This window comes from Necator americanus, chromosome III, assembly GCF_031761385.1.
Source record: "Necator americanus strain Aroian chromosome III, whole genome shotgun sequence".
Lineage (NCBI taxonomy): Eukaryota > Metazoa > Nematoda > Chromadorea > Rhabditida > Ancylostomatidae > Necator > Necator americanus.
The window spans coordinates 638,766-759,589 of record NC_087373.1 but is presented as its reverse complement, the minus strand read 5'-3'; the positions used below and the strand labels follow the sequence as shown (position 1 = coordinate 759,589).

At 40.4% G+C, this 120,824-nt stretch overlaps 16 protein-coding genes across 24 annotated transcripts; 8 read left to right on the top strand and 8 right to left on the bottom strand.

The window, feature by feature from the left end:
* Positions 1–3,089: 3,089 nt before the first annotated feature.
* RB195_008226 (uncharacterized protein) lies at positions 3,090–3,507 on the bottom strand (the record flags this gene model as incomplete). The annotated part of the gene is made up of 2 exons (XM_064194633.1): positions 3,090–3,326; positions 3,376–3,507. The coding sequence occupies 2 exons, from the start codon at positions 3,505–3,507 to the stop codon at positions 3,090–3,092; spliced, it is 369 nt and encodes a 122-aa protein (XP_064045778.1).
* Positions 3,508–6,368: 2,861 nt separating this feature from the next.
* RB195_008225 (uncharacterized protein) lies at positions 6,369–9,439 on the top strand (the record flags this gene model as incomplete). 2 transcript variants are annotated; one of them, XM_064194632.1, is made up of 9 exons in its annotated part: positions 6,369–6,529; positions 6,616–6,757; positions 6,843–6,968; positions 7,035–7,126; positions 7,847–7,919; positions 7,976–8,092; positions 8,159–8,229; positions 8,298–8,410; positions 9,372–9,439. In XM_064194632.1, the coding sequence occupies 9 exons, from the start codon at positions 6,369–6,371 to the stop codon at positions 9,437–9,439; spliced, it is 963 nt and encodes a 320-aa protein (XP_064045776.1). The 2 variants fall into 2 exon arrangements, with proteins under 2 accessions (XP_064045776.1, XP_064045777.1); XM_064194631.1 differs by having other exon boundaries at positions 7,976–8,095.
* A 12,050-nt stretch (positions 9,440–21,489) lies between these two features.
* On the top strand, positions 21,490–26,247 carry RB195_008224 (uncharacterized protein; the record flags this gene model as incomplete). Its single annotated transcript, XM_064194630.1, has 6 exons — positions 21,490–21,519; positions 21,644–21,730; positions 24,962–25,113; positions 25,172–25,241; positions 25,319–25,405; positions 26,167–26,247. The coding sequence occupies 6 exons, from the start codon at positions 21,490–21,492 to the stop codon at positions 26,245–26,247; spliced, it is 507 nt and encodes a 168-aa protein (XP_064045775.1).
* A 3,997-nt stretch (positions 26,248–30,244) lies between these two features.
* RB195_008223 (uncharacterized protein) lies at positions 30,245–33,356 on the top strand (the record flags this gene model as incomplete). Its single annotated transcript, XM_064194629.1, has 8 exons — positions 30,245–30,263; positions 30,332–30,420; positions 31,723–31,821; positions 31,892–31,957; positions 32,044–32,130; positions 32,198–32,286; positions 33,047–33,170; positions 33,240–33,356. 8 exons carry the CDS (start codon positions 30,245–30,247, stop codon positions 33,354–33,356), a joined length of 690 nt encoding a protein of 229 aa, XP_064045774.1.
* A 924-nt stretch (positions 33,357–34,280) lies between these two features.
* RB195_008222 (uncharacterized protein) lies at positions 34,281–37,280 on the bottom strand (the record flags this gene model as incomplete). The annotated part of the gene is made up of 5 exons (XM_013438002.1): positions 34,281–34,362; positions 35,303–35,487; positions 36,340–36,474; positions 36,527–36,751; positions 37,185–37,280. 5 exons carry the CDS (start codon positions 37,278–37,280, stop codon positions 34,281–34,283), a joined length of 723 nt encoding a protein of 240 aa, XP_013293456.1.
* Positions 37,281–37,658: 378 nt separating this feature from the next.
* RB195_008221 (uncharacterized protein) lies at positions 37,659–47,385 on the bottom strand (the record flags this gene model as incomplete). 2 transcript variants are annotated; one of them, XM_064194627.1, is made up of 15 exons in its annotated part: positions 37,659–37,774; positions 38,577–38,643; positions 38,908–39,024; positions 39,079–39,198; positions 39,566–39,676; positions 39,739–39,837; positions 42,135–42,251; positions 42,304–42,378; positions 43,113–43,210; positions 43,313–43,506; positions 43,721–43,821; positions 43,883–44,007; positions 44,179–44,326; positions 46,384–46,440; positions 47,317–47,385. In XM_064194627.1, the coding sequence occupies 15 exons, from the start codon at positions 47,383–47,385 to the stop codon at positions 37,659–37,661; spliced, it is 1,614 nt and encodes a 537-aa protein (XP_064045772.1). The 2 variants fall into 2 exon arrangements, with proteins under 2 accessions (XP_064045772.1, XP_064045773.1); XM_064194628.1 differs by lacking the exon at positions 46,384–46,440.
* Positions 47,386–48,618: 1,233 nt separating this feature from the next.
* Positions 48,619–56,736, bottom strand: RB195_008220 (uncharacterized protein; the record flags this gene model as incomplete). 2 transcript variants are annotated; one of them, XM_064194626.1, is made up of 12 exons in its annotated part: positions 48,619–48,801; positions 48,868–49,006; positions 51,301–51,498; positions 51,617–51,717; positions 53,837–53,953; positions 54,043–54,126; positions 54,795–54,893; positions 55,631–55,754; positions 55,851–55,941; positions 55,999–56,066; positions 56,176–56,287; positions 56,661–56,736. In XM_064194626.1, 12 exons carry the CDS (start codon positions 56,734–56,736, stop codon positions 48,619–48,621), a joined length of 1,392 nt encoding a protein of 463 aa, XP_064045770.1. The 2 variants fall into 2 exon arrangements, with proteins under 2 accessions (XP_064045770.1, XP_064045771.1); XM_064194625.1 differs by lacking the exon at positions 53,837–53,953.
* Positions 56,737–59,886: 3,150 nt separating this feature from the next.
* Positions 59,887–69,866, bottom strand: RB195_008219 (uncharacterized protein; the record flags this gene model as incomplete). The annotated part of the gene is made up of 23 exons (XM_064194624.1): positions 59,887–60,067; positions 61,509–61,621; positions 61,798–61,872; positions 61,932–62,054; positions 62,774–62,886; positions 62,949–63,083; positions 63,262–63,411; positions 63,476–63,566; positions 63,633–63,748; positions 64,072–64,211; positions 64,330–64,426; positions 64,623–64,825; positions 65,106–65,191; positions 65,978–66,082; positions 67,464–67,545; positions 68,053–68,214; positions 68,297–68,390; positions 68,445–68,495; positions 68,545–68,685; positions 68,945–69,044; positions 69,367–69,518; positions 69,610–69,732; positions 69,806–69,866. 23 exons carry the CDS (start codon positions 69,864–69,866, stop codon positions 59,887–59,889), a joined length of 2,694 nt encoding a protein of 897 aa, XP_064045769.1.
* A 33-nt stretch (positions 69,867–69,899) lies between these two features.
* Positions 69,900–71,304, bottom strand: RB195_008218 (uncharacterized protein; the record flags this gene model as incomplete). 2 transcript variants are annotated; one of them, XM_064194623.1, is made up of 4 exons in its annotated part: positions 69,900–69,910; positions 70,831–70,894; positions 70,950–71,042; positions 71,227–71,304. In XM_064194623.1, the coding sequence occupies 4 exons, from the start codon at positions 71,302–71,304 to the stop codon at positions 69,900–69,902; spliced, it is 246 nt and encodes an 81-aa protein (XP_064045768.1). The 2 variants fall into 2 exon arrangements, with proteins under 2 accessions (XP_064045768.1, XP_013293460.1); XM_013438006.1 differs by lacking the exon at positions 69,900–69,910 and having other exon boundaries at positions 70,811–70,894.
* A 610-nt stretch (positions 71,305–71,914) lies between these two features.
* On the top strand, positions 71,915–77,770 carry RB195_008217 (uncharacterized protein; the record flags this gene model as incomplete). 2 transcript variants are annotated; one of them, XM_064194622.1, is made up of 11 exons in its annotated part: positions 71,915–71,940; positions 71,998–72,037; positions 73,382–73,528; positions 74,666–74,807; positions 74,975–75,078; positions 75,706–75,819; positions 75,935–76,036; positions 76,207–76,298; positions 76,356–76,539; positions 77,518–77,604; positions 77,654–77,770. In XM_064194622.1, the coding sequence occupies 11 exons, from the start codon at positions 71,915–71,917 to the stop codon at positions 77,768–77,770; spliced, it is 1,155 nt and encodes a 384-aa protein (XP_064045767.1). The 2 variants fall into 2 exon arrangements, with proteins under 2 accessions (XP_064045767.1, XP_013293462.2); XM_013438008.2 differs by lacking the exons at positions 71,915–71,940; positions 71,998–72,037 and having other exon boundaries at positions 73,385–73,528; positions 76,099–76,298.
* A 543-nt stretch (positions 77,771–78,313) lies between these two features.
* On the bottom strand, positions 78,314–84,700 carry RB195_008216 (uncharacterized protein; the record flags this gene model as incomplete). 2 transcript variants are annotated; one of them, XM_064194621.1, is made up of 10 exons in its annotated part: positions 78,314–78,448; positions 78,834–78,955; positions 79,908–79,977; positions 80,028–80,162; positions 80,673–80,748; positions 81,357–81,498; positions 81,700–81,872; positions 81,951–82,033; positions 82,259–82,371; positions 84,673–84,700. In XM_064194621.1, the coding sequence occupies 10 exons, from the start codon at positions 84,698–84,700 to the stop codon at positions 78,314–78,316; spliced, it is 1,077 nt and encodes a 358-aa protein (XP_064045765.1). The 2 variants fall into 2 exon arrangements, with proteins under 2 accessions (XP_064045765.1, XP_064045766.1); XM_064194620.1 differs by lacking the exon at positions 84,673–84,700 and adding an exon at positions 83,353–83,398.
* A 3,620-nt stretch (positions 84,701–88,320) lies between these two features.
* On the top strand, positions 88,321–88,744 carry RB195_008215 (uncharacterized protein; the record flags this gene model as incomplete). Its single annotated transcript, XM_064194619.1, has 2 exons — positions 88,321–88,370; positions 88,582–88,744. The coding sequence occupies 2 exons, from the start codon at positions 88,321–88,323 to the stop codon at positions 88,742–88,744; spliced, it is 213 nt and encodes a 70-aa protein (XP_064045764.1).
* A 2,140-nt stretch (positions 88,745–90,884) lies between these two features.
* On the top strand, positions 90,885–93,033 carry RB195_008214 (uncharacterized protein; the record flags this gene model as incomplete). 2 transcript variants are annotated; one of them, XM_064194618.1, is made up of 6 exons in its annotated part: positions 90,885–90,950; positions 91,395–91,607; positions 91,709–91,794; positions 92,091–92,202; positions 92,725–92,825; positions 92,886–93,033. In XM_064194618.1, the coding sequence occupies 6 exons, from the start codon at positions 90,885–90,887 to the stop codon at positions 93,031–93,033; spliced, it is 726 nt and encodes a 241-aa protein (XP_064045762.1). The 2 variants fall into 2 exon arrangements, with proteins under 2 accessions (XP_064045762.1, XP_064045763.1); XM_064194617.1 differs by lacking the exon at positions 90,885–90,950.
* Positions 93,034–93,242: 209 nt separating this feature from the next.
* RB195_008213 (uncharacterized protein) lies at positions 93,243–98,791 on the bottom strand (the record flags this gene model as incomplete). Its single annotated transcript, XM_013438011.2, has 11 exons — positions 93,243–93,323; positions 93,600–93,671; positions 93,747–93,872; positions 94,080–94,155; positions 94,215–94,312; positions 96,194–96,277; positions 96,335–96,491; positions 96,553–96,661; positions 97,179–97,357; positions 98,025–98,292; positions 98,374–98,791. 11 exons carry the CDS (start codon positions 98,789–98,791, stop codon positions 93,243–93,245), a joined length of 1,668 nt encoding a protein of 555 aa, XP_013293465.1.
* Positions 98,792–98,835: 44 nt separating this feature from the next.
* Positions 98,836–99,495, top strand: RB195_008212 (uncharacterized protein; the record flags this gene model as incomplete). Its single annotated transcript, XM_064194616.1, has 3 exons — positions 98,836–98,946; positions 99,076–99,103; positions 99,380–99,495. The coding sequence occupies 3 exons, from the start codon at positions 98,836–98,838 to the stop codon at positions 99,493–99,495; spliced, it is 255 nt and encodes an 84-aa protein (XP_064045761.1).
* A 5,860-nt stretch (positions 99,496–105,355) lies between these two features.
* Positions 105,356–118,513, top strand: RB195_008211 (uncharacterized protein; the record flags this gene model as incomplete). 2 transcript variants are annotated; one of them, XM_064194615.1, is made up of 12 exons in its annotated part: positions 105,356–105,367; positions 113,361–113,428; positions 113,908–114,031; positions 114,108–114,238; positions 114,691–114,806; positions 114,888–114,962; positions 115,502–115,601; positions 116,565–116,700; positions 116,759–116,857; positions 116,957–117,064; positions 118,126–118,239; positions 118,385–118,513. In XM_064194615.1, 12 exons carry the CDS (start codon positions 105,356–105,358, stop codon positions 118,511–118,513), a joined length of 1,212 nt encoding a protein of 403 aa, XP_064045759.1. The 2 variants fall into 2 exon arrangements, with proteins under 2 accessions (XP_064045759.1, XP_064045760.1); XM_064194614.1 differs by lacking the exon at positions 105,356–105,367.
* Between the last annotated feature and the right edge of the window lie 2,311 nt (positions 118,514–120,824).

Sequence of the window (120,824 nt, the reverse complement as noted above, 5' to 3'; positions counted from 1 at the left end):
TGAGGCTGATTCTACGTTTTCCTTTTGAGAAATAATACGAGCATTTTTAATGGGGGGATTGTTAAAGCATCTGCAGCCCAACTAGAATGTTTATTTAGAAGGGAATCGCACTCATACGTCTTGCCCTCACCCTTTTAATGAAAGCATATGAGGACAATATTTGAGATCAAAGAGATTGAAGTCTAAAAGAAAACACGGTCTGAAACAAAAAAGTGTAGCCTAGTCCAACACTTAACTAACATGTGTGCTGGAAAAGTCAGTCAAAACAGTTTCAGATAGGATTGCTTACATTGAATTTTTTTTTTGCAAAATACCAAAGACAATCCCACATCACATCTCATATGGCGTGTGAACTGTCCTCTCACACATTGATTTACTATACCTCTTAATTGCATATATAATTAGTGGCCGCGATTCGTAAATATAACTGAGCGATTACCAACTTTCATTCTTTCAAGTGTAGTCCTCCGCGTGTGATTACAAGCGCAGCACTGTGATGTTTCCAGGAAAAGATGGGAAGGACACATCTACAGCGTCCTTCTTCTGCTGGCTGATATCCGGAAATCTAGGGCTGTCTGCGACGTGGCAGTGATCATCACAATTGCTATTGAAGAAACATTCGTAGTAACAGTGATCGATTGTAATTAATCCATCCCTGCAAAGTCTAGTAATCTTCCCCTTAATCAACAAAATATATTTACAAAAAAAAAAACAGCGAATATTGTTCTAGAACGATGAGAATCGAGTGAAGTTTCACTCAAAAATTTTAACGAAATTTACGACAACAAATAAGGTTCACAAAATCTCGAAGTTACGCGAAATTGGTGAAACAGAAAAAAAAAACTAAAAGCAAGACCTATACTTGAGTCTGGTATATAACGAGTAAAAAATGGTATTTGAATGCAGCGATCGAAGAAATTTCGAAGGTTAAGATTACTGGGTGGGGACCGGGCACAGGTCACAAGTGTCAAAGTGAAAACGCACAACGCCTTTAGGGTCTAACTCCGGAATCTAGCTTGAAGTACAGTGAAAGCCTGAAGCAACGTCTGCTCGGTGAAGGTCCTCTCCACGGAAATCCATGACAAGCTCCTCTGAGCTCCTTTCTTCTTGTTTCCAATTCTTTTTCTTTATAAAACAAGTCTATAAATAGCAGTCCTAACAAAGCACTTTCCCATCAATCTTATTGTTTGCTTTGCTGTTAAGGGCCTTCTAAGATTTTAGTTTGTAAGGATCGAATTTCTCCTTCAATTCTTCGTGCAATGCACGACTGGCGCTTTTTTTGTGGCGGTAGATGTAAAAAAATCCTAAGTCCCACTGAAAAGAACGCTAGCCAAGCACACTCACACAAAAAAAAGTGGGGAAGAAATCCACCTCCTAGAAACTATGTATAATGATGTTAGTCGTGCACAGACGCCCGAAAATTGGGACTGGGATTAAGTTCCTACGGAGTGAGGGTTCTAGGAGCAAAAGGAACGGCGAAGCTAATGGAGAAGGGCTCTGCTAAGAATTGATAACTGCATTCACAAACTTTCGTGAGAAAAAAAAACCAAAAAGTACAAAGAAACAAGAAGTAAGTAAGTCCGAGGAGCTTGTTGCGCTTTGTGGAGGGGGCCTTCTGCAAGCTTTTACAAAGAATGTGAGGCGTCACCACGATTCAACGCCATTAAGTTCGACTGTATCTGACTAGTTTTACACTTCTTTTTCCAACGGTCTCAAGGCAACGTTGCAAATAGTTCGACAGAGCTGCAAAAGGCGACATTCCGAATAGGAATCACCACACAGCGGTTAGTCGCTGCTCAATTACATGCACTTTTCAACGCAGTCTTAGTCGTATCGCCACCTGTTACCGCTTTCAGCATTGAACAGAGCGCTTACAGACCAATTCGACAACCATCTATCCCGTGTTCGCTGATCAGTCGGATTCTCTCAGTTGTACAAGCATACGCTTGCGATCACTTCGTTCGTATGTCACACAGTAAATCGAAAGGGATTTAAAGGCAGCATGCCATAAATCTGACGTGTTGTGGATTTCTCATTGGAAGCTTCTATACGGGGACGTAGATTGCGGGATACCACGTGGTTGCGCTCATCTCTCCGTGATCGTCGTAAGAACAGGATGGGGAATCGCTTCAATTCCTACGAGAGGTGCGTTAGAACGCGCCTTCATGTACACGTTCCTTTTCCCCCTCCCCCTTCTCCCCCAGCGGTCTACTCATTAGTTTAGCTTGAAAAAGCTGATGAGGAGACCTTATTAATCCTCGAAAGCTCGCTCGAAGATGCGGCGCGGGCGTGCGTTGAAATGATAGCCGTTGTAGAAGACGGCAACTACCGGTCTTTTTTACACAGACTGTTGAGAGATTCACTTCCAACCTTTGTGGAAAACCACCTAGTGTCCCACAATCTACAGCCCTGTATAGAAGCTTCCCATGGGAAAGCCATGCCACGTCAGATTCGTGGTATGCTACCTTTAAGAGTAATTATGTTTATGCAAGCACAAAAAGCAGAGTATACGATGTAACATTTGGAAAAAAAGCCCCGCATCTGCCTTTATTTCGCCCGTATCTCCCCAATCGCAACCATCCGACTGAACATCTTAAATCGCCGGGCATCTTCTACTTCGTTTTTTTACGAGAATTAGGGAGAGATGAACAGATGACCACCCACACACTCCAAACTACAACCCCGATTTGATTGATTTGACACACCTCTAGATTTTTCTGCGCCTACACACACTGAGCAAGTACCTACAGCATACAAAGTAATACTTTATGATTTTGATTCCAACTACATTGCAATGTTGTAACTTCAACCTTCTTCCCCTTTTCAAGTTTTTCGTGTATTGTGCCTTCTGTCATTCTTTCTTGTCGCAGGTACATAATCATGTGAACCATTGGATGGTCCGGAGGAGAGGCTAACGCGTAAGCTATACAAGGTTTATACATTATATTAATACAAATGTTTACTTTTTATATTTCTATGTTACATCACGTGTGATTCTCATCACCCAAATTCGAAATTTGTATCATTATATTACATTTGCATGTACATTCAAATCACGCTAGTAAATAATAAGAATATACATTCGTGTTCTAAACCTTGTGCATCTCTTTTGCCCAGCTCTGTTCTGTCGTTGGTAATAATTTGGTATGCATCCAATCTACGCATGTCGGACACTGAATCCGACAAATCTGATTGCTTGTACTGCCAGTGATTTGCTGCATCCGAAGGCAAACAGCACACACGTCCCTCTCGTCTTGCGCACGCTCCGGAATGTCCAGCAGTGGCTTTCGCCGCTTAGCCTGCTCTTCCTTGCCTAGATGTGAGCGCTGAGCAAATTTTTTGAAGGGGAGTTCTCACATAAATTTGATTTCAAACCTTGTACAACTTCCGTATCGGAGTCAGAGCTTGAGGACAGCCGAAAGAAGGCACATCTGGATGGCGAGCAAGGCGCACCTTGTTTTCGCCCCCTTCAGCATTTTCTGCCAATGAGTCCGTCGTTTTGCGCATTTCTTTCAAATTATATTAGGATTGTAGTATTTGCTCCATACTCATTTGTGTTTGTCTTCTGTTGGACTTGTCGTCACTTTGGTGACATTTTCGCGTATGGCCAATTCGTGAACAAGTATTATTGGTTTTTAAAGACTGTACAGTAGATTTCAATTATAATTGCCATCTCGATACTCTGGAGAGGCCTTTGTTCCGGTTCTGTATATCCGTTGAACTTCTTGGGATCTTCTCCACATCTACGTCTACGTTCTCTACATACACTTCCGCTGCAACTTCCATCACCTCTTTACTTCCATCGCTACAGCGAGGTCCATCTCGAACACTTTCAGTCTCTCCAATTACTATCGAGGACATTGAATATCGTTGTGAGCGCCTTCCTGGAGACATATGAAAGTTAGGCTAATAAACTGGATAAAAAAGTACGTTAGATTTACAAGCTGCTGCGTACAACAGAGCACCATTGACATCCGCACAGCTAATCCTACTTTTCAAACCCATAGGGCAAGAGCAAACGAAAGCAAATGGACATGCACCACACTCTTCTCTGCGGCGGTGGTTGTTAAACTGGAAATAATTACTCAAGCCTAAACTTTCAAACATTAAAGATTGTTCTCAACACCTTACCTGCTCATCGCATAGACAACAATGTTCATGCACGCAGAATGCATCGTTATTATCCTTCACTTTTCGGGTTCCAGGTCGAACTGTAACGACAAATTGCTACCGCCCACAGCATTTGTTGAGCAGCCATGTGTGCGCCTTATGGTGCTGGTGGGGTGTGTACTTTTCTTCTCTCAGTGCTCTTTCCTTTTAAATGATATAGAGTGCGTCCGAAGAAAGGGAAATGTGATGCTTAACATTCCAACCATGATCTCTCTTTCTTCTTCTATTTCGGTAGTTAGTGTGATGAGCAGGTGCAGAATCCTGTTGGCCCCGTCGTTCGCCTTTCCTTCTAACTTCTCGTGTTTCAACTTTTTATGGAAACATTCACAAAGCATGAAAGTGTTACCATGGGATCCTAGCCGCCAAAACACTTCCCGCCGTTCCCCTCTATCGCTGCTGTAGAAGAAGAAAGAAGACGTTCAATAATCAATTTGTCGGGAAATACAATATAATCACATAGCATGAATGTCCCATGAACGAGGCGAGCACAGTCACTCAATTCACACGGAGCTGGTTCAACATCTATGTGCATTTAGCCACGAACACGTTTCTGTTACAGACGAGGCACATCTCTTTCATCTTCCTGAGGAACGCTTCGAAGAGGTCACGCTGAAGGAATGGTAATTAGGAGCGATTCTCGCTAGGAGCTACCAGAAGACTGGAATGATAATGATATTCAAAATCAGAAAATATTCCATAGCCGTGGGTGCTTGCATGATTTGTGTAAGCTGCACAGTTGCAACATATTCGACGCCTAATCTTAGCAGAACATTCGCAGCGTGGTGGCACTGTACGCTTGTATTATGATGCCTGGCTTTAGACTGATGTGTTTTTATGATTCTACTTTGATCTGAAACATTTTTCCTTTGTGCACAATATCATTTACTAGCAGTTGTAACATCCATCATCACGTAATTCTCGTTGGCACTGTGTAACTCGGGTATATCAACAAAGGACTCTACTTCTTAGGCATTCAAAATGTCTTAAACATTCAAATAAAATGTCTTAAACATTCAAAACTAAACTTCGAATCATAGGGAACCAGGGGGAAATGTAGCTGGGAGAGGGGCGCTCAATGGTGCCCTTATTTCATGACGCTCTAACTTACTTTTTTTTTCTTAGTAGCTTTAGCTTACATGTCATAGGTCCTCTAAGACTAATGCTTAGGCGTTAAAGTACCGATTGGTTAATTATTTGCTTCGAGAAATAAGAGCGCCACTGAATGCCCCTCCCCCTAACTACATTTCACCCGGGAACCGTTGTCTAATAACAAGCACACGTCTGCCATGAAGTCACACAAGCGCATGGATACACTCAACACTGCTCTAATCGAACTGTAGTCGAACTGCACTTAGAACGCAAAGAATCTTCCCCAGAGCACAAAAACCGTTCTTAACCGCCAAATGTAGATTGCGGAGAAACTGTTTCTCAGACCACCTGTTTTTCGGTTCTTTTTCTTCATTGAAGGTGCCCTATGGTATGGATTAGCTATTCAATTTCAGTAGCTTGTTTGTAGAGTTTGGAAAATACAGCATCAATAGTTCCAGCTCTATCTTCTTTTTTCCTGTTAGTAACTTTAGCTTCCATATCACAGATCCTATAAGACTAACGCTTAAGTTTTAGGGACTTGACTGACTCACCTATTCACTTCCATTGATGAACTATCGCTTTCTCAATTGCAAAAGCCATTTGACAGCTATGAGCGATTTCATGCTCTATGCACGATTTTTGCGCTCTAAGTGAAGTTCGAGTACAGTACCGTTAGAGCAATGTTTAGTGCTCCCCAACTAGCATCCTACCTTTTAGCATTCTTTAAACTTCTTGTAACGATTTTTTTGATTTTTCAGCTTGGAGTTTCTTCTTTTCAGTATATTTCTTCCTATTTAGTTGTCTTTGCAATTTACAGTGATGTATATCTTTTTGATTATTAGGCTATTTCGTGCAGTTCATATACACATTTTCTGTTATTTGACTTTTTTTCATGATATCGTCAGTGGTTTATTTGGGAAATAGTGGTTTTGTTCTTGGCCTTGATTTGGTCTTTGTCGCTGCTTTTATCAGCTTACAATTGTCATCTGAAAGCTTCTCTTTAAGATTTGTATGTGTGTTTCCAAACGTCATTACTGAACATCATGATTGAAATGTTTTTAAAATAAGGTTGCTTGGAAAGTCTTTGTTTCCATCAGAACATATTGTAAATGACTCGACATGGGAAGAACTGCACAGCGTCATCAGTGTATTCATATCATGAACGACAAAGAGATGCGAAAGTTAGTGGATACGGTACGCTGCATGCACGTCTTGGAGCTGACTCTATCAAGGGATTCGATTGCTGTTCGTTAACTTTGCAGCCCTGCAAGTAAGCCACTTTCCTTTCAATGCTGTAGCGATTATCATATGCCAGTTGAGCTGTTCAATGTATTATTGTCTACAACCTCATTGCAGGAATCCAGTAATTACACAAAATGGATTTATTTTTGACCGCGAAGCAATTTTGGAATATATATTAGCGCAGAAGAAAGATATTGCTAAACGAACGAAACTATGGGAAAAGCAGAACGAAATCGCAGCGGAGGAGCTGAGAATGGTAACCGCTGTTTTGTTTTTTAAAAATTACAGCACATTTCCTAGAACTAGTTTTTGTTCACGCTGTTCACTTTACTTCTGTTTAGTCGCAGAAATCAGATCAGCAGAAAATTGCCAGAAAATTCGCTGAAGTGGAGGGTACTCCTGCGCATCCAGGATATAAGATCAACTTAGAAGAAGCTCGGCAAGCTAACTCAACGTCTAACCCTTTGGTTAGTATTCCGTCTAATTTTTCAAAGCAGTGCAATTAAATACACATTAGTAAATGCTGTTTCTAGAAACGACCAGGCAGCGCAATAGTTGTTCAGCCGGCTCAGAAAGTCAAAGCCCTTGGGAGTGAAGGGGATATTTCAAATATGAAAGGAGAGAGGCATGTAACTTTTCTTTTCTTTCTGGACCATATGTTTCTTTTTTTCTTGTCTGTGTTTCTTGTCATAGTTTTATTTTATAAACTACTTAAAAAGGTACTATGAGTTCGTCAAAAGTGAACTGTTACCAGCAGTTTACTTTTGGCGAACTCATAGTACCTTTTTTGTTTTTAAAGTGGTAAGAATTCGATGTGGGGATCTCACCTTCAGGCTCACATAATAATGTTGCAGTAATACTCTTTAATGTAGCCAGACTTCCAACTGTTTTGAATTTTGGTGATTTGGTAAGTAGAGGACAAAGGTCTGGGAAAGTACCGGGGCAAAGCGGCAAAGATACGTAGACACTTACACGTATCTTTGCTGTTAGGGTTACGCGTTCGGTGGGAAAGGGGAAGAAGGTAAGGTATACATGTATGTGCCCAGCAGAGAAATTATGCGTTTATTGTGTTGCTACGCGCATCATAATCCCAGGGCAAAGAAAATGACAACTGCATTTTGCACGTTTGTTTCAGAATATATATGCGACAGGAGATCTGTGCTCTTTATGAAATCTTACCATTTCATGCACTTTACGACCTCCGCCATGTCTCCTTCAATAATACATCCATCAGAACTGATAAATCCGTAATCCCTTAGCCAAATATTGTTTTGGTGGCTGATAGCAGATCATAATATATGTAACAGGACAAATCAGACTTGACATTATCAAATTCTTCTCACAGGAGTAAAGAGTTGCCCAGTTTCTGGATCCCCGAACTTAATCCAACAGCAAGTGCCTCCAAAGTAGAGAAGCCTGTAAGCTTTCTTTCCTACTTCACTCTTCAACAATCTACTTACATTTTGTTGTTTAGTCCCAGAAAGTGTTGTGTCCACTGTCCGGAAAGCCACTAAAGCTTAAAGATCTCATGGAAGTCAAATTCACACCAATACCGAAGGATGACGACAAAACCAGTACTATTGCGTCAAAGGCAGTGTGTCTATCAATCATCAAGGTGATCATTTCACACGACGTGAAGAAAAAACCTTTGTTCTAGGTGCGGTATATGTGCGCTGTTACTCATGATGCTTTGACAAATACAACGCGTTGTGCCTACCTGAAGAAGTCGTCAGTTTTTATTTTCTTTCTACCTCTCTTTTCATTTTATTTTGGAGTCTGAGAAGATGATATTTGAGGAAATGTGTTGTTACCTGGGATGTAGTAGAGAAACTGATTAAGAAGGATTGGACGGATCCAGTCAACGGAGAGTCACTGACAGAGGATGACATAATTGAGCTACAGAGAGGAGGTGGGTATATTTAAAATTTTTGATGAAGAAGCTGCTACTACAGGAAGTATCAAGTAGTTACCAGGAGAAATTCTCTTGTTCCTTCCTTACTATTTCAATTCACCTTTCATTTTGCCAAATAAGCCGCATAAATTGAGAACAGAATAATTGGAAAAAGCTGTTTCGTGTTTTGCATTCAGACAGTTTGTAAACTTCATGAATCTTCTTTTCTTGATGACCATCGCGTCCAAAACATATATTTGATTCGAAGAATGGTACTTTCAGTGAAAATTTCTATCCTTGGATTGACCTACCACGATAGGTTTGTAGAGCTTTGAAAAAGATCTATAAACACAAATCAAATCTTTTTCAAAGCTCTAAAAACACAGCGTGGTAGATTAGTCCATAGATAACCAATCTAAAACCTACTGGTTGAGAGATTACAATTTGAAACATTCTCCAAATGTTTCAAGTTGTGTTCTTTCAATCAGTATGTAGGAGCTGAAACATAGTTTTCAAATATCGCATTGAAAAGTTCCATTTCCTCTTCAAAAATTCCGAAATTTGAAATCAGGTACACTTAGAGCAGGATCAACGGAAACACGTCCAACAAAATGACTAACTGCGTCCACAAAATGATGGAAATTTTCATCAGCGCTGCCTTTAAAGAAGTTTCCAACAACAGGTTAACGAAAGATACAGATCGATTGAGATATCGATTGATACAGATTGATGTCTCAGATTCCAGACTTTATCTGAGAAGTTGCCCGTTTTCATCTTGATACTTGTGAACTACGTTCGACCCCTACCTATTGGTGGAGAGATTCCAATCTCGAACACTGTCTTCAACCTAATTCCCCAATTCTTTATCTGCTGATTGAATCTTTACTCAATCACTCTTAAAATGACTAAGATTTCGTCAGGCCCTAAAGATGAGAGATTCAGAATTATTTGTAACTGCTTAGTTATTTCCCTCTTTCAGGTACTGGCTACGCTGCTACAAACGATGTGAAGGCAAAACTTATTCGACCTCAATTGGAGTTGCAATGATCTCCATAATCTCAGTCTCAAATGTATTTATTCAGAAATTGTAATGAACCATGTAATGATCAGAATCCTATGATAAATTAAAAGTTATCGAATGGAGGAAAAAGCCGTGGAAACACTTTTTTGTTCCCATAAGTCGCCTGTTCTTTTTCCTTTTTTTGTTCCATAAGACTCGACTCTAAGTCTCATTTTGCGAGTCTGAGCTTCTTTAAGATCTCAATAAAACTTTTTATTTGTCGTTAATATGAGCTTTGAATTTCGGAGAGAAGATATGGTGAGAAGTTTGTGATTAAAGGCATCACCCTACGAATCTGGGGTGGTACGGGTTTCAGCCGGGTAATGGCTATACGGGGTTGTAGATTGTGGGGAGGAGGCTGAGTAAATTCATCCTTCCCTGGATCAGTGTAAATGTACGACCTCGGAGCGCTGTTTCTTACGACGGGTTCTGTTGTAAGGCGCAACCATTGCGCCCCTCCCCGGCTGCGATTCGTCCGAATGGGTTTTCGACTTTTTCGAATGGTTAATGCACAACAATTCGTATGCCTTTCTTTAGTAATTTGAGATGTTTTCGAAAGAATGCAGTACGGTTCGATGCCGCGTTGTTGTCAACATTACACGGAACTCACATTAGCATATCCGTGTTTTTGATGCGAACCGATATCAAATTAATAAGGTCAGATTGTCACACTGTCAGATTTCTTCATCCATCGAGTTCTAAACTGTAGCTTGCGAAATGACCAAATGAAAACAAGCTTCCACTTCAATTAAAAAATTCTGAGGTTTTATCTATTCACAAGGTAATTTGTATGGGTAGATGAGGTATAGTAGGGTCAGAACGACATGAAGCACGGTGCAATTGCGGATGCGGGTTCTCTCGACGCGGTGCGGTGGAGCGTATTGGATCCCTTGCTGGAACCACCCATCACAGGGGTTTGCAGTGGTCCCACCGCGGTTCCGACTGCTGCCTCCACCGCGCCGTTTCGAGCGCGTACGCAAATGCACCGTGCTTCATGTCGTTTTGACCCGACTATATCAATATTTCAGTGTTTTAATCGTCCCAAAGAAGTTTTCTTTCAATTTATCGACTATGAATGCTGACTGCATACTGATCACAGTCATCAGGGAGAGTCCATTTACGAACGAAGGTTCGGAGGTTCGTGTTGTCCTAGTGCAAACTAAGCTTCTCATCCCTCTGGAGTCGATAAATTGGTACAAGACTTGTCTGGGGGGATAAGACACTGACTTGAATTTGATTAACACCGTGTACTTTATTCTTTATCGAATTTAGGGCGATGGAATGCTTGGCTGGCCTGTAGCGATTTCGAACCATCATCTGTGCGAACCATCATCATGTGGGAACCTCTGCCACTGCGCTTCATCTGGCTTGGGGAAAAATAACGATTCAAATGGAATTAATTTCGAATAAGAATACATTTGCTGATGAATTTGAAACCTTTGAGTAATTGTAAGGATGTGTTGCGCTCACTTTCGATAGGTTTCAATATTTTGGAACTTCTCCAAGCCCTTCAAGACGCAATTCGAAGCGAGTCATGATCACGTTGTCGATTGGCTCGAAATACGTGCACGATGAGTCAAGTGAGCGATGAATCACTGCCACCAGCACAACGCTCTCTTTCCTCCCTCCTGTCTCCCTTTTTACACTTTCCATCCATAGAAGTCATACTTTGAGGGTATTGGAGAAAAAACTGGCGCAAATGTTTTGCCGACGAATTTTTGCCCCGTTACTTTCGTCTCTTTTCCGTTTTCTCCTTCACTTTTCATGACTTCGTTTGATCGGGAATAAATTTGCAATATGTGAACATAATTGTTGTCTTAATGCGGCATCCCACTGTTCCAGCTCGAAAATTCAAGTGCTGTTTCTCACGAAATCGACTATGGCCGCATATCACGTGCATGTAATTTCTTTCTTCCAGCCCCAAAACTCCCATTTGTGTTGAAAACGGCTCGATGCAATTATTATATTTTTTTATACACAGGAGATTCGTATACAAAGAGAATGTTACTAACTATTCTTGATCTTGGCTTTTGTATTCGTTTGCATCGATTTTCGAGGTCAGTATCTCTTCCGGGAAACCGGCTAACATCTCGAAAAGTATCGGTGCTCCCTCCAACATCTTTGAATTCTTCCCTTTTTTTTGCGAAAAAAAAAACTAGCCAGATAACTAGACAGACTATATAATCTCAATAAATTATTGTTATTGAAAAGTTGAGTTTTTCTTTTTCATTTTGGCATGATCTATGCTCGCGATTCCCAATTTACATCTTTTCTTCCTGAACTGTGCCCGTGTATCGCTAATTTTTCCCGATGAATCGATGAATTCCTTTTTTTCTGTCAGTTTCTCCACTTCATCTAGAATTTCGAAAACCACAAGACAGGCGGAAAAAAACCCGATTGACGTGTGGTGCAATAGCGTAGTCTCGAGCATAACCGCTTACACCACATTGCACCACAAGTCATGTCGTTCTAGCTAGACTGTAGGTTCGGTTAGATGATAAGGAATGATGTACAAATAGGATGATGATGAAAAAGTGATGATAAGAAGTCTGTAGCGTATCAATCCGTTTAGGTTACCCCAACTCGTTCTACTGCGCTTCGGAATCGTTGAGGTTTACGAACGTGTAACTGACCTATGCAATGACTTGCGGAGACAATTCGATGCATCAAGTCAGTGTTTTATCCCAGAGACAAGGCTGGCATCCATTTATCGAACCGGAAGAATGAAGAGCTCGATTGGGACTAGGGTGCTTTCGAACTATCGATCGATCGCGCTGTCACAGCCGAACCCCTAAGGCTGCCCGCAGAGTTCAGAGCTGCCCGGGAGCGCGGTTTGGCGGCGCTGCGGTTTTGGTGGTTATTAAGCACTGTTGTGAATAATCAATAACCATCAAAACCACAGAGCCGCCAAACCACGCGCCTGCGCGGCTCTGAACTCTGCGGCCAGCCTTGCCGAACTGCAGTACCTCCACAGTATAATCATTGTAATATATACATTCTTCTGCCATTTCACTGCTGTTATACATGTTAGAAGTAGTACTCAGTGAGTGTTAGTTAATAAAACATGACAGATACTGTGGAAATTTTAGGAACCCTATAAAGATAGGATGAAAAAAGGGATCCATTTCTATTTTATTCTAAAACTATTTTAGTTTAGCAGTTCAATGCTTTGCTGGGTTATCAGACATTACCTCAATGTCTAGAAAGAAAGAAAAGTATATTGCGGAAATGAAAAATACACGGTGGCGAAAATTCACTTGTGCCATGAAAAACGTTCAAACTTTATTTTCTGCCCACAAACATTAAAAAAATATTTTTATTAGACAATGAACCAAAACATTTTAATTACAAGGAATTTTCGAAGTGACCACCATCAGCTTTGATGCAGACGTCGCTTCATTCATTCATCGAATCGATGGAGCGGCGGACCTGTAGTTCGATGAAGGAACAGAATAAAACTAATAAGTAAAATAACCCCCTAAACAGGAAATTGTGGTGGATTAAGATACGGGTTGTTCGTAGGCCCCAAATTCTTCGTCAGAAAAGAGTTTGGAGCGCAATCGTGTTGAAAGATAAAATTGGGATAATTTTGCTTCCATGGCACCGTAGGTTTCTTGAGTATCTATTCTTGATGCACGTTCGCATTAGTTTTGACAAAGTCAACTATCACGGGCACGTAATTTCTCTCTCCACTTTGTAAATGTGAGGGAGAGGGAGTCGGAAAATTAGCAGTATAGGACAGCCATCGTATCCTATTTGTAGTGCTGAGGCTGTGCATAGGTATAGAATCGTCAAAGTGATATAGAAGCTAGGAAAGGTATCATTCCCAGTACAAGTACGATGCCAGCAGTCAGGGCTCATCATTTTGGCAGCGCTTCAGTTGCTAGTTTTGCCATTATGTAAACATCGTTACTGAAGCAGAAGAATTTCATTCGATTTAAAATGTGTAACCATTTATAGTACATCAGAATTTGTTTTCTGAGTAACTGGAAAGAAGAACAACCTTTAAGGCATCACTCCACGAATCTGAGGTGGTTGGGATTTCACGTGGAGTATGTGTATACAGCATAACAGATTATGGGGAGGAGAGTGATTCCGTCATTTCTTCCCAATTGCCGTAAAAAACGACTCGGAAGATACGGCTTCAGGCGTTCTGGCACACTTTTTTCTACAAGGAGTTCGACTGGAGCGCGACAGCCTTGAGCACTCGCGCATCTTTCAGGCCGTTTTTACGGCAATTAGGAAGAAATGGACAGAATCACCCTCCTCTCCGTAATCCACTATCCCTTATAAGAATACTCCACCTGAAATCCGTACCACCTCAGATTCGTGGGGTGATGCCTTTAATTGGAAGGTTGTTGCCAAAAATATCCAGATGATAAAATTTCAAAGAAAGATAGGATATTCTCTGGAATTATGTCTGGAGTTAGACTTTAACCTGACCTATCTGTAATACAATGAGTTGGGAAATAAATTCGCACAGTTCTTGAGAGTACAGTTTTTCCATGATTGATTGGTCTGTCACTAAGCGTCAGTTGCTATTTTTCAGCTTTTATTTATCTTTCTCAACGTCGATTCAAATTCTTATTTTTACGCAGCTGCGTTTTATTAATTTAGGTTAGGTTTAGCATAATTGGCATGCAGCTGATAATGCAAAGTCTAAGAGAGACATCCCCTGGAGTTTTGTGACGTGAGGTGATCTCAAATTTGTAACCGTAACAGAAGCAAGAGAAATCCTTTGCGTAAAATAAGGGAGAAAGGTGCATCTAGCTTCAATCACTTAGATGAAAATTTTTGTCAAAAACGGAACGTTCTAGCTTTGAAAAGTAGCGAGATTGAGGCTTATTGTTATCCTGTAAGTCTCAAGCTTTTTTGCACCTACACCTTTATTCCCGGACCCTACGTATCTCTGACCTCTTGTAAGAAAACAATTAATTTGATAAGATTTCTAGACTTCCTGCGGGTAAAATCGAGACAAAACTCGCTCCCGTTCTCTTGTTACAAAATCATACAAAATGATATGTACTTTTAACTACATTGTTCTTTAATTTATTCTGTGATTTCGACAGCTCAGATCATTCCTCTTTACATATTTCCTTATAATTGTGTAGTTCATTGCGTCTCTGTGTCCAGAAGAGCATCTAAGAAGGTTGTCTTCGTCTCTATGAACGACTGGAGTGTGACTTCGTCGAGGTATGTTCGCGTATTCAACGAGATATCCACTGAACACGAAATATCTCGGAGGCATTCTCGGAGAAGCCGCCGGGACCCTCTTTACCGCCTCCAGAGTATAAAAGCACCAAGTAGAAGCATGTTTGCAAGCAAATACTAACATGATTATACGAATTTCTGAAGGTATTGCAGAAAAATTGGCATATGCGTGCAGTCTGCTGGAGCATCGCGTCAAGACTATTATACGCTTGACCCTGCCCGCAGGTCATTGTACAGCCTCAGACACGCGTTCACGCTGCTCAAACGACTTCGAATTGAAGTTGGACGCGTTGGCGCGTACCAAGCGGGCTGTCACTTTGCATACGCTTACTTTTACTTCTGTCCTATCCTCTTATCCTACAGATAACGCACCCTCAGGTAGATAGAACTTGTCATACGTGACACCTTCTTCCTTGCCTTGATATGAGAGATCGCAAGCACATGCCACAGCACAACCAACTCAGAAGGCCACGAGTGATCCGTTGGGACCTTGCAGGCCTCTCCTTCTGCTCTGTAGTGTTTCAGAGCGGTGAAAGTTTCATTAGTGCTGTGTTTTGATGCTGCACGCGCTCGATGGTATGTGGTCGCTTGTGTGCTTCGTTACATTCGCCGAAGAACTTCCAATAACCGATTCACTGACATACTGCCTCCATCTAGATCAAAATTAAAGCAAGTAATATGAAGGCATGCTATGATGTTGTGTAGCTGGACCTTAAGAACAAATACAATAGTGAAATCTGAACGAAGTGAGATAGAATTCATGCGCGTCTAAGATGTTCTTTCTAAACTACATTGAAATTGATAAAAAAAAAAATTCCACAAAATTAGGTCTATCCTCAATAGGTTTGAAAGAAAGCGAAGAAGACACAGGAAAAAGAGAGCGCTCAAGCAAAGATAGTTTGCAAAATTACCAAAAGTGGGGCATAGCATGATTATTCTTAATTTTCGGTTTCAAGTGAGCCCTTTCAGACTGGACGTAGGCGCTAAGCTGATTTCAACCGTTCGATTAGGTCCCGATATGGAATGTTGATGGTGCTATGCATCTAAATTTGCAACGAATTTCGCTTTTTTGAATTATAATTCGGGCATTAGATTTTAGTTTATCTATTCGTTGGATAATTTATTTCGTGGAATTGGTGAATTTGAAAGAAGCATATCGTGAAATTGACGATGTTGGAATCTCTATGGGACAATATAGAGTACGGCATGTGGGTTACGAGTGTGAGCGTGGACAACCTAAAGTGCCTCTAGTAGTCCCAAAAAACGGCGTGGGAAACTTTTATGAGCCTTATAGCGCGCCATCCTAACGCGCCGCGTCCCAGGGGGGTCTCCCACACCGATTTGCATTGTACTCTACAATCCGAACTCTACACTATCTCAAAGGGAACCCAAAATCGGCAATTTCGTGATATGGTGCCTCTAAAGCAACGTTATCATCTTTCTCAGAAGCTTAAAGGCATCACCCCACGAATCTGAGGTGGTGCGGATTTCAGGTGGAGTATTCGTATACGGGATTGTAGATTATGGAGAGAGGGGTGATTCCGTCCATTTCTTCCTAATTGCCGTAAAAAACGGTCCGGAAGATGCGCGAGTGCTCAAGGCTGGCGCGCTCCAATCGAACTCCTTGTGGAAAATACCGCGCTGGGACGCGCGAAGCCGTATCTTCCGGAACATTTTTTACGGCAGTTAGGAAGAAATGGACGGAATCACCCCTCTCCATAATCTACTATCCCGTACGGATACTCCACCTGAAATCCGTACCACCTCAGATTCGTGGAGTGATGCCTTTAACCACCTTAAGTACCTTAACAGTGTGCTTGTAACTTGTGGAAAGTTTGCACATTTTGTCGCACTATGCTTCATCGTTTCCTTCTGCGAAACCTATTTTCTTGTGCTTTTCTACGCTACGTTGGTCATGGTCTGGAAATACCAAGAAATATAACGTTAGTAGCTATAGAACTTCGGTATCTTTTGCACATTATCTGACGAGTACTGTGGTTCCCGACTAATATGCATTCTAGAAATCGAGAATGTCCAAATTAGTTCAATGAACCGAGTGCGAAGGCATAGTGGGGTCAAAACGACACGAAGCACGGTGCATTTGCGCAAGTGGTTGCGCTCGAAGCGGTTAGGATCGCTGGGGATCCTTGCTGACACTTTCTTGCTGTAGTTCGCGATTGTTTCACATCGATGTGGATTCCAGTGAGCGGCCAGGCCAGTGCAAGCCTTCGCAGCAACGCACTTCGTTACAGCACGTCGACGGTACGTACGCGCGGCAATGTATATCCATAAATGTAAAAATTGAACATTAATGTTGTTTTCTTTGGTTAAATCATCAGTTTAAGAGCGACCAGCCGAAGAAGCAGTGATGATTAAAATATCGAAATTCTCGGGGAACGGCAAAGTGGGTCCTGACGGATTTTTCGCGAATGCCTTCGAGACGTTACGTGTCCAGTGGATATGCCGGAGATACTACGATACCTCGACGAAGCCACACTCCAGTCGTTCGAGATGCACACAACCGTCTTAAATGCTATTCTGTTCATAGAGATGCAGAAAACTATGCAGTTACGAAGAAACATAGGAAGAAAAGTGGTGAGAGTTGTCGAAATTACGGAGTCAATTAAAAGCAATGCACTTAATAGTACATAATATTTTGGGTGTTTATTTTAAAAGGGAGAAGGAGCGAATTTTGCGTCGATATTACCCACAGGAAGTATAGAAATCTCACCAAATAAGGTCTTTTTCTTCCAAGAGGTCGAAGATACGAAAGGCCCCTCTGTCCGGAAATAAATGATGTTGCACAACGGCTTGGAACTTACAGAATAACTCTCATTCCCGTCACCGTTGAAATCTGGAATGTCACGTTTTTAACGAAATAGAAGGAATAGAGTAGAGACATAAATATAGAGTCTGCACCTAGAACTGCCTAACTTGGACACCTAGACCAAGCGTACTGAATTCCCTACTTGTTTGTTTCCTATAAACCTCCTCCATAAATCGCAGAAGTGGCACATCGAAAAAGAATGTGGAGTTAAACTATTGCGACAACATTTGAACGTCAGAATACCTAGACTAGGGTGATTGTGCTCTGCTTGCTGTGTGAGGACCACTTACCTCGAAGCGAGGGCAAGAAGGTCCTGGGCAATCCAATATTCCGCCAATGTGGGCAATTCTGCGATAGTCTATCATGTGCACGCAATCATAAAGGAAATAAGGGCCAGATGATAAGATTAAGAACGAATATATTGTGCAATAATGGTTTATGTTTAGCATTTCTTTGCAGAATAACCACCGGTCCATCATATCTTCAAAAATTTAAGCTACAACTAACTTCTTTGGGTCTTTGACGTAGCCACTGCTCTACTTTTCCTTTCGAGTACATTACGTACGACTACTCATTGTTGTAGCCATCTTATCAGCTGTGTTGGTTGCTATCGCGTTTTCAGACGAAAACTCGGCCACCATGGCTTGCCACACTTGTTTTCGTCGTAGATGTTGCTCGTTTCTACAGGAATTTGATCGCTCGCGACTGAATTTTCCTTCTAATGCAGAGTTCCGCTCCAGCCACCTGGAGCATTGTTTGCTGCGCGAGTGCTGTCTGTGTTTGTGTGTTGCGCGTGTCTGTGTTTGAGTTGTCGTTCAGCACGTCTCCTCCTCCTCCTCCTCCTCTTCCTTTCTCTTTTCTGTTTCCTCTCTTGTACGCTGCTGTTATTTCTCAGTAAATGAATATTGGCTATATTACATGGCTGGTCACAATCTGAGCCTGCCGTGGCAAAAAAAAAGCCCCCGAAAAATCAACAAAGCTAAACGCCCGCGAATTTGACTAGGCTCCATCGTTCTCACGTGACTGCAGCCTGCTCGTGCAATCATGGCACTGATATACTTTCTGTTCGTTTATTTACTATTTAAGATTTACTTTTACTTCAGTATCTACTTTGACTTCACTAGGTACTAACTGCAAAAATTCCGTAAAACACACAAAATTTTTAGCCGAACTAAGCATTTCCAGGTAGAACAACAACAATGAAGTAACATCACTTCAAGATTTCTTTCTGTTCCCATAATATTCTCAAAGATGGAGCGGTAGATTGCTTGAGTAATTCCTACCAAATAGACACAAAACGGCTAAGAAACTTATGTTTTCTCTAAGTGTTCCTGTTGATACCAGTTTTACTTCGCCCTATTCTTCGATAATTTCTACTTATATGTGTACTGTTCTCATTTGAAAATTTCCCCCAGTGATTTTTCCATGGTTGGGATTTCCTCTAACTTTCTTGTTCCACGTCCTCTTGCTGCATTTTCTTGTTAGGCCACAAAAAAGCGATGTATTAATTGCAGAGTTCACTTTCTGTGCCAGATTTGTTCCGCATATCTTGTTATATTTAATACTCCTCCTTCATTCCCTCCCCCACACATATCTCACTATACCAAGGTATTCTACTCATCCTTCTAGTGCTTAAACTTTATTTCCATGTCCTAAAAACTACTTATTCGTTTTTTTGGAGAGAAGGCAGACATATTTCGAGCTGTTCAAACATCGCTTATTGTGGAATCGATGGAAATCTTCTTATCATATCTAGCAGATATATTGGTTCGACTGCCTTTTTCTGTTTGGACGGCATTTTCCTGCTTTCATTCGCCTTGGTAGAGAGTGTACTTTAGCAGTATAGCTAGTCTGCACCAAGCAAAAAAGCTGTTGTCGCTGTTCTAATCCAGTTAAGCTATTTTAATGCTGATTAAAATAAACTATGTGTTTCATTTGACAAATTTTGTGAATTTTTTTCGTGTTTTGTGTTTTTCCGTGAAACCGATACTCCTTTCAAGGACAAAAAATGTTGCGTTTAAATACTTCTTTTAAGTAATAATGCACTTTATTGAACCTCCAATAATAAAACTTTATAATAATAAAGACTATAGTAAATAATAGTAAAAACTACTAGTAACATACCAGGTTTGTCTGCCAACAAAAGATTCTAAGTCTGTCTAGTAACCTTTTTTACTCGTGATCGTCTTCTGTTTGGTTAACATACATGATTAGTTTTTGGATATCAATTTTCCTTTGTTTCTCACCTGTCTTTTTTCGGATGCAAGTGTACATCTTGCGAAGCCTTACTTCAATAACAAAAATTAAGATTTTTTATTGCTGAAAGGATTTGTTTTTAATTCCCGTTTTTGAATTCAACGACGAAATTTTATCAGGAATTGGAGCAGTGCTGTTTTTTATTCTGAATAAAAATGAAGATTTCATTTCAGCGGCTGGTTTCTTTTCACTGCAACCAACAACTACTCACGTAATTGCAACAGTAGAGAAGAGCAAAGCTAACCAAAAAGAGTTTATTGAACTTTATTAACAAAAAATCTTCAATGTTTCTTCTATCTTCAATGTTTTAAAGAAGACAACACAGATATTTATTTGTTCATTTATATACTATACGTAACTCTTTTTCCATACCGGTACTCCTTCCGTACTTCTATAAAAGCGTTCTTTATCTCTCATGTAAACATCAGTTTTCAAAATCACTTCGAATTAATCTTTTTCTGCTGAATTGATTCTCTAAGAATAATTTCGTGCGATTTTCATCGCTAAGTTTTTCTGGTATTGGCTAATTTAAAAGCCTCATACTTCAGTTAATCCGATTTTCGTAGTTCGCTTCATTTTTCTTTCGAATTTTTTCGTCTGTGTTTGGAAATTTGAGCGACAGCCAGGAAAGTGATATCGCGCAGATTTTGCAAGGAAATTCCTTTTTTAGCTGAAGCCAAAAACATGGCCATAATCAACTTCATCAGTATAGACTATTTATATGGACAGAGGGCGTGCACTAAATTTTAGTAGTAGTGGCTTTTCGAATTCGGAACAAGGAACGTCTAAGTTTTCGGAAAGTGAAAAAAAAAACAACGGCAGCACGAATATTGTTAAGTGGGTTAGTTTGTGATATACCGTAATTTACACCAGCTAACTGAAGAACTGTTCTAATTTTAAGGAGAGATCAACAAAAAATCTACCAATTCTCGTAGGAAATCACTGCAACATCAAACAAGTGAAACGGAGAAGGCAAGGAAAACTTAATAGCACTCCGGTATTCGAAAGAGTCCATCTCTACGAATGACTCCATTTCAGCTCTTCTATGTATCTTTTAAATGAATTTAGCTCCGCTTCAATGTTACATAGAGCTTGTATATCTACAAGAAGCGATCACAATCCTTTCATCCTTACTAATATGGAGTTCTTTTTAAAAATAATCGACTTTTTTATTCGTTTCACCACCAAGAACAACTTCTAGATGAGTTTTATATGCATTTACCTGGTAGGATGTACTCATCGATCTTCTAAGGTCTAAAACTAAACTAACATAGAAATGTAATTGACTTGGTTCGAGGAGGAAAATGACTGAGCTATTTGGTAATATTACAATTCGTTCAATCGTTTACCGAAGAAAATATTACATAGAATAGTGGAATAAAATAGAGGTGTGCAAATGGAAGGTGATAGAATCATGAGGAATAAAGATAAGATTGTAAAACGGCTATGCTAGATGTGTTAAAAAGTAGATTATACTGAAAATTTTAATTTTCCGCTTCTGTTTCAATAAAGCACGTATGTGGGACTGCTCAGATTTATCAGTCCCAGAACATTTCGTACGCTCTTAAATGATGAACATTTCTGAATTTTCTCAAAAAATCTCCATCATTATGAGCGTACGAATTTTCGTGGACTTAGAACGTTTCTCACTTCGTTTTGTTTCCCATTGCCGTTATTGCACCGATTGCGTTGTGTTCAGCACGAGCCCTTTGAAATCCTGTAATTTCAGCGGTTCCATACGGGATGTCATATGCAAACCAATATAATTACCAGGTATGCTTTTGGAAAATTTTGGTGCAAGGCTATCGATTTTCTGCGAACCTATCGTCTTCCACGTGCAGGATCAAATATCCAGCACTCCCCTCCTGCCATGAATGACTACCATGCTGGTTTTCAGGTCGCGGTGATTTTTGCCATTCTACTCGGTGGTGTTCTGTTATTAGCGCTTGTAGTAGGCGGAATCTATTTCGTCTGTGTGAATAATGTAAGTTTCTTTGAAATATTTGTACGAATTTTCCGCTGTGAGACAACATGCATGACTAGTTCGTTTATCGTCGAGGAAAAAGGCGTTTTGTTTGCATTCTTCAACTGAACAGGTCTGTTCAAGCTAAGTACGAAAATATTTGCGCGTTCTATTCACATGACCCGATGGTGATTTGTTTTCCGAATATAGTTCTCGATCAATATTTAATGCGAATCACTTGGTAGACAGTTTTTATCGCGATGAAATTGTTTTCCAATGTGAAATGCTTGTGTTTACTTATCGAATTGCTCGCGTTCCAATTGTGGAACGTACGTAATCGATGTCGCAAGCGGTCGTATAGTATTCGCTGGCGGGAAAAGAAGACAGGAGGGGAGCCATATTTGCTTAGCAGCCAAACACGACGACACACCGCTCAGCCAAACGTGAGGCGATGGTGGCTGGACGAGGGCTCAACCCGATGATGTTCCCTGCTGTCAAGCTTTAATCCAATGCATTATTTGCTGCCAGAGAACGAGTTCCTGCGAATCAATCGAATCCCTACACGTGAACTAGGGCAAATCAACGGAATTGGTAATTATTTTACTAGCGATAACATTCACACCAAAATAGCATGACGCAGGAAATTTTCAGAAGAGCCTAGAAACCCCTAGAATCGCTGCAGTCTCCGAAATCTTCCCAGCGGGTCTTGCTCCTATCTCTGTCGTTAACAATGTTTCCCAACGAGGGGTTCTTGCTGCGACATCAGGGATTATCAACTTTATTAAGCCAGCTTGAAAAAAAAAACGCTTAGAAAACGAAGCGGAGTAAAGAAATATGTTGAAACACCGAGTGAAGGAGCATTTTGTAGACTAGTTATTGTAATCCGATAAACAAACCGGTTGTCTCCCAATGTATTACTTAAAAGAAGCCACTTTTAACAACAGAGAGTTGTAAAATAAATAGTTTCATTTGGATTTTCAAACATTTCTGCCTCAACACGTTGCAACACCGCACAAAGACTTAGTAAGGCCGAGTAGTTCATCATTTCTCCCTTAAAGGCATCACCTCACGAATCTGAGGTGGTACGGGTTTCAGCCGGGTAATGCCTATGCGGGGTCGTAGATTGTGGAGAAGAGGGTGGTTCCGTTCACCTCTTTGCATCAAAGTAAACGGACGACCGCGGCACGCTGTTTCTTACGACGGCTTCTGTTCCAATGCGCAACCCCCGCCTGCGATTCGTCCGAATGGGTTTTGGATGTCTTTAATTATATATTTACTCACCTTATCCATTAGAACTATGCTGGTGCATTGTTTGGAGTTGAAGAGTGGATGTGGTAAAATCAATATCAGAAATAATCTAAAATCAATATCAGAATCTGAAATAGATTGGGATTTTACCATGGATTTGCATCCGACTGTAAAATTAAAGAATCCCAGAAGACTCGATTGGCACCACCCAATGATAGTAGATTAGCTGTTGAATGGATTTCAATGGTAGCATGTATGAATTACAGCGTCTTGGTTCCTTAAAAGTTCTCCAAAAATTGCGTCCGAGTAGAAAACAATGAGGGAATGGTATGAAGTGAGAAATTCACATCATCTGGAATCTTCATCATCTTAAATCCCAATTGGCTAGGAGATTGTGAGTATGATCTTTGTCCCGCTATAGTCCTTCATGACGACTATTTCCCGAAAGTTAGTGTAACGCATTCAAAGACAACAATTACGTCTTTAAATTTCGTTGCAGAGAAAACATGTGGTGTTCAAGAACTTTAAGAAATCAAACGCGATAGTTTGTTACATGTTTAATCCTAGCATTAAATATCTTCGCTTTACTTCTTTTCCAATGTTTTCATCTTTTTCAGTATTTTTGCATTTCCTTAGTGATCTTTTCTGAATGTGGTTTATTTTTTAACACTTGCACGTATTTTTGGTTCTTTTCTTGAGGATTACAAAGTTACCAGTGCTTTGGTTTTTCATGTTGATGTGAAAAAAAGTTGTGTAGATTAAAGGCATCACCCCACGAATCTGAGGTGATACGGATTTCAGGTGGAGTATTCGTATACGGGATGGGAGACTACGGAGAGGGGGTGATTCCGTCCATTTCTTCCTAATTGCCGCAAAAACCCGCCTGGAAGATAAAGGCTTCGTTCGTTCTGGCGCACTATTTTCTACAACGAGTTCGATTGGAGCGCGCCAGTCTTGTGCGGCGCCGCCTCTTCCAGGCCATTTTTTATGGCAATTAGAAAGAAATGGACGGAATCACCCCCATCTTCATAGTCTCCCAACCCGTATACGAATACTCCACCTGAAATCTGCACCACCTCAGATTCGTGGGGTGATGCCTTTAAACGTATAACACATTTTTGCTGTTAACGCCTTTGTTCATCGTATTTAATTATTTATATTTGTATTTACGAAAAGAACGACGAGAATCGCTGTTATAAAAAAAATAGGTTTAGTTCCGTTGCATGTTTTTCCTTATTATTATTTATTATTTATTTACTTTTATTAAATTTCTATTGACCACTGAAGACGAGCGAAGCGAAAGCCATAAGAAGTGTGAAAGTCAGGCGTTAGCCGGACTTTGAGACAGGCATGTTGTATATATTGTTAGGGATTTATGCGGATTGTGCTGGACTAAAAACAAGTTTAGCTGAACAATCAGTGTTTGTCACTAATTTCAAACTATCCACGAACTTCTAGCGCGCAAATGGTCTTTTTTTCGAAGGGAGGTAGGAGGAGTCCCTTTGTTTCGTGTACCATCGACTTCAATTCTTCACAATGCAATGTCGCAGATTTTTAATGACTTTTTATCGCTATGTACTGTATACTGCTGACTTCGTTTCTTCACATCAGAATGGAAATGAAACCTTTAATTCCCTGAAAACTTTAGAAATTACTGTATTTTATTGGTCATGGGAAATCTTGTTTTCGTTCGAGTTTAAGTTCGTAGAAAAAGTCTTGATTTTTAAAAACTATTGAGTTCCGATACAAATTTATCTCTCATCCTATTTGCATACTTTTTTTTAAATGGAAGTAAATCTAGGGCAATTGACGCGGGAAATTACGTTACACAGAAAATAATTAATTACATCTCTACCAATGCTATCTTCTGCCAGGATTTCAACACAGTAGCACACTCCAGAGGAAATCGTATACAACTTATTTGAAAGTATGAAATCTACACAATTCCAGAACGCATTTCTTTTAATTTCCAACGATTTTTCAGATGAAGATTTCACTTTTCAGATGCGAGATGACGAAAAGAAGCGTCTACACTCGGGCCGAAATTCCACCACAGCATGGCCGACACAAGCGCCATCCTACAGCAGCGCTCCATACCGAGCAGCGCCGACTACAACAGCTGTACTTACAACACCTACAGCAGTTCAGAGCTATGAGTACGTGTGCCGTAGATGTAATTTCGTAGATGTACGTCACTTAACATTTACCATTCAGTTTTGCACCACGTGGATCAGCAGCTCAATCACCGACGCATATAGCACCAGCCCCTCAGTACTCCTCACAAGTGAGTGAAAAGTTAAAGCTACTGCGAGTCTACCGTAGTAGAAATACACATGACTATTGAGTGGTCACCCACTTTAGGCACCACTTGTGACGCCGACACGAGTTGAAGAGTTCGGGCCCTCCAGCCAATATCGACCACTTCAACCTGACGTCATTTACACACAGGTATCATCGTAACCTATCTGATGTTATTTCGAAAAAAATTCAGTACTTTTCTGGTTTCTCTATTGAATACAGCACATTCAGCAGATACCACTCAATTTTGGTGAGATTCACAAGTATTGAGCAAGTGAGATTTTCCCCGAACAGAGACAGCCACAATTTTCTTCGCTTTCTCGACAAGAAATTGCAAGCAAAGACGTTACAAGAATAGTGCATGCTCCGTGCATGAGGTGCACACACAGATGCTACATCTTGATAAGCAGTTAGGAGAATAATGTCTCGACTGTTGGAAAATTTTGAGCTCTACCGCTACAAATTTATTTCTCATCCTATTCTAACAAATGTAGACCATGTGGCATCATCAAACCTCGGCTTAGGATTCTTTCGATTAAAAACAATGACCAGATGTAGGTTACTTTGGAACCTTGTTCAGAATGGGGGTAATAAAATAACAAACTAATTAACTTAAATCCATTATTTCTTATATAGGTTACAGTTACAAGTTGCGATGATAGCACAGAAATGCAGTTGCACGCAATCGATCAAATGTTGGGTGAATTTTATTACGACGAACATTTAGCTGACCGAGCCGTGTAAAATAAAAAATTAGCACCAACAACGATTAAGGACTAAAATATATTTCAGAGGAAAGTTTAAAAAAGCTCTTGTAGCCCAAAATCCCCTGATCATTCCCATTCAGTTAGTGGGAGGGAAAATCTACGTTTCACAGTGCTTCTCGAAGACTCATTTTTCCACATTTTCAGGGACCAACCGGCTACACTCAAAGCACACCAGTTGAATATACGGTGCAATCATTCCCTACCTATCATCAATCTTCAGTTTGAAACACTCGATTTCAGGAAATTTCCAAGAAATTTCATATTTCTTCTAGTCCACTGCTTGTACATATTGCATATCCGACATATCTTATAATTCACTACATTTCTTTTGCATTTCTTTATATTTGACAGCACCACGGTAATTGCAAGGTGTACTACTTAAGAGCCACTGCTGCAAATTACGCTAATTTCATGATCTTCCGGGAATAAATTTCCCATGAATTCCTATTTGTCCTATGAATTTGCGTCGTCTTCGCAATTGCTGGGGTAACCACCTCTTTCGAATTTTTGAAGTAATCTGAGTACTCATCATTCTGGCAGGATCTAGCAGAAAATTGACGAGGATTTCGTGGACTATCACGGATGTCCATAGAGCTCCTGAACTCAAGGTTCCATCTCATCTCAAGTTATATTTAATGGTGTGTTGACAACTGTAGTGTCGTCAGCTTTGCTGAGGTAACCCATTTCAAAGATAAGAAACTCCGGTTCCGATTCTCACATACACAGCAACGCAGACGATCAGATCTTTTTTTCTTGCTCAAGTTTGGTTCTCTGCTTCTTTTTCTCGAATACTCAATTAGTAGGGGTTCAACTCCATTCTTTTCTATGTTTCGAGAGCATAATTGTTGTACCTTTCATGTTCTAATACCCATCGATCAATGAGTGTATACTGTAACTCCTCAATTTTTCCTCTTCGTCGGCATTTGGACTCGTTGTTCCTTGTGCTCACGACCGTAATATGTGCCATATGTAATGTAACTTAGATGCGATAAAGTATCAACTTTTGGAAAACCACATATTTGTTACGGCGGTGTCAATTTGGTGTAGTTTGGAAAGAAAGGCCACCTAAAGCCACAGAAAGTGACAACAGTAGCAGGAGTAATCTGAGCCCGGTCGTAAATTGGGAATATCAACTTTATATGCTATTGTTGCATGCCCGTTAACCAATCCCAGACGCTTCGGTTGAGAAGCACTTGGCCAAATACAGCGTTCAGACTAATTATTTTTGAGGTTAGAGTCTGATCAGATTCCTTGGTACTCGAGAAAAGTGCTAAAGTAATTTTGCGACTTCCGAACGAACACCCCAAAGGACAAGTTGTTCTAAAAAAAGCATCTACTTCAAAATCAGGAAGTAGTGCAGGGCGTCCGTAAAATCATAGTTCACATTGGAGCGATCACAGGAAAGCAACGAAACAAGATAGAAATGTGAAGTCGTCACCAAATAAATGAAGAGCTTTTCAGGTTTCTCACCTATACAATGGATTTTAGGGCGGTTGTAGCGCAGTTGGTTAGAGGATACGCTGCCTATACGATCGATTGGAGGGTCGAATCTGTCCTAGTGCTCACCAAGCCTTTCATCCCTCTCGATAAATTGGTACCAGATTTGTCTGGGAGGATAAAAACACTGACCGTACACAACGGCTGGCCACAGCAAGTCATTAAATAGGCTAGTTACATGTTCGTGAACCTCAAACGATTCTGAATTGAAGTGAACGTGGTGGCGCATCCCAAGCGGGATTGATTAATGCCAGCGACTTTATATTTACTTGTACAGTGCTTTTCGATTTCGCCTCCATTTGTTGCCCTACACACATCTAAGCGATACTCAAGTTCCTCCCATACACAGGTAAGGGCGGTTCTTGCAACAGAGTGAATAACATCTCTGATTCTCTGTTTCAAATGATTGATACGTTCACCGTACATATTTTGTTCCACACAACCCTACAAGTAAAATTCCAATGGCGTCAGATTCGGGAATCGTGTTGGCCTGTCTATCCACCGATGGGATAATGTTGAATCCAGATACTCGCGAACAATGTTGGCGCTTGTGCTTGGAAACTTAGAGTGATTTCCTTGCATTCGGTTTCACATTTCTATCTTGTTTTGTTCCTTTTCCTGTGACCGGTCAAAAGTGCACCATGATTCACGGACACCCTGTACTTCTTTCTTCATCTTCTATGGTTAGAGGTACCATGCGCAAATGTTTCCTCTTCGTTTTGATATTTTCCTTCCTTTTTTCGTTTAATTAGACTTGAATGCGTTTCGTGTAGCCATAATTAAAATCTTTCTCACTAAAGGCAACATATCACGACTTGGAGCAATTTCTTCCCACCCCCGACTGCGAGGGCAAGCATACGCGCCGCCTATTTTTGCTCAAATCTAAGGCACTGTAAAGGTTGTATGAGGGAAGGTGCGAGAGGACCCTAAATTCGTGAAGGGATTCCAACACCATCCAGTTCGTGGTATGCCGCCATCAATCTCAGCACTACCGCAGCATAGTTTATCGCCCCAGCGATCAACGTAAGCGGGGATTGGTACAAACCCCGCTGAGGATTTCGGACCGAAACAGTTTCGGCGACAGCGAAACCATGTTCTACAGAGGTAGGGGCACGGTGACGTTAATCACGATCCTTCCAAATAAAGTGAGCAATGTAAAACTGTGGCAAAACGTGCTTGTTAAAGGCATCACCCCACGAATCTGAGGTGGTGCAGATTTCAGATGGAGTATTCTTATAAGGGATAGTAGATTATGGAGAGGAGGGTGACTCCGTCCATTTCTTCCTAATTGCCGTAAAAAACGTTCCGGAAGATTCGGTGCCCCACAAGGCTGGCGCCCTCCAGTCGAACTCCTTGTGGAAAATAGTGCGCCAGAACGCCCGCAGCCGTATCTTCCGGGCCGTTTTTTACGACAATTAGGAAGAAATGGACGGAATCACCCTCCTCTCCATGATCTACGATCTCGTATACGAATACTCCACCTGAAATCCATACCACCTCAGATTCGTAGAGTGATGCCTTTAAAGTGAAGAATTGTTTTCTCGGTGAAGAGGCCCACTGTCCCATCCACATAGTGCGACGAGCTGCTCGGAGCTCTCCTTGTTTTTCGATCTCTACCGTATGATAGTTTATGAATAGAATTACGTAGTTTCAGCAAGGTACTTTTCCTTCATTTTTTCCTTTTGTCAGAACTCCTCCAAGGTCTTAGTTTATAGAGATTAATTTCTGTTGATTTTTTTACACAATACTATGCACGATTACCAATTCTCAAAGCAATAGTGTTAAGAAAACTCTCTTTTCGCTAGTTTAGTAGTTTGTCCTGATGCTAGGACATCTTCTTCAAGACTTCAATTCCGCAGTAGAAGCCGCACTGCTGTCTTACTTCTTGTGTAAATGTGATGACTATTTTTAATATAGGATGGATTTAAAGACATTACTATGACTCCGATTCGGAGAAATGGTAATCCTGCACAATTACACGAATAAAGTGTAGATATTCCATCTTTACAAACAACAAACTGAAATCTTAGAGGAACCTCACAAGCTCAACAAACTACGAAACTAATGGATGACATTATAGGACCACTTAATCCAATTCACAAACTTTCATACGAAAAAAAGAAGGAATAACTATGGAAAGCAGGAAGGAAATAGCTCCAAGCAGCTTGTTGCGCTCTGTGGGAAAAGGCCAGTGTGGAATTTCACCAAGGAAGCGATGCATGTTCCCGACACAAGTTTTGCTTCAGCCGTAGGTCTACTAAGATGTAGAACGAGAACAAACAACACACAACCCTTCGATCGCCCCGTATTTTATGATGGGCGACTCATTTATTTATAGTACAGCGATATTTATTTATACGCAAAAATATTCCTAGGTCCAAGCTCGTTTCAAAACATACGAGTACTCTCACCAATTGCTTCTAGCATCCACACTGTTGGAAATTGCCTGTTCTTGATAATTTTATCGTCATATTGTCCTCAATCATTCTTGCAGTCTCAGGTTGGGATTGATTGGTCATTGATTACAGGGCGCAGTATCTCTCCACAACCCAAAGCGCTCGATCGTAGAACAAACTCTCATCTCCGAACTGATCGCAATAACAGTATTATTTGCTTTTGATAGTGGTAGTTGTGTTGCTTTAGTATAAAATCATAACAACAACTCATGATCAAAAGGACACTCATTCTCTCCTAGTACATTTTATCAATCAGTCACCAACACAAAATGAGTGAAGGTGGAAAAGGTTGGTAATGTTAACTGTCTAGAAAGCGTGGCTCAAATACTTTAAAACACTACCTTTGTCCATTTTAGGTTTCAGTTTTCGTCGAAAATTCTTATTCAAAATCCAAGAGAAAGTTGGCAACATCGAAGAAACTCAAATGACGCGAGAATTCAATGCTGTGAGGTTTTGCTGCAAACTGGATTCTTACGTGGAAATTAGAGGGTAATGAAATCTGTGAAAAAAGTACTTAACTATTCGATGGCTCTAAACTGAGCAAAGCTACTGAGCTATTCCAAACGTTGGAGAAGATTTTAAGCTTGGCAAAGGTTAAGAAGAAGAAAATTTACAGTTTAAGACATCTCATTGACCACATTCTAAAGGGATGAAGTGAAGATACATCCAAACCATGGTTTTTATCCTGTGAACTACTACACCATTGAACATTTTGCGGAACTGTCTCCAAAGTGAACAATTCACTTTCGTTTCAATTGGTGGAAGTGCCAATCATGCCAGGATGGTCCTAACGTGGTCATCTACTTCCAAAATCCAATTACACGATATGGCCCTCTTCTGCTATAAAAATTTGTAGTGATGTCAACTCCGGAATTTTAAGTGCTCTCTGATTGAGGGTGTTTAGGTTAATGAATATTAAAGTAGTAGTTACTTGACGAAATGAAGGTAACTGGGTTCCCCTCTTTTTCGCCACTTACGTCGAGACGCTAACGGAACCGCAGGCAGTGTCTTGCAAACTAACGTGAGACTCCCGTGCCGCTCTCATGTAGACTAGTTATTTAGCCAGCGAAAGATCTGTTTAACTGTGTAAACGCTATAGCTTATCGAATGGGAGAGGGAGGAAAGAGAAGCGTATGTAAAGCGAAGAATGAACTTGCGTTGTGGCAGATGACAGAAATACGACGATACGGATGTTACGCTACACAAAATTATTGATCTAAAACCAACATTCCCTCAGACGTGAACGGAAAAAGCGAAACCCATTAGAAAGTCCGATGCCGATAACAAAACACGATAACACTGAGACAACCGCTACAAGTATTTCCCGCATAGTACGACATATTGGTGAGAAAATTTCGAGATCATCGAATGGATGTTGCAGCCGCCGATTGATGATCTGATCGATAGTAGGACAGCGCCGTTCAGCCTCTGAACAAAGGCTGAGAACATTTTTTTCCTCCTAGTTCTCGATAATGTCTCGTCCTTTTTATCGTGTAATTGTGTACGAACAGGATATATACTACGATTATGACTATGTCCTATCCACACGCTGTGCACAATTACACGGAAAAAGAACGAAAGGAAAGAGAAAAGGAGGAGGAAAGTATCAATCAATCAAAGAAAAAAAAAGTTGCTAGTGGCCCATCAGCATTGTGGTTCTTATCGATCAGCGAGAGCAGAGAGAGTATTGGTGTCCACCTCTAGAGCACGTTCGACAGAGACCATAACTCGTGGTTGTAACTTTCAGGACATGCAAAAATACGACTCTTATCACAATTCTGTCTTAAAACTCGTTGATCTCTTGGAAGCAGTCAATCAACCCGACCCTAATATACTAGCAACTGGCGTGAGAACATGGAATTTGTCGATTTTTCCGGTTTTCGCTTAGATCATCGGCAAAAACCTGACAATTTCAGCGCGTTGAGTGCCCACCCAACGAGGATCCATTTGATAAAATGAAAAAAGCTCTCGAAGCTTTCCAAGTCAGAATCTTCAAAAGATATTAGATATTATCATATTTGCAATGTTTTGTAGCACAACTTCGAGGTTTGGAGGATAATAATTCTAGGAGTTTCTCTCACAAGACAAAGTAGGACCTATAGCAAAAATCTGCAATATCCTGGAAAATGCGGCAAAATGCAAACGCGACTATCAGGTGAATACAGTGTTCTGTTTCAAGGACGAATATTAGTAAATCTTTTCTGAAAAAAAAAATATTTTAGATTAAAAAACGTGCATGCATTCGTCACCTACGCCGTTTCGACTCACTCGAATATAAAGCGCTTGTTGAGAGTCGCCAGAATTTTAATCAGTGCGTCCTTCACGAACTTTTTCTGCATTTGCAGAATTTCTGTATCACGAAAGTTTGCGCGACTGTAAATATGTCGAATTGAAACGGAAACAACAAGTGATGAAACTAAATGTAGAATATGACAGAAAAAAAGACGAGCTGAAGCAACTTGTGCCCGATAACGACCGTAAATGACGCCAGTTTTAGCTCGAATAACAAAGCAGAAGCACTACACGTATTAATGACACTTGGCTAGTCCAAACTTCACTTGGCGAAACCAAAGGAGAAGTTGAAAAAGCACTTTCCAAACGCCACAAGCGAAGCACGAAACATTCTCAGAAAAAGCAAGAGCATTAGTTTAACGAGCGAAACAGGCAATTACACCTAGAGATGACGAAATGAAAGAGCATAAAGTGGCTTAGTGGTGAAATTAATAGAGAATGTTTTTTAAACTCCAGAACGACTGACTAAAGACTGATTTCCAGGTGTTAATTCCATAACTCGTAGGAGTTCGAAAGTTTGCTACGTGGAACAAAGTGATCATCCTGGTGCTACTTAACTATTCTTTCTTTGGACTTCTAGGAGATGCTTCGCGTTTACATTGTTGTATTTACAAACTACATTTGAACCCTACATAGTAGTAGAATAAGAGTAGCATCGAAAATCTTCGCGTTTCCCTTCGCCGAAAGTGTCACTACCATCCACACAAGCTTAGAGTTTCTACCGTAATTTTGGAGGGTACTGAAACCAAGTACGGTACTCGAAATTTGTATCTTTCAAGAGCAAAATCTGCAATGGATCTGGCGAAACATGACGTAAAACAAGCAAAAACCACGGAACAAATTGAAAGGAGAGCTGTACTGTACCAACAACAAGTTGAAGTATTTGATGAACAGTGCAATAAGGTGAGTGCTCATGCTAAACATTCAATATGTATACTTATAGCGAACTACTTCCACTATTTTACTTCAAAGGTCATAAAATTGTTAGAAGAGCTACCAGGGATTAAAACAACACATTCCAAGGACTTAATGGAACTGACACGTTGCACTCGTGAATATCATCTTGCCATGCTTGCTCTATTCAAATGAATTTTTATAAAGTTCTGTAAATTCTTATTCACAAGAGAACATCATTAAACAATTAAAATCATGTTGAGAATGAGAACTTTGGAAACAAGGGAAAGAAACCAGAGGGGGTTTAAGTGTTCTGAAATCAAACAATGCTTGAAAAAAAAACAGGCGAGAACTAGTCTTTAAATGCGACAGAATCAAGGCAATTTCGTAGATACACGTGACAAACTCTATAACAAAGATTAATGTAAAAGGCAATAACATTGGGTAAGTAGGCAAAAACTGTTCTTAATACTAGGTTTTACTTGCTAAAATGTCAAAATTGAATTCGTAATGGAAGTTCACGAGTAAGTTCAGAAAAAAGCTAATATGGGTATCTGATAGAGCACTATGTTGTTGGTTTATCTCTAACCAAATGTACGGCTTTGCAAGATTTTCCCTGCATCTCTATTAATTCTATTTATTCTCAAGTCTTATTTGTTCATCATAATGGAAGGATAACTTACTAGAGTAGATTTAGTCTTATTTCTAGAACTAAATACCCTGGGACTGCTACATTTGTTGTTACTTCTTCACTGCCAATTTCTATAAGTTTAACGACTTTTAGCACTTCTCGCTGTCACTTAATCTTATTGATTTTTGTTTAAAAACGTCTATAAACACTTATACTTCCATCAAAAAACAATAAACAAGGTTTTGAAGCTATTTTGTAGGTCGGTACCAAAAATGTTATCCATTCACAAAAGTTCACAATGTTCTACGAAATGCCAATTATATTTTTACACTTTTTCAAAATATAATCGAGCACTCCACCTCAGCTGCTCCTGTTTTCTGATAAACATCATGAATTTCCAATTGATCCACATGTACAATGAACGACCAGAAAACCGAAAATAATCCAGACCAAATTTTTGCTTATTTATTACATAGGATTGTGAACATTCATAGATCAGCCAAATCGGTTTGACCAAAATATTCACCGACTACAGAGATGAACCACGATAGCTCACGAATTTCGTCCTTCCTGAAAAGATGCAGCTCTGTAAACTTTACGTTCATCGTCACATGAATATGGTCAGATACGCAGTTGTGTAACCGGTTCAAATTGGCGCTATGGAGCTGAATCGACATGGGATTCCTGCTTGCTGCAATCGAACTGCACAGATGAGTAGAACCCTATCTCGATCGCAGTCTCTATCGCATCAATTCGAGCGTAGCCGCTTACGCAACTGCAGAAATCAAATCGTTTTGACCCGAATAATGTTCCGTCGAATGTTGGAAAGATTGTACTTCAGCACAATTACACGCTGTTTCCACCCAACTAAATTCATACATTTATAGCCCCATATCCAAAAAATTAGTTTAAGCAAGGGTGAACCTAATCATTCTAAATATGCATGTAGAGTTCAATTTGATTCAAGATAACGTCGCATAGCCAATCTTACAATTTACTATTTATTTAAAGGATATTTTACGAAGGAAGGGTACATAGCTGAGCCGACCTGATAAGAACCCCCAGATAAATGCTGAATTACAACAGCTACATCCGAGCCCAACTGCTGAAATTAAATAACTAAAACATCTAAGCATGCATTCATTACACAGAAAGTCTACAAACTACACAGTAGTAGAATCCGAATTATAATACATATGTTGATTTTACCTATGCAGACTTTGACCGTCAACTAGTCAACTATAACCTTACCTAATTTATCCACCAAATACGAAAAGAAAAGTCAGTGTGGTATCCATTTTACCTGTCTACCTCCAACGAAAGCTAACAACCAATTAATCTGCGGCTAATGTGCGAATTAAAGTCGCTTGCTGCACTCTACTAATTCTTTAACTAATTAAGGTAAATAAATATTTACTATAAAAAATGTCGTCGACTGCTGTTTCTGGGGACGGTTGACCTGCCACATAACTATCGGGCTACCACTGACTATAAAAGGAAAATATGTAACCTTTCAACATCCATGGAACTTCTCAAATTCCTGCATAGATTTGCTAATGCACGCATTGCAGCGCATACATCTGGCATTAATGGCTTATGAACCAACAGGAGTAGAACGAACAACCATTCACGTAAAGCTCTGGAGAATCCATCACATTCCGCCCATTCGACAGCGTACTGTATCAACGTTTCAACCTAGATGTGCTTCGGTAAGACTCATCATTTCATTCCTTTGAGAATTTGGAGTACTTCTATTCAAATTATTCAACTAGAAGAAGGAGAACTTTTCCAAGGAGTCGACGTTTCAAATAATTAGAAATTAACAGAATTTAATCAAATAATATGCGATAGTTCTATCGACTATGGAAAATTTCAGAAAATTCGACAAAGTCAATATCCAAAAATCCCGATAACTGAGTACTGCTCTTCATAACTGAAAGCGAGCATGCGTTTCCATCTCAAGTGCTGACTCAGGATTGCCTGAATTGTCATACATTTGACAATTCAGGTATTCCTGAGCGTCGATATCCCAATTTCATGTTCAATTTATTTTAGTTCAGCAGCTTTAGTTTTAGGACATTGAAATCTAGACTACAGCGGGAACATAAGACTGCACAACATCCGATAAGATTTCTCTAGACAATCTGTTTGTTGTGATTACAGATCTATTGTGAACTATACAGTTTTCTCGAAAATACGCGCCAAGTACGTAAACGCTTTTAACCATGTAAAAAAATGAGACGAAGTGTCCAGTGCATTCAAGCTAAATCTCTGATCGCATAGAATCGCCCTACCTGAAGGATGAGTTCGCAATTTTTTTTCTGGTTCGTGGATAACCTTTTATTTGTTTCAAACATAAGATTTCGCACTACACTGTGATTGCTCTTTAAGGAACATTTGTGAAACCCCGCGCACATATCAGATATGTAAACATATGTTTTAAAAATAAATGCTTGCAGTACACCACATTTCCAAGCGAAATTCATGAAGAAGAGTACAACTTTGTAAATGTTTTCAGATCAATCTAATCAATATGGGAGACCTCACCAGAGCCGACGACATGCTCAGCACAATTGGTACAGCAGGTGGAGTTCCTTGATGATTCGGAAAAGACGATAAGAATTGTGTACACTTCGGATGACAACGCCGTAGTAGCACATCCTCCCATTGCTCTGCATCAGACTAAAGCAGGAAAAAAGCTTTTTTTTTGGAAATCAGATAATTTAATACCAACCATATTAGGCCATTTCAACTTCATTACTCTTTTTCTTGGTGCTTTCTCTACCCGCGATCGAAATGCAGAGAATTCAGCCACCTTGGCTTTGCACCACTCCCTAGGAGGAGCACGAGGATCCCTTTCTTGAACCGAAGGAGGGGCTTCCTTCTCTGACACTAATTCTGAGACGGAAGGCTGAACCATGGAAACACATGATGGACCTCTGACACGATCAGCTATGACCTTAACGGTTTCAAAAAAGTAAACAATGTCTCTGCAAGAAAAGAATTTGGAAAACAGTACAGGACACATTTAACACATAGGTAAAAATCAGTAGAGGTGTCGTCAGAAAGCAGATTAAAAGAAACCAGAGCAGCCCCGACGGCGACGACGGGCCTCAGATTGGGACAAGGTATTCGGAAGAGGCAATGTGTGTAACAGGGAAATCGTGGGATATTAGGCCAGATTTACGGTATATTCGACACAAGTGTGTTGAAAAAAAAATCAAGTCCCGGCATTAAGCGCAATGAAATAACTTTTTCCACTACTTTTGCTTTTTTTGAACGTAATTTTAAGGTTCCTAAATTACCTGCCCTTAGATTAGAGAGCAATGTTAAATTATTCTTTTCCGCTTCATCAATAGTGTTTAGTTCAAATAAGGAAGAAAAATGAGTACCTGCTGTAAATAATGTTCGGCCGACTGTGGTGCACAATCCATATCCACAGCGTTTATATCAAACTCTCCTATATCGACGAACTGACCACGATCCATTTGACCTCACCTGCGAACTAACAATATCTCGAGAATTTACACATCGCGATATTAGGCAGAAAAAAATCCACGGATAAACCATCCATTGGAGATAACCCCGAACCTCAATTATTTTTATTCGACCAAAGCTCTTAATTTATTAAGCATAACACTGTAGATACCGGGACCCAAATTTTAACCATGTGGTATACAATAGAATCTACTAATAACAGATAGAATACAAATAATAAATTAAACTCTATGCACTACTCTTCTTACAGTGTGTCTTAATACCAATAAAATCTTCCTACGTAATCCCGTGATGCACAAAACAATACCAACAACAACCATAAATACGAGAGACTCGGGTAGATCAAAAATGATCCAAAACACTTGGCGTCATAACTCTTCGTGAGTGTAATCAATGACAGCAGCGTTTCGTCCTGCAATTCTTCCGAACACAACACATTCCAATAGAGAGTTGCCGGCTAATCGGTTAGCACCATGTACTCCGCCTAAAGAATCTCATGGTTACAAATAGGAGACCTGCAAAAACTATCTGTGGGGTCAAACACTGTGCGATTGCGTACGCGGCTTCTTCCGAGCCAGTGCGGTGGAGCGTAGCGGTTAGGAGCGCACTGACCCTTGCTGACACCACCCATCGCTGCAGTTTGCGATGGTTCCACCTCGGCTCCAACTGCTGCTTCCACCGCGCCGTTTCGAGCGCATACGCAAATGCACCGTGCTTCATGTCGTTTTGACCCTATATGTAGGGATAGTGATGATTGTGCTGTGGAGTGTATTTAACATTCAGTTTTCCAATTGCACAACTTCGATGGAAAGCGCACGCAAACCTCCTAAATTGGTGTGACCACAACTAGACAGATAAATTTGATTACTTACTTTGAATAGGTAGAAAAGAAAATATGACCGATAACAAAAAAGAAAAGAGCGAATTCCGTTAATCAATCCGCCTAGGATGAGCCAACACGATCACTTCAACTTAAGGTCGTTCGAGGTTTATGAACGTCTGCCTATACAGTGACTTGCGGGGGCTGGCCGATGCGTCAAGTCAGGGTTTTTATCCTCACAGACAAGTCTAGCACCAATTTATCAGGGGATTAAATGCTTGATTTTCACTAGGACGGTGTTGAACTATCGACCGACCATGCAGTCACGCCAGAACCTCTTACCGACTGAGCATTGAGCACTCCCGCCTCTCCAATGTGATCAAAAAACTTAAAATGGTAAGTGCTAGTTCAGAAAAAAAATCTTTTAGAAAGCTATTCTTGGTAACTTAAGGAAAAAACAACAAACCAGTTACTTCTCCAGCCGCTAGGAGTCCTTTGAAAGGTGCCGTGGTAAACTCATTAATCACATGAGCCTATAATCATACATGTAACCGATAGTATGTAGTAAAGTCAAAACGACATGAAGCACCGTGCAGATGCGTAATCGGTTGCGCCCGAAGCGGTTCGGTGGAGACAGCTGTGGGACTATGGCGAACTGCAGAGATGGGTGGCGGTAGCGAGGATCCTTACACGGTCCCAACCGCTACGCTCCACCGCGCCGCTTCGAGACGCTTACACAACTGTCCCTGCTTCATTTCGTTTTGACCCTACTATACGTTATTCTACAACACCAATACCTGTTTGTCGATTTTTAAGCCACCCATTGTGTAATGAATTGCTGGGGTGATAATCGCTGCGTAAATGGGTTTATCTACATCAAACGAGACCGGAAACACAGTCTTTCCGAAAGCGTCCTGAAGAAACCTGGATGGTTCTGAGGAATACTCAAATTTGTCCAAAAAAGTTACTTTATCTTTGGCTCCATCTTTACCAGCCGTCACGTATTTGTTGTAACTCAGGAGTGTGTCTTTCAAAGCCTCGTAAGAAATACCAGAAGCTTCGGTAAAATCTTTCACTGTGTTGTATTTCTGAAAATGTACAGTGTCTCTTAAAAAAACTTTAAAACCAAAAGATTCGAAACTACTCAGTAATTAAATAAAATGATAAAATTGATAAATAAGCTAACAACCTGAAGTTGAAGTTAAACATTTTTTATTGATCAAGACGATAAATATTTTATTATAGAAAGTTCGATGTAACCAGTTTTTCTTCAGCAATGAAAATCCACCTCCAGCAAAATGCTCTCAAACGTGCTACAAGGTCAAAAATCTTCGCTAGAAAATAGGTCTTCTGCAGCACCGGAATTCTTTCCCGTTACTCGAATGCCCCACTCTCGTTCCCAAATCGAGAAGAGACCCAATCTACCAACGTAGCAACGTAAAAAGTAGCACTAACCGTGAAAAACTTCTTGACAATATGATAGAAAGTGAAAGCCGGTCGCCCAAATGAATCCGCTGCCTCGTCGTTCATCAGCATTATCGCTGAGGAGAGTCCGGCGGAGCCATTCTGAATAAATTTTATCGGTCGGCTTATGAATAAATTAGTAAGTTCGGGAGCAACAAGCTAACATGGAATCCTTCGATTGGTTTACATTCCTGGAGTATTTTTCCAGTAAGATAATCACGTCTGCCGAGTTCATTTGCGAATCGTACACCTTTCGAATTCACCTGGAAAATCAAAAAAGATGAAAACATCATAGTTCAAAGTGGTTTCCAAGAACAAGTTGCATCGTTAGGAATCGAAATCCGTGGTATCAAGTACACATGAGCTGTTGTTACCTATTAGGGTGTTTGGAAAGTATCTGCCGAAATATGCAAAATTTCAAAACAACTTTTTAACAACACTTTATTATTCGACGAAATAACCTCCATCAACATCGACAACCTTCTGCCAACGTCTCACAAGATCACGGATTCCTTTGGCGTAGAACTCAGGCGAATTGGAGGCGAAGAAAGCCCGAAGGTCATTTTCGAGGTAGTCACGATCATCGTAGCGCTTCTCTTCCAGGTGATGCTGAAGCGATCGGAAGAGGTGCTAGTCGGTCGGGCCAGGTCCGGGCTGTATGGTGGCTGTGGTAGAACTTCCCATCCAAGTTTCAGAATTTTCTGGGAAGTCTTCTTCGCTATCGTGCAGCAGGCGAACGTTGTCGGGCTTCGGGTGCTCCTTGCGGATCTTGTCGGTCAGTATTTGAAGTTGAGCGCAGTAGACCTCGGCAGTAACTGTCGTGCTGTCCGGCAGCAGTTCGAAACGGTAGATTCCATGAAATCATCACCAGACGCTCGGCGTGACCTTCTTCTCATGGATTTCACCTTTCACGAAAGGATCCGGCATTTCATCGCCGGCGCACCACGCACGTTTGTGGGTGTGGTTGACTTAGAGGACCCATTTTTCATCTCCAGTGACAATGGTGTCCAGCCAGCCGAATCTGCGGCTTCTGGAGAACAGCTGAGTCCAGATGTCCAGGCGTTTTTGCCGGTTGCCGTCGCTCAATGCATGTGGGAGCCACTGACCGTGCTTCTTCACCATTCCGAGAGATCGCAGTCCATGGCTCACGGTGGACAGCGAACAGCCAAGACTGGTAGCAAAATATCGCACACCTTCATATGGATGCTGCGCCGCCAGATTCTTCAGTTCGTCGAACGATATTGCAGTCGAGATCATCTTCGAGTTTCTTGTTTCCGGCTTTGAGACGCTGGAACCAGGCGCGCACAGACCGCTCAGAAGGGGCTTCAGTGCCGAATACTTGACTTAAGCTTCGATGGGCTTCAGCAGCGGTGTGGCCAGATTCGAACTCGTAAAGGCTGAAGCCGGACTTCAGACTTTCTATGGTGTTCGCTTCGCTCCCCTTCACTAATCAACGAAAATTACTATTAGTGCCGTTTTCTATGAAATTGAACTCGTGTATCTCCACAATCTTTCTTCCTTTTTTATATTATAACTAAAAGCGAAAGATTTCATTGTCTTCTTTCTCGACGCGTCAGCTCTACATTTGGAGAACATTCGAACTTCAGCTTCAAACACTCCATACCAATATATTTTAGACAAAGTTTAAAAGTATCACGCGAAATATGGGTTTTCCTACTGTTTTCCCCAAACAGTTATCAAAGAAGGATAATTTAGCATAAAATGACGTGAAAGTCATCTTCCTACCGATAAAGATAACGTTCCATGTCAGATCACATAAACATCTTGCTACTACTTAAGCAGCCGTTTGCACGCGGGTTTTCACTTTCTGAGAACGGCATACTACCAAGTTGAGGCGAATGAAGAAGGAAATAGACACGCAGAGGAGTCCAAAGGTGAAGAGCAAAGCGCCCAGTCGCAACGGCTATGAAACGACTGCAACCATCTATCTTTTGCGTCTTGCACACGAAGTTATCACGCACCATTTCAACGCCGGTGGACTCGTCGCACCCCGTATTATAGCTATAAGGCGCCGGCGCGCCAACCCGACGCCAGTGGACCCGTGGCACCCTCTTCTATATGTATTTGACGCCGGTGGACCCGTCACATCCCCTTCTATAGGAATCTGGCGCCAGTGGACCCGTCGCACTCGCTTCTATAGGTATGTGGTGCCGGTGGACTCGTCACATCCCCTTCTATGGCTATCTGGCGCCAGTGGACCCGTCGCACCCCCTTCTTCGAATTTCGTGACACACAGACAAACACAGACAAACAAACAAACAGACACACTTCCAGAACACCTCAAAAAATCTGCGCTACTGCGAAATTTTCGACAGATACTTTCCGAACACCCTAATACAAACAATTTGTATGACAAGAAGAACTATAGCTCCCAAAATTCGCAAAAACGGCGTTGTTGTCCTTAGCCCTACTCTATAAATAGTTTAATAATGCATTAATAAGTAGTTACTTGTCAAGAATTTTTCAGTGAAGGAAAATAAGAAGCAATAAGCGCATCTTTAATTCAAGCCACTAACAGCACATCCTGAAAAGAACTTACCAAAATTGCTCCTTTCCCTCTAAGCGCTTCTGCAGCTAAGAATTTCGTCCCTGCACCGGGATCAGCAGGATCCACGAATGCGGTTGGATGAATTTGAACTCTGTTCATGCCGATTACCTTAAAATGATTACAAAATCCGGAGGAGTTCAAATTTTTTATCTATAAAAACCTGAGCTCCCATGGCCCGTGCCATCTTCACGCCATCACCTCTTGCCCAAGGACCATTAGTAGTCGGAAATTTCAACTGAAAGAAGGTGAGTTCGTCTTAAAGAAAAAGAAAGGAAGTATTATGTAAATAATAGCACTAAAGTCCATACTGACTTTCTATGTTTTTCGATACTAAAGCGCTAGCAAACGTGGACCTCAATAGCGGAGGCACAAAAGTGTAATGATCAACGAGAAAAAGCGAATAGCTATAAAATAAAGTCAAGCATTTAGAAAGAAACATCCGAAAAATTTTTAAAAGCAAAGAACAATAAAATTAAATAATGTTGCCAGAGTATTGCCTTGTCACCGTTGGCGAGGACGACATAAAATGGGCACAGCACTCTAATTTTTGGTGTGCATAGATTGGGGGCAGGTTGACGATGATTTACAATTGTCAGCATTTATTAAAAGGCAAGTCTCTAACGAACGAAGAATGCAGTTCATAGCCGTGCATAGATTTCTACTTATTTAGTTGAAAATATTGAAAAATCTCAATCCATCCTTCCGGTAGGTAAAGTCAAAGGTTAGGCAGTCTCAACTCTCAGTGAGAAGCAGCAAAACTGTGGTATGATCATAAAATCCTTAATATAAGCAAACTGGTGAGATTTAGTTTGGCATCGCCGAATTAGTGAAGCGTTCAGAATCCTCGTTTCTACTGCGTGGGTCCCGATCATACTTTATACTAATTTTAAGAATTTTGTAAGGATTTTCCGCTTATATGTTATTATATGTTACTCAACGATTGAGTGGAATGTCAAGCGAGCATCTAACCTTATCGCTAGCGAACTCATGCAGTAAGCTGGCATCTTCGTTTTTGTCTGCGCTAAATCCACCAGTTGCCAAAATCACCGCTTTTCCATTTATTTCTGCTGGAAACAACTCTTTATATGATTCCAATCTGGTACGAATACAAAAAAAGAGAATATGTTAGCATTGAAGGCAAGAAAGGTGCCTGTGTCCAAAAAACGCACATCGTTTCCCGTCCTTAACAACATTAACTCCATTCACATACGCGTTCCATGACGTCAGTCCAACAACACGTGTTTCTGTCAGGATGGTGACGTCATTTGGTCTAGCCTTTTGGATTTCGAGGATCCGTTCCTTGGCCTTCGATATGATGCCAAAGCCAACATTTACAGGTCGACCCTCCTTAGGAGATGGGATCCTGAAAGTTCCTTGAAAGATATGAAAAAGGATGAAGATATGAATGGAACGGAGAAGAGTGAAAGCAAAGAGTTGTGGGTGTGTTGGAAGTAATAGGGGAAAATAGTTTGCAGTTAATTAGCAAATTCTTCTTAGGAAAATGGGCACTCAAGCATACGATTGGTTGGAAGAATTGAAGCGATTGATTCATACGAAGTTAGAGCACTACAGCGTACCAATGCGTCCTTGGCACCGAATGTCCACCGCACAAATTAATATCACTCAAATCAACTCCATGTTCTATAAGAAAATCGACCGCATCGGAGGATGACTCAACCTAAAATAATGATTCCCTATCCTTCTATAAAACGGCGCACAATGATTTAAAAGTAACTAACCAGCAAGTCAACTAAAGTCTCGTCGTTTTCGCGATCTCCGGCATTCATTGTGTCCATATAAAAGAGGTGTTTTGAGTCCTGGATACCCATCTTCTTCTGGGTAACCGTTTCGCATGCACTTATACCTGTAAGAACACTACTTGGTGCCGCGATCGTATCAATCGTAGCGGTCCCCTCTTCGTCCAAAATCAATATCTATTATCTGGAGAAGTTCAAATCGCCAATGCTGGATATCGTCAGCGATAACATCCTTTCATTCGCCTGTTTATGTTTCCTCGACAAATCCAAGCACTCACCACTACTAGCCTTTGCCGAGTTTCCCCCGAGATTCTTCTCCCCATCAATGATTATGACCTTGGCGTTGCGGTTCAGCGCTTCCAGAGCTGCAGACAATCCTGCCAATCCACCGCCAACGATGATGACAGGTTCATCGCGAGAAGGTGCCTGTAAATACTGCGTAGATCGAGAGTGATCTAAAAAACTTTGGATAAAAAATTCAGTTAGCCTAAATCTTACCACAAGAGACGCCACATTCTTCAAGTAACGTGCTTCCTTTCTCTAGAACAAACGAAAAGAGATGTTATTTCGAGAGACAGTCTAGCAAGGAAAATACTGCCATCTTATTGACAGCACTAGGAGGTATTTCATCTACCATATTAGTTGTTCTTTAGATTTAGAGTGCACTGTACCATATGCAGTATTTGGCAGTATTTACCAAAGTAATTGTTATGGTTCTTCAGCTAGCATTGAGAAGAGGAGAAAACAATGGGTTTCCCAATTCTACTTCACATATATCTGACCAAAACAAGTGACCTGATCCAGCAAGAACATAGTTCATCACGCAGCATTCACGAGAAAAGAAACATTGTCAGATTTATGTTTGTGAGTTGATCGAAAACCACGTCTCCATATTCAAAATGCTTCGCCTCTTTTTTTTGCATTCGAAAAACAACGCATTCCATTCTATTTCTTTTTCTGTATTTTCTGCTGTCGCGACGGGTTTAGCCCGATAATGTTTGTGATAATGATGCATGGAAGTTACACTGTCTCTGAAGTCATATTGGTGCTTACCATAGGAATTCTTGAAAACAGAATCTTGAGGAGCACACCATTCATTTCTTGAGTAGTACTTCAAAATGAATAAAATTGCTGGGAGAAGTAGATAGGTACATCAATAGTTTGATATAGGTCCGATAGCAGAAAAAAGCAAACAAATTCAGTCTGTCGATTAGCCGATACTCAATCTAGAAAGATGCAAGGAAATAGTTCAACTGCACCTGCTCATTTCGAATGCTGTAAACAACAAAAAAATGTTCTAATGCGGTCGCACATGTTCCACAATAAATATAGTCGTTTGCAGGGCATACGAATTATTGGAAAACACTCAAGATTTCTAGGTGAAAACTGATCAGAGAACCACACATAGACTGTAAAAAAAAACGGGTCCTGAAAAAAAATTCCTCCCTTCAAATCGAAATATGATGTTGAAAAAGCTTCAGCGTTGAACACTTCATATAAAGCTACAACGTTGCACAAGAAAACATATGACTTTAGAGACCAGTCAAAAATCAGCAAGACCATAAACTCCAAGAATGTGGTTTTGCAAAACAATGTGCAAGCCAAGTGCAGCAGATTCCTTAGAGCACGCGACACAACATTATCGATTGGAGCTTTTCGTAACTCATGCCAGAAATTATCGCAAGAAATGTCTTCTGGGAGCTAAGTCGAAATCTTCCAGCTATCAAAGGACTACGAACAAGCAGTTGAATAATTAGACTCACAATAAGACCTTCTACAAAGCAAAAGTCTTTGGCGTATCAATCCACTTGGGATGCACCAACGTGTTTTACCGCAATTCGTAATCGTTGGGGTTTTGGAACGAAATGACTCGCGGTGCCCTCCGATGATCAAGTCAGTGTTTCCATCCTCCCAGACAGGTGTGGTACCAATTTCTACCATTTTTTTTTTTGGTACCAGAGTTTCGAACCATCGACCGTCCAGCCACAGCGGACCTCTTACTGACTGCGGTACACCCATCCAATTAGAATCAACCATAATTACAATAGTAGCTTAATATGAATAATACGGATACATGATGAACACTTGCTGTCTCGCTTTTTGTATGTATACTCCTTATGTTGGTTACAATAACTGCGTTCTCTGGCCCGCCCAGTCGGACCAGACCACTAGTATCGTATGTCAACATTCGGACAATTCAAGTTTTATTTATTACACATCTGTAAAAGGCTATTCGCTATTTGTTATTCGCTATGTATGACCTGGTTTTTCCGACGAGAGATCGAAATCAATTAAAAAGGTGGTCGCAAAATGCCTGGAACATAATACTTTGATCAAGATCCTTTTGATTTGAAAGTTGTTAAAGCTTGGTACATAGTTTTTTTTTTTGGTGAAATTAATATTTCTCTTTTCGGCAATTACTATAGAGCAGAAAAGTTGATAAAGGACGAAAATCCTACTAAATTACATCATTCAGCAAATACCTGTGAAGATGTCGGCAATGCTTTCTTGAAAATTTTCGACAGTTTATTTGTTCCACCCTGCAATGGTACACCTCTCCATAAAATTTCTGGATTCTTAAATAACGGCCACTCAACGACTACAAATGTAGGATAAAGCGCAATAAAACGCCCTTCACAAACTAACTACTGAGAAAAATGGCATATTTACAAGTAATATTCGTGATGTATTCCAGTATTCATCACGAATTTCTTCATTCTACGTAGCTACATGGTCAAGAGAAAGAGAAAACGGTGCAAGCCCACCATTTTTATTGTTCATCTTCATGCAGTCAAGACAAACGACAAGTAATCAATAGAATGCGGCAACTAAACCAAACGTTACCATCAAACTTCAAAAAGCAACAACAGTGAAGGAGATACAGATATGCAGTTATTTATACATTTCTATTCGTTTACTAGCGGAAACTGTTATTATCAACAGAAGGTAGCACGACACATACTGTTTTCGACATGTACACCACTAAGCCCTCACTGTACAAACACATAATCAAAGCAGACATATATACACAGTTAATTAAATAACCATGTTAAACACGCGAAGGATAATGATCATAGTGTTAAAGACGTGAATTTTAAGCTGCGGAGTGGGAGCATTTTTGCTAACTGGCCAATACCCTACACAGAGACTCAAAAACTGCAACTAAGCTGTGCTGAAACAGCGCAGGTGCAAAAGATTACTTTGCAAAAGATTAGATTACTTCCACATACTTTTTTTCGAGCAAAAAGCTTCTACTTTTAGAGAGAGAGAGGGAAAGAGTGAGTTGCTTTCATCAATGACCGCCCAGCATATGTCGTTAGGTTAAGCTCACATTTTATTCGCGTTCGAACCAATGGAAAAATTTAGGGTATTTCACGTTCAAAAAAAAAACAACAACAAATAAACAAGAACGCTACCTTCCTTCGGACTTCAGCCATCGTCGTTGTGCAGCTGCAGATGATGGCAACAATGAGGAGAAGCAGCATCGATCTGTATCTCCAGGGTACGTGAGATAAACCCTGGATGCTCACAAGTCAGCCGTGGAAAAGGTGAAGTCTATCGTCACAACACGTCATACAGTACCTTCATAGGGGGTAAAAACCAAATAAATCAATATGTATTTGAAAAATACACTAAGTTTATCGTTTATATTTAAACACAGTAATCAAATGAATGTAGGAAGAAAAACAAACTACGGAGTGGTGTAAACATATAGTAACGAAGACAAGGCCAAGGAGAGCTTGAGATCAAGGCAATTACGTCAGTTTCCATTGCTACCGTACTCAGTAAGTAGACACTAGGCAAACTGATTAGATTATTAAATTAACATTCATTGAGCCGAATGGATTCAGCTCTAATCAATACATATTATAAACATAGAAGCTAATATTGAAGACATATTGCAATAATTCAGGGCGGAAATTCTACAAGACGTCACCGAGATTTTCACCATTACTACAACAACGATACGCGATATGAAGCGGGTTGCTGCAGTAGACATTTCTTCACTACTGCTAAGGTGGCTTTCGTCCATCCAAATATAGACTAGGCAACAGTAGCGGCACAAGAAACCAGTGTAAGTAATGTCCGAACAGAAAAGCAAGTAATAGTTAATAATGAACTAAAATCAAAAGAAAGAAAGAAAGAGTGAAAGGAGAAAAAAAGAAAAATTGTGAAAAAAATACAGGGAAAACTTGTGCTTAAATCTGGATCTTGCGTTTCCTAGGGGAAAAAGTAAGTTGACTTTCAATTATTTTACAGAGAGAAACGCGCTGCAGCATACAGCATTTTGAAAAAAAAAACACTGAATAATTCACAGCTAAATTGTTATTATTCTTCCTATGTAGAACGAATAAGCGAACTGAAGTATGAAAATATTAACAAATCATGTTTCTCAAAGTATCACACTGGTCAGAATTTTGCAAAATCATTGATGAATCAAAAGGCTGTTACTGAGAACTTTCGGGAGCACAGCAAAAAAAGAAACACTTGTGCTTGATTTGCTTAGCGTAACAGACTCTAATGGCTAATTCTTCATCACGAACCATTGGATGTCTAGAAAACAAAGAAAGTGTAGCACACGCAACGGGAATTCCTTGTAAGAAGCTATCTGGCGGAATTATCTCACGAAAAAAAGATCCTGAAAACGCTCGATCCCTTAGAAAGAGAAGTAAAACACAGGTTTCTACACGAATTTAAATATGAAAGTGAACAGCCCCTCAATCTGCTCGCAGAAATGGCTCATACGGGCAACCATAGACCCGCTCTGGTTCTGTTTCTTCACTGGATGATTGTCCAACACATCTACACTCCGTACTGCAAGAAGTGCATTTTTGCATCTCATCCTGATCATCAGTGGATGAGTGCTGCCGGACGTCTTCTTCCGACGACATTTCTTCAGCCTAAATTTTTTTCCACGATTACAGAATCATTGCTATCATCATAATCTAAGTACGACTGCTATGTACCTGTGTCTCACTTGAATCCGTTTCATCCACGATCTTCTGTTCGTCATTGACCGAATCGTTACTAGAGCGGCGTTCCAAAAGGTTTTCTAAGTTGGTCGCGCGTCGACAAAGAGTAGAGGGATGCCAGTTGACAGATACACTAGACAAAGAAAGATTTTTGTTTTTTTACAACGTATGCAGACCAGCGTTAGCGACAGATGACTGTTATAAAAATGTTCTTAGTTCTAAGACTAGTGCTAGCTACTGCACTGATAGCATCTATTTTAGCGCAAATACTAACAATTAATACGAGGAAAAAATGAACTCTTCAAAACATTCACCAATCAAATCACAGAAAGAGGTTCACGAATTGTTAACTGATTAGTTATTTTGATACGTTTTTTGGTTCTCAAGTTTAAAAGTTTATCATGTCGCTAATATTATCATCGAAAGTTGTCCTTTCACTTCTTCACGACTGAGCACACATGACAGAAGATCCTAAGGCCAGCCATACTGGGAAATTATTGAATTAGACAACGTTTTATTACCCATTAACTGGGATCACCGATTTTAATCGCTCTCACATGATGACACAGCAGTAAATCACTCACTTCTATTCATAAAATACAGTGTTTGAAAGGGGTTGCAGAGCTTACTGTGTCATTCCAGCAGCAACGATTTGTAACTCTGCGTACTACTGTTAAAATCGCTGACATAACAGCATTCAGCGCAAGCAAGAACGCTGTTGGTAGGATTTCATCAGGCCTAGAAAAGCATTAATGACAGCGTGCGGGAAAATTTTCGATGTTCGTTTTCTCCAGTATTAGATACTTTGTATTTATAGCTAACAGCTGTCATATCTCCTACGTAAGACAGCGGAAGGGCGATCCCTTCTTCTACCAATAAATAAAACAGAACTTTCAGTAGCCGTGAAGTGATCTGTTAGTCCAACGTTAGCAACTCTTTAAGCTGACAAAGAAAAACAAATCATCACACCATTATCACTTCACCTCCAAAGATCCAGTTTTTTCTAGACATATAGAAAGTGTTTTGCATCTGTGCTGTTATACTTGCGAGCTATATCAGAAGTAATACTTACTACAAAAAAAAATCAAAAGTGAGAAATACTCATAAAATATGTCATAATAATACATCTCATAATACTGGGCGCTTCCACCGAACAAAAGTCAATAAGTCGATAAGTTCGATATTTTCAGGCAAATTGTTAAAGTGCATGCCAAAACCCAGCTGGCAAGACTCGGGAGCCTAGAAAAAATTGCACAAAAATAAATAGATCAATAGTGTCAGTGTTTTCGTCCACAGGAATTATCACATTAGTGATTTCCATATGTAGAAAAACAATATCTGGTTTCCACTGTTCGCAAAGCGAAAACCGAGCAGAATCGGTGGAACTGAAAATTGTCGAAGGGGATCGTTCACGATACGGCGTTATCCGTAATCACCACTCTCAAGAATCATGAAAGCTAGTTTCTGTCCCATCCCAGAAACCTTGAATAATCGATTTGCAAAGAAAATGCAAAAAAAAAAACAATCAAATTCGTTATGTGATAGTGATCACCGCCATCGAATATCCCCAGAAGAGAATTTTCGTCCAATTCTATATGTTACGAATGACAAAACTCGATCGTTGTGTCAGGGAATGTTCTACGTTTTTCTCTCGCTGCCTTGCTTTGCATCACACCCCCAAAAATCGCCCGTTTAGCGCTGCGGTTAACTCACGCATGAGGTAGATGGTACATTAGTGTTCTAATTTTCTCGCGCAAATTTTTGTCACCCTCTGTCTCGATATTTCGCTGGTACGATGTAGCAGTCGAGCTAGTAAGGAGTAACTAAAAAAACTATCTAAAGCGTGTATGTGTGTGTGCGTGTGTGTGTGTGTTTGGAAATTCGTGCCAAGAGGATAAAACATTGGTTTATATCATACAGTCAAGTCAAAGCAAGTTGAAGCACGGCGCAATTGTAAGAGCGGACGCGCTGGAGCGACCCGCCCTTTGACCGCTCATAGATGGCTGGCAATTTGCCAAACCCCGTTCTTCCTCCTTTTTTGCCGCATTTAACTTTTTTTTGCGGAGATCCCCATATCGTGTTTCGACGGCAAAACATAAAAAAGAGGACTACAATGACATAGGAAGAACACAGATACTGTGGAGTTCTCTACAACAAAAGTAAATACTCCAAACCCAACAAAAGTACCATTGAAGAAAAGATAAAAGATGAAAGGAATGTAATAAGAAAAAAGAAGATAGGAAATAAGCCCAAAATGACACCCAACATCTGCAGGCGGTACTTGGCAACTCTCCAAGCGAACCACGCGCAAAACCCGTGTGAACAAACCGCTTGCTTCAGCGCGATAACCTGTGCAATTGCACTGTGCTGTCGTTTGACCACACTGTGACTGTAATTTTATGATACCAGACAGACAACGAAACATACGTGCTCGGTTGGGCGAATTCCTGTGAGACCGCTGGCGGGTACGGAAAAGTACGGTCTGTCACAAGCGGAGAAGTAGAATTCCTCACAAATGGATTGGCAAGGCCACCACCTCCACAGCTTCGCTTCGACTCAACCTCATCAACTCCGCCAGTATAACGTCTTTTCAGCGCCGACTTTGTTGTTATAGGCGACAAACTTCTGGAATAGACGACGGAACTTTCTTTTCCTTTGATTTCAGGAAAATACGAAAAAGTGCTGATCGAAGGAATCCCTTACATTCTATGTTCATCGGATCTACCGAAAAAAATCTCCATACCTTAGCAATCGCTGCCTTGTTGGACTTTGCGTTGGACTTGGAGTGGCAGAATACGGTATATTGGGTCGAACCATTTGATGAGTTGAGGGGGAGTAACACTGCTAGAAAAAACTTCGCACGATGGCTTGCAAAACAAAACGTTTTCACTAAGTTACGCTTAGGTCAATAATTCCAGAGCATCTAGACTTTATAGAAGTAAAGTTTTTTTTCCTTTCGTTTATCCCAAATAGCTTTTACTCTACCTATCGTTTTTCTCAAAATAAATTTATCAGATTTCTGTCTATAAACTCTTTTTTTCTCTTTTCTTTATTAACAGATGATTATACGGTAGCGGCCTCAAAGTTTCAAAGCTGTGTACACTTCTCTACATACTGTTGAAATTGTTTGTAGAGCAATCGCGTGAAAATCACAGCTTTCACATTCAGATAGGCGAGTAACAGTAACAGTAAATTTTTATCAATTAGAATTCACGTAGAAATGTGAAAATAACCACTACGAGTTTAGAAATACGTGGATTCATGTTCTGTTGAACTTCTATATGTCCGTATTTCGAGGAGTACACGTACATTGGAGTTCTCAGTACAAGTCGCACGTGGTGGTACGATTCAAATACGTCAAATGCATGCGCAAAGCCAAAGACAGGCACGTAGCACCCGTTGACAAATTGTTTTAAATCTAAGTGTGTAGTGAAACGAAAGGGTTCGATAGCTGCATAAAAACAGTTGCTGTCTTTAGACGTATGCTAACTATTAGAAAGGTCCACCTAGATAAAATTTATGTAGCAATTGCAGGAGAGCAAACAAATCAACATCAATCAAGATTGGCCTACTTTTTCTTGAATTTTTTAAAAGTTTCGTGATAGTCTTAGACTATTGTCCATGACAGTACTCATATAGGAGAACATTAGTGTTAAAAGTAGGAAGTTGGAAAATTGATGCTTCCCTTCGGGCCGAATCGCAATATTGTTCCGGCCAATATAAATGTGCTCTGGTAGCTATGTGTCCTACTGAGCTCTACACGTTAACACTGTACGGTCTCCTTAGCATTTCTTTCGAGTTCATATATTTCCATCTCAGCGAAGAACTTTGATTCTCACTAACATGTTGCTTATCCTACCTTAATCAAGTTATTTGTGGGCTTTTTTCTACCAGTATGTGTTATAAGCAGTTGTTTGAATTCACCCACTTTAAAGGCAACCATTAAAAGGGTGGCATCGTTAGCCATGTTCCTGTAATATGAAACTTCTGCAACCATTAGAAAAAATTCGAACTCAATAATATATTACATATTTGGCTCCGAATAGTTTCCTGAGTTCGAATTTTCCTACCAGGCACCTTGTAACGCGCTGCGTCAGTTGCGGAGCGGACGAAAAAAAAAACAAGGTTCCCTCAGCAGCCCATTTTGGCAAAACGAATGAGTAGGCTATTGAGGTAATCGGGGCGTATAAAAGGTGGCGCGTTATAAGTTGTCGTGTAGCACAACTTGAACAACGAAGCCGTTTTCCATGCCATTTTTCAGTGCGATTAGAGGAAATGGAGCGTAATCACACTCTAATTCGTCATCTACAAACCCAACTCTACTTTTTCTCGGAATGATCGCAGCACCCTCAACTTCTTGGTATGCTGCATTTAAACATCTTCATCCTACTCAATTGCATATTCAATCTCAATATTCAATCAGCTTTCAGCTCAACAGTATACAACTTTATAATGCATAAGTGCATAAGATTATTTAGTGCGACAATGCCAAATGATTCGAAAACCGGCACGAATCTACTCATCTGAAATTTCATGGTCTCCGCCATCGAGGATGTAATGCGACACGCCGACAATGGGACCGGAGATCTGACCAACCAAATGGGATAAGGGCCTGATGTAAGATAAATTCGTATGCGGCATATGATATATGACCTTATCAACTCGTGACTTTTTATTCGACCACTTGAAGTCAGCAGTAATGTGCAAAATAAAATGCATACAAATTTGTCACGAGTTCCTTGGACTCGGGAACGAAAATATGGTTGAGGTAACCGATTTTGTGGCAGCGCTTGTATCTTAGGAACTTAGTATAAAGGTTTGATATTTTTTTAAAGAGCTAACCACTAATGGAACCATTTACGCTCCTTTCTTTTCTCAAAATTTTTTAAAAGACGATCTCTCATTTGTGAGCGAAACAAAAGATAATCTCAATTTATTTCCCTTCAAACTAATATTGCATTACCTTGTGCATGTCTGTCACTCTGGTCGGACTCGGCGAACAACTATGCGGCAGAAAAACGTTTGTCACAATCGATATCGGCTCGCCTACCGACGAAACCGATGGCGCACGTCGACGCATCTCATAAAAATCAAACCATCAAATTAAATATCTACACATAAAACCATTTCTTAATTCATGAACATAAATAGTAAAGGGAAATTGCATACCATGGAAGACGACGATTCCAGTGTGATATCGTCGAAACCACACGATACCTGTTGGGATGTCTTCACAAGACGTTCATGTTCGACCTAAATTTTACGTTAAAAAGCAATTTTCAGTGCACCTAATTATAATCTTCCCAATATTTTCGAGAATTCATGTATTGGTTTAGATCAATGAAGTCAAAACGTCAGTCAATGAAGAAACACTGGTAAAAGTTGTATTAAAAAAAATCGATAGACCCGAAAAAAAGATTCGAGTCAAATAGTGATCAAAAACCAGAATGAATTTAAAAAAAAAACAAGCGACGTATTCAATTTTTTTCTAAAACGGAAATTAGAACTAAGAAACCATAGGATTACGCACGTGCAAGATATACTACAGACTGCTGCATAGGAAACTTGCAAAGAAAAAAAAGGAGTGTTCTTAGTTGTGAGGATAACGCACTCATTTCAGGCTCAACTTATCATTTACACTCCCAACTCATAGAAATTAGCAGATGTCAATGATGAAAAAGATAATATCTACCAGAACACTGCCACATCAATACAATCTGTTTTTCTCACGTCCCCGAATTTTACTGGAAAACATTCTAAAGGTGCCTGAGATTATCCTGCGATTGTCAACCCTATACTAATAAACAGCATCACAAACAAACTTTTGTGATGTTTAACAAAATTAAATGCCTATACAAGGGAGTCGGATCAAGAAATATTTCTTACTCTGACAGCATGCGCAAAGAAATCAACATCATTACCTCATTACTTATTGAGCAATCGCTCTCTCTGCGTATATTAGCGATGCGACCTCTTGGAGCGTCTAGTCGACGAGCAACGGGAAGACTAGAGTCCGTCAGCTACAAATTGAAAAGTGAAATACTTGCCTTAGATTAGGAGTAGAATTTCCAAATATCTTCCTTGTGGATAATTGAGACTGTTCTGTTCAAAATAATCCTATGTATATTCGGTTGAAAATAAAAGGACAAATAGTGAATATTACATTGAAACAAACAGTTTGTTTCTCATAAGGTAGCTGAACTATTTATCGATATGATAGAGTTCAGAACTTCAAAAAAAAAAATTGCTGAACTGCATTGTTTGCCTTGTCTACTTTGATCAGATCTGAAGTTTAAACTGTTACCTAACGGATGGAGATCCCGAGAAATACAAGAGCCCGACCTTTCCTCTTGGCACAAAAAAAAACCTGTTTACCTCCTTTCTTGATATGGAAGTGAAATCACAAGAAAAACTACTGGAAAAAAAGCGGGGGGGGGGGGGAGAGGAAACTTTAGCCCCCATTCAAACTAAGTAATCGAGTGTCGCCACCACATGATTTTTTTTTGTAACAGAAGGATCACAATTTTCTACACCTTCACAAATTCCAGTCCTTGTCATAGATACTTCGATCTACTTGTTTAGCATGGAATTAGCTTACAAGCAAGGTGAAATGAGAGATGTGAAAAAATTCTTTTCAAAAGTCGCCGAAGATGCTGTATGAGCTCTACAAGAAATATCGCTTCTTAGGTAAAACTGAAGTTTATTTTAAATAAACGACATGTTTTGGTAAAAAAAAACCAATAGCATATCTGCTTACTTTCGATTTGCTCAACTTCCTCAAAATCGGTTCGTCTCCATCCAGTGAACCGCCTCCTACGGTTAGCTCACTTCCATCTGAGTCACTTGACGACGACGATAGTTTTCGGATTGACCTACGAGCTCTGGAACACCTCAAATCCTCTAATCACAAACATTCGGCTCGCAAAATACACGGAAAACTTTAAAAAAATATAAAGAAGAAGATGAGTGAAAAATACCGGAACTTCTCCGTGCATTCTGAAGACTCCTTTGATAAGAACGAACCATCAAGGGATGACCGCGACGAAGTTTCGGAATCGGCAATAGAGGCTGAAATTGACACAAGAATAAGAAGAAAGTAGAGGGCGGCAACGCTCTTCTACTCACTGTTTAGAAAATCTGGGCGAGGAAGTGAGGAAAAAGCACCAGGCGATGCCTGACTAAGTGGAAGGAATCTAAAGAGATATGAAACTAAGTGTCAAAATATGTTGAAGGTATAAAATTAAGAACAACTAAGAAAATAAAGAAAACGAAAAAAAAAATCCTGGGAAAGGAACAACTTACGGCGACTGACGATGAAGGAAGCTGGCTTCTGTGACTTCTTGTTCACTGATGAAGGAACAGTTTGAAGGTGCCGGGGAGCATCCCTCAGAAGGTAGGTCCTTATCGAAGACATCTTGATAAAAGAAGAGAAAATGAGCAGGTTTGACCTCAGTTCAATTCACACCAACTATTACTAAATTTACAAAACGTTACTGAAGCTAAAAAAAAACTAGCTCTATAGTTGCTCAAGCACTGCAGACTCTGATTCCAAAGATTTCAAAAATTGGAAAATGGAAGATGAGACTCCCAAAAAAAAACAACTCAAAAAAAAAAAAAACCAAATAAACCTATAAAAACCTATAAAACCTATAAACTAAACTAAATAAACTTCGTTCAGTCTCATTCTGAGTTTAGTTATCAATGTAGAGGACGGTCATTGACCCAACAAAAACGTGAACACTATGAATAGCTTGAGAGATCGATAAGAAAAACTAAACTGGACTCACTCTGTGTTTCAGTTGAAGTATTGCTCACAACAGCATTCACAGATGCAGCAGTGATCCCATTAAGATCGTCCGCCATGTCCAACGAACAGTAAGAGAGTGCAGTGACGATTATAATTCAGTGTATTGGCTATCAGCAGAACTGTCCGATTAACAAACTACGCCCATAAACAACTATGAATCGCTCATATGTCCCATCACAAATCATTAAATCTCAGAAAATGCTCCTGAAACTGAATGGATAACCGAGGCAAGAAAGAACATTCACAATTCAGAAATGGTTCGAGGTGAAATATGAAAGACGTTATATGTCACTACAACGCCTATTGCGAAGACGGCGTAAACATCAAATCTTCCGTCCTGAAGGGAGAGAACTTATACCCTAAATAAAAGAGAGCATTAATAGAAAACATGTGAATAAAAACATTTCAGGAAAGTCCTGGCCACACAATCGAGATACACTTCTTCGGGGACAGCGGCGTGACGGAGTCCAGCTGATAGCGATGGGGCACATTTTGCCATGTTTTAATTACAAAATTAATTCGATAAAGTACTTATTTAACCTAGGATCCTGTTAAAACACAGAAATATCATTTCATTGGAAGTTGGAGCAAATGTGAGAAGTAGTCTTAGTGGGAAGATATTCATCTTTGTGTATACAACTGTAGTAATTAACAGTATAAAACAATAAAATTCAAGAATTTGGATCATAATTGATGATCAAACTGTTTGATGCAATGAATGACCCCATCCATCGACGTCATATTACTATGCGTGCCTAATGGCAGAGCATCCGTGACCGATGTATTGTAGGAAGAAAAAATTGGAGTTAAAAATTTAAGAAGGAATAGAAGTACACGTTTCAAGACAGGTAGGGTATTTTGTTAAAATGTGAGGAAAGACAGGCAGTAAGTGATACGAGCGGTATGAATGATACGTCCACTTCACAACTTATTAACGAAAACAGCGGAATAGCCACTCGCATTGGGGATTTCACTCCATTCACTAGCAACGACATTAGTGATATTTTCCCGAGAAGGAACGACTAAGCAGTGAGATCGTAGGGGAACGATGGTTGACAAATACCAAATCGATCAAAATCAATAGACCATCACCAAAACATTTAATTTGGATTTCACGCAACGAAGTGTCCATTAGTCAGTTATTATGTGAGTGCACGTAGAAATAACTAGTAGATGGATCTCTGAATGTATGAACCAACAGTTCAGCATACAATAATCCCTTATTTCATAGACTGACGAAGAACGCGCTCCACCGAAAAGTTGCTACTCTCTTATCGATTTGTCTGTCCGAGTTTGTCAACAGTAGTAGGACAGTGCGACGTGACGTGCCTCATGGATTGCTTGTCGATCGATTGACCCAATGGCATGCTCATTGGATGCAACGTAACTGAGTAATCGAACTACTGAATCGAATTCATTTTCCACTTTTCCACTTCCTGTAGCGTAGTCCGGACTGGGAGTTTTCTCAAAGTCTTTGTGAGTTTCACTTTGTCGATCATGTAAAATTCGATACAGCCAAATAACTTGGTTCATGGTGCACTATGGCGTAGAGGGTTGTGTTCGATCGCAGGCCTATGTCTGAAGCAGATAACGACTAAGTTCTAGCCTAGGAACGGAATTGGGGCGAAGGTCCTATCGCGCATTCAGTGGCGCCGTTATTTCTGGAGGTGAATGACCAAATCATTCGGGACCCTAAGGCCTAAACATTAGTCTTAGAGGATCTATGACATGCAAGCTAAAGTCACTAAGAGATAAAAGTATGATTGAGCGTCCAGAAATAATGGCGCCACTGGGTGTCTCGCTCTCAGCTACATTTTCCTCTGAAATGCCTGTTACGGCACATTTTCTGGAAGCAACTATCTTTTCCTTTATTTCATACCATTTTTAGTTTCTCAACCTTATTCTATTTCTCGTAATTTCCACGTGAACACTAGCTATCTTTCAGAAAATACCGAACATTTCAACTGTAGAATTCGTCTGAATGTCCACCTCAAAATGAACCGTTCGCTTGATACAAACACCATACTGCAACGAGCATAACTTGAAACAATCCTGGATGCAATATGACCGAGGTTAAATATTTTTGCAGATGAATGGAGGACATGTAGGGGTTGGATTTCGGGTGCTATAGATCTGACCAGGTTCCTTAAAACAGAGAGAGAATTCACTGAACTATAAAATTGAATTCAACTTAAAAAATGTACTGTTTGGGAGAGTACATCTTTCAAATTGAATCAATCATCCAAGATCGAGTCAATCACTCAATGCATTGTAAACAGAGTATCAAACATTTAAAGTCAGGTCAAAACGGCATGAAGCACGGTGTATTTGCGTAAGCGAATGCGCACAAAGCGGCGTGGTGGGATGGCGGTTGAATTCGACGTGCGACCATCACGAGCTGCATCGATGGATGGTGTTAGTAAGGGTCTTCACTCGATCCTAACCGCTACGGTCCACCGCGCCTCTTTGGGGCCAGCCGCTAGCTGTACCGGGTTTCATGTCGCTTTGACCTTGTAAACAACACTACCTATTTACTTCAATATTTCAGGAAAAAAACTCCTAAGAAGCCAAACTTTAGTTTTTTGTGTTGCGTTTGGTAGTTGCGAAGCTGTCCACAGCCATAAAGACCTTCAAGCTACCACGGCAGATCAGAACAAAACGGAATCAACAACACTGCTACTTGATCTCACTTTTAAACGTTTCCAAACAAGGTTAACCAACGTAATTTATAGGACCTTCCCGTTGCAACTTACTCTGAACAACGGAACTTGATTAAAATTAATCAGTAATCATATGGCTTATTAACGCTTTTAAAGCACTTATCCATTTTTTCGAAGCCTAAGTTCGGAATTTCACACGAGCAGTTGATGGAACGCCCGCAGAAGTCTCTGGAGACCTTGTAAAAAAAGAGAAAAAAGACAAATTACACGTTCGAACACACCAATATCTTCGATATATTTAATTTTTCACTCAAATTACTGTTTTCTCAAATTATAAACATCACATGTACCATACATACAAGCACGTGTACATAAGAGAAAACACCAAACCGCTTGGACTAGAACAAAAATCCGCGATTTTCTCGAATTACGTTAGTTGTAACTAACTTACACTTTATGAGCTTAGAGAGGGACTGCTGAGAAACCCGACAAGAACAACATAACGTGACTGGTAAGCTGTACTCAGACGTACAGAAGTGGATTATCCTAGAATGAAGACGGGAACACCAGTGGTATAGACGAGAACGCTAATAGCGGCGTGGAACGATCCAGTTGGGAAGCAGCGGCAAAGCTCTCCATTGCTCTTGCAATATTACCTCGACGCATCAAACAGGAACCCAGTTCCTGCCACCATTGACAGCACAGTGGGTCAACGCGGACGAGTTCTCTGAAAAAGGCGAAGATATGAGTTCCAGTAGAAAAAAAAAACGAGATAACCGTCTGCCTCCCATTGTCGAGTGTCTGTTTAAGACGAATACACAGTTTGTGTCGGTCCGACGTGGTGGTGCTCTTTCAACTCTGCACTCGCATTCAGTACGTCGGTAAAAATCCGATAGGTTTATACGTAATTGTTCAAGAGATACTGCAGCAGAAATAAGAGGTAATTAAGAATTTCTGATCGGGCTGTTGTTAGCGAAATAGTGGATGCGGACAATAGGATTTTTCTCATCAATACCATTTTATACAAGTCCAAAAATGCACTTTTAAGTGCAGAAAACGGAATTCGGGAATTTCTGGAGAACTTCTAAAAAAACTATCGTTTGTTGTCAAAAAATATTAAACAGTGAACTAGTTACGATGAAATTCAACATTTCAAAAGTAGATTATGTTGGTTTTCTCAGACCACACTGGCTTTAGCAAACTCGCAATGCACAACAAAGATAGGCGCCTTAGAAGCAGGGTTTGGAGAAATTATCGGCTGGGTTCTCGTTTGCGGTAGATAGTTTTCTGTAGCGTACATATACATAGTATCACGACGAAAAATCACAACAACCTTAAATACATAACTCAGCCTTTCCTAGGCCTTAGCCTATCCAACGAGGCAGCTCCTCACAACAGTGACATCGAAGAAACGAAGTCTTGCCAAGTAGAGTTTGCTACTCGTATTGAGCTAGATTTGTTTTGACGGGAAATTTCACCTAGAGTCCAGTTTATGCGGTTTCAGTTCGTAAATCATACGAATGTAAAAAGTTGATTCGATGGGGAAGTTGAGCCTAGGGTGCTCGTGATGTTTCTGTTTACTGAATTTCTACGGTGTTTTCCTGTTATTCTTGAAAACCACTCCCAAGCCCCTAGGTGTACTGGTGGAAAAGAACACGAAACTGAGCACTGACTTTAACAGAAGGCACCTAAGAATTAACTAATTTACCATGCTTAAGTTTGAGTGGCCGAAGCTGGCTTTGAGATCTAAAACCTAATTGAAATCAATATTTAATTATTCAACAGCTTTCCGGAAGTAATTTATATAAATTTGATGATTTCTTGTATCATAAGAAACTGAACTACATCACCTCTATAGCACGAATAAGGGCAGAGAAAGTACTCAAAGCTCCCAACTATACTCAAAGCTCCCAACTTAACTTCGAGCTTACTTCTTCCACAGCTTTTACATAAAAAAGATTGAAGTATGGGCATTAAAAATCCTAAAATGACAAAATACCAGATCTCAGGTCCAACTCTCTCGTGCCTACTAAGTATTCGAGGTGCTTTGTTTCGGTACTCGGATAAAAGTCAACTTTGAGTTCCCGGAACCAGCTATTTTACGTTGTTCGACATACGCATGCCACTCTAGCGGTCGCACTCCAAAATCAAAAGGTCAAACTACTTACTTGTACATTTGCTCAGCCATTGCAATATTTCCCTCTGAAGTATAAAGTTCCGCCAGATGAAACAAACTTGAGGTATGCGAAGGACAGAGCGCCAATGCAGACAATAGGGATGCCTAAACCGATACAGGATGGTCATTAGTCAGAACTTTAATGAAGCACATAATTATAATTAGAAGGAAAAACTAGCACATAAAGATCTTCCAGAAGATTAGGGTTCGAAAGAGCGTAACTTCATGCTATGAGATATTATCACATGATAATTAGCTTCTTGTTAGCTCTTATCACTTACATTAGCTTCCGCTCGAAATTTTGCTGCAGTAGCCTCATCTGTAGCCCTCTCGGCCCTAGCAGCAAATAGTCGTCCCTGGAAAACCTCGAGGATTTCTTTCCGTACCTTTGAAGGGTATCCAGATAATTCATTACTTTCAGATAAAGCGCTTGATGAGCCTGTGGAAATAACACTACTGCCTGTTCTACACACGATCCAACGTCATTTAATCGGCCTTCTGCTAGAAAGAGCTCGGCTAACGCCATCCACATATTCGCCTGAATAAATAAAAGTCAAGGTATGTCCGGATTCAGATAACTTAGTTTCAACTACAAATTTAGAACTCATAAAACAGTACAACTCATAAAACACTCATAAAACACCAATACTACCTGATTCGACAAAGCGAATCGACGTCAGTATGTTAAGCACTTGAAAAGGTAAAGAACAGTTCTAACTATTCAAATGCTCTATTAAATTTAGTAAAAAGAACGTGTATAGACCAAATCTCGCCGAAATGACATGCATGAAATGCTTCTCATAGAATTAGTATGATAAAAATCTCTCTATCAATCAGCTGGCATGCGAAGGCACATGGGTGAAAGGTAAGAGAAGTGAGAGAACGCAAAGAACATCCTTTTAGAATATTTTCGATCGTCGATATTTATCTGTGTTTTCCAACAATTTGTTTTCGCTGTTTAGATTGATTTTATTTTCCATTATGTCTTTTGATTTTTTGAAGGCAACACCTGTTTTTCGAATTCCTCATACAATATCTTTCCATTGCCTCCCACAACAGAAACTGTAGTTGGAGCAAAGACTCAAAGATGTGTGGTTTCTGGAATCAACTAACTTTCCAGGAACTACTTTGTCATATTACTGAATTGTAACAACACATTAATAGTTCAAGTGGCTTTAAAATGGGTATATTATGTGTGGTGCATGATGTCTGCTAATATATTTAAAAAAAAGTATTTTAAGCTCGTTGAAACAGAACCTGGGCTCTGAATCGAGTCCATAGTGTATTTGAAGCGATTCCGGCTGCTCCACCACTTTCACTCGATGCTGACTGACCGCCAGCGTCAGAAGCTGGTATTCCACTATCAGCAGCTGTAGGCACGTAATTTTAAGATTGGACCACTGTACTTGCCCAGTATTCAATGACTACTCACCCGAAACTGCTAAATCCAGCCCCGATTGGCTAGTACCAATGTTTGGATTAAGAATCGGCGTCGCGATCCCAATTCCTAGAGGATTTGCAAAGATTGGAGTAGAAGAGGAAAGTTCTCGCCCAACTGATGGAGTAGCTGTAAAAGTAGAGCACTTTCTTAAAGAAAACGTGAACGGCGAGAATTGTTTCCTGAGTGCCCTGGAACTTTCTATCCCAGTCCGCTTTCAAATGAGACCAAATGGAATGAATAAAATTGTGATGTATGAAATGGCAAAAACTTATTCCTACAGTTCATAACTGTCAAAAAAATGTACCTGCTTTGACGCTAGACGTATCCCGAAGCATATTCTGACCATCTACTGCGCTCAGAGACAATTGCACTCGATCGTCTTCAATGCAGCAATCTTTTTTTCTCCAAAAATCTAGCAAATGGGAACAAGTATCAAGCGATTCATCGATTCTGCCTGCAACGCCAAGCTTAATACTTAGGAAACCAGTACGAAGACTCTGCACAATATTGTTTCCTACCAAATTTTGTCTCTATATGCAGTCGTAGCACTAATAAACCATAATGATTTGGATAGTCCTTCAACGCGTTAACGACTAGCTCGAGTGCTCCCTGTGCAAACAAAATGTGTCGGAACCGTAAATAAAAAGCACTTTGCAGTGATCAGAGGGAAAATACCTTTAGATCCGCCTCAGCTGTAAAGATGAGAGCTAAAAGCATAATGGCTGCAGGCTGTTCAGGGTTGAGTTCAAGTGATCTAGCACATCTTTCTCTGGCTGCTTCGAGATCTCGTACTGAATGCAGAACCAATAAATTTAATGCAGCAAAACTAATCCTTAGAAATATTGAAAAGTATTTCAGTTTTCTTATCATTTACATCTTATCTATTCTCACTAAAACCACTGGATATACCAGCAGATCCTGGAGCTAATTTAGAAACATAAGTCAGATTCATACATAGTTCAGAATTAGAAAAGGATCTCTGTTTTTAGCGCCACTATCAGAGCGAGAGGGATCTAGTGTCCTGTCACAGACTATTAGCAAAGAAAATTTACTCCTTGATAATGAATCTGCGGGATCTGAATATGAATGGAACGAAATTACAGTGTAAACGCACCTATAGCATGATACAAAGCGCAGTAGTAGTGGGCCAAGTAATCGTGTGGATCAGTATGAACACAGTTCTCAAACATCGTTAATGCTTTTGCTAACAGCCGTCGGCGATTATCAAAGCATGGCTCACATTGCGCGCGCCGTCTAAAAATGTCACGATAATGAAAAAGAGTCGATTTATCATATGCTTCGTTTGCAAAATGTATTAAGAACACAGATTTCATCGATCCAACATCAAAGAGGAGTAAAAAGAACTTCCCACCCGTGAGCTATTGCACACAGAAGTTGAGCTCTTCCTTTCAGATAACTTGATGGACCATCCGAGCACAAAGCAACAGCTGCCATGGCGTGACTAATAGCTAGAAAATTAGCGGTCAACGATAAGTAAACAGTGACAGCTTTTCTTAAAGCGTGGAGCTCAAGATAATTCGAAGTGCTGATATAATATGGACAACCTTTTCTTCAATAGATGCTTGGAGAAAGAAATTCTGCGCAAAAAATCGTTCTTTGTGACTGACTGATTTCAAAGATTCGTAGGACAAAGATTATGACTACCAGCATCATTTTGGCTCAGATGTTCCATATGCAGAACAGCAGCTTGCATATGGTGCATAGCAGTATTTGAGGAGCCGGCTTCTGACTCTGCTCCATGATTCAGTGGATCTCCATCTTTGCCTCCAGCAGCTATGCACTGCTCCAGAACACGGGTTGCTCTCAGCCATTTACCCCGACATACTAGTGACAAGGCAAACTGCTGCCTAAAAATGAATGTTTCAAGTGATTTATGAGCGGCAGCGAAGACAAGGTAAGAGCTGCAAAAAGAGGATAAATAGCATGGCAGTATTTTTATATCATGTTATGTTTTTTTTTTTTCAAGATATAGGATCTCTTCTTCGGTGAAACTTTAGACGACAATAAATTCCTAAGAGGAACTGTGAAATGAACAGGAAACTCGACATAGAGCAATAAAAAGCACAACACCACACACATAAACAAAGACCAAAAACAACATTTGAAGGAAATTAGAGGAAAACACACCAGAGATATTCATCGTGATTCACAAACTTCATGGCTCTTTCATAAACCGTTGAAAGTAAGTGGTACTGCCGTAATGTTGATAAAACCTGCAACCATCAGGAAAAAAAGCTCACAGCAAAATAAAAGACAAATCATCTTCTAAACAAAATATTCCAAAGGAAACTAAATATCTTTCATTGTCCAAACCATGGTTTCATAGGCCCTATCATTTAGCATTTCAAAACACATATATGTCCACAAGGGGTGATGTAAATAGAAGCAAAAGGAGGCAGATAAACAGCTTACGGCTCCACTGGTCTCGCTTCCTACTATTTCACTCGTAGATTGCCGTATTATCCAGCATGCATTACACCCTGTGTATGCGCACATAGCATCTCGTACTGCACAACACTACCTTACAGTGCAAATGAACTCGTTAATTTAACACCAGTCAACTTCCAAAAACAATACATTTATTAATTATACGTCTCTTTACGCAAAGTTGAGTGAAATTTCCAAGTCAAATTGGACAAAATTAAGCAAGTTAAGCACAAGCGTGTGGTTAACCAATCCAGATCTACGAAATAGATTATTCCGCATACTTTAATTCTATAAGTTGCTCTCAAATTATGTAAAAACCTTTCAGTGTTGCTCACAGACTGTTTCAAAAAAAAAACCTAAACTGTTTTTTCTTATTCATATCACACGAAATAGTCTGCTCACAATACATTTGATGAGAGTAAAAAAACAGTTGTAAAGCAGCACACATCTGTTTATGTTTCTAAGAGAAACTTCAACTTGTTTTAGATGTGTTCCATTCGAAAGTTAACTGTACATTTTCCTGTGACTGTTAGCTTAATATGTATCTTCTCTATGCCGTAATAAGTATTTACCAGCGTAAGCAGGTTGTAGACCGATTTTGCGCTTCGAATCGATTGATGTCGAGACACGGACAAATCTGCACTTCTGTTCAAGACTACCTCTCTAGTGGATAAAACCTGAAAAAAAACTACTTTCAACTCTATACTCTAAAGGACAGTTGGAAGAGGCCCAAAAAAATCGTGAAAACGAGGAATACAAAACAACACTTTATAATACGGATTAGGTTTACCATAATCGCTGCGCGCATGCATATATGCAGAGGAATAAGACAGCAAACTAGTTAGTGGTAGACCGATTGAAGTGAGGAGGGGGACGCAGCAAAAAGGCACTCCGACGCTTACGATAACTTGTACTTGCGCAGTACTTTAGGTTGGAAGAAGCATTAAAAAAGAGCAGAATTTTGAGTATAGGCCGGAAGGTAACAATAATGCAGGCTGAATTACAAATTTCGTAAGAAATCTTTAAGAGAAAAGATCAGTGAAAGGAGCTTAATGTTAATGTCGAAGGGTATCTTCAAGGAGTAATGAGTTGAATGATCAAAAATACAGTACTATTAAAATCGCTACATCTTCACATTCAACGCGTTATTTTTCATCGCATGAGATGATTTAGATGAAAAAGCGCAGCTATATGATTCGCTTCGTATCTCCATAGTCCAGCACAAATAACATAACTATGTATGGATTTTTCACTGGTTCTATTTGAGCAGTGCGATGACTGAAGCAAATAATGGCCGAATGTGATCGCTTACAGGAACGATACTGGGGACCAAAATAAACGAGAACAATCTAAAATTACACTATTAACCAACTTTCCACAGAACATAATAGAGACGCTATCTTTTGGATTTTTGCGGCTACATAATGACCGTCCTCAACAACTATATGGTGAAACCTTTCCTTCCAGAGTCCAACTATTGTGGAATAGCCTAGATCCGGAGCTATCCAGATATCATAAGGCCGCTCCATTCCAAGCAACTTAATGAATATCTGCGATTCCGGAGTCTAATTGTATGGTGAATTTATGACTGGCGAAATAAACATAAGATGACAATCCATTTTACAGACGAGAAAGCATTTGACCGCTACCCGTTCAATAATCTCACTTCAATTATGGAAAATTATGCGTTTGCATCACATTCAAATGTATGGTATTAAACAAGGTACAACCAGATACTGTAATGTATAAATATCCATTAGGATGCTGAATATAGATCCTGTACAAATTCTGGAAGCTAAGGAAGGCACAGGTATTTGCATATAATGCAATGTATCAGACCAAAATGAATGAGGATTATCTCTCAAAGTACAGACTCTTGTTTTGTTGATCGCATGATCTGTTCGAAGCTGCTTACACCACATATTTAACGTAAATTTTCAAATCTAAAAATTGCAGAAATTGTCAGAATTTTCCTCACAGTGAAATTTTTTTGTGGTTTGGATGAAAGTAAACAGATATCAGAAGGGAGAAAACGTGATAAAAATTTGGGAAAATTACCTCACTGATCAGCAACAACAAAATTACTTCTTCCGTTCTTGACGCTGGTGAGAAATATCCTTTATGCGAACCCATATAGAAACTGAAAAAAAGTGAAAAATTAGATGAATGGGTCTATCGAATATGGAGGAAGTAATTAATGAATTCAGTTGGGATACATAACTGAACAATAAACTTTGCAAAGCACACTGCAGAACCTATGTATACAAAGATGAGGGAGCAGAAAAAGCTTTTCAAAATAAATCTGCAGATGTTTTGTATTATGAGTTGAAGAATTAAGCAAGAACCCATCTATCCTCACTCAAAGATCTACAAAAACACAAGCATTGTCTCAATGATGCAATAAAATTCAAAAAAGAAAATACAAAAAGGATGTCTTCATACAAGAAGAAACTTACGCAGGGGAAAGCGATGGTGCGGGAACCTATAGCGACTATTGACTTATTTCAAAAGATTGAATTAATTGAATAGATAACGTTTTGATTTCTGCAAGAAGCTCGACTGAAGAGTTGCTGCTCTTTGACCAACGTTTAAAAAAAGTGTGGAAGGTAACTCTTAAAAAAACATGGTTTATATATTCAGTGCATACCTCAAATTTTGGCTTTTCATGCTGACAGCTTGACTTATGGCCCCTCCTCGGCTGTCAGCTGGTACTGCTCTCAGTAGAAGTTCAGCGAATTGCTGTGACATCTTCTGGTGTAAACGTTCCCCGGTGGACTTGTCACCAAGGCAGGTTATTATACGACGATACCTTAACTACTTTTTGCTAAAGCTTAGGAGAAATCCAAATTTTTGGATCCACTTTCTGGGAAATGGGACTATCAACGACGAACCACTCAATTCCTTCCACGTTGCTCTTCCTCTCGATGGCAGAGTCTCTAACTCGTAATGCTGCTACCCGCTCCAAGCAACACTCAAGTATATCTCCTGTAAAACTCAAATTACCCTAGTTTTCATGCAGCGACAAACAAGGAAACTAACCAAGTTTATCCGATCTCTGTGTAGGACTAGGTGTTGATGCAGTTACATTGCCTGAAACAGATTTGTTGCATTGCCGAAAGGAAAAAGAACGAACAAATACCTTTTCCCGCGCCGCCAACAATGTTTTTCTCAATTTCTCCTACGTAGAGAATCGCCAATTCGGCCGCTTTTTCGTAACAGAACAGTGACCTCAATTTGTCCATGCCCTTATCGTTGCTTTCCATTGCTTCCAAACAGAACCCTTGAAAAATTTTATGAACTTGAAATGTGCTTAGTCCTTTATTTCTAATTAGACGTCCTAACTTTCTTTATGCCTATCAGAAGTCAGTTACTATGATCCAAACAACGTAATCCTATTTTACTCTGTATGTGAACCTCTTTGAATATTTCCTATCGATACTAGGAGCAACCATTTATAACGTTTATTTAGCGAATAAATCTCTACACCTGCATAAAGTCGGTTAAGGTGATACAGGTATCTAATAAAAGCTGTAATGAACCTTTGATGGCATAAACCTCGGCAACTAGTCGTAATGCTCGCAGCGTTCGAAACTGCGTGTTTGCAAGTTCCATTCCAGAATTTTCGATGTCTTTCAACGCCTGAAAAAACAGAAAGCTAGTTCGATGCCCTTCAGTGCCTAAAAAAGAAAACGGTTAGCTCTTTCAAAGAGGTGCCATTGCACCTAGTCTGCGTCAACAAATTAAACAAATAATGCTGGAAAAAGAAGTCACCATTGGTTTTATTTCCGTCCTAGTATGTTATTGATACGAAATCATTAATTCTTAGGAAAAACAAGTCATATGAGGTATTTTAGGCACCGGTATAATAGTTGGTCTTACCCGTTTCATGATGAAAAAAACTGGCAGTATGTTCAACCATTTGTATTGAAAAAAAAATGTGAGGAGATAAACCATCCCAAACCTCAGAATATGACGCTGAAGCATAGTGGAGCTTTGCTAGTAACAAATGTGCTTCTAATATGGTTCCACCGCTACGTCGATCAATCGTATCCTTCAGAAGCATCTCCGCTTCACGTAATCCATTCGCGTATTCATATCGCGGTCGTAAAACTTCTAAAACAAGAGCTATCAAAAGGAAAAAAAGACTGAACATGAATGTAAAAGATAGAAATTAAGCAAATCGAATGTATCCCGTAATGGCGACCTCCTTGCTGCTCAAGGAACGTCTCAAGTTCCAATTCCGCCTCAACTAGTTCCACCATATCATCCATTCCAGAGTGCTTTGACTTCATTGCTTGCAGCAGTTCTGCTAAGCGTCTCCAATTACCTTAAGATGCCATGAGAAATTAAGGTATGGAAAAACAACATCGAAAACACAACATATCAGTGCAAATGCGCACCGTCTGCCCTCGCCCGGTCAACTTCTGCTTCGAGTCTGCTTCCACGAAGCTTGGTCGCCATCGCAGAGCTACCAACTACTTGGATAGGAGACGTCTAGAGTGGGGCTAAAAAAGAGATGCAGATGTTCAGACAATTCCATAACGTGCACACGCATGCATATATTAGGGTGAAAACGAAGAACAGTGGAGTTGTGTAAGCAACTGCACTCGAACCGATGCAGTCAGGGTCGAGGTGGAACCAACGCATCGAACTGTTGCAATGAATGTCAATCCTAACCTCTGCACCCTTCCGCACCACGGGCTTCCGCTAATGCAACTACAGCGATCTCCAGTCATTTTAGCCCGACAATAACAACTAGGATGGAAAACCAAGTTGTTAGAGTTGTAGCGCGAAATTTCAGTTCGGTTCTAACTTGAGTAGGAACCAACTTAATGCATTTTCATCAATAAATAATCGCACTCAAGCTATACTGAATATATTTGACGTTGAAGCCGAGGCTAAACTCGGTGATGAGTGACAATACCCAAAAGAAAATCATCTTCCTCTTAGTATACCAACAAACTGCACAGGCTGACATCAGTCTTAAGATTCCATTTCAATTTTCAAAGGCTCTATATGTATTGATAGACAAAAAAGTAGAAATTTACGTCTCCTTGAGGTGAGGTCAAGAAACAGCTACTTCCACGTTTCCAAAAGCTGTGTACGAAAATACCTGGTTGCGTTAAGGTAATGAGCCCATATTTACAAAACAGGTTCATCCAAAATATCATCAGTAGTAGAAAAAGAAGAGAAGAGTGTAGCACATTATCATGAAAGTTTCGCTAAATATAGAAGGTATCTATCCTTTCTTCACGACGCTTCAATATATAGAACAATTTTATCAACAACCTACAAACTGCAAACATGTAACCAACAAAAATGGTGAATAAAGTATCTTCTAATGCATTTAGACATGTTCTCTAGAGGTAACGAAGGCATTTTGCTCAATATCGGTATTCAAGAGCTCAAATCGTCCCTTTCCCACCTTCCAACTTCTGTAGGTGTTCCACCATGAAGTTACTCGCGTCGATCATTCGGTTGACACAGTTCTTGGAAAAGACATACATCGACTACATATACTACAACTAAAAATGCCTTGAGTACTTGAAGACATGTGGTAGTTTTTCCATCAAGCTTGCTTGGTGGGCGATAGTCTGCAAAACATACGTCCCAGCATCGGCCTGTCAACGTGTGCACCTAAAAATCCTCAACAACTAAAAAAAAATCAAAAGGAATTCACTGAGTTCTATAAAGTTTAGAAAACAACATATTGAAACCCTATTCCTTAGTTTCCGTTAATCAAAAATGAATTTCAAGGAAACTCAGCTGATGCCAGTCGTAGTCTAAGATTAAATACTTTCCCATTAGTGATTGACGGTACCTGCTCGGTGAACTTCTGTCTTTGCGTTTCTGACTGGAGCTGTTGAAGGAATCGGGCCAACTGTGGATCAGTGTCCATGATTCAGAAAAACAATACTTTTATTTTGCTGTTCTACGAATAACCAAATAAAAGCTAATTCATGATACGGAGTCACAGACCAAACAAGAGTGGCATTCAATCTACAGAATATCTTGTGTTGAGTAGAAAGAATACAATAATGGAGTACATAAATATGTCAGAAGGGTTGTCAACAAAAATGAACCTGTTTGGGCTCCATTATCAATTTTGAAGAACTTAAACCATCTTTTATATTTTCCTTTGCCTACACTTTGACTCTCTGAGTTGGTTCTTATTGCTGTATTTAGGGCTATCACGGAATTCCCGACTTTAGCAGATGCAGCGATGTGGGCATATGCCACACAAGGGTTTTAATTCACAAGAATTAATTCACAAGAAGATGGTAATGTCAGGATAGTAGGGCTAAAACGACATGAAGCACGTACGCAATTGCGTACACTGCTTCTCTCGAGGGGCTTCGGTGGAGCGTAGCGGCTAGGAGCGTGGTGAAATCCTTGTTCGCACCATCCATTGCTGCAGTTTGCAACGGTCCCAACTCGGTTTCAACTGCTGCCTCCACCCCGCCGCTTCGAGCGCGCACGCAAATGCACCGCAGCTACACTCGTGATTAATGTCGTTTTACCCGACTATACAGCGGTGACCGATTCTTTATAAGGCACTATTTTTCTGAAGACTTTTAATGACACTTTTTAGGTCCAGAGAGGGAAGTCAACGCCAATTCTGCTATCAGCTGGTTAGGAACAAATTTGAAGTGAACTTTCGTAAGTCCCAATCTGATCGTCGTCGCAGCCCGTATACAACATTCTTTTTGATTTTTTGAAGTTTTATGTCATGATCTGACACTTTGGGAGAGTGAAGTTCGTCGAACACACTGCATTTCGGTATTCCACGCATTACACGTGTCGTCAATGAACTGCTTGGGTAGTGTAGGTGTAGCTGTGTAGCCGGGTGCTCTCGAAGCGGTGGGTGCGGCGGAGTGCAGCGGTCATGATCGAGCGAGGGAACTTGCTAGCACCACTCATCGCTGCATTTTGCGATGGTCCCGCCTCGACTCCAGCCGCTAACTACATCGCGCCGCCTCGAGGCTGGCCGCTTTCGTAACTGCACCGTGCTTCATGTCGTTTTAACCCTACTATAATTACTCAACACCGAGCTTCTTTCATACCTCACACACTGTTGCTCGAAAGGAAGAAACTAATTCAGAAGTGGAGAACGAAGAAGTATCATTTTCTTCAAAGGAGAATAACTAAATGAACAGAATTACATAGAAGCTTTGTCGTTTTGAGTAGTATCACCAATCACGTACATCAAACATATTAGCAAAGCATCTATATATAGATTTAACGTTAGCTTTTCGAAATTTTCGAGGTTGGGTGCTCTACATCAATAGGTAGAGAGAGGTGCGTAGTTCATAATTATTGCGGCTGAAACGTACAGCCCCTTCAAGAAATCCAGGAATTCGAGACATCGCACGCAAAACGACTAGCCCCCAGCCGACGTCAATATGCGTAAAGTATCTTGTCCGCTTGCGAAAGCAGATTCGAAGAAGTAGCCTGTTCACACATAAAATGAGGAGTATCTCTGGACAGCCCGTAATCTTCACGCAAGGGCGAAACCCCTAAGATGTGAAGATACAGGAGCGAGTGTTGGAGCTGTTCACAACTTGAAAGTCCCACAGAAACCCACAGTTACCAAACCTGCAACGTCGCGCCTTCTTTCAACTTCTACTGATATTGCTCTGGACGTACTCTCGGCCTCACTGAGTATAGTACTTTATACATGCGGCATTTCCTTGACTAGATCATGGAATCCAATGTAAAATAGATTGAGGAGTTAGAAGGGTGAGGGATGGGAACTTTCTATGATTAGGCAGGGTGGTCTCGTCCCCTCAAATCAGTCGACAAACTCAGCAGCTGCGGTGTAATTCCACACCATGCACATTGTGTTGGTTCGGCTACATTTCCTTTCGTAAAGAGAAGTTTGAGTTTGTAATAGTTTTCCGCAAAATGTCGTCAAGCGATGTTTGAATGTTCCATCTTTGCTTTTCTTACATCTGTCCAAGATTTCCTATTTCAAGTATATGGGGAATTCCGAGGGAAAGACGAAGGAGTTTGACAAGTCGTCCGCTAGTTCGACTTCCAGGAGAATTGATAAAAGAGTGGAACAAGCGTTTGTCACGCTGACTGGGAGCGCATCGACAGCGTTGACTTTTGGGATTTTGAAGGTATGCTTTCAGTGAGAGATCTCTGCTTTCTATATCCTTGACATCTTTATCCATCTCAAGCCGGTCCCGACAGTCTGGCGAGGACGTCCTTTCTCTGAGGGAATGTTGATCATTGTTTGTATTTTTAATAGCACTGAATGACGCCCCTATTTCTGGAAGTAGATAACTAAATCAGTTGGGGCTAAGACTTAACCATTAGTCTTAGTGAATCTATGACATGTAAGCTAAAGTTGCCAAGGGAAAGAAGGAAGAAATGAGCTGCACTGCTAAGTATAGCAGAGAAGAACAAGTCTTTTTTTCAGCATGTGTATAATAATACCTGTTTGATACCATTGTGTTAGACTTGAAAATTTATGAAGGTTCTATAAAAGCACTGATATTTTCTAAGCGTTTTCCTATGTATGAAGATGTAGATGATGTTGAACGTGTTCAACCGGATGAGCTTGTTGCGGCTTTGAGTAGGTAGTCCAAAAGGAAAGAGTGTATCAATCGGAGAAAGAGCGTTAGTAGCGGCAAATTCAGTGGTGAAAGAAAAAAAACGCATCCTCTGAAAGATTTTTAACAGAAGAACTCACTTCAGCGACAAAGAAGTATTCTAACTCATGTGATTATTGCTGTCACAGTTAGAAAACCATTAATGCAGAGGGTTAATCCGCTCTTCGAATCTTTTATAGAAGGGGAACACTTCTCTTTGTAGAGTTCACTGCTGAATCGATTCTAAATACAAATGTTGTTAGTATATATATATATATATATATATATATATATTTATTTATTTATTTATTTATTTATTTATAAACAAAGGTGGAGGTGCAAACAGTGGAACTGCCTGCATATGCATTTATATACGTATATTGTTATTATTATATATGATAGATATATTATTATTATATATGTATATAAATTTTTTACGCATGCACTTCTATTGCTTGCGCCGACAAAAACGACATAACGTCTCGTAGATATATGAAAATAGAAGAAGATTATTAGTATCGTAGAAGTTTGGGGGAGAGGAAGATGAAGTGAAGGCTAGAAAATCTACGGTAACTGCACTTCTGTTTCTCACGTATTGCAGGCTACAGGTTTATTTCTTACAATTTGTAACCATAAATTTCTCATCTACAAAATATTCTCTAGGGAGTGTTCAGTGAAGGTCTTGCTGAAAGCTTGTGGAAGTACCTTTCCGATTCTAAACCATGTGATGCTACCCTGAGCATTGACGAGTTTTCCCGTCATGCACCCAGCTTAATGGGGACGTCAACAGACATATATATTAAGGGTGAGCATTGTTTCAATAATTTCCGCTGTTGCGGTCCTCAACTTGCAAAGTTAATCAACCTTTTTCTTACAACTTGATTTACTTCTGCATCACATCTGACTGTCGTCTGTTGTTTACATCTGGTTTGTAGAACTTTTCTCGATTTGACATTTTCTAGTCGTTTTTAGTCTGTCAGCCTGTACTCCATCTCATTAAAACTTGCTCAGAAGCTGCTGGCGCTGGTGCCGTCGCTGGCGATGAACCTTTTATCAGGAATCTTGTCAATGAGATGGTAGGAATGTTTCAGAAATTATATTCGAAAGCTGCCATGTTTCGGACATTGCAATCTGGATTTCGTATTCGTTTTTCCTTTGTATATCTCTTTGCTTTGCATATATTGTAGTTTTCTGGTTTATCTAGTTTCTTGGGATTTTCGAGGTTTTTGGTGTCGTACTATTCCTAACCATAAAGAGCAGTCATTTGTTACTTTCCCAAATCAAGAAGAAGAAGAGAAAAAAATGACTTTCATGTCGATGTTAGCGTTTTTCTGGATTACATTCAATTTCATTAGAATCCTTTCTTCTGTATTGAATCATAGAAGCCACTCCTAAATTTTGACACCTCGGTGATAGACTCGCTCCTTAATTGCGAACTGCGTTCTGTATATCGAGCCGAAGAACAAATCTTAATGTTCTGATAACAGACATTTCATAGTAAAAATAATGCATTTCATATCGCAGTTATGATTTTCGTACAAAACTACCTCATTTAACATGCTTCTTTTTTGATGAGAGTTTTTCAAAAAGAAAATTGTGTTCAATTTAATCACATGTTTGATTTCATGATTTGGAGTATTATTTATGTTCATTCCTATAATGTTTGGCTGTTTCCGAACTTTAATTTTCTGGATCTCTTTCAGAGTGCAGGTGGTTCGAACGCCAACGCTATTATTTGTTGGAAGAATGCATTGTGCCCGAAATTCTGCAATGCTTTGCAAGGATTAGTTCTGCAAGTGTTTCTTGGTTACAATTATGTATGTTCTTATTGATATACCTTTCTGTTTCATTCATTCATTTTGCTTTTTGTATCCAAGAGATTTCGAAACGCAATTGATTAACTATTTTCTGAGGTTTTCTTGTCCTGTTCAGCCAGCAACTGACTACTCATCTGACATCTTGACCCCGCTACAGATGTGGTATGTCCAGTGCTCCTTACCGGGCAAATATTTTGCGACCGAGAACACTAAGAAGGTGAGTTTTCTTGATTTACCACTTCTGTTTGAAATTCTTACCGAATTTCGATTTTCTCTTAGTACCTTCGTATATTTTATGATTCGACCTATACTTCCTGCGTTAGCGCAACACATTGGACCCCACTGTACTCCAGTGCAACACACGGAATCAGTGTGAATCGATTTGAGACCAATGTGTTCGACTACAGAGGCCCTACAGTGTCTATATTCGAACTCACCGATAAGAGTGTTTACGTGCTGGCCACGGAAGAAACCTGGCGGTAGTGCAGTTGTGGTGTTAACCTTTGTACTAGCTAGTGGTTTAACTATCTCTTTAGGCATGGTTCATCTCGATTCGGTGGTTCTGATACAATGCTGTTCCAATTAGCACCGAAACTGGATCGATGGGAAGCCTCAGCATCTATTTATTGCAATTTTAAGATCAGATCGGCTGGATTTGGATTGTCGTTCAAAGACGTCATGAAGATCGACAAGGACATGAGCAATATAGAATCTATTGAGGTGAGTTTCCTAAGGGTTTTATTTACTTTTCTCTTTGTTCTGTTAGAAGTTGGTCTTGCTGTTCATCAAATTTCATTTACTTCCATTCATTATTTCATGTTTTTGAGAGAAACTTGTAAAATCTTTTGGAGAACTCAGACGAATTTCAGTAACCAGCTATAGTTCTTCTGATTCTTGCTTTATTACGCTCCCAACATTATTTTTTCTCAATAGTTACTTCAGGTTAGTCTTATTCAGAATTTATCAAAGAGAGAGAAGAGACTTTTCATCTTTTCTCAGTCTTCCTAAAACATTCCTCTATCATGAACTGTCAATTTTTTTTGGTGGTGGGAATGTGAATAAATGACATTGTGTTTAGTTATTTTTCTTTTCTCAGATGCTCCTAGTTTTCGACCCATGTGGTTCACTTGTTGATATAGTCTGCATGCTAGAATGCTTTCAGGAAAAGGCATTCGGTTGTTTTTCGTCGTTCCACAGGCCAGCTATTTATTGGCTCGTAAAGGATTGAGAAAATTTTGCGCCAGTCATATACTATAGCGCTCTCAAGACTAGTTTTGAACGAACCTCTGTCACATTTTTTGAACTATTATAATTTTTTGTGAACTAGAATGCGTTGAAGGATTTATAGGGTTCCTTATTTTTCTCAGTTGTGACTAGTGGAAAATCTGCCATATTAGAGTTTGATATATATCTACTGATCTGATGCATTTATGAAGCTAATGACCGTGGGGTCTGATATGGCAGAAACTGCTATTGCTTAGGGTGGGATGTCCCTTTGTTTATTTATTTATTCTAGCTTATTAGTATTTTATTTATTTGAGTTTTTAAAAAAGGTTGGGTTCCCTATCTCTTTACTTGCGTGCTATGTGATTCTTTCAGGCCAAATCTAAACTTCTCATTTTCTGGAAGGCCTCACCCAGATACGCGAACGCTTGGGTTTCAGGCGTGCGATTATCTTACTTCACATGACGTTTGCAGGTGTGGGGGTGTGCAGCATCGAATGCCCTGGAGGATCAGCAGAAATTGAGAATGTGGCAAAATCAGCAGGCCGAGAAGAACAGAAAGGTAGATTCCTGTTGTCTAGGTGCCAGTTTACAGATCATCTGTGCCTTAGGTGCCTTTGCCAGGAAACTGGGATGACAATCCGGACAAAACAATCCTAGAAATGGCTGGTTTTAAGTTCTCGGATGAACGAAGAAAGATGGACTTGGAGGCACAGTCGACGCGATGATTTCCTCCATCGCTGTTACAGTACACTTGCTCACTTTGCGTACTCACTTTGATAGAATTCGAATAGAAGTGCAATTAAGAGTATATTTATCGAATGATATAAACATATATTATCTGTGAAGAAAAACTATTAAGTTCTTATTTTTAGGACAAGTGTAAGTCTTTATGCGTCGCAAGGTGAGAAGAAAATACATATTTCTAGAAATAAATTTCTCAAAGTGAGTGCTCCATATGATACAGTTTGTGACTACTAATTACAGCTGTCTGTGAAAGAACGGATGCGAAAACTAGCGAACTTTACACCGTTCATAAAAAAGTGGTCTAGTAACGCTACCAACGCCAAAATGGAAAAGTAATAAGAATACCTACCGATTTCAAACTGAGCGTGAACAATGAAGGCACGTGATTGTGCTACAATACTCACTCCGCTGTGGTAATTGCTGCGTAACATTTGGATAACTGCAGTTCGTGTAAGACTTACTCCGCTGAGACTGCGTGCTTTTAAAACAATTCAATGGTTTATAGTCAGTCATTTACAGGATATCTATTGTTTGTATTTGCTGGGGACCCCTTGATAACCTGATCGCTTCTTGACGATTCCTCTCTCGACGAGTGAGTAACCCATTTCGACAAGCGATTCGGCAGGATCCCGAAATTCAATGCCGAGAAGGCGTTTGGCCTGGAATTTCTCAGCATTTCTCGTTGTCTACACATATATGTATATATTAAGCTTGGTAATGTAAAGTAGATGGTCATTTCATCTCGATTATGGCTCCTTCTATGAAGGACAATGTGAAACACGCACTAACTCTGTTGAAAGGAAGAAGATGAAGAGAGAGAGAAAAAAAAAGCAGGTGTGCGCGGCATTTGAAGGAAAACATAGCATAACTGCGGGACACATGGCGGCACGAGACAAATATCGACTAGGAGTCAATACTGGACTAGAATGGTCGCGATTGTATTCAGTTTTGTTGAAAATTCGCGATTTCTGTGGCCAACCAGTGGTGTTCATAAGCAACTATTAGGAACTTGGTTGTAAGTATCTGTGAATTTTGCTAGCTAACCTTGGAATTGTCGAATCGAATAGTGTGTCCAACTCGGTTCAAACATGCCGAAGCCTCCTTGTCAAAGAACGAGTATACCCATAGGGCACAGTACGGCACTTGATATCGAGGCACCCAAAATCCTGTAAAATTGAGTTTTTTTTTTAAGTAACAGATGAATCATATCTATGAAAACACATAATTTTCTGTTAAATGGGATCACGCAGAGTAGGAGTCTGATTTGAGCTTAGGTTAATGGATAGGAAATGAAAAACGAGAGTGGTGATGGACCAACCAAAGGCATCAGCCCACGAATCGGGTGGTATGGGTTTCAGCCGGATAATACCTATACGGTGTCGTAGATTGGAGGGAAGAGGGTGATTCCATTCATCTCTCCCCGTATCAATGTAGACGGACGACACCGGAACGCTGTTTCTTACGATTGCTTTTATTGCAATGCGCAACCCCTGCGGTCCGCCCCGCCTGCGGATTCGTCGAAAACCCATTCGGACGAATCGCAGGCGGGGGCGAACTACGTCCCCATATAGGCATTACTCGCCTGAAATCCGTACCTCCCCAGATTCGTGGGGTGATGACTTTAAATCTCCATGTAGGGTGCTTCCTTATCCGGAAAGAAATTTTAAAACCTAATTGTTTGCTGATGAGTTGACATGGGTCAAAATGAGAGTGCTTCGGAGATCACCCGGATCGCAAGTGGAATTTAGTCGGGAGATATCAGAGTGCTTACAGAAACTGGAGGTTTTTTTTTGCAAATGCGGCTGATAGGCTCATATCAGGAAGGAATATTCCTTCCCTTTGAGTTAGCGATACTCCTATAGTTAGGATTCATCTCTCTACATATTTCTTTCAAAGTACCAATGCAGAAAAATTCAAAAAATAGCAGAATCTCTCATCACACTGATGTTTTCCGCAACCACGGAATTACGGAATAAAAGGATAGAAAGATTAACAAGTGTGGAGGAAATCTTTCCGCGAACGATACTTGTTTATGAATTTTATAGAGAACAACTCTTTGGTGAGCGTAGGCACTATTGGAAGGAGATGACAAACGAACAACATCTTAACAGAGCTCACCTTGATGCCTGAATTCTTTACCAAGTACTCTTGCAATATCACGGAACCAAAATGATGGCTGGCTGGTGATCTGAACAGACGTTAATTGCAGCTAACCGTTACTCCACATTTCCAACATACCAGTATACGTTCACCGTCGGTTTCAGGACGACACATGGCTTCGATATGCGCTTTGGCGACGTCGCGAACATCAACAAAGGCGAGGTTAAGCTCTGGTACGGCCGGCATCTCAGTGTTGAGGAAACGTCGTACCAGCTGAAGTGGCTAACTTTTTTTCTTGGCGGCAGAAATTGCAATAATTCATTCAAATCTGTAAGTTTTACTAGTTCGGATAACGTATGTGTAGACGCCAGCGTGAATGATTAGTTAGGACTAAGCAGACGCAATCACTCTCCTTCTTTACCTTAGTTCAGAAAATTTTGATTTCATTCGATTTTGATTTAAACTTTCATAACTGTCAATTACAGTGGCCAACAGCCGGGAAAGCGCACGAAAGTGATACAGATCAGAGTACAAGTTCCCAAGCGTTAAAGACCTGAAAGCGTAAATGAAAAATTAACAAAATCTAAGAATCATTCGACGCTACTTCTTCGATCCTTGATTATTATAAATTGTTGTTGTTAATCTTGGTTGTTGATCTTATTATTGCAGTGTTCTTTCTTTTTCTGCTTCTGTGATGTGGATATTTTGTTATTATCAAATATTGAGGAGCATTATGTATCATTAACGTGCTAGGAAATGTTCAGTTAAAATAAACAGCCTTACCGTAATGCTTGCCCCTTCTTCGTTGATAAGGAGAGGCCCAACTACCATCGTCGGATTCAAACATGTCAGCGCAAACCTGGCCAAAGACAACACTTAATTGTTGTTACTTTTTCCCATTTTTTATAACCGTTCTCTACGATTCTTTCAGTTTTCTATCACATCATTGTTCATCTACTTGCAGAGCATGGTCAAGTCAAAATGACATGAAGCACAATGCAGGTGCAAAAGCGGCTGCGCTCGAAGCTGCACGGTGGTAGATGGTGATTGGAATCGCCGTGGAACCATCGCAAACTGCAGCGATAGATGGTGCTAGCAAGGATCCTCGCGCGACTTTAACCGCCACACTCCACCGCACCGCTTCGAGCGCAACCGCCTACGTAAATGCATAGTGCTTCTTGTGATGTTGACCTAACTATACATACAAATAATCAAAACAAGTTTCGAACAAAAAACATGAAAGTGACCTTCTGGAGAGCCTGCAGCTCTCCAAAGGATAGAAGGGAAGCTAAGAATAGAAGTTTGAGAAGTCTTGATGTCAAATTTGAACTAGAAGACATTTGCAAAATCATTTTGCAGCGAGAATTTGTTGGAAAGGAACGCATATAGAAAGAAAAGTAAGTTAGTAAGCCAATATTAAGCGGTTTTATTGACAAATAAAGTGCCAGACTATCAGTAGCTGCTTACTTGTTCCCATCCTTGATATGATCGACAAAATTCCACGCCGCTTTTTCTGCCAGGGTTTTACTCTTAGCGTAGTACTCCACAGATGGGCTGGTGACATCAGTCCATGATGTTTCGTCAAAAACTTTATCTTGAGGATGACCTTCTGGAAAATCTAACTTTCTGAGTGAAAATGGAGAAAATGTGGGAATGAGTTGTACCTAATAACCGTCGCAAATGAAGATAATTTATAGTGCTATTTGTTAATTAATGACGACAAACAAACAAGAAGAGAAGCGTTGAGGATGCTTCCACTTCTTGCTTGCATGTTGATAGGGGAGGAAGCGAGATCGCTTGATGAACGTACCGTTAACAGCAGCACAACTACTTGTCAGCACAACTTTTTTAACGGATGAGTCTTTGGAAGCTGCTCTGAGGACATTCAGTGTTCCATTGACAGCGATATCGATGCAACTGGCATCTGCCACGATAGGAAAAGGCGATGCAATATGCAAAATGTAGTGACAACCGGAGACAACCCTAAAGTAACTAACTAGGTACTCCTAAGCAGGCAGGCAAATAAATGAAAATGTCATGTGAAATGAAATTTGAGAACACCTTGGCCAGTTGTCTGGCTTCAACAAATCGGCTTCCACCAGCTCCAAGCGATCGTCTTGTTGAAGTTGTCGCACTGGCGTCACCTACATACGTTTGCCAGTTTTATCGCTACAATTTATTCCTACATCATAGTGTATCTTATTGTTATCTGTTTTTTAGGCAGGGGATTTTGAAAAAGAATCCGCTAGATCTGTCAAAATCTTTTTTTTTCCATTTACATCATTTTCTAAGGCGAAATGTAGTAAAACTAGAAGTGCTACATTCATAGTAGAAGTTCACTTCCTAAGGAACTTCCCAAAGAAACTCACTTTTTTCTCGTTTTTCAAACTTCGCACCGTTCCCCTTACTCGGTAGCCTTCATTCAGCAGCAACTTAACACAATGGGAAGCAATATAACCGGAAGCTCCAGTCACCAAAACAACTGAAAACATCACTTTAAAAATTCTAATTCGATATACTATACCACTCGATTTCTCCATGGTCTTTTGATTTCAAGAGAAAGACTCAAGTAGAGAACACTTCGGTAACACTTTATTTATAGGTTGTATGTGATTTTGTAGTTTACAAATGCTTTCCGCAGATTCACGCTACAGCTATACATTATTCCTGATTTTGTTCGATATGATATCGTAACGTGTTGATTTCTATGAAAAGTTGAATTTCTGTATCTCACTAGAACTGTGCTTTAAATGTTACTGACTAAACCTAAGTCCAAGCCGAGCGCCAATTAAGCCTTTCATTCCTCCGAGGTCGAAAAATTATTCGCAGAGTTGTCTGCTAGCATAAAAACACAAACTTGACACAAGGCTACACACGCGCTCATAAATCTCAAACGATTCTGAATAGATGTCGAACGCGTAGGCGCATCACTATAGGTATCGATCAACCCCGCACAGTTTATCCTTTAATCCAATTCAATTTTCGGAAAAGGATCTGAGAGGGGAGTTTATGCTGTGTTAATAATAAGCAATTGTTAAAATTTGCAGCCCCTAAGTATTTATAGACTAAAAATTCTTGAATATACTAAAGTCGTTCAACACTCAGCAGTAAGGCAGTAATTGGATTCAAAGCGACATTTGTTACCATTTGCAGAATGCACATCTGCTCCGAGAAGATTTGAACTTCCATTGTTTGGTTTGAGCTATTGAGTGCTAACCTGAGTAAAGCTGAGTATATCACGGAACCACTAATCCGCCGCACATAGCCGTTTCTAAAGCTATTAAGTTATTTGATATCTATACGGTTCCAGTCTTCATTATTCGGAACATTGGCTACAATAAGTAATGAAAGTAAAGGATGAAGTCAGTGGTGTATCAATCCACTTGGGATGCGCCAAGGCGTTTTTCTACAATTCGTAACCGTTGGGGTTTTGGAACGCTTGTTGGCCTATACAAAGACTTACTCGGGTCGATGATCAAAGGCATCATCCCACGAATCTGAGGTGGCATGGATTTCAGGTGGAGTATTCATATACGGTATCGTAGACTAAGGAGAGCGGGTGATTCCGTCCATCTCTTCCTAACTGCCGTAAAAAACGGCCCGGAGGATTCGAGTTCGATTGGAGCGCGCCAGCCGTGTGCACACGCCGCATCTTCCGGGCCGTTTTTTTACGCCAATTAGCAAGAAATGGACGGAATCACCCACTTCTCCATGATCTACGATCCCTTATACGAATACTCCACTTGAACTACTCCGTACCACCCCTGTTTCGTGGGGTGATGCCTTCAAGCCAGTGTTTTTATCCTCCCAGACCAGTCTGGTACTAATTTATCGACCCCGAAGGAATGAAAGGTTTGGTTACAATAAATATAATAATGGGAATGAAAAAAGAAGTTGTAAAACAAAATTCTAAAAATAGCTGATAGTTTCTCGACTTTCTCCACACCTTCATTCAATTTCTCAGCTCATGTTGATTAACTGTTCGTTCATCTGTTAATTCTTTATAAATATATTCCTACACCAAAACTTCCTTCGTCTCATCAAGGAAGGGTAAGACAACATGAGTTCATCCGAAGAAAAAAATATTCCCTAAAAATTAGTCTGAAACACAGAATAGAATAGTAATATAGAAGTGGTTAGTAGAAGTTATTCCAATGACTGCCCTGAAATTTAGAAAAGGCTCAAAAATGGCTGTAGAAAATGTGTGTGATTTGTGATAGTAGCCGCAAATCAATTCCTTCAAATTTCATTAATCTCACCCCTACAACTATAATATTTGAAGTCAAAACATACATATTTTCCTGATGGTTTCCTATAGCATTCATATGTAAACTATAAATCACTACAATTGAAAATTGCTCTATACGATGGGAATTAAGGACTTAATTTCTTGAAAATGAAAGTTACGCGAGCCAAGAAGCCTCAATCGATCAATAATTCACCTAATTCTGCCCAGTTCTTAGCAGAGAACAACAAGATGTGTAAGTGGAACAGTCACGGCTTCACAAGGCGATTAAATCAGAACAAGGACGACTACATATCATCAATTCTTATTAGTACAATTGTAGTGATGGCGTCAGAACCGCAACTCCTCCGACGAATAAACACCAACTGTAATAATTGCTGCTAATTTTTGCGACCAACTAGTAATACATACTGTCATCCTGGATTTCGTAGCTTTTTAGAAATAGGAACGAATTTTGAACTGTTGAGAACCCGACATCAAATCAGGAAAGGTACTCGACTCCTACCTTTTTCATTGCTAAAGTGATAAAATACTCACGTACGTCACTATTTTTGGAGGATTCCATAGGAAATTCTTCCCCGAAGAAATGACAATGAGAAGATATGAAGATAGTGTGTGTTGTGTAATGAACGGTTCTAGAGCGTCGAGCGAGATTTATGCCAAACGAGTTCTTTCTGCAGTGCAAAGCAATTACAAAGGACATCTACAAGTAATTTGGAGACCGGAGAACGATCAAAATAGATAGAATCACGAAATTTTGCGGAATTCTCCTAGGTTTTGTTTATAGAATTGGTTGTTGATGGACCGCGAATGATGGGATTTGTTTGATGTCACAGAGCCCGCCCTTCAAGGACTTAGAGAGGGTGAAATCGTTACAAAACGTAGTGAGCGATCGCCACCGTCCGGCTATTGAGGTCAGCGGATCGATGCTGACGAGAATTGTCAGACTCGGTGTGGATTCTAGGGAAACAATGGGTTCTTTCGTCGATTAACTATTCAAGTTGCGTAGCAGTGTCTAGCAAATGTATATTACATGAGCTGTCCTTTCCCTAAATGGACAATTAGACAACAAATGAGAATCAAGAGTAGGCAAGAAAGAGACCGGAAGTTTTATCACTAACACATTTGGATGAAGATCTGGATTCCTTTTTGTGATCTTCATCTAAATCTTGTTTGTAAGGATTGCTGCTAAGCTCCTCATCGCTCGGCATGCAAATCTTTGTTATAAAGGGGTTAAGCAGAGATGCCATTATTCGACTTCTATCCCTTATTTTCTGGATAGCGTTCTAGAATCTAATCCATATAACCATATTTAGGTTCTAGTTTACAGAATGGAGATTATCGCTATGAGAAACTTCTACAATGCATATACATATTTTTGTAGGAGTATTCATAAGCAAAGATCTTGCACGTATGTCATCCTTGCCAACGTTTTATACTTTACAGTCCTATCACTGCAACCTCGTATTAACCCAGAAGGGCCAACATTTACCAATCGCACTCAGGCGTTCCATTTCCGCTCATTTGATCTACAGATTTTTTTGACAAAAGATCTGAGATTAGATATCGATAAAAAGTCATTGTTCCTACATTAACGCCACCGGTTGGTTGTGTGACAGCAATCATTACAACCTATTTTCTACTGATATCAACACACAAACTTTGAGGTTATTCTTATGGCAAATGATCGTTGAAAGTTCTCCTACACTTTTGAAAAAATTTTCCTGCTACGTTCATCTCCGTGATCATTCTCAAGGAATTATCTCTCGTACAGAGCAGTACAGCCTCGTACAGTTCCTAAAACTGCGTATTCTGCATTTATTCATAGTGATTACTGAGAAGCATTTCGCAAGGGATCGTTGCAAAGGATCCCGTATGTTTCTCCAGCGTATACTTCCGAGACATTAGGTATCGTGTAGATACTCCCGAGATGTCGCCAACTTCCCACAATGAAACCACGCTCGATCCGTTAGTGGCGATAGTGGGAACGATCCTAGATACTTTCGGAGTATAGAGATACTGAGATCTACCACCCACAAAGGCCGAGACCGCTCATTTTTATCATTTCCTTCAGACTTACTGCTTATTACATTTGTGCTTTATTTATATTTATTTACCAGTTTCAAACATTATTAGGAAGTTTCATACGGACACAGGTTACGAACACAACTACTGGAACTTATTGAATATCGGTTATCCTCATCCCGGGTCCTTCTGAGATATATTATGAAGTGAGGTGATCTCAAATTTCCAAATTTTCGTATTAGAAGCAAGAGAAGTCTCTACGTGAAATACAAGGATAAGATGCATCTGATGGCTTCAAATTACATGTATGAAGTTCCTCGTTGGAAACTGGAAAAATCCCAGCAAGATTCCCATCATAAAATTCCTATGAATATGATGACTTGGTGAGAATTAGAACGCTTCTCAACGGGCCTGCGATTCAGCGTACAATCAGTGGTAGATAGAGAGAGCCAGTTTGGGGAGCGAAGACAATGAACTTTTTCAGGATACATTCCATCGCTAATTGTTCAGACAAGGCATACTTGAAAGTCTAAGGGGGCCCCTTTAATCGTTGCCGCATTTCGCCGCTTTCATGCTGTGTTTCGTAAGTAATCCAGCAGTTCTAGGACCAGAGAGCTGCTGCGAGAAGTAGGACTTCGGTGATTCTTCTAACTGTAACATTTTCTGAAAGCGAACCAGAGTGCGAGCGATTATGAAAACAGCAGGAGGTCGGGGTAACTTATGTTTCTGAGGGTCTTGAATGTTTAGGGACCGCATATACTTCGGCAAAAATACGAGCAATCGCGTCAGGCCAAAATATCAATTCACCGAGTTTGTTAGGCAGCACGAAATATCACAAATTAGACGGTGCCGGAATCTCTCCACTAATAAACGTAAAGTTGTATGGTGTGATTCAGGACTATGAATGAGGTCACGCTCAAGTCAGACACTTGCTAAGTTACAATGATACACTCACAGACATCTACGAGTGATTGGAAACTGCTCTGTCTCGTAGGTAACGATCCAGGCTGCATTGCATAGTAAATAAAGACGTTTTAATCCACGCTGCGGCGGAGCCAGCGGTTACGATCGAGGTTACATTCCCTCCTTATCCACTTATCTATGCAGTTCGGATAAAGCTAGCAAAGGTCCCACCTCGATCGATACCACCGCACAGTTATTACACATTTTTGAGAAAACGAACTAATAGCGCTGAATTTGTTGCGCGAAGTATGCAGCAAGAACTCCAACCAAATTAGCTGACGATCTAACTAGAAGTTCAGTGGAATAAACAATGTAATAGCAATCGACAACTACGCCATTGTTGCGTTGTACTTTTTGTCTATAACTTCGAGGTTCTTGTGGCTCTCATTCCAGCTAGGAAATACTGATTCATGGCACAAAATTTAATTTCAATTCAAATCTATAAAGCAGCGCGGTTTTTAACTGCTCGCGCGTAAGCGCTTGATATATTTCGTAGCAAACGGCTGAATTCCGAACGGCCAGGGCTCCAGAGTTGTCGAATGCAAGCACTACACCACCGGGCGCAGCTAAAGATCGCATGTATTATCCGTATATGAAGAAAAACATTCAAAGAAAGAGCTAGAACTCTCACTCTACAGTACAACTTGTTAGCTTGAGAGGATTGCTTTATTTGGGATGCGTACCACAAAATCTCTTCTCCTCTCCATCACTAGTGATTAGCTCTACTTCACTAAAAAATAATTTCTAGATTTTCAGACCCAGGCATTAGCCTTTATTTCCACTGCTTTTGCAAATATTGTGGCACTGGCGCTGAATTCCTGACATATGCATCAATTGGTGGTTCAAATTGCGAGAAGAACAGCACTTTTAAACCTATGAAAAAGAATTGAAAAATCAACTCGTCGTAAATCATCAAATCTTTCAAATCATAATAACGATAGATTCTGCAATTCTTATCCTAACGAACTAGAAGCAAAAAATTTCCTAAGTTCAGATGATGCGCTTGTTCATGAAGCAGAGAACACGAAGTTCAGAGGGAGGAGTGTTCCCAGCTGTGAATAATCCCCATGTGTATCGCTAAAGTGCTTGTTTTCACCTATCAGTTTTGGATAGCTGTTAGAGGCTTGACTCGTTCATTTCCCTTTTTTTCTGCGCACTGTGAGGTTGCAAGAAGTGCGAGTTCTCTTTTTGTAGAAAATGGATTCAAACGAACTTCAGGACCTTGTAAGCGGTACATGCAGAAGAAAGTGAGTTATAATATGACTCTTTTACTTCGTTGTGAGCAAAGGCTAAATGAATCACGCCTAATCTTATAATGACGAATGAAAGGAATCTTTGAACATTTCATACTTGTGTAATGTTAGTATTGGTGATGGTCCACCCGTGATAGTTTGAGTCTGAAGTTGAAACATAAGTGTTTGGAGCGTTTTGTTTAGCTGTTGACATAATCACTTTCAGTTCAAGTCTGATAACAATTCAAGAAGGAAGAAGATGTAAATTTAAGACAACCTACGGAAATCTACGCACTAATTATCCCCACTCATACGGGAACTATCCGGAATCCCGTGCTCTGATTTCCCTGCACTTCACACTCTCAACCAATGATAAGGAGCAGCTGTAGTGGGACGAAACGACATGAAGCACGGTGCATTTGCGTACGCACTCGGAACGGCGCTGTGGAGACAGCAGTTGGAACCGAAGTGGGATCATCGTGAAGTGCAGCGATGGGTGGTGCCAGCTAGGGGTCCAGTACACTCTTAAAGGCACCACTCCACGAAGCTGGGGTGGTGCGGATTTCCGTTGGAGTATTCGTATACGGGATCATAGATTGTTGAGAGAAGGGTGATTCAGTTCATTTCTTCCTAATTGCCGTAGAAAACGGCCCGGAAGATACGGTTTCAATCGTTCCGGCGCACTATTTTCTACAATGAGTTCGATTGGAGTGCGCCAGCCTTGTGCGTGCGTTGCAACTTCCGGGCCGTTTTTACGGGTCTCCATAATTTACTATTCCTTATATGAATACTCCACTTGAAATCCGCACCACCTCAGATTTGTGGGGTGACACCTTTAACCGAGAGAGAGAGAGAGAGAGAGAGAGAGAGAGAGAGAGAGAGAGAGAGAGAGAGAGAGAGATCGAGAGAAGCCGCATAAGCTATTGCACCGTGCTTCATGTCGTTTTGACCCTACTATATTAACAGCGATCTGAAATATTCTTTTGCCGCAGAGACAGAGAGATAAAAACGTTCAGAATCTGGCTCTTTTACTCGAAACAATCTTTTTGATGGAAACATGAAGTGATAAAAGTAGTGTGTGGTAAAAGCTGAAAGTGTCGTCATAGTATCATGTAATTTATCTTGGGCAGAAGATTTTGCGTTGCCTACTTGCCCAGAATTCTGACTTAATGTATGAGCTGACGATGATTAAATAATTTACATTATCGAAACTTTTTTTGGTGTCTAATTCACGTTGTTCCTTTCTAACTGATTTACAAAAATAAATGCAGCGACACTACCGAACCGGCATACTCGTTCCAATAAAGCAGTTGTGTTATTGCTGGAAGTATGTTAACAAATCTTTGCAAACCTAAACTGGCTGAGATATTGTAAATTACTAAGTTGTGCAAAAATTCATCTACATCTTGAGAGATCTACATGTCTCTCAGCCCGGATCCAGACGTTTTTCCTTCTATTCGGGGAAATCTTGAGGTATTTTTGAGCCTGCTACCCTATGATGTAGAGGGGTTAGCGCTCTATGCGAGGTCCTCTCGGTTCTATGTCGGAAGAACGATATCTTCGAATGATACTCTTCCAGGAATCAAAGTCCGCCCATTCGGCAAAGGCGGTGGGTAACATAAACGACGCCCTCGCACTGCTCGACACAAGGCCGTTTCCTTATTAGTATTATTTAAATGCATTCAATCCCTCAGCTCTATCGCAACCTCTCTCTAACAGAACATGTTTTCTCTAGTTTTGGGAACTTTTCTAGTATTGATGCTTCGATGGTCCAAAATAACTTTTGACTAATCCATAACTTTCAGAACCTATGGAAATAATTAGAGTATTGCAATCAGATGCAGCGCATTTGGAATTCTGCAAAAATGAAGCGATTTCTCAACGTAACTTAAAAAACTTAATCATATCTATTAGTAGGTATGGTACTGCAGCGAACCAAAAGAATGCTTTATGCATCCGACATGGGTGGGTGCAGGGCAGTCGGTTAGGAGCTCCGCTCCCTGCACGGTCGATAGGAGGTTCGAGTCCTCCCTAGTGCACACCAAACCTTTCATCCCTCCGAGGTCGATTGGTATTGTTAATTGGTACCAGACTTGTCTGGGAGGATAAAAACACTGACTTGGCACATGGGGTAGCCCTCGCAAGTCAATGTATAGGCCAGTTACACGTTCGTAAACCTCAAACGACTCCGAATTGAAGTGAACGTGGTTGCGCGTCCCAAGCGAGTTGATTAATGCCAGATAGTTTATCTTTTATCCTTATGCATCCGACGCGGGCGGGAAAGTAAGAGATGGCCACTGAGCTTTGCCCCAATCTGCAGGTCGTGTAGCGTTGTAGCCGTTGACAATGTGAATAAGCTGGTCGGACAAGGTATGATGTTCCGTAAAGGAAAGCGTATATTTATATGCATATACAGCTGCTGGATATCAATTGTTACTTTAGATAAATGTTTAGTTCATGATTATTACACAAAGAAATCATTCTAATGTTTTTCTAAATCGTTTTCGGTCGAGACTGTTGTCGGAACTAATGTGTGAAGCTCATCAAATATCAATGGTACAACAAGCTGATCCTGGTTTTTTACCGCATTCAAAGGTACGCAACAATTTATACTCACTGATGTTGTTCGGCTTGTTAGTAAAAAAGAAGAAAAAATTAGGTTGGGACGAATATTTAAGTCGTCACTATCCCAAGAAAGTTCTTTCAGTAGTGTCCTAATGCTATTTTGATGTGATTGGAAAAATTTTGTTCCAAGTGACCACCTAGAAAAGCTTTGGAATGCTTGACTTTTTGAAGTGGGCACAGCACACCGGTAGGAAGTCATCATTACGACCCTGCGGTCGAATCGTTCAAAGAAACCGAACCTCTCAATGAGTCTGCGCTGCGTTGCCCTCCATCTTAATCAATGCGTATTAGAAATGAAATTGTTGGCCTCTTGTCGTCCTCAACGATGGCAGAATATAGCGGCAGAAATGAAGCCTCCCCAGATAATCGCCATCATTTTAAGTTGGAAATATGGATTTATTGCTTCAATTTCAGATGCTTCTAATGGAAGAGATTCTTCGTGTATATAGAATGGTGAATCCATCATGTACTGCTGCTCCTATTTCCAATTCATCATCGCCACAAAAGGACCTTAAAGATATAGTACCATCTGTAGATGCTCAAGAATTGTCACAATCGTTGATTGAAAACATGAATCGAGCATTTAACTGTATTACAAACACGAAGCAACCGACGAACAATCAAACGGTATTTTTGCACTTTTTGCGGTAGCTGTAAAATCCGCTATTCTTCAGAGCAGTAAAAGCCTAGGAACACTTGTAAGCAGTGAGGTATTCGTGAGATTTTAGAATCTGTACGAGGAACCGCATCCACAAGCAGTTACAATGAGTGAGAAGGTGTTCATTCCAAAATTACACGGTCGAAGAATCAAAGGGTATGGAACTAAACCGAAAAATCTTTCATAACGGATTATAACGGATACTTTATGAAGAATTCAAAACTCACAGATTTCCACCCATTAATGATGATTATGTATGTATACGTATAGTAATCAGTGTTTATATGTGCCATACTTACGCAGGCGACCGCGACGGCTAACAGCAACTCATGCATTTCCTCTCCTCCTGTTAAACGCATGTCGCGGTCGTCTGTGCCAACATATATAGGTGCTCACTATGTACACTCTCACTTAAAACTGAAGTAACAGAAGTGCCAACATAAGTGTTCTAGTTCCAAGTGCAATTTTATTGGACGGATAATTGGGCCTGCTGGAATGAGTGTCAAACAGCTGGAGTCTGATACCGGATGCCACATTCTCATTAGAGGAAAGGGAAGTGTCAAGGTAATGATGCAAAATAGCTTGCAGTTGTGTCTGGAAATTTTCTTCGCCACCAGTCTGTATGAGGTGTAGTAACCAAAATCACTCCAGTAATCTACCATTACCTTTACGATGAAAAAGACGATCTTAATGGTGTTGCATCGAAATGAAAAGCCATTTCGATATCCATACACTGGGAATCTCTGTCCACGTTACGTCACGGTTGCGTATTTCAAGGTTATGAATTCAATCTAAGTGATGGTGACACCTTCTTTCTTGAGGAGCCGTTTTAAAACATCCACATGAACCAAATCACGGGAGTATTGACGAAAGATTTATTATAACTTCTTAGTTTCAATAGCCTTGTGTATAAATCAATAGCGTATGAAAATCCTTGCACGATCACCCATTATACTATTCCCTTCGCAAAGCTGTTCACAGCCGCGCGGGAGGCAGCGAGGCTCTGCTCTTTGGTAGTTATTGAAGAAACTCGTGCAATAAGTTAACATCTCCTCATTCTCATATCAAATTCGAATCCTCTTTCAGGATCCTAGAAAGGAGCAGCGTCTACGCGGACAACCAGGATGGGATCACCTTGAAGAGCCACTACATGTCCTCGTTACCGCCGTTGATCACAACAGCATAGCGTGGGTTCCGTAAGATCATGTTCTGCAATGAATTCGCTCTAATATTATACATTATTGTAGATGTCAACAGAAACTTCGTCAAGGAGTGGAAAGTGTACGCAATCTTCTGACGCCGGCACATGACGACTATAAACGTTGCCAATTGATGCAGCTCGCCATCATCAATGGAACGTACCGCCAGGCCCAAGAAGCACCATCCAGTGAATAGATCCAAAAGATGCCGAAGAGCGAGTTTCCATTTTATTTTGCCAATGAAACATTGAGTTCAAGTGAATGAAGGTGAACGCGTGTAGGCGAAATCAGTTTATAAATACTTCATATTCATATCAGTGTACAAATACCCAACAGAAAACAACGGGCAATTATGTTGGACACTCTTAGAACCCAACGATTTATGAGGTTTTCCTAAGTGTGACGTCACGTATACAACTTGATCAATTCCTCGCCAACCGCAGCTGGTGTCAGGATACCAAGATCCGTGAATAGTAGATTGATGTACTAAAAACGCACATATAAGTGGACAGCAACTAACTAACAGGAAGGATCCAACAATGATAAAATCTTGAGGTTTAATTCAAATGCTACAAAATTTATGCACAGAAAGAATCAGAACACATTATTTATATATTCACTGAAAGCGAACAGAATATTTATGATGCAAGAGAAAAGGAAAGGAACTATCAGAGGAGTGTTCGGCTACGCTGAACAAAATCTATTGTTTTATTAGTGCGGCATTAATAATGGAAAGAAGCAAAAAAAGAGAAGAGAACAGACCTGAGGTGGTGTATAGTCAACCATAGGGTGTTCTATAGAGAGATCACCGCTTTCCAATACTGATGTCCGGTACTAAAACTTTATTTGTAATAATGTAAAAAAACGTCACTGCAAATGAGGGAGCGTGTGATAATCCACAATGACAACCTTAAATTCTTCAGGAATGTCTGCTTGATTCAATGGATACTCTTTGACGAATTTGATACTCTCAGCCATTACAAATACTGCCTTGTTCATTGTCTTTGCGCATATAGCTACATTCAATGTCCCGATCTGCAAAAGGTCACAGAAATACTAGAACTTCTAGAAGCAACACTATTTAACAACAAAAGAATTTCCAGTTATGTTTGTTTTACTAACTAAAAAAAAACCAACTGGAACACCAAGGACCACTTTGTTATTTTCCCTAATTTTTTCAACTGGTGATTAAAGCAGATATGAGTTGGGAACATGCACATTAGAAGAAAAAGATTGACTCACTTTATTGATTATTCCGCCAGTCTCCATAACACCTTCTGCACCAACGACGACCATGTCGATTCGTTCCATTAGATATCTGCAGAGAGAACATCAGAGACATGCTAGAAATGAATAGTAACCAATTCAACATCTCACCCTACAGCACTGTCCAAAATCAGAGTCGCTTTGATACCTTCTTTTCGGAGTGCATCATACATTGTTCGCCCAGACGCATCAGGTTGCGACTCCGTTACCTACAAATTAGGTAAGGAACTCAAGTTTATTCACAACACTTTTGCAAAACATATCCGTTCAATCTGTGTACCCTAGCAAAAGTGGATAAAATGGAAAGAAAAATAAAAATGAGAAGCCAGTTTATTACGCTCTTAATAAATTAGAGAACGTTCTTCTACTCATGTATGTATCACCTATATCACCCATGCTCCTGCTGTTCGCCGAATTGCTCGAGGACGCCACTAGTAACTTCACTGTCAATCGGAAGCAAGGGTATCTCATGTGGAGTTAAATGAGCAATGGGTGAGCACAGAGCCGGATGTTCTTGGTCTTCTTCACTACATCATCGATGCTGTAGTATGTTCCCCAAACCGCTCGTTTCCTCTGGTCCAACTCGGAGATCGGGTCGTTCATCATATATAATTTTTTTTTTTTATAATTTCCCAACCTGAACATATATAGCAGGAGCATTCAGATATAGTCGTTCCGTTGCGGATAGGATAACGCTGAGTGAATGGAGCATCAGTGACCCACTAATTCGTCACGAACATCTCGTCCAAGTTCAGCTGGAGACCGATATTCCACGTTTCATCGACCAGCATTCGTTCCGTCTGACTGATGTTAGCAAAGCGGAGTCATCAGCGAGACGAAGGTGGTGAACTGCCAGAAATCAACTTTCACCCCCATTTCATCTCATTCCAATCCTCGCATAATTCTCTCGAGAATGGCAGTGAATATCTTGCGTGAAATTCTGTCGCTCTGTAGAACCAACTTTTCACATCGATTGTGACCTCACTGTAGAATCTGGAAATTTTGGTCGTGAAGTTGTTGCATAATTCACAACGTATCTCTATGGACGGAGCCCTCGATTGACAAAAGTGACACAAATGCCTGTCTTCTATCTGGTTTTCTTTCAATCCTGTTTAGGATTATTATTGTGAAGAGCTTGCAGATAACAGAAGCAAATTGTCTGGTAAATGCCCATGTCATATGGAACCCTCTTCTTAGCTCTTAACTACAGCATCACGACCTTGTGGGTCTTCAATTGCTTAGGAACTTGCATTCCAGCAGGTACCAAGTGAAGAGCCTTGCTAGTGTGTTGAGGTCCTGCGGTAGCCTATTCAGATGTTCAGACTTAAACTTATCTGGCCCTAGTGAAGTACGATCCCTCGATTAGCATGATTGGCTAGCAGACTTCAGAAGGAAGGACCTCTGACATATGTGTCATCCCACAAATAATGAAGAGGCAAGTGGACGTAGCCGCAGAAGAGACCTGAGCACAAGTCGTGAATGACTTTTTCCATTCCATTTCTCGTCTGCGGTTGTTTTATCTGGGTTTCGAAGGGTCATTTTTGTTTTACGATTGGCGAGGTTCCGACGGGCGTACCAGATGCTCTTGCCCATCTCTACTGCTACAGCTAATATCGCTGGATTTTTCTCTTTGAGATATTTTTGTCCCTTCACTGAAAACCCTCGCGAGTTCGGACGTGAGCTGGGGTTATATGCAGCTCGTTAAGCTTTGCGGTGACGTATTACTTCGACAGATTCCGGAGACAAGGGTTCCTTGGTAGTTTTGGAACTGTTTTACTCGTACGGTAGTGAAGATGTTCTACGAGTCGATCACATTCGTCGTCGACATTGATTGTTTGGGTATCTTCGCAAAAGCCGGCTAGCGAAGCTAAGAGGCTCCGGTCAGAGATGATCTTAAAAATTTCCTCGAAGGATGGTCGATGGTTCGACCCCTCATTGAACTTGGGTACAACAATGACATGCGTCAGGCAAAACCTTCGGTGACGACGGTGATGTGGTCAATTTCATTACGGTACCCTTCGCTGGTCTCAAACATGTATGTATATATGTACGGACAAAAAGTACGTGGCTGAAAGAACAATTCTACTTACCCAAACGTGGACTATTGTTCCTGCCCTGTGAACTGTGACTAGAGCTTCAAGTACGACTTTGCTGTATGAATGTGTCAATATGTTCTAAATAGTAAGCAAGAACATTAGCATATCCAAAAAAAAAACTCTAACGCCGCTTACCATATTATTCCTGAAGAATGGTCTAGCATGTCTCGCAATCATCCCTCTTGACTTTCCGACTCGTTCAATGAAAATCTTTCCCCGCTGCCGGTAGAAAGCCAAAACTTTTGAGAAATCTCGTTGATCAAGGAGTTCGGCGGGAGCGAGTGTTATAAACCTGAGCTTATCCGTGTGCCAAATTGAATAGTTCGCTAAAACACTCAGCAGATCAAGCAAACCTTCGAAACAGGTCGCTAGCACTTCGTATTGACGTCGAACTGTGATCAGTTCTTGCCATTCCATTTACGATCTCAGTGAGCTCTTTATTCAGTTCGTTTACAGTAGTAGCTGGAAAGAATTTCTTGAAAGAAGCACTTGTCTTAATAAAGGAAAAGATTTCAGAAGAGCACAGTTTTTGTATGTCATAACAAATCTTCGCTGATATTGAGAACCCGACCATTCAACTCGACTGGTAAAATTCATTCGAGATCAATTGTAAACAATGAGGAATAAAAAAAAGGTGATCAGCACCACCATAGGGAACCAGAACAAACTGATTTTGTCAAAACATAATGGAAGGTAACAACGTACGACATTTTAAAATCAGTACATATGGAAACACTTTCTCTTATAAATGACCTCGACATTTTGACCTAAGTTGAATCACCGGAAATTTTTGAGAGATCATCTTGGTTCTGTAAATTTTCTTAAAATATGGGCACCAGTAAGAAAGGATAAGTGGGTTTTCGCGCTCAGCGGATGCTTTTCTTTTTTTTTTTTGAAAATTGAAAGCAAATCCCGAACCAATTACCACAGACTTAAACCTGGGGCAAGTAAGAAAATGCAGAACAATTAGCATTCTTACCTCTGCTATTTTCGAGTGCTGTAAGTAGGGTTTCAATGGCCGCTAAGCCCGTAGATTTTGACGAATCACTGGTCAGAAGTTGCGAAAAACCCTGAGCTGTTCCGAGATAACTCGGAGTTGGTGCCGGTGTCATGGCTGGTTTGCTGCAGTGGGCCTCTTTCAGTATGAGTGTATGAGCCCTGAAATCCGAAACAAGAGAGAATGCAAGATATTCACTTATTTATTTGAAAATATAGGTGTGCCATAAAACAAAAACAAGAAAGAACACAGCTGATCAGGATTTCGCCTAATTTTTATACAGCGAAAATGACCTTTTTGTGTGGTGGCTTAACATATTATTCTCCTGCCATAGAAGGTAAGAAACCTATTCCAACGCTTCAGTAGAACTCAAGCGGAAGGGTTACGTTTTAGAAATTCCCAAATAAGAGGTAGAGTTCATTAGCAGAGAATCTTGGAGGTATTCCACTCACGAGAAGACGTAAGAGAAGTATGAAATAACTGTTGGATGAAGAATCTGAAAGTTAGCTGTGCTTGTTGGTGTCTTTAACGAGTTCGGTAAGCCCTCTACCTCTAATATGGCAAGTTAGATACCCTGAGATCTGACAATGTAAAAAGAAAAAAACCAAAGACAAAAAAAAAACTCGCAGTGATGCAACGTAAAGATGTCGAGCTTATCTTGCTCCATTGATTGGTGCTATCTTAAACACATGCTCTCAAACGTAAAACCGAGGGAATCTAGAGTGATGCAAATTCACGGACAGAAAAAGGGATGGACTGATTTGCGATGATTTTTCAGCAACAATAACGTAGAATGTCCGCAGAGAAAATGCAGAAATCGATACAAACCGTGGCAATGGCGGTGATGGCTGCAATGGCGATGATGACGTGCGTTGGTGAGCGAAGTCGTGGGAAGGCTCCTGGATCTCCTGCTTTATAGTTCGAGCGAATTTCACTGGTGGCGGTGGTGGTGCGGATTCGGGGAATTCGAACTGGCTACGCCTCCGTTTCGCCTTTTTATTCGTTCGAATCATGCTTCTCAGGGTATCTCGTCCACCGATGTGACCCATCACCAACTGCTTTACCATCTCCTGGCGTTCCTCGTCGCCGAAGTGTGCTGAAATGTGTCAACTCGCTTCAGGAATAACTTTACTTCTAATGCACATATTTTTTGTAGTAAAAATCCTTGTTAACTCACCATATTCTGGTTTGTTTATAGCCTGCAACAAGTCCTCCTCTACCTCTTCGGGAGTGCCAGCATCATCCAAATTCTCTCGAATTTGATTAAATTTAGCAATGATTTCTCTGCGCATCATAGAACGTGGATAATTTCGCGGTTCACAAAAGTGGGGATGCTCTGTACGTGTGGGATCGTTCACGAAATAACCATTCTGAACACGGACGGTAGGAACAACTCCGTATAACCGAGGAGCTCGGTCCTTTAATGCCCGACATGCAGTACAAACATAACTAGCGATATCCCCTTGACTGTTAAACCTTTTGAAACTGAATTCCATGCAAAGATCGGGATCCTCTGGAAGTACATACACAGCTACATCCCGCCCACGTTGCTGTGATGGTTTGAAGATCGCCTTCACTGGGGTGTACGATGTCATCGCTTGTGAAGACGTTCGAATATCCTAGTGTTGTCGAGTCCGAGATGGTGGTGGTTGCGAACGTGGACGAGTTGAAACGATTGGCGGATGCATCGCAGACAGTGAGAGTTCGGCAACTCGTCCCGCGCTCAGACAGAGACGCAGCGTGGCATGGTGTGGGTCGCTACGCTGCGATGGGTGGCAGGGAGTGTTGAGAGTTTTATGACGTTGGAGTGTTTTTGTAGGGACTGCCAGTTGTTTGTAGGTAGTGTGAGTGTTGTTCCTCGTTTGGGCAAATTCGGCAGGGTAGGCACGTTTCGGTCGTTGTAGGACGTGGGTGTCGGTTTTCTTTTGGTTTTCTTTCAATGGTTTATTTCGTTGTCTACGGTTTCGAGAGGCAGGTTTTTGTTTGACTGTTCAGTTGGATCTGAGCCCTAATCTAGTACTGTGGTATCATGTCGGATCCTTGAAAATGATCATGTGGACTTAATTTCCCTTATTTAGACAGGGCCTTCTCTTCTCCTCAAAATCGGGTCACATTTCTACCTTGCTGATGCTCATGAGAGTCAAAATCCCTACATATTCTTTGATCATCCTGTTATTCTTCAGAGATTAGCTCAATACGCGGAACAATATTCTCACTAATCGATCGCGTCTCGTGTGTCAAAGACTACACGGTTATCGCCAAGAAAATTGTTTGGATAGATGATCGTGACACAGCTTAGTCTCTGCCAGATCCTTATCCTAATGGGAGCTTTGCAGTATCCAATATGCCGTGTTTTATTTGCGCATCAGTTCGATTGCAAATTCTACGGCTGCTTTTCTTTTGTCTTTGTTTGGATGTTTTTGTCAATGTTCGCAGAGCGAATTGAAGCGGTGATTCCCTCAATAAAGATTGGAAGTTCTGCAGCTGCTTTCGAGTTATTCTCAACATCATTTAGTTGAGATCTCGCAGATCCTCGAAGATCGCAGGTTCCTTCTCGAATTGCTATTTAAATATTTCCAATTGGAGCCCTCTTTCCTAATTTATTCCTCATCCTTTGCTTCTCGACTAGCTTTTGTTTTTTTTTTAACCCGAGCTGCTGGGTTACAAAGATAAATAGAGGAGCATAGATTGGAGTAAGTGATGGATCTCTGAACACTATGAAGTTTTGCTTTTTTACAATGCTTTTCGCGTAGTTTCGATCTCAGTTTCTGTAGACATTTAAATATTTCTTAAGGTGAATGTTTCTTTATATGGTTTGATAATTCGTGGTGTAGGCTTGACTTAATTACTGGTATTTATTTATTAGCCCTTTATCCGCCAGAATGTGCCTACAACTGTTCGCACTTTCGCCTGTTAAAGGCATTACCCTACACCACCTGTTAAAGGCACCACCCATCACCCCACCCGCACAAGGCTGGCGCGCTCCAGTCGAACTCCTTGTAGAAAATAGTACGCCAGAACGCCCGAAGCCGTATCTTACGGGCCGTTTTTTACGACAATTAGGAAGAAATGGACGGAATCACCCCCCTCCCCATAATCTACTATCCCGTATACGAATACTCCACCTGAAATCCGTAGCACTTCAGATTCGTGGTGTGATGCCTTTAAAAGATGAAAATGAGTGATGAACGGGGATGCGCAGCATAGGTTTGTCAAATATTTAGGTGCATGTTCAAAACAAATATGTATAATTTTCGGTACTTAAGATTTGCTTAGGTGCTTGAGATTATTTTATTATTTGCAGTTCAGATCAGCAAATGTCTGGTAAAATGTAGTTTGGGGACACTCAGTGGCGCCCTTATTTCTCGAAGTTAATAATCACATTAGTCGGGGCCCTAAGGCCTAAGCATTAGTCCTGGAGGATCTATGGCATGTGAACTAAAGTTATTAAGAGAAAAAAGAAAGAGCGTCGAGAAATAAGGGCGCCGGTGAGTGCCCCCCCTTCCCCTTCCCCTCACCTACATTTGACCCACAAATGTCTTCTCCTTTTCCATAGGTGATACCTCATTGCCCTGGTGATACCTCATTTTATCCAGCAGAAGTCTGTTTTCGTGTATCCGATTTTTTATTCTTATCGACTTTCGAGTTTGCAGAAAAAGTAGGTAACGTAGCTTTTCATCGCATACTTTTCATTGCAGACTATAGACGCATACTCGAATTTTGCTGCTCGTACATCCAAAAAATATCTTCTGTTGCCCTGTTTTCCAGCGGGCACACTATTTTTGAAGTAGAGTCTGAAGAGTGTACTTGCCTACAAAGCGCTCCCGTCGTTCCCAATCAATATCGATGACATTCAGCATACACAGCTGCGTTTCCTCCAATGTGTAAGAGGCAACAACAAATCCGTCAGGTCTTACTGCGTTATACATTTGTTTTATTTGAACCTCCCACCAAGTCTTTGTCTGTAATGCCAGTCGCTGAGGTTTCATTCCATTTTGTTTGAATTCAAGAATGCTTGGGAAGTTATTTCACTGGTAGTACAGATAATTCTTGTAGTATTTATAACAAAAGTGTCTGCGGGTTTTTTCTTTTTTTTTGTGGCTAGAATAAGAGTGAATGTAGGCCTATTATTAGTTAATTAGTCGTAATCATGTCATGTCATCAGTCGTATTCTAATATCAACTCTTAGGTAGGTATTGCGTTACTGTATTACCATGCAAAAATATGTGCTAAGCATAAATACAAGATACATTTGTAAGATACATTACTGAAGCATTAAGCACTAAGTTATAATTAACTTTAAAGTTTCTCGGTTTTTTAATTAACGTTCTTGTCTTTTGGATTATGCACCTACTTGAAGGTTGTTCAGATTATTTTCTTTTCATTCTTTGTGCTGTGACGAACGTCGTGACTAAGTGGAGCACTTGCATCAGTCGTTCAAATATCAGCTGGAAGAGCAATATTGCAAATTCTAGAGGCACATTTATAGTCTTAAAACAATCTTTGCCTTGATAACGCTCATACTTTAGTTTTTTTTGTCACCCTAATGCTCATGTCATAATTGTGAGGTAGATTACTCCTTATCAGCACAGCGGGTGACTTCCGTTGCAGTGAACGTGATGTTGGCTATGCGAAAATGAAGAATGCGATGTAGTCGAGCGAGACTAGCCCACCTAATCTTTCGTCGTCTTGGTAGATCAGATAGACCTAGAATTTGCAGTAGATCTAGAGTTGGCCTAGAATTTACAATAGATTAAGTGGCCCATCCTGCCCTCCTGCCAAACAGTGTTCTTAAAGGCATCACCCCATAAATAATAATAGCGTGGTATGGATTTTCGTTAGGATTATGAATACACGCGTGGTTCTGCTCATCTCTCCCTACATCACTGTAAACAGACGGCTTCGGAATGCGATTCCTTACGACCTCCTCTACTGCAAAGCACCACACTTGCGCCCACCTCCCCCCTGCGATTCGTCGAAAATCCATTCGGACGCCCCGATAGGGCAATTCATTTCATTCGACGAATCGGAGGCGAGGCGCGGGGGTGGTGCGTCACAATACAGGACGTCGTAAGGAAAAGCATTCCGGAGCCGTCTGCTTACAGAGTTGCAGGGAGAGATGAGCGCAACCACCCGTGTATTCATAATCTACGACCCGATATAGGTATACTCCACGAAAATCCATACCACGCCAGATTCGTGGGGTGATGCCTTTAAAAGCGTCTCAACATATACGCCGTTCCAACAAAATCATTGAAAATCCTTAACTTCTTCGTATATTTTTAAAAACAACCGTTTACGCCTGAGAGTGTGAAAGAAATATTGTCTTCGAGGCACTCTGACGTGCTAAGCGAGATGAGTTTTGAGAAGTGAACAAATAATTGTTAACAATTATTAATCGGAGTGTACTCAAATTTTGTGAGCTGACACGAAATGTTCACAACTTCTAGAATTTTCTTTTCTGCGAGGTTTTCCCGCCTATGATGCGTAAAGATGGAGTTGAAATACCATTTTTCAAGTACAAATGAAACATTACTGTTATTATAATCCTTTTCACCATGTACTTGAATGTCCAAGTACCTGAAACGGTTCTAAGTGACATTCCTCCTAAAATCTGACTAATCAAAACAAAATCACGATTATTTTGTTAGAAGAGGCTACGTGCTCTTGTATGTCTCGGTCATGTGAGACTTTGAATGGAAATGGTTCGTAACTGATAACGAGCCATAGAACGGCTTTAAATGGGGAAAACACGACAACTATCCCCCTATCTGCACGTTGCTCACATCTGCTTTTGTTATTGTTTTTCATGACTGGAAAAACCATAACTTCGGAAATGAAATGATCTCGCGTCGTAGATAGACGACAGAATGCTTCCATGAGCGGCAAGATACCCCAGTGCATTGCTGTGTGCAGTAGTTTATTCGAAATCGTATACGCACCATTAGTGAAAGGAGATTATGGTGGCTCAAACTGCATGATATTGAAATTAGCATAGTTTATTTTTACGAACCAGGACTTTGTCGTGCAGCTCACGGTTACAGTTACAGGCCACTAGATCCTAAAGACGATGAAGATCGTCTTTAGAATCTAGTGGTCCAGAGCGGTGTGTAAGATCCGGTTGGACTCTGATTATTCTGCAAATAAATGGCGATGAAAACTACAAGTAAATTCTGCTTGTTTACATAATCATCAACTTCTTTCAGCTGAGAATATCTGGGAAAAAATTTAGACATTCTTATTGTTCGTTCATTATTCTATCTATAATCTGTATCACGCAAAAGGGTGCCACTAGACCCATATAAACGCTTAAGTACTTGTTTGGGCAAATAGCATAGAAATGTACAGGGTTGCAAAAAACTACATACGTCATAAAAAAAACGCCCAAACTTTATTTTTTGCCCACAAACGTAAGAAGAAATGTATTTTTGTAAGACAATAGACCAAAACATTTTGTAATCACGTAGAATTTTCGAAGTGGCTAACATCAGCTTTGATACGGGCCTCAATTCGTTCTTTCATCGAATGGATCGACGGTGCGGCGGACCAGCTGACCAGATGAAGGGATGGAATTGAACCAATAAATGAAATGAACTACTAAAAAGAAATATCCAGTGGATTGAGATCTGGGCTGCTCGTAGACCCCAAATCCCTCAAAAAAGAGCCGATTTCAGTCTCGAGGAAGTGGATCGTTGTTTTGGCTCCTGGAGCCCAATCCAGTTGAAGGATAGAATTGGAATGATTTGATAGACTTCGATAGGATCACAGCTTTCTCGAGGATCCCTTCTTGATGGACCTGCGCATTAATTTTGTCAAAGTCAAATGTCACGCGCACGTAATTTTTCCCCATCCTCTACATTAAAACGAGGGAAAAGAAAATCAAGATGTTTTTGAAACAATCAGAAGAAAGCTACTGTTAGTGATAATGCTAAGATTTATTAAAAGGGTAAAGGATAACGTCTTTCATTCCAATCAACTTGGGATGCACCAACGCGTTTTACTGCAATTCGTATTCGTTGAGATTTTGGAACGGGTCTTGCGGGGGCCAGCCGATGATCAAGTCAGTGTTTTTTTTTTATCCTCTCAGACAATTCTGGTAACAATTTGTCGACTAAGGAAAGATGCGAGGCTTGGTTGGCACTAGAGGGGTTCCACCTTGATCGACCTTGCGGCCGGAGCGGACCTTTTACCGACGGCACTACACTTGCTCCTAGGAGGTATTGTCTAACTTTAAACACCTCATTATCCATTCATAAATTATCAAATTTATGCATCTGATCCTGCGAAATATTCGTCAAAATAATTTGCTCGATCAGAATAGAGTTGCGCTGTTCGCCATGAAAAAAACACAATCCAGACTATGATCGAGTACGTGCGTGATTTGTTCCGATTACCTGTTTTCATTGTGTGATTGTCGAAGCGTCTCCGCGATGGAATCGGACTGTCAGAAGTGTAAATCCAGTTCATCGTAATATCAGTAAAAAGAGACTGGATACATAAGTGAAGCTAATGTGAAAGAACATAATTGGCCAATGATCAGTTTAATGTTGTTGATGCAAACATACCGTTTTCGATGGGACGAGGCAGCGATCCCTAATATTCGGCACTAATTTCCTTCTATTCCTCGGTGCTCTGGCCAATCTTTTCCTGTTCAAGAACATATATAATATATATAACATATATAATAGGCAGGAGCCTCACCGTATGTTCAGTCCAGTTGTATTGTTAAGATGAAATGTCCTAGTTTTTCGATCTTATCCCTCTCTAACACGTTTCTTTCATATTTTTTCTTATTATGAGTTTTGCACTGGAGAGAGAAGTGGTATACTCAAGTTTTATATATTATTCATATATTTCGATCAACTCTTCGACGTCTTCGTAACGAATAAACTCCATCAGACTAGGTGTCTGTCTCATCAATGCGTGTACTTCGTTCCCATGTTTACGTTTTGACACTACTACGACGTCTCTACGTCTTCCCCCTCTATCACTTCGGCCATTCTGTATCGTCCTGTCACGCGCGCCACGAAAATATTGTTCTCTGCGCAACGCGTCGAACCTCTGACGTTTTTTCGAACACCTGATAGAACAGTGGGGCGTGTTTGGTAGATTTCTGTAGTCGGCGTCCTGGTGAATCTGGAGCACACTTGAGTGGAAAAATGGCTTCGAAGGTGAGTAACTTTCACCGATTTCAATCTCATTCATCCTTCAAAAAAAGTTGTTTCCAACATAATTTGACTGGCATCTGGGTTTCCTGGGTACTTCCTCCAAATACTCCTTTATACTTTAGTTAAAGTCTAGTTCGAGTAATTGTACCGGAAGTTGTGATCGAAACTCTTTTCCTTTGGTACTGTGTCGTAAAAGATCTCAGAATACCTGATTCTTCTCTCTTTCTTCTTCTCCTATATCTATGTAGATGGATGTAGTTCGTTTAGACATGAAGTAAAAAAATATGATGTTGTGGAGCTTAGTTCTCTTCTGTACGCATCTGTACTGTCACTGAAATAAGTTTCAAAGTGGTTTTGACATAGTGTGGAAATCGACTTTACTGTCTTTCGAACTCTTACTGTAACCACGATTTTGACTACATGGAACCTATTACTTTATCACTACGGTTTTTCCCATCCTTAGTATATTTTAATATATTTTCTTTTTGATATATTTGAGTACGATTCCGCGCTAGTGCCCGCCAAGCCTTTCATCCCTCCGAGGTCGATAAATTGGTACCAGACTTGTCAGGGAGGATAAAAACACTGACGTGACAGGTCGGCTAGCCCTAGCAAGTCATTGTGCTGGCTAGTTACGCGTTTCTGAACCTCAAATGATTCTGAATTGATGTGAACGCGGTGCTGCGTTCCAAGCGGATTGACTAACGCGAGACACTTTATCTTCTATCCCTATGTTTTACTAAGTAGTTTGTTTCTCCTGTGGAATTCCTAGTATTGAGTAATTAGTAGGAGAACCCAAAAGTTCTTTTAGGACGAAATAACTTCTGATGTTGGTTTTTTTTCTTGTAGATGAGGCTCGGAACGTAATTTTCAAAAACGACACCAAAGGCAAGACGTACCCAACAATCATCAGAGGTTCATGGAATCAGAGGTCTCAGGATCTCGGGCAAACTCTCCTTCCACGCTTTTATTCCGTCGTGTTTTTAGGGAATTACTTTTGTTGGGTAAACAACCGCTGGTGTTCTTAGGGCGTCTGACACCTGGGTTTGTAGTTGTGCTTCATGTTTTCGTTGAGGTACCTGCAAACCACGTCCGGAATCCTATCCAGTGTTAGAGGGGTCATCGGAGATTCTCCTGAACAATCCCTGTAAGGTGATATGTCACAAAAAAAAGTATAGGTGGTGACTTGTATGGAAGGATACACAAATTTTCCCATATATATCTGCGGAGCAACACTTTAGAAGTACTCTGCCATGATCCAGTACCAAATATATGCTAATAGACATTTCATGATCCACATCACAACAATTACGATCAAAACACGTGAGAAGGCCAACGTCGAAAACAGCTCGATAGAGTTCGGTCGTTAATCATTTCCTCACTTAAAGGCAACATACCACGAATATAACGTAGTGAGGGAATCCGCGGGAAAAGCTAGAAATGGGGTTGTAGATTGCGGGATCAAGGGTGGTTCCGCTCATCTCTCCCTGATTGTCGTACGAAGCGGCGTGGGAACCACTTTGGTTATTACGAGGTTCGTTAGAACGCTCCTCTATACACATGTTCCGATCCACTTAGCAGCCCATTTATTGGTTATACTTGAATAGGCCGGTGAGAAGACATCACTGATCTTCGACCGATCTTCGTCTTCCACGCCGTTTCTTACGACGAACAAGGAGAGATGAACGGAACCACCCCTGACTCCGCAATTTACAACCCTAACTCTAGATTTTTCCACTGATTCCTTCACGTCAGAGTCGTGGTATGCTGCCTTCAATCATCACTACAGCTGCTCTCGTATTGCCGTTTCATTCTATATCCTCGCATCAATTTCAACTACAGCATTTTTCCAATCGCTTCTACAGATGTATTAACATCTTCGTGAGAAATATACCGTATCCTCTCCTATTTTTGCACACCCACACAGTAATTGTTTCCCGCCTACATACTTTGGTGCATTGTTTGAACATTTTAATGGAGTGGACCGGTTCTACACGGTTTTGTCCTTGTTCGGTGAGCTAGAGTTCCACCGAACATAATTGAGGAAGTAGAAGTTGTGGATTGAAAAACTGTCTTCGATTCAAGAAGGATTCCACGATTTTCCTTTGAATATTTATGTGCGACATATTTTTTCTGTTTGCGAGTACGCTTGTCGGGCAGGCGTTCTACAATTGCGAAATGCTTCACTCATTGTATAAAATCGAACAAGCAACTGTCGAACCCTAACTCAAAATTGTACAACCTTGTTGTTCTCTATTCTCCATTTGTAAATTCCAAACAATTGAAATCACTGCGTTATCGCACTATTTTATACAACAGTAATTCCTCCGTTTACCCGATACAAACACTCCAAACCTTGTTTATGTAACTGTTGTGCTGATGGCTAAGAATCTCGCTCTGTACATGACAGAGGACTTGTACTTGACAGCACAGTGAAAGGAGATTTGCAAGCTGTACTGGACAATAAGTGAACGATTTACTATGAAGTTAGTTGAGTAGGTAGTTTAAATCGCTCATATGCTCTGATCATATATACCATCATGATAAATGAATTCTGCGCAAACAAATATCGATTTAATCATTTTTCGTGTTTTCTCTTTCAGTTTCTTTTGGAATGCTCGGAATGGGAACGGGCATTGCTATAGGGGTTTCCGCGTCAACAGAATACGGTCGAATTAATCAGCAACGCAGGCACCCACGTGCCGATTTTCATCGATTTCTTGCATTTCTCTTTTCCAGTTCTATTCCATTTGTTGACTAAAGTACTGTGCAACATAATATTTACTTATTGACGTGTATCATTGCTCGCAGTTAATAAGAGGGCAGGACAAGATTCTAGATGGCAAGATAAGGATCAATGTGTCGCCACCAAATGCATTCAACAGGAGGAGGAGATGGAGGGGGAGGGTAGGGGGACACGATGCATCTTTGATTGTGTCAGGACAAAGCGAAGGAAAAGGAAGTCTGTGTCACGCAGTGGAAGAGTCTGGCGGCAGATACGCCAAGCTCATCCGCTCCGAAGTATTCGGAGCCGACCGTAGTGGATGACTATGATGAATTTTCATGTTAGAATAGCAAGAAAAAAATCCTCGCATTTATATCGATGCTGGGTAAATTCGTTTCAAGCACGAGGAGAAAAGGGTAGCACTGTTGTATTAGTTATTTCTTTCCTGTTCGTTTGTGTTTGTTTTTGGTCCATTCAATTAAAAAAAATCCGAGTAAGACACGAAATGAGAATCTTCCCGCCGAAAAATTTATTCACGACCAATTCAGAAAAAGGCATGGATGGGAAAATGTCTAGGAGAAATTTAAGGCATTCCACTGCTTGCGAACTTCGTCTTTTCCTGCTCATGTCTTTTCATAGGTCTTCTAGTACTCTTTTTAACACTTTTTAAAACATCACTCGCATAGATGCCTCGGAACCTTGAAATTAACGCAGTTTTTTGTTCTCTGGCCGATTACTGCATTGTCATTTCTGATACACTGTCGGTTAACTATCGCTCGGTCTCATCGTTTTTGCATCATTCGACAACCTTTGATCAAAAGTCGTTTTGACGACCATTATCGAACGGTCAGTGATAACTCGAATCGTATCAATTAACTCTCCATATCTGATTTGCTTTTGGCCATGTGACTTATCTCTTCGTAGGAAAGTAGTAGGCGCACCGGCGCGCAATCTCATGCAATTGACTTTCAAACTAATTAAAATTGCCTACTCGCCGGATAGAATAGCATCTGGGCTGCTGAAATGCGCGCTACGCTACCTCCTTTCATGGATTTCTAAGAAGCGTTTTCTGATTTTGTCGGGAAGCGTACAAATGCTGTTCTTAGCACCAATAACAAGTGTGTTATTCTTATGTGTCTGCTTTCTTTATATGCATTATAAGTCTTGTAACAAATATCTTAAGAAATAATTATACGAGCTGTAGGTCGCTTACACGAGGGTCCCATAAAGTCCTGCATGGCATACAAGGTGGCATACTCTCGTAATTTTTGAATGAACGGACATATTTACATGCAATGAACTACGTAAATTACAGAGAAGTTTCATGTTTTTGAAACTCGGTTGTCGTGAAATGTACTGCTTCCTACCCACATCTCCAGCATTTTCTTTCACTAGCTCTAAGACCTTATCTGTAAGATTTCCTGTTTTCCGTTCTTCATCTACTCCTTGATCCTGATCTATGCTCGTCCGAGTTGTTTTCAACTGAATTGACGCCAGTTTTCTTTCCCTCGGTTGAATGATCGAAGGACACGAAGCACACGTGCACGAAGTTTTACAGTGTCATCAAATAAAAACAGAAACTTTTTTCTATATTTTATAGTTCATTTCACATAAATATGCTCATTCAAAACTATGAATATGTAAAAATGTATACAGGACTTCAGCGGCCTTTGTATTTTTAACTTAACTGCTGTTTGTTTTGAAATTCAAAAAGATTACTTACTCTCCATATAGGTGCGGGAAAACAATACTTACTCTTTATGTAATGGAAGACAAGACAGAACGAGTCGCTCTTAATAAGGACCCATATGCAAAAAGGACTTTTAAATCCCGCTTTGCAAAATTGAACGACTAACCAATAACAATTTAGAAGTTTCTGGTGAAGGTAGAAAAGAATAATTTTCTTCTCTTTGTTTTCTTGTCGTTACTCGATCTGCCATTTATCTCTCATTTTTTATTTGTTTACATAGGTTTGTAATGAAAAATAAGCAGGACTGGTCACGTGCTTAAAGGAGTAAGCGAGAAGGAGAATAACAAGATTTCTTTTTTGTTAGAGCCCTCATGAAGTTTAATGCGACGAGCTTCCATCGATTCAATTTCTTTTAAGAAGCCATCTCAGCCAATTTCTTCTTGATTTATTTATATTCGTATGATTTTATTCCACGCGTTATGAAAAGAGTTTCACATATGAAATCTTTGGGAAATTAATCTTTAGATAGGTAGAGGCATCGACAGAACTAATATTCTATGCTAGAATTCTTCTACTGTTTTCCTGCTTATGGAATACTGATGCCTCTGTTGGTTCTAACTACTATATAATCTGACTATTATATAAAACATCCGTAAATCGAACTAAATTGATGTTCTGACAAAAAAAAAACATGTTCTGTAATGAGTCCCATCGAAGAACAATCTGTTTAGTTCGCGAGCATTCGGAGCAAAATTGTTTTTGATGAAATCACACATTTGTGTGATACATCGCACCTGAAAACCCATAGATTCGTAGCTTTATACAACAAACACTATATTACGGTATTTTAGTAGTCAGTTGTTTCAATGTCAATGATGCCTGATGTCGTCGCGCAAGCAGTCCTGTGGATATCATAAAAACAATTGCATTTGAAACCCCGTCTCACAGTTGCTGTCCATAGAACGGTTGTATTATGTTCTATGATACTAGAATTCGCTTTTGTCATTTCTCCACGTTCTCCACGCAAAAAAAGCAGAAAAATGCTTCAAAGGGTACGGTAGGACGGCGGGACGGGAAGATGAGTTGCATTGAGGTTGCTTGTTATACAATACCTGCCATTCGGTGAATATTCGTTCCAAGGCTAACAAAACTATCCCGGGAAATAGAAAAATAAGGATAAACAAATTAAGCAGAAGCTGCGCCCACGAAGAAACCCATAGAGTTGGTTCCGTATGTTGTTCGCCAGCTAAGAATAAAAATAAAATAGTAGAAACCGATTAAGGTTTCTACTATTTTATTTTTATTCTTAGCTGGCGCAAAAGGTTGCACTAAAACTCTACTGCAATGTTCTTTGATTGCTGCCGATAAGATTTTCTCAAGCGGCGGGTGTACCGCAACAGTTAGGAGGTTCGTCTATGACTGCACCATCTATGGCTCGAAACCGTCCTAGCGCCCACCAAGATCTTCATCTCTCTGGAGTCGATAGATTGTCACCAGACTTGCTTGGGAGAGCAAGAAACACTGGCGTGACACAACACATCCAAGCGGATTCATATGTCAGAGATTTCACTTTTTAAATCAAATTCTTAAATTATTTATTGAAGAATCGCGCATAATCTTCATCTTATATTACCGTATTATGAAGAAAACCCAGCTCAAAAGTTCGTACTGATTGCAGGGCATCTATTCAGAGACATCAAATTGTAGGGATTTCTGGCGCACTTCTGTAACTATGTCCAATTAGCCTTCTAGGACGGATTTAGGGATTCCACTATGGTTTCGATTATAACAGACGCTAACAGTCATGCGCAGATGGGAGAGAAATCAAATCTTTACAAACTAAGATCTTAGAAGCGACCTACAAACGAAACAAACGATAGGATAGAGAGCAGAGAAAAAAGAACTCACGAAAACATGTAATGAAAAAAGAAGAAGAAAAACCACGCAAAGCAAAAAGAAAAGAGACTCAGTGCACGCTTCAGCGATAACGCGTCACATCGTATCACAACAAGTTTTACACGGACTGTACTTACCTTTTTGTACTGTACGGTAGTGTAATCAGAGCCATCAATCGTCAGTGAAGTGCTTGTTGCCGTTCAAGAAACACCAAAGAACAGATTGTACAAAGTGCAAAGTTCCATTGTTAAATGAACGGTCAAGTGAAATGTACAATGTTTGTCAATCGGCATTTGTCACAGTACACAGTCCATAGGTTTTAGGTGGAGATAGACATTTTAAAACATTCGCCCCGGAGCAAATGACATTTGAATACCGCAAATATCCTCTCGCGAAAACTGCAGAAATCACGTACAGCAAAGATATCCTAGAACTTCAAATATCAGAGTCACCTGTTCGCGGTGAGCACTGTATGCAGTGACAATTGGTCCTTTCATTTACGTGCTTGTTCTTAGCTAGTGCTGTTTGGTTCCTGACAATTCGAATCTCTCGTGTTCTGTTGAGGACCTATTAAAGTCATCTCAAATATCTCTACCTTTCAACTTCTTGTGCTCACAGTCAAGTTCTGGACAAAGTTTCCCAGTAAAAACTACCGCGATACTGCGCTCCATGGCCAACATCCTAGAGTCGAGGCGCACTATTAAAATATGTTTGTGCGCGTAGAGCGTAACTTGGCTGGCAGTGATTTCTTCAGGAAATCGCTCAGATCTTCTACCCAGAAACTCCAGAGGCACTGCTATTGGCATGAGTTTTCCCACACTTTGAGCAGATATCCTAGCTCTTGATATTTCCAGAAGATTGACCGATTCTAGGGAGTTGTACTTCAATTATCCTCTTTTGATGGTGTTAAACAGTTTTTGATTAAGTTAGAATTGTATAAATATCGGTACAATATGGGCGGTAATCCGAGTATGATCCCATAGTTTCTTCGGTTCTTTTTAATATTTTGAATATTAGATGCACGATAATCGCAGGATTTCTTCAACTTCACTCTTGCAGTGGCAGTGAACTCGACACCCTCTCTCACTTTAGCTTTCTCGCTCTGTTTACTCAACGACCCCTCCACAATCGTTTTTAATCAATCGCAAGTGACCGTTAGTTTCACATCTCTTGATTTCCACCCTAAGATTCTTCATCGTTTTTCCCTCTATTTGTTTTACAAATGTACATCTCAGTGATCATAAGAAAAACGTGGTTCACCGAAGAGGACGAGATGTTCGTGGTGTATCTGCTTCCTACATCAAATCTCTTCTGCTTTCGATAGCGCCTTTTGTTGTCGTTTCTAGTCAATTGTTGGGGCTCTTTTGGGGTTATTTAGCATTGTCTATCTAGTGGAAGTTTTCCTGAACATTCTAGCTACCATTATTAGATATCCATCACCTTGGAACGTAATTGGTTCCTCTTTTGTCGTCATCCATTTTGCTATGAGAAGATATTTTAGAATTCGTAATGAACCAGGATCATACTTTCAGAAACACTCGCCACTTCAACATTCTCTTGTCCTTCTCTTGAAACCTCGTTTATCATTGCATCCTTTTTCTTTTTGTTAGAGACACTTGCCAACAACAGCAGTCTTTATCGATAAATTTTTTCTTCTCTTTAACCGGTTTTCTATGTTTTTGTAGATGCGTCTCACTCGGAGGACTTTAGGCCCGTTTGTTGGAGCAGTTGCCAAGAAACTAGAACATTACAGGTATTTTTTTTTAGTATTGTCAAATCAATTTTTGTGTTTTCTTCTCTACGTAAGCAGTACTTTTTGTTAGAAGTGCAGTAAGTCGAAGAGATTCGAAGCAAACTTCTGTTCTTCGAAGTTTGCTTTACTTATCGATCAAACGATTTTTTTTGTTGTTACTGTTGTATCGTATTAAACCTGCAGAAGAGTGCTTTTTCTCGAATTCACCTTAGATAAATTCAAGATGAGATGTGCTTCGTAAGTTGTACTCTGAAACAGACGAAACATTACGTACCTGTTGTCATCTTCAGTACTTTACAACTGAAACGATTGTCAGATGTGCGTTGTCACTTGTTTGCGGTATTAGATTTGGATCTATGGAAAAGATCTGAATATGCCTGCAACTTTACATTTTTGAATTGCTGCTCGAATTTCCGAATTTGGAGCATTTTGTTGTTTTCTTAGTGTTCTGTAAGTCTTACTGTAGTCATTCGGTTTAGTCAGTTTCAACCATCATCCTTGACTATCCAACAATATTTGGACTTTGGACGGATAGGTACTGCAGCCACATCGTACACTTTTCTGAAGAATGAGCTTATGGTGCGACTCGCCAATATTATGCAGGTATGTAGGACTAGTTTCTTGCTATGTTCAAGTTCTGATCAATGCTAATTCACAAATTTCTGGTGATTTCGTTAAGGAGTTTTCTTTACTGCCGCCAAAGTTGCTTCAAATGCCAAGTTCAAAGATGGTCAGTAATTGGTACTGCGAAAGTTTTGAAGATCTTCTAAAATATGAAAACGCTGGAGCGTCGACGGAGAACATAAATGCGTGAGTTGTTTCACTTCTAATGAATGGTCAGTACTGATTTTTGACTTTGATATATTCGCGGCCTTTGCTTGGAATTGTGGTTTTGAAAGTCCTCGCTCATTGCAAAATAATACTAAAGCAAGCTGAAGGAAAAAAATCCATATTTTAGGCCCCTTTGTATCCTTAGCCATAAGAAGTGGCAACTTCAGCTTTAAGTAATATATTACTAAATAGTAATTGATAGTGCGCGGCCTCCCGACAGTTATTTTTTTTTGTGGCCGATTACATTAGTTGAGAGTCTGTCGCCACCATTTAGTGCAAAAAATTTTCGAATTTCTTTGCTACGATCACTGTAGGAATGCGTTGCGTGCAGCAATTGGTTATTCATCGAAAAAAAAAACCCAAACGAGTCCATTTCTGTATATTAGACCTCACTATAATTTGTCGCTTGATTGAAATGCCAATATTTTCAGCTTTAACGAACAACTACAATCAATTCTGAAAAGGCATGCACATGTCGTCGAAACAATGGCTGAAGGACTCATCGAATTGAGAGAAACAGACGGCGTTGACATTGCTAGTGAGAAAGGTAATTGCTGGGATTTGGCTTTGACTTTCTGGCTCTGCTTGAAATATTGGTACGTATCAGCTTAGCTTTCATTTACTTCAGGAATACAGTATTTCTTGGATCGTTTTTACATCAATCGTATATCGATACGAATGCTCCAAAACCAACATTTGGCAAGTGTTGCTCTTCTTCTTTCTTGAAATCTATTTCAGAAGTGCTGTGCCAATACACCGAATGAGCAGTTCATCAATACGCTGTCTGCAGCGCATCATTTTGATCTTTTCGTGGTGACCTTTCCATATATAGTCGGGTCAAAAGGACATGAAACACGGACATTTGCGCAAGCGGCTGCGCTCAAAGCGGAGCGGTGGAGCGTAGCGGTTGGGATCGTGTAAGGATCAACGCTACCGCCACACACCTCTGCAGTTCGCCATGGTCCCACCTCGATTCTAACCGCTGTCTCCACCGCACCGCTTCCGAGCGCGGCCGCGTGGGCAACGGTCCGTGCTTCATGTCGTTTTGACCCAACTATACAACACTATATGGAAGACGAAAATTTTGGCTCGTCTGATGTTAGAAATCTAATTTTATTCTTACATTACTGGTTGGCAACGAAGGCGAAAAGGGACTCGATCTCAAGAGTTTTGATGTCTTGATTAGCTTGGACGGTTTCAAAAAAAAAACTTTTGCCTCGTTCATGTTGTGCGTTTAGGTAGTTTTCGGAAATGTTCTACCCGAAAGCCCCAGGCATGTAGGATGCATTGATCCAGCCTGTGATGTTGAAAGCGTTGTTCACGATGCTTTCGAGAATGCAAGGTACGTTTAGAAACGTTAATTTACGTTTTCCTTTCTTCCTTTATGTGCCAGAGTGCCCAAGGAAAAGCTAACCAAAGGAGTGTATGCGAGTGATTCTGCCCCGCTTGCAAATATCCCGCACTTGGATGCCTTTTCAGCCTCAAGCACACATGTAGCGACCAGGTGGAGGTCATCTTTGTTATGACAGAATGATTAACATGCAAAGAAACGTGTCCAGTAAACAGCGTACAGTCGTAGAGCTTTTTTCTGGGTGAAGGTATCGGGTCAACAGCCGCACACCGTGAATTAAGTCCTCATGTGGTGGACAAGGTGAGCCTCTTTTCATCGTAAGGAATAATGGTGACGGCGCACTTTGAACAACTCCAGGTGTAGCACTAAGGCGTGCTACACCTGGAGTTTAGGCCGAGCGATGCAATAATCAGTGACATCACTGTAACGCTAGCGCGTAAAATACTTGGGTCATTCCCGTACTAACCTGAACATTCTGTCTCTTGACGATTTTGATCTCTTCTTTTTCAAAAAGAGCAGCTTCTTCGAATCGGTCGCAAAGGTTCACGAAACAGAGTCGGCTTGGCTGAAACAGCAACCACACTTTTTTTTTTGCTTTTATCACTGCAATTGACTGCATACTTACGCAGTGCGTCACTCTTACGCTATCGCTTCACAGAAGCCAGTAGATAGTGTAGTTGTCTGCGAGGGCTATCTAACGATATCGTGCATTGCAGACTTTCGCGTCGGTGATATTATGAGATCAACAGAACAGAAGCCGTTTTAAGCGTTATACTTACATCACATGCTGCTCTATAAGCACATTCGATGTACTTTTTAGCGGACCGACGTTTTTATTTGTGAGATGAAACAACTACCTTGCACATTTACATTTCTATTTACTCGCGTATTTTAAAAATTGTTATCGTCAGGATAAATATAAAATCCAATTATAATTGACAATCTTCTTTTCAGGTTTCTTTGTGACCGTTATTACCTTACTAGTCCTTCTATGAAACTAGAAATGCACAATGCAGTTGACAAGGGAAGGCCAATATCGATTGTGGCTGTTCCTAGTCATTTGTATCACATAATGTTTGAGCTGCTAAAGGTATGTTCCAAAACCCCACTATTGAATTTTCGGATAAAAATATTCCTTTTTTTTCTAGAACGCTATGCGTGCTACTGTTGAACATCATGGTGTTGACGATGATTTGCCTGACATAAAAGTTTTTGTGGTTAGAGGCAATGCCGACTTGTCAATCAAGGTTCGCTTTTGTTAGTCAATGTTTTGTTTTTGTTGCTCGTCAGTGAGATATTTATCTCTTTCACGGTTCAAACCCAATGATATGCAACAACTTTTCTAGATATGCGATCGTGGTGGTGGTGTCTCTCGAACAATACTGGAACGGCTATTTAACTACATGTATAGCACAGCTCCACCACCACCGAGAGACGGTACACAAGCACCTTTGGTTAGTTCTCCAGCATGTTGAATTTTCAAGAGATTGCAAAGCTGAGGAAATTCACTTTTTTGAGTTAAGCTTGCGATATAAACAATAGCCATTCTTCTGCATTTGGACATGGAAAACAAAATTCAAGTGAAGAATTGTTATGAGAAAAGCAGTTCTTATTTCTAGATGACGTGTATTTTAGATCCTAACATAGTTAACGGTGCTAGTACATATTATGAAGATGAAGCGATGATTGTTAACATTCTAATCCTAAGGGGCTTCGATTCTACTCTGAAAGTTCTACATAGTTTTTTCATTGGTATTTGAAACAAATAGGAAGACGCTCAAATAATTTGAAAATGAATTAGAACTTGGTGGAATGTACTACTTAGCGTGTATTGCTTATGGTGGATGAATTTATAGTTTTAGTTTTATTTAGCAGAACTTTTTTCTTTTGGTCTAAGTATTAGTTACTATTATTACCTGCATGTGATTAGTAATTGCATATTTATTCGAATCACACACAGTTGGCGTAAAAGGTACTATAACATGAAGACGCAGCACGTATTCGGCACATGCTTAGAGCCGCCTCCGCAGTATGGGGAAGACTCCTCGAAGCTCTTTTTTATTTCTTATGGACTTACTATTTTTTGGTATAATAATGCATGAATAGGTTGTCGCGTTGTCTTGACGAAGTTCCTCTCCCATTAGTTTCACCCTTTTTCCCTAGTTCCTCCTCCCTTCCTCTAACACCGTAGTTTGTGGGAATTCAATTTCTGTCTTGTTTTTTTTGTACAGTTATGCATAACTGGCGTTCGGTTATAATCGAACTCATACAGTAAAGTGCCAAAATTCGTCCTAGGAGGAGGCTAACTATGCACAGAAACGCAAAAAGAGAAATCCAATGCTACAGACTTAAGTTTTTGAGGAGATGCTCTGAAATCAGAAAAAAAACTTCCGAAATAGTGATGGAAGGTTCGTTACGATTACGAAAGATGAAAATTGTGCGCAGAGAATGGAAAACATTTCAGATTTACTGTTGTTTTTTTTTCGAAAGTGCTGGGGCAATATCATAGTTTTAGGCTGGCTATGGATACGGTCTTCCGCTTTCACGGCTGTATGCGCGGTATTTTCTCGGGGACCTTTTCCTGGTTTCAATGGAAGGATATGGAACGGATGCGTGCATATACATGAAGGTAGTTTTGTTGATTTGGTGTGCTATCTCTATCTCATTATTTATATCTTGTACCTTTCCTTTGTTCTTCGTTGAATGAAGAAATAAGTTAGTCGTCTTAGATCTGAAGTGAAGATTTTGATAAACCTGAAATAAAGTGATTTCAGGCAGTTCCAGTCGAAGCCAGTGAAGTACTTCCCATCTATAGTACCTCGTCTCGTAGAAATCTCACCATGGGTCCGCAGGTGGCTGATTGGTCACACCATGTTCCAGGACAAGGCTTTCGACCTGGATAACGGCACAGTAGCTGTTCTAATACGTAGAGCATTGTGATGGCGAAACACATCTGAGACTTAGAGGTTCGGGTGCCTCCTATCTCTTGTGTAACTGGTCAGCATCCTTTAATCATTACATCCTTTAATCTTTAAATCCATTAATTTATGACCTTTGTACGTATGATTTTGTGAAGTCATTGAGTCTAGCTCGTATGCTAAGTGAGATGAGTCCGAATCGTCTGCTGTCATTGTATTTTATTTCACTGTACCTCGGGTTTGCTAGAGTTCCGCCGTATTGTGCTAGGTATCTCTTTCATTCATGAGTATCGTACTGCCTGAATTAATTGTAAATATATACATGTTGTTTGGTTGTCACCCGAACTAATCGGTGAGCGATTGTTGTCTATTGTGTGTGTTTTTCCTTGGTATATCGCTATTTTCGACCTTTGCTTACTTCTATTATCGATTTGAAAGGATACTGTGCGTCTTTTGCACGTTAATTATGCCGGGTTTTGACCCCTATGCGACTTATAAACTTTAGATTAATTAGTGTTTTACACAATAAAGATGTACATTAATGACTTCGTAGTTTCGTTTTTTTTTCAGAGACTCACCTCTTTCCTTATTATACCAGGGTCTATATGTGCATGACTCTTGACGTCTATTCAAAAAGTCGTGAAGCATCAGGAGAGCGAAAACCGTGGACCGATTTTGGTACCTGTTTGAGTAATTTTGATTTATTTGTTTGAACTGTAGCCAAAATTGGTATTGATCTTCTTTATTAAGTGGCAGCTAACGTTTCGGCCTTATAATCTTCGTCAGAGCTTGGAAAAAAATTAAAGCCATCTGACTTATCCTCTCAAGCGCCTCGTCACCATATAGAATGCATTCAAACGATAGACAAGCTCAAAAGTCAACACATCAGCGCTTACCTGATTTGCTGAAATGGTACAACCCACTACGTGCTACAGTATTGAATCACAAAGGTTTTATAGGAACCTGACGGCCTGATCAAAACCCGCGCAGAGATAGATATGGGGCTAGTTCGTCTACGGTCGCAATGTACTCGTCATTTCTGTTCATTTTTGCACTTTTGGCGGTTATCCAAAATGCCTCCAGTGTTCTGTACGCTATGATCTCGGACTCGAAGATTAGTATCGTAACTTCTCTCTCTATTTGGAAGTTTTGCTGACATATTTTACGGTGTGCTCCGAGTGGAGAGTTTAGATCTTACGAGTCCATTTAGATACTGCTTGACCCGAATACACGGAGGACATCCATTTTTTTTCTATAAAATCGTCACCACATGATCTGCATGTGATACGATACACCACTTCTGATACCATGCAGTCAGCCTCTCTCCCATTTGGGCAAACCACGCAGCTAATAGTTGTGCGGTGTCGGTCATACGCACGATTGTGTACGAGATTACCTTTGAGGTTCGCTGGTGGTATCTCTACAATCTTCGTTCTGTAGACCCGCTCACCTCATACCATCAGATATGTAAGGAAGGCAGAACGGAACCGTTTCTCGGCCGTGCACGACGTAGGCATTCGGAATGGAAGTCGTGTCTGTCGAGTTACAGAATCTCTAGTCAGGTACCAATTGGAAATAGCCACTTTTTGAGCCAGGTTTGCAGACCATGCTTTTTCCTGGTCGCTCGATGCAACCTTTGCCGCCGTCCTGTACATGTTACATATAACAGAGTTTTGCTAGGATGTACTGAAAGATAGCGGACTAAGATGTTTTTGCTACTGGCTTTTCGATACCACTTAGTTTTCCATATCTCGTTCCGCAAATAGATATGCACATTCAAGAAAGTCAACTAGCTGTCTATTGTTTTATCCTTTGTGAATGTAATGTGTGGGCACTGCACACTGGTTTCAATAACGCCTAGCTGCCTGAAAAGTTCCATGGATAAACACGTAATGAAGCGAGTCTGTATGTGATTAGACTACAAGTGTCAGCATTTGTTTCGCGGGTTCCGTATGGTTTGAGTGCGATGTTAAGCTTTTTGTGTTATTCGTAAGCGGCTGTGCTCGAATTAGCGCGGTGGAGATAGCGGTTGGAACCGAGGTGGGGCCGTCACAATGGACCATCGCGAACCGTAGCGAGGAATGGTGTCAGCAAGGGTACCCTCTATTTCCTAACCGCTACGCTTTGCCGCACAGCTTCAAGCGCCGCCGTCTACGCAACTACACCGTGCTTCATGTTCCTAATATATAGACGGGTCAAAACGACATGAAGCACGGTGCATTTGCGTACGAGCTCGAGACGGCGCAGTGAAGGCAGGAGTTGGAACCGAGGTGGGACCATCACAAACTACAGCGGT